At 39.3% G+C, this 143,606-nt stretch overlaps 8 protein-coding genes and 1 long non-coding RNA gene across 11 annotated transcripts in view; 4 read left to right on the top strand and 5 right to left on the bottom strand.

Moving 5' to 3' along the window:
- The window catches only part of LOC149098040 (uncharacterized), a 63,139-nt gene extending 35,201 nt beyond the window's left edge, over positions 1-27,938 (top strand). Inside the window, exons 27-45 of the mRNA XM_089277543.1 lie at positions 1,069-1,124; positions 1,402-1,544; positions 2,261-2,364; positions 5,246-5,389; positions 5,675-5,715; positions 6,192-6,312; positions 8,420-8,536; positions 10,039-10,175; positions 11,411-11,603; positions 15,041-15,268; positions 17,537-17,608; positions 18,490-18,746; positions 21,284-21,417; positions 22,033-22,146; positions 22,713-22,840; positions 22,936-23,018; positions 24,477-24,567; positions 25,382-25,522; positions 26,916-27,938. Of these exons, the coding sequence (XP_089133669.1) occupies positions 1,069-1,124; positions 1,402-1,544; positions 2,261-2,364; positions 5,246-5,389; positions 5,675-5,715; positions 6,192-6,312; positions 8,420-8,536; positions 10,039-10,175; positions 11,411-11,603; positions 15,041-15,268; positions 17,537-17,608; positions 18,490-18,746; positions 21,284-21,417; positions 22,033-22,146; positions 22,713-22,840; positions 22,936-23,018; positions 24,477-24,567; positions 25,382-25,522; positions 26,916-27,170 (2,559 nt within the window). The 3' untranslated portion in view covers positions 27,171-27,938. The remainder of the gene's footprint in view (positions 1-1,068; positions 1,125-1,401; positions 1,545-2,260; positions 2,365-5,245; positions 5,390-5,674; positions 5,716-6,191; positions 6,313-8,419; positions 8,537-10,038; positions 10,176-11,410; positions 11,604-15,040; positions 15,269-17,536; positions 17,609-18,489; positions 18,747-21,283; positions 21,418-22,032; positions 22,147-22,712; positions 22,841-22,935; positions 23,019-24,476; positions 24,568-25,381; positions 25,523-26,915) is intronic.
- A 1,862-nt stretch (positions 27,939-29,800) lies between these two features.
- On the bottom strand, positions 29,801-35,947 carry LOC110050978 (uncharacterized). Its single transcript, XM_020756951.2, has 4 exons — positions 35,596-35,947; positions 33,687-34,027; positions 32,824-33,018; positions 29,801-31,413 (listed from the first exon to the last, which is right to left on the bottom strand). The coding sequence occupies exons 1-4, from the start codon at positions 35,732-35,734 to the stop codon at positions 31,078-31,080; spliced, it is 1,011 nt and encodes a 336-aa protein (XP_020612610.1). The 5' UTR covers positions 35,735-35,947; the 3' UTR covers positions 29,801-31,077.
- Positions 35,948-40,293: 4,346 nt separating this feature from the next.
- LOC149098039 (uncharacterized) lies at positions 40,294-47,163 on the bottom strand. Its single transcript, XM_089278803.1, has 4 exons — positions 47,020-47,163; positions 43,773-44,113; positions 41,640-41,837; positions 40,294-40,630 (listed from the first exon to the last, which is right to left on the bottom strand). The coding sequence occupies exons 1-4, from the start codon at positions 47,150-47,152 to the stop codon at positions 40,301-40,303; spliced, it is 1,002 nt and encodes a 333-aa protein (XP_089134929.1). The 5' UTR covers positions 47,153-47,163; the 3' UTR covers positions 40,294-40,300.
- A 3,908-nt stretch (positions 47,164-51,071) lies between these two features.
- On the bottom strand, positions 51,072-61,818 carry LOC110051029 (SAP30-binding protein-like). 2 transcript variants are annotated; one of them, XM_089277149.1, is made up of 12 exons: positions 61,544-61,818; positions 60,713-60,783; positions 58,713-58,764; positions 57,102-57,163; positions 55,797-55,845; positions 54,746-54,843; positions 54,194-54,285; positions 53,599-53,659; positions 52,790-52,841; positions 52,345-52,409; positions 51,921-51,957; positions 51,072-51,383 (listed from the first exon to the last, which is right to left on the bottom strand). In XM_089277149.1, the coding sequence occupies exons 1-12, from the start codon at positions 61,701-61,703 to the stop codon at positions 51,220-51,222; spliced, it is 963 nt and encodes a 320-aa protein (XP_089133275.1). In that variant the 5' UTR covers positions 61,704-61,818; the 3' UTR covers positions 51,072-51,219. The 2 variants fall into 2 exon arrangements, with proteins under 2 accessions (XP_089133275.1, XP_089133274.1); XM_089277148.1 differs by having other exon boundaries at positions 57,102-57,166; positions 61,544-61,817.
- Positions 61,819-62,489: 671 nt separating this feature from the next.
- On the top strand, positions 62,490-86,834 carry LOC110051028 (aldehyde dehydrogenase family 3 member A2-like). The gene is made up of 15 exons (XM_089277147.1): positions 62,490-62,643; positions 65,951-66,097; positions 66,700-66,757; positions 67,343-67,516; positions 68,050-68,135; positions 69,375-69,541; positions 73,949-74,030; positions 74,375-74,470; positions 75,066-75,118; positions 76,447-76,573; positions 77,101-77,171; positions 83,654-83,769; positions 84,398-84,527; positions 85,122-85,257; positions 85,567-86,834. The coding sequence occupies exons 1-15, from the start codon at positions 62,515-62,517 to the stop codon at positions 85,597-85,599; spliced, it is 1,605 nt and encodes a 534-aa protein (XP_089133273.1). The 5' UTR covers positions 62,490-62,514; the 3' UTR covers positions 85,600-86,834.
- A 2,990-nt stretch (positions 86,835-89,824) lies between these two features.
- Positions 89,825-96,738, bottom strand: LOC110051013 (uncharacterized). The gene is made up of 4 exons (XM_020756987.2): positions 96,380-96,738; positions 94,701-94,863; positions 93,572-93,816; positions 89,825-91,623 (listed from the first exon to the last, which is right to left on the bottom strand). Exons 1-4 carry the CDS (start codon positions 96,692-96,694, stop codon positions 91,459-91,461), a joined length of 888 nt encoding a protein of 295 aa, XP_020612646.2. The 5' UTR covers positions 96,695-96,738; the 3' UTR covers positions 89,825-91,458.
- A 4,146-nt stretch (positions 96,739-100,884) lies between these two features.
- On the bottom strand, positions 100,885-107,062 carry LOC110051027 (uncharacterized). Of its 2 annotated transcripts, none has more exons than XM_089277472.1 (2): positions 106,773-107,062; positions 100,885-105,483 (listed from the first exon to the last, which is right to left on the bottom strand). In XM_089277472.1, exon 2 carries the CDS (start codon positions 105,455-105,457, stop codon positions 104,393-104,395), a length of 1,065 nt encoding a protein of 354 aa, XP_089133598.1. In that variant the 5' UTR covers positions 105,458-105,483; positions 106,773-107,062; the 3' UTR covers positions 100,885-104,392. The 2 variants fall into 2 exon arrangements, with proteins under 2 accessions (XP_089133598.1, XP_089133597.1); XM_089277471.1 differs by lacking the exon at positions 106,773-107,062 and adding an exon at positions 105,891-106,741.
- A 25,753-nt stretch (positions 107,063-132,815) lies between these two features.
- Positions 132,816-133,804, top strand: LOC149098038 (substance-P receptor-like). Its single transcript, XM_089278008.1, has one exon. It carries the CDS (start codon positions 132,854-132,856, stop codon positions 133,733-133,735), a length of 882 nt encoding a protein of 293 aa, XP_089134134.1. The 5' UTR covers positions 132,816-132,853; the 3' UTR covers positions 133,736-133,804.
- Positions 133,805-140,787: 6,983 nt separating this feature from the next.
- Positions 140,788-143,606, top strand: part of LOC149098037 (uncharacterized) — a 4,927-nt gene continuing 2,108 nt past the window's right edge. Inside the window, exon 1 of the long non-coding RNA XR_016203689.1 lies at positions 140,788-141,329. This is a non-coding gene — a long non-coding RNA (uncharacterized LOC149098037). The remainder of the gene's footprint in view (positions 141,330-143,606) is intronic.

Here is a 143,606-nt window from a genome sequence, read left to right as displayed (position 1 = left end):
GCTGTAAAAGCCGTACAACCCATGATGAAATCTTCACAGTTGATTTGTAGGGTTGAATCACGTTTGGAGCCAAAATTTTAAGCCTGTAAGACAGATTTTGAGCTATTTTTGATTTCACATTTTCTTAGTTTGCGAAAAATCTGTCTCACAGATTTTTGTTTTACTTTGCGTGAATGTTAATTCAGAGCCAATTTCTTATTCCTAAAATTTTGAGGTGGGGTCATATGGGTAGATTTTGAGAAAAACGTGATTTAATCTACTAGTGCCCAGTCTCTCTTTAGGTTCTCGGTCGTTCATTTTGGCCATTTGTTGACGTTTAATTGTTCAAGTTTCACATAGAATGGCAAAAGACTTAAGGAAACAGTAAATGGAGAAATTAAAGGAAAAACATCTTGGAACATAATTCAAAAGAGTTAGAAGATGGGCTGTTATAATCCATCAAAACTGTAGTAAGCCACCTTAAGCCTGAAATTCAGTTGGTTTTTGAAATTCAGGGGCCCGTTTCTCGAAAGCTCCGGAAACGTTTCGGGCCCGTAAAGCCATTCTTAGTTCATCTGTATCTAAAAACGGAGATCAAGTGTATACACCTGAAATTTCTTGTATGAAGGTAACCCCTGTTCATATTAAGAATATGTGAATAAAACAGCTCTGTAATATTAATCATAAGGTTTAAGATTTTTCTATGGCTTTCCGGGTGAGAAAACAGCTCGGGAGCTTCGAGAAACGGGCCCCTGGCCTGGGTTGTGTTCTTTTGCAAGACAATTTACTCTCATAGTGCCTCTCTCCAACCTGGTATATAAATGGATACTTGCAAATTTAGTACCAGACGTAACCCTGCGATGGATAAGCATCCCATCCCATACTTCTAGTCGCTTGATGATACGGCAACCACGATAAACTCAGCTTGCAACTGTATGGTCCAAGTCGCCTGACGCAAACTTTGCCTATACCATGTAACCTGCCGCAAAAAAATATCGTCACGACACTGCTCTATTTTTAATATCTTTTAGTGAGGTATCCAGCCACTGGCTTCCTTCAAATTATGTATTTCCTTGTGTCTTTTTTCAGCAACAGTTCTTTCGTTTTATGACGGATTCAATGGGAAAAAATACAAACCTGTTGGGGTAGGTAGAAATAGGATTGTTGAATTTTTTGGTCGATTCCACTAGCATTCAATACCGAATTATTATGAAACCCAAATGGAAAACAACAATAAGAAAAAAAAAAGAATAAAAACAAACGAAACGAGAAACAGCTCGGTCAGTAATTTGACTTTGTTGTGAATTCATTCGGGTTTGTTGTTATTTTTTGAGGGCGACCTTACAAGAACACGAACACATCGCAAAACTCTCTTTACGATATGCTGACAATTAATATTTGTATCTTTTTAATATTCCATAGGCAGCTTAAGTTTGCTCTGTACATGGCAACCTTTACCCATTGTATAGCATGTGGCTGGTTTCTACTCGCTTGTAAAGGACTTGAAAATGGCGATCACCTCTGCTCAGTGGATTCTTGGGTCGAGAGGGAAGAACGCGGCTTAGGTAATTTGAACCTGCAATAAAACACAACTGAGCACCTAGGTTTTCTTTATTCTTTTCTTTCGTTATTTACTTTCTTTATGTCTTTTCTGGTTTTCTTCATGTCCGTCTGTTCTCCCTTCTGTTGCCCGTCGGTCGTTCAGCTGTCTATCTATTTTCCCGTCTGTCAGTCTGTCTGTCTCTTTGTCTCTCTGTCTGCCAGTAAATGTCTGTCTGTCTGTCTGTTCGCCAGCCTGTTATCCCGTCTCTCTGTCTGACTGTCTTTCTGTGTCTGTCTGTCTGTCTGCCCGTCTATCTATCGGCCTTTTTGTCTATCTGGCTGTCTGTTTGTCTGTCCATCAGCCTGTTTATCTGTCTGTCTGATCTGTCAGTTTGTCTGTCTGTTTACTTGTCTTCCTGTTTGCCTGTATGTTTGTCTGTCTTTCTGTCTACCTATCTGCCTTTTTGTCCACCTGTCTGCCTGTTTGCCTGTCTTTCTGTCTTTTACCTTCCAGCCTGTCTGTCTGCCTGTTTGCCTGTCTGCCTGTCTGCCTGTTTTCCTGTCTGTTTGTCTATCTGTCCCTCTGTTTATCTCCCTAACTGGCAGAAAGCGAAGGTGAATAGCAACCCGAAAAAGGGCCTGGTAGGTCGTATTTCCGGTTAAGATTAATTTCCCTTTGAGTTGTTACATTCCTAACGAAATAAATCCTACAGAATTTAATGTCGTTCTTTGTCGACAGGAAATTCAACAGTTGGTTTTCAGTACATTACTAGTCTTTACTGGGCAGCGGCTACCTCAGCCTCGGTTGGATACGGGGACATTCATGCACACACTACGACCGAGGTAAGTACCACAGTGATCCCACGATCTAGATTATAGCCACTTTGAAAATTACAGAGAAATCTACGCACCAGCTTTACCGAGTTGGTATTACCAATTTGAATGTATTGCTTAGCAAATATCAGTCACCATAGTTAAACAGCTTGCTGTGTGCTCTCAGTAAAATTAAAGTAAAACACGCGGCATATAACACACGTACGAAATGTCAGTTGAAACGTCGTTATAAGGTTTTATTATTCCTAGTTTTTATCTTGTTTTTTACAGCTTAGTTATTTTATTAGTTATTTTTTTAACTCATGTTTTAAAATCATTGTAAAGCGCTATTGGATAGCGATAGGAATAGCACTATATGAATAAAGTATTATTATTATTATTATTATTATTATTATTATTATTATTATTATTATTATTATCGTCCTCACGTAATGTTTGCTTAGCGACCTTAGGGCCGAGACCAAACAATGGTCCTGGGGCACTAGGGGATAGCCAGTTTTTAGCTTGATAGCACCGTCCTCAAAATGTGTGCTGTACCTAGCAAGGTTATCTTTTGTAGTTCACTGATGCTTAATTGGCAGGGAATTCTTCCAAGATAAGTTTCTAGTCCCTTTTTGATAGCTCCAAGTGCTCCAATGATAACTGGTATCGTTTCCGTTCTCATGCCCCACATTCGGCTTGTTTCGATTTCCAAGTCCTTATATTTGGATAGTTTTTCGGTGATGTCATTGACCCTTCAGCGTGGTTGAGGTGTTAAGTTGTCTTCCAACATTTCATGCTTTCTGCGATAAAGTTGACAGTCACAGGGCAGATCTTATAGATTTCCACGCACTTTATTATCCACGTGTGAGGTACACTATCAAATGCTTTCTTATAGTCTATCCAGGCTGTGGATAGGTTCTTTTTCTTGGTCTTACAGTCCTCCAGAATAATCTTGTTTATCAGGAGTTGGTCTTTGCATCCGTAGCTCCCTCTCTTACAGCCTTTCTGCTCTGATGGTAGGAGCTGGTGTTCATTCAAGAAAGTGTCTGTTCGTTCTGCTATGATGGATGTCAGAATCTTATACATCGTGGGAAGAGAAGTAATCGGTCTATAGTTCTTTGGGTTTTTTGTTTCTTCTGTTTTTGGTAGTAGATATGTAATACCTTCAGTAAGCCATTCTGGTGTTTCTTCGGGCTGTTCAATAACCTTTGTGTAAGCTTTTGCTAGGTCTTCATGTAAGCTGACAAGATGTTTGAGCCAGAAATTAGAAACTTTATCCTTTTTAGCGGAGCTCCGGCGGCCCGAAGGGCCGCCAAGCGGAGCCTCATACTCATATAGGAAAGAAAAAGAAACCCATGAGTTGATTTTCTCATGGTTATCATGGCTAGCGGTATTGCTCGTGGGCGCGTACGCACGACGGCGACGACGACGGAGTCGCGCAAGATGGCGGCCATACTCCAAATAATAGGTTGACTGAGACATGCAGCTTTGGTTTACCGTGCACTTCTTTGATATTGGACATCTATGTTATGATCAATTGACACCTGTCAAAACAAGGTATCCGCTGACCAGTATCACGCGGGCTCAAGTTTATAGCTCATCGAGGTCGCGTGTTTTTTTGAAGCTCACCGCTGACCAAGTGCTGTTTTTGGTTTGGATCGCGGGCTCATGTCACGTTAACTTGTTGAAAACAGGCCAGGATTGTTCGGAAGCCAGTTAACGTTAACCCAGGATTAACCGAATTATAACTTTTTCTTCTGTACAAATATTTTTTGCTGCTTTGTTTCGTGTATATGGTGATTATTAAAACTCAAAACAGAAGGCCAAACAATATACAGAAAACCTCACCGCAAAGTTACTAAACTCAAATCAAAATTAATTCTACCTTTTCCTGGGTTAGCTTAGTCGGGCTCTGAACAACCCGGCCCAGGAACTACGCTTTTAGGCTGGCCTAAATCTATATATTAGAAACTTTATCCTTTTTATTATTATTATTATTATTATTATTATTATTATTATTATTATTATAAGTCCTTAAAGTCTTGCCGCTTTTAACGTATGGTGCCGAGTTCAATCCGTGAGCCTAGGGCATTCATAAGTCTGCTGGATTACTTGATGGATAGAGTCCTCCTAAGTATTTGAGCAGTTCCAAGGAGGACGGTCTTCTGTAGCTCTGTTATTCTAATATTACCTGGAATCTTACCGATGTAGTTTTCTGTTCCCTCCTTGACAAGCCCGAAAGCTCCAATGATCACTGGGACAGTTGTTTTATTATTATTATTATTATTATTATTATTATTATTATTATTATTATTATTATTATTATTATTATTAAATGTGAAGAATGATCATCGCAGTAAATTTTCCAATTTAAGTCATTGGAAAGAAGAAGCATGAAAAAAATGTCAGGGCTTCAACGGGATTTTCTGCGATGATCATTCTTCACATTCATCTACAACCGCAGTTCAAATATGAATTATTTCATATAAACTTCACATCATCATTATTATCATCATCATCGTCATCATTATCATCGTCATCGTCATGGTTATTATTGTTATTATTATTATTATTATTATTATTATTATTATCAGGTACCATAAACCGTTGAAAACAAAAAGAGACAAACAGAGCTATATATGTTGAATTAATCGAATTAAGTTACTTCGTGAAACATATCTGCACACAAGGAAGCAGTTTACAAGTACAAACACAAAATAGTAATCACTCGAAAGGTATTTTTTTTGTTTTTTTCTCACTGGATAACTTTTTGGCTTGCTATCGAGCGAGTTGATTGACTGGCTAAATGACTCATTAATTGATGGATCTGTTAATTGACTGTTAATTGACTGCTTTCTTGCTTGCTCGATTAATTGATTGATTGATTGATTGATTGATTGATTGACAGATGACATTCGCGTTGATTTGTATGATCATTGGTATCGTTTTCTACGGTTTCATCATTGCCAGTGTTGCTGCCGGTCTGGCTAACGCTGACGCACAGCGGGCTCGTTACCAAGAAAGACTTAACGCTATCAAGACTTTCCTGAAGGTAAGGGGCAATGAAACATGAGATAGTAAAGTTGCTGTCATACTCTTTAGTGTAACATGCAACTAAATGAGTTGCCGAAATCAGTTGCTAAAACGTTTGCAGAAGGGAGCTCAAATTATTATCTTGACATAAGATAGCGAGGAATTGATCAGAACAGTTCCATAGGATCTTCTGAACTACAAGAGGTGACCAGAGAAGATATATTTCTCTCCTTTAGACGCCATTTAGTTTCTGTTTTAGTTTAACTAGTGCTTTATAATATAGCTTTGCTTTTGTTATTTTTAGGAACAAGAAATATCTGACAAACTCACAGCCCGCATTGTAAGGTATGTCTGTAAAAACGTTTGTAAAATTTGACCATGAGTTTATTAGACGAGCCTGAAGCAGTAAAATAGGGATTGGGAATTACAATCAAATCCGATGGAATTGGACCGGGATTTGGATCGCTCGGTCCGCCAGAGTCCTCCCCACAATTAGACTCACACAATGACATTAATTAACTGTTAAACGGTGAGCTCGGCTGAGGTTTCTATCAGTCGATAGAAACCCATTGCGAGTTTTAGCATACCCCAGTCAGCAAGCCGACCGAGATAATCGATCAGATGGATCGGCCTAAGGTGTTTTCAAAGATTAAATAGCTCTTGGTGCCATCTATCGGGATAACAAGAGCATCCCCGTGTACCCAATCAGTTTGTCTGTTTACCTAATCACGGTCGTTCTGTCAGTTGCTTATGCAACTGCAATATCTTTTTGAGATATGTTTTGTCCCCTTAAATGTCAACTCTTGCGGTTTCTTTTACAGCTATTATGAATATCTTTGGCTACGAAACAAAGGAGTCGACGCCAGTTCGCTGTTTGAAGGTCTGCCGCTGTCTCTGCAAGCTGATATTTCCCTCAGTCTGTACAAAGACCTGATTGAACGGGTAAAAAATTCCTTTCTCTTTGCGTTTATTTTTTATTTAGGGTCATATCATGTGTAACAAGACGAGTCTGCGGACTGTTGACAGTGTTGCAACCTAATTTTTAGTTTATTACAATGCCAAAAAGATTATTACAATATTGTGGCTCTATTTTAGAGTCACAGTCAGTAGTTTTATCAAAACAAGTGAACGGTAAATATATCAAGGCTAATAAGGCGTATTATTATACATCGAAATCGTTATCTCTTTTCTGATTGGCCGAAAGAGTACAGTGAATTTCGAAACCAGCGCTTGTGACGTCATCTCTGCAGATTATACAATAATCATGTCAATGACGCTCAATGTCATAGGTAATCATGTCATGTATGACCGCGGTGCATGATTTCTGAGAGTAATAATCATGTCAAGTTCGCGCGCTTTGTGTTGCTTGCCGTCAGTGAAGAAGCAAAAACATGACTTCCATTTTTTTTCGTTCGATGTATAATAAAACAATTATTGGAGTCGGTTTTTTTGATATCCAGAATAATCACGGTCTCGGTAAGGGTTATCAGCCCAGCCTTCGGCTTCGGCTGATAAACCCTACCTCGACCTTGCTTAGGAATAGTAATTGGACCGAGTGGAGTACAATTCAGGGAGTAATCCCGCGAGTAATTTCAAAATCGGACGAGCACGAAGCGCGAGGCCGATTTGAAATTATGAGCACGATTACTCCCTGAATTGTACGACACGAGGTCCAATTACTAATTAATCGTATCTATAACAAATTTCGCAATTAAAAATGTCTTTTGAGAACTTCTTTTGAGCGAAAACGTATGTAGCGCGTTTCATATGTTTTGACAACTCTAGGAAACATTGCAAAAAAAGCCATTAAAGCGCGCGCAATCGACTTGCGAATCACGTGGGTATCCAATTACAGGTGTCCAGTTACAAAAAGTTCAAATTGGGTACCTGTAATTGGACACCCACGTGATCTCGCGCCGATTACGTGGCAAATAGGCTCGCGGAGAACAAATCACGGTCGAGATTTTCGTTATAGATACCATTATTCTGGATGTCACAAAACCCTCATCCAGTAATTGTTTATAAACAAGCAATGACATAACACGATGTATCGAGCTAGAGAGGCGATTAATGACATCTTAGAAAACAAAGTTGGGTATCAAAATTCAAGATTTATATCATTCAGGAACCGGCCAGCAAAGTGTCTTGTTCTTGCAACATCAGTCACGCCATTCTTTATGTCTTCTACAACCTGTTCTCATTTATGCGTAGTTTCTGCTCTCCTGGTACTGAGAGTACCAGGAGAGCATTATGCTTTGCTTAATCTTACAGCATCTGTTTGAAGCAAATAAATAATCTCAGATCTCGGACAGGGAAACCAAATGATTATCGTTACGCCATCGTTTTCGAAAAGCTCTAGCCTGCAGAGCAGGCGAGATTTTTTCGAGCGAGCGCTGACATCGTAAAAAGTGTAGCCGCCATCTTGAATTTTTCATGCAGTGGAAGACTGGAGAGAGAAAGAAAGTTTTACCAAGGGGGTGAATGATAGGCAAGAGGAAGGATAGGGGAGGGGTGGAGCGAAGAAAATCTCGCGTCCTCTAATTTTTCCCCTCCCCCATCCCCCACCGTCTAACATGGCGGTCTAACATGGCGGTCGCAAGGTTGTAACGCTAACTCGCCCCAATAAGACGCCCGCACTGTAGGCTAGAAAAGCTCCGTTTTCCACAATGTTTTCCGGCCACATTAAAACGTAAAGCCGGCGTTTTCACATACTTCCGGTTTGAAGAGCGTTTTCGAAAACCTCCGTTTTCTTAACGGATTAGTGTGGACGGTAGGCCTAACCGACCGCATAATTAAAGCTGCGTTCTCTAGCTAAATGTTTTGGTTGGGTAACGATAGAATCGGTTTTAGCTTACATACTTAGTCCTATGAAAAAGTTCCTAAAGGCAAGCCTGCCACGCTATACAATTATGATGGCTAGCTTCTAATAATATTTAATGTCCTTCATAGTTTGCCAAAATGAACGACGAGATGTCATGCATGTAGTTTAATTAAATCCCGAAAAAAATTAATCCGCTAAACAACTGTTTCTTTTTTTTTGTCCAATCAGGTACCTTTATTCGAGGGCACGGAGATCGGTTTCTTGAAGATGCTGTCCATGAAAGTCAAGCCAGTTTATTTTCTTGCCAAAGAGTATGTGGTACGAAAAGGAGATATTGGACAAGAGGTTAGGATGGTTTGATATACTTCAATACCGCAAATATAAGCTCACGCATCTGCTGTTCAGTTATGTTAATGCTGACCCTCAATAGCGTCTCGGGTTTACATAACTTTCAAGAAATACTCCCAATTCCCCAAGTGTTTAGATGTGGCTGTGTAAACACGGAAAAAGTATTCTATTACTTTTATAAATATTTCTCAAGAATACGCTCGAATCTAAAACGTCACAGCCGTGTTTACGTACTCTCATAAACACATGCACTTATCGGTCAATGAGAGCTTGGGTAGTATCTCAGTTATTTTACAAAGAAAATTATGACTTGCTGACTACGGGGTCAAAACATGCACTGAAAGAGACGCGGGCCCTTGCCAATAAATTTGCAACTGGAGAGGAGCAAAAGTCGCCATTAATGCCGTTTGTCCTGGGGGAGGAGCTGGTTTCCTCCACCGGAAAAGTTGAGAACCTGGACATTTTAGGCTATTTTTCGACTTGTATAGTATATTAAACTTGCCGGTGAGAGCATAAAGAGCGAGCCTCCACAGCATATTTTGGAAGAAGAGATTTATGTATCGCGGGTTCATCAGCTACGAAATTTTTGTTGTGAGCTAGTGACTATTTGTAACAACCAGTTTAAGAGATAATATTTCGATGATTTCTTTACCATCATGAACTGAGTGAAAGAAAGCTTGATAACTGATGAGCCAAAAATGGCCGATTTATTTTCTTTGCGTTGTTTTAAATTTACTTTTTCGTTGGAAATAGTAGTTGCTTCAGTAATAAGGCCAACAAATCTTGCAGCATATGCATCGTCGCGCCAAGCAGTACGTACGTTGGCGAAGGTGAACTCAAATCTACCGCCTAACATGTTAGTTGCCACAACTTTCACCACTTGTCGTGCAATGTTGAACAACACTTTTCAATTTGCTACAATCAATATTGCAGGAGAGGTTGAAATAAAATGTTGCCCTTCTTATTCTACCTTAAGCTTAAAATACGGGAATCATTGACATGGACTTTAGTTTTATTCTGTGCTTTATTTACTTTGCCTAGGGTTGAAAGCTTATATTTAGGCCTTCCCACAAATTTCCACCCATATATATTTCCGGAAATTCTCAAAAAACTTTCTAAATATCACAAAAAAAGAAATCATTTTGTTTAAAAAATAAATAAACCGATTTTGAATCACTTGGGCCAAAATTTTGAAACTTTTCTTGCATTTGTAGACGGGGAAATCACTGAAATGGATGTTTCTGGGATAGAACTGAGTGTTGTTTCACGAAAATAGCAAAGAAAACACAGGGTTCAGATACAAAAAGCTCGGATTATTTCTACATATTCCTCAATTTTCTCAATATCTTAATATTTTCTAAATATCTCGGAAACTTCTAAATATCTCCCAAAATAACCGCATATTGGTGGGTAGGTCTACTTCTATAAGTATAGGCCCTATTCACCATGCCAAAGACATAAACAACTTATTAATGTAACTCAACATTTTATACGTGTAGATGTATTTTATCCACCGTGGCACTGTGGAAGTTGTTTCTGAGCACGATGAACCTATTATCTTTGACACCATGGGTGAAGGAAGATTCTTTGGAGAGATCAGCGTTGTATTCAGTTGCCCCAGAACAGCATCGATCAGGTTATGACCAATAGGTTGAAGTCAATCACAGAAGCATACGTTTTAAAATCCACCTAGTTATTACAAGCGATAGATCGATTTGTAGTAACAATAAAATAAAGAAAGGTTTATCAGGTTCCCCGAGAGAACAACCGATCTTGTTAAAGAAAACTTTCATCTCCCTTGAAGAAGATGGTGAGAGAACAACATAAAGTGTAATTTCTGAAGATTGAGGGACGAATATAGTCAGTTAGCCGAGGGGAGGAGTTCTTCCAGAAAAGTTGGGTGGGGATGTGCGGCCCACTTCCCAAAACCCTTACCCTATTTATGACCAAAATCTGCGTTTTTTGCTACCCTATTTATGACCTGTCCAAAATTTCGATAGCCTATTTATGACCGTTGCGGCTGACACAGTTGCCCCAAACATAAGTCATGAAGGGCTTTTGTTGACGGTTTTATCGATGAAGATGAAAAGGTAGCTTCTTCTAAGAAACATACCCAAATCAAGACTAGAGTGCTAAAACCATACCCTATTCATAACCAAAATGACCAAAATCGATACCCTACATGACCAAAACGACTGAAAAACTCTACCCTTTGGGGCCGCACATACCTATATAGCCCATATAAAGGAGTAACCCTCCTCACCGGGGTCAGTCATAATTATTTGACGGCACGATGGAGAGGCTGGCGGGGTGTCATGGGACGTTTAGGGACTACGGGCTTTTGGCGGGAGATTTAAGTCATTCTAGGTCGGTTAGACACACGTGCTGTTAGAACAAAAGCGTTAAAGCTTTTCTTTTAGCAACTTGTATGAATAATTGTAAAATGTTCTAGCTTGTTGATTTTGAATCCTCTCGTGCCGCTGCATTAGATAAGGAATACTCTTCCACATATTTTTTGGCCACATCCAAAGGGTGGGTTGTCAGTGGTTTTTCGTATCTGGCATCACACAGGCTCTAACTGTTTGATTTTGTATCTTTTCCTAGCTGCCCATTCACATGCACCAACAATATGCTGAGCTTAGCTCAAAAAAACTGCTCGTTGCATATTTTAGTCAGTCTTTTGTTCCGCAGTTCAATGAGTATGATTCAGTTCCCAGGATGTTATTATCAGAAACCTCAAAAAGGCGTAAATTGTACCAACGAGAAAATAGTAAATTGCTTCATTGTAGAACTTTTGAACATCTTTTCATAGCTTTCGCGCCTTTTTTTCTTTGATGTCGTAACACTTCTTTATGACTCCTATTTTTCCAGGGCACAAACAAATTCTGATGTCTTTGTGTTAACCAGAAAAGACCTGGACGAAGTACTCACTCACTATCCTCAAATCCGCAAGAAAATCCTTGAAACAGCTGAGGAGAGACAAAGAATGGTGGCTGAACGCGCTAAGGCTTTTGCCAAGAAGAAAGAAGAGGATAAGAAACGAGAGGAGGAAAACAAACTCAAGGTATTTTTATGATAACTGTAGAAATTATCGCGCGCTCATTGGCTAATCTTCAATGTCAATAATCGGACAGACACATGAATTTATACAAAGCTCCTGGTGACTAGTAAAGAGTTAGACTGTCAAACTTGAAAACTTCAGTCTCGGAATAGGAAATAATCGGAAGATTAAATTCAGTAAAGTCAATAGCCTACACTGATCTCCGTAGAGCGATGACCATAATGTTACGAATTAACCGGCCTGGTAAATGTTTTTGATATGACGACGAAACCCCTCAAAGAGCTTATACAGTTCGTTCAAACTGTCTGCGGTCCTCACCCGCAAACCTGATCTCGCCCAATTCCAGTTAAAAAATTGTAAGCGTGCAGCGTGTAGCTATCGAGTTATGGATGCACGTGAGAGGTTGCTAAGCACGAAAGAAGCATAACACGTTTTCCTCCCCTCTAACTTCTTGAGGTGCACTTCAATACACTGTGTTCAGTTATAAAGAAAAATAGTACAGATAGCGCGGGCATTGGGTAAATAGAATGATCGCTGTATTAAGGTGGCTGAACACAGTTTTTGATACCTGTGTTTCATTCACATTTTTCTCTAAAACCCTTGGTCCTTTGGTCGTCAAAAATGGCAACAATCAAGTTAAAAACTCAAATTTTAGTTTTTTGGTAGTTAAGCTGACGTATACACCTTATTCCAAAATGGGCGCAATTTTAGTATTCTTTTGTTTACTTGCAAATTAGCCCTTGTTGCCTCGTTTAAGGGAAAATATTCTTTTGAATTTCCAGTTTAAGAACGAGGCAACAAGGGCTAATTTCCAAGTAAACAAAAGAATGCTTAAATGGCGGCCATTTTGGACTAAGGTGTATCTGCTGTTGCCATGGCAACATGAATAAATATAAACAACAGGCCTTTAAAATCGGTTTAGTTTAATTGCAGAAAATCTAGTCATTAGATTTTATAATTTGCATGCAACAAGCTTGTAACGATGCTCGCAAGTTAACACTATTTTGATAGCGATTCAACTTTAGTTATCCCTTGTTGAAGTTTCACTGGAATATCTAGAATTTCCTTTGTTAAAGTTCAATTTTTAATACTCCAGTTATTTATTTAGTTAAGTATTTTCGTGCCACATTTCATGAAATTCTAATGAGCGGTTCTTACGCTGACGACACTCAAATCTTTTACGCTGACAATGAACTCTCCCACGTTGAAGAAACAATCAACAATGATCTTATCAGTGCTGATATATGGTTTGCGCGAAATGGTATGAAGAGGAACAGTTCAAAATACAAGGCGATGGTGTTGGGAAAAAATAAAGGAACTGATGATCCAGTTTTCAAGTGCGAAGAGTCACAACTTCCCATATCCAACACAATGGAACTTCTTGGCGTGACAATTGATGAGAAATCAAATTTTGAAAAGCACATCCCTAAAATATGCAGAAAAGTCAGTCAACAGATCGCTGTATTAAAAAGGATGCAGAAACTGTTGCCTTTTGAGACTAGAAGGGATCTTTACAAAGCTTTTATTCTACCACACTTTAATTACTGCTCCGAAACGTGGCACTTGTGTAATAAGAAGTCGGCTGACAAGTTAGAGATGGTGAACAAACGAGCGCTCCGTTTTGTTTCTAAAGATAAGTCCTAGCCTTATGAGGAACTTTGTAAGCTTATCGGTCTCTCAAGTCTTCGTGAACAGCGATTAGCGAAAATATTGTCCACTGTTTTCAAGATACTGGCCAGCAATGCAAGACCAGCAAGTTTACGTGATCTTATAACAGTAAGGTGCTCGACTTATAACTTTAGGGGCACCAAAATACTGGACCTTCCAAAAGTACAATCAACAACTTTCGGCTTACGATCATGGAGATACGCTGCATCGAAATTGTGGAACGCTATACCGGACGAATCTCGAAAAATACAAACGTACACTACTTTTAAAAACAACTTAAAGACATTAGTTCTCACGGGACTCTGAGCGCGAAGTGGATCTATCTTTAATCAATTTTTACTGCTTTTAATGTTCATATTTTCATATATATTTTACTTGTGACTACATTGTTAATTCTTATATTTTGATATTAGGCAGTTCTTAATCTTAATTTATTTAAATTTATATACCTTCAAAAGGCTCTTATAATTTCTTTTTTCTGTTTATTTTTTCGTGGCGTACCTTTAAACTAGCTTTTTTAGCTAAGCGTACCGACCACGTTAAATATATTGATTGATTGCATTCAGTCGCAATTTTTTGGTTTACTACGCATGCGCTGCATTTAGCCGGGTTCTTTGGGGGTTCTTTCGATAACAACGAAAACTCTGAGAATTGCTGGGTTCTCTGCATCGTTACCTTTTCTAACATACCTTTGTAATAAAAGACTAAAACCATCAACACACTGCGTCCAATTACGAAGAAAAATAGTTATATATTCTCACCAGGACCATCCGCAAACAAAGCCTTAGACTAGAGAAGATATGGGAGACTCAGCCCAAGGCGGTCAGGAGCGGGGAGCTCCTGGAAGAGTGCTGGTTCATCGCTGCGGGGAGGTGGGTGGGACGCGAAAAGAAGTATTCGTAAAACCGAAAAGACTGGACGAGCTATCGTGACAAGGGAGTGGCCTTATGTAAGAGTCCCACCATTGGGACACGTGATCAATTGCCACGGACTGCACGCGGTATGCTAGGGTTACGAAATCAGCGTTCTAAGGCTATTTTGTGCGGTGTCCCTAGAGAGAATAGCACGGCTAGTGCGGGCATTGAGCAAATAAAGTAATCGCTGTATCAACGGCATATTTGTTGTTTTTTAATCCTTGTGTGCGCGCTGAATCGCATGAGCAAGAGCGCGCGCGAAAACTGTGTTCGGACTTTCGCGCTAATTGTTTCTGCGCATCCTTACTGCGGATGCAAAATTCACACGCCACGTCATGCATGAGCGCGCGCGGTAAGTAATAAAATTAACGATGATAGGGCAGAGGCCATTGCTATAGCTTTGCCTGGATTTAACGATCTTGGATGTTCGGTTACCCCCTAATTTTCTTTCCAGAAACAGATTTTATTTAAAATTGTCTCCACATGGTCCAAAAATCAACAAGAAATCAATGTAGGAAGTTAAAAAAAAAATTTCAAGATTTCTGTCCATTTCTGTCCACGGATCCTGCCATCTTGCAGCTGCAAGGAGCGTGAAACTATGGTCGCTAAATGCGAACTTGTTATTTAAGGAACCTGACATAACGAACTCATCATCCTACATTGGTAAAAGTCTCACAAAAAATCAATGTTGGAAAATTTTCGCGCGAACGTCCTTAATACAGGTTCACTTTATGTCGCTTAAAAGGAACTGCCCTTGGTTTAAAAAGGTAACAATGTAGAAATTTTGAAATATTACATCAAACCATACCACTTCGAATTAAATTTGACTGTTTTGAAAATCTGTTATCTCTTTTGCAGGAACAAGAAGAGGGAAGCGACCAAAACAAAGCCACTTTTGAAATTGAAGAAATTGCTGAGCCCACGCCGACTGCTGGACAGCGTATCTGTGCCAGCTTAAAGTCGCTTAAAGCCTATTTGGCCGATCTGTTTGTCAACTTCGTGATCTTACCCAACAGCAAACTGATGCTCATCAAGTACATCAACTGCTTTTTTGTGTTTGCTACTACCCTCACTATAACGTACATGGTAAGTCAACGATCGTACGCTTAGGCTCGATTACCAACCGCTGTTCGAGAAAGGAGCGCGCGCTCCTCCTCTGAACTCTCTCTCAGGGAGGAACGTAGATCGAACTCGTATGAGCGGCGGAAATCGAGCCAGAATAGCGCTTACGGACAACTTGGTTTCGAAGCGTGGAACTGAAAAAAAAACTGAGAAAAGCTGGCAGATAGATAGAGAGAAAACAGATTCAGGTGAATCGTTAAATACAGTACAATGGGTTTCGAAAGGTCGACAATCAAATGCATGACCAACGGCTATTAAAGTCTTGAAGACTCTCCACCACGGACTGGACAGGATCCTTGATCGCCGGCTTTGTATTTTAAGACCATTGCGCTAGGGTAATTAAGAGTCTCTCAAATATGAATGGACAAATATCCCACAACAATCATCCAATGTGTGGAGGCGCGGTGACCTCGTGCGTAGTAAGTGCGCTCTCCTCGAATCGAGTGGTCCGGATTCGTGTCCCGGTCGGGGGCTTGATTGTGTTGTATTCTTGGGCAAGACACTTTACTGTCACATTTCCTATCTCCACCCCGGTGTATTAATTTGCATCGGTGAACTTAATCCTGGAGGGAACAGTGCGATGGACTAGCATTCCATCCAGAGGGAAGTAGAAATACTCCTAGTCGCTTTATGCTACTGAAACCGCGGATAAGCGCCGGCCTTATGGGCCACTTGACTTGTATACAGGTTCTACCTTTTTAAAGCACCCAGTGTCTACTACAATACAGAAACATTGCTTGTGACCGTCACAAATTAACCCATAAAGAGCATTTTCGCATATTGCACTGTGGAATGCCCTACCTGATCAGATCTGATCAATTAAGCGCATGCAGCTCGCTCATACATACATACATACACACATAAGCTTTATTTAAGGTCATTCCTCACATTTGCATTGCGCATCCTTACTGCGCATAATTTATGGCGTCATTAGCGCGCGCTTGTGCACGCGCATATTGAAAACATGACGGATTTGCCTTGATATTGAGCTCTGCCAGTTGAAAAATGGCTCTAGCTCACCAACGAGCATGGGCACCCCAATTTTTTTTCCAGTCGCTGTGATCAACTAATCATAAGCTTTGCGTGAGAAAAGACTGATCTAATTTCTATTGCTGAAAATTGAATAAATAAGAAAAATAGCAAATACACTGTGGTCCTTTCTATTTTGCAGTCGGTAACCACGTCAAGAAATTTGGTTCAAATTTTTAATCAAGGATTTAGCTTTCTGTCTGAATCAAACTTAAACGTTTATTTGTGGTCCGAAACAATGTATTGACTGTAGTTTAATGCGCGTTCTTATGAGTCCGGGCTTACAAAGATGGTAAAATTACTGGGAATGCGTTCTTATAATAAGCATTAAATAATGCAAAAATGGGGCATTTTCAATGCCTCCCTGCTCCTTAATGAACATGGGCACCCCCCTTTTTTATTTCAAAATTGAAGTTATCATATGACAAATATTCAGTGGACAAAGTTTGAACAAAAATCTATTGTCACTTTTATTTCAGAGGAATTACCTTAAGCTCGAATTTCAGAGTAGCTTGACAAGCTAATATTTCCTAGAACAAAATATTTGATAACGAAAAATTAAAATAGAAATTGCTATTTACATATTTACAGTTGACTTATATTAACTAATTATAAAATTGTCATTTACATGTTTCATGAATTGGCTTTACTGATGTGCTTTTTGAAGTCTGACAAGTTACATAACCTTATAAAATTGGGTAGAGAATTCCATTCTTTTGTTGCCAGATAAGTAAAGGAGTGGAGACCAAAAGTTGTAGTTTTAGGTTTGGGCATTTCCAGTATATAGTTTCCACGCATGTTGTATGAAGTAGACCGGAACGAGAACATGTTTCTCATATAGGCCGGATAGCTAGTGAAAAATAAACTTTTGCTTACTTCATTTAAGTCAAAAGTCAAGGCGCATCTTTTTAAACGTATCTATAAACTGTAATTACCATTATATTTAGTCATTTTAGTTTTACAAGTATATCTTTTTGATTTGCAAATTTGCTATCTCAATTTATATTTCGTTCTACATGCATTTGTATCGAGCACTCCTACGATTGTGTGAAACCACCTCTATATTTCTTTGTTTACCTATTTGATTTATATATTTTGTAAAGCGGTGCTAGATTTGTATAAGCAGCGCTATATAAGACTAAATTAATTGCCATTATTATCTATTATAAACTGCTAATTACTTCTGCCACTACCTTTTTTCAGGCTGCTTTCCAAGATCACCCATGGTATCTATTTGCATTCAACTATTTTTGTGAATTTTCATTTTACCTTGAGGTGGGTGCTAATAACATGCCGTAGTAAATAAAAACAAGAAACATAACCCGCCAAAACTTCCACTTCTACTATTATTATCATAAGTTATATCGCTGAACCTCTGTGGATAATAGGCCATTTCATAGTTACCTTGTGCCTCTGTTTCAAAACGATTCCAAGTGCAAAACCTTTCATATGAAAAGGAGTTTGATTGGCATCAAAATGAAACTCATTTTCACGTGAATCGTTTTACACGAAGACTTGTTTTGACACAGTGGCAAAAGGCAACCCGGAAATTGCCTATTGCAGTGCATGACACGAGCCAAGATATCTTCCAGCTGATTATTTTTTCCTGTTCGAGAGGCACGGAGACTGGATTAATTTAACAAATGGTCAAGTTCGCAATAACAGGGATTTGCGGTGGTGCACTTGGCTTCATCGTGGGATCAGTGAACGCGAGGGAGGGACGGAATCCCACATAAAAAGGACGGGGGTGCTCGTCGGAAATTACCATGATACGAAACCATAAGAGGTACGAAGGTCCTGTTTTGTGGGCGTAGCATGAAAATTTTTCACCCTAAAGAGGCATCCAATTCTAAAACAACATCTCGTCTCCCGTCATATTTTGTTTTTCGCTCAATACCCTAAAGGGTACCGCGAAAACTCCCACTGGGGACCTTTCGAGGCTGAACACGCTAAAACGTACCAAAACCGCTTTATCAACCACGAAAAGGTACAACGAGCACCCCTTCCCTTCTCATATGAGAGTTTCCCCCGGGGTAGTGAATTGTGCTAGTTCCTGGAAAAGATTATCGCTAAATTAAGACATTAATTAATTGATTAGCAATCGCTGTGAGGTCTTGGGTGATGAAATTACTAGATAATTGTTTGATTTTCAACAGATATATCTCAACTTCCATATGGCGTACACAAATCACATTGGTGAAACCATCTGTGAAGGCCACAGATTACTGATCCACTACGCTAAAGGAAAGTTTCCACTCGATCTGCTGGCTTCCTTTCCCATCGACCTTTTCGCTCTAGCGGCGCAGGCGGACAGACAGCTCTTTGTGTTGTCGTATTTGAGGCTGTTGCACCTACTACGCCTTGTTCGTATGCAGCAATTTTTCGTCGAGTTGGCAAAGGGGCTGAATATCGAGTAAGCATCAAATCTGAACGTATTAAACGTCAGTTACACTTCTACGAGTGTTCCTTTAAGAAGGAATTCCTGACTAAGTCGAGCTCCTTGTATTTCATATCCGACATAGTTTGATGCATCGATTGCGGATCTATTTACACGTCAATGTAAGCAGCATGATGAACAAAAAACACATTACGAAAATGGCTATTGAACGCCGATTTTTAATCCATGTTACACGAGACAACTTTTGACGCAACCTTGTTGCGGCAATGGTCGGCAACGGTATGTTACTGAAGACGATTTTTAACGTAACATTCTAACCTCAGGCAACAATGTTACAGGTTTTTGGATCACTTTCAAAACCCTGCAATTAATATGTTGTCGCAACCAAATGTTGCGTTAAAAGTCGGCGTTGAAAATCGGCTTTTGCAACTTCACCTTTACTTTTCTATATTTTGGGTCCGTTTTTAATAAAACAATTATTTGAGCCCAAAAGATTAGGAATAAGAGAAGGTGGCTCCATAGGGTAATCATTTATGGCGTTGCGCGCGCAAGTGTTATGTTTTGAATGCTGTTTTTGCATTCGCTTTCACACCCAGTCCTTTCAAACTTATTAGTATATGTAATAGGACTACATGCTGTTCAATTTGGAAATAATTGGATGAGAAAAATTCCGAGGACTGCCAAATTGGACGAGGCCGTAGGCCAAAAACAGATGAACATGGCGAACTTACCTACTCGTAGTATGCTGTAACTCTTGCCGTTGTATTTTAGACGGCGGTCTAAGGAGCCTTGCATAACAACAAGGCTATCTGGCTCGTGTTCATCTCCATTTTGCTGTCTTAACTCTATATAAAATTGGCAAAGAACGTGGTCAAGCTCGTCTTCGGGAATATCTCCTCAACCTTTCTCACTCCGCTTCGCTCAGCACGCCTCAGGTCAAGCACTTTAACCCAGGTTTTTGTGCTTTGGGCGTTCTAGTTGTGATTTTTCTCCCTCATCTCGATTAAATCAGTACCATCTATCTCTGCAAACCTAGCTGAAGATTCCAATTGAAAGTTTGAGACGTCAAAAAGGTGGAGAGAAAGGTCGGGAAATTCCGCCATTATCAAAATATATTAAAACTGAGCGAGCTACCATCGCTGGCTGACGTTTGATGGCAGTGATAATAGCTCCAACCTGATTGGCCAATACTCGGTTCGTTTATTTATCTTGACATTTGATTGGTTGATGGAAGGTATCCAGATTTTTCTCAGATTGGACAGTTTGTTCAAAGCTAAACTAAACGTTCGAGCAAAAACTATCCAATTTCTTTTAAATTTGGACAGTTGGCAAAAATTAATAAAAATAGACCTGTTGGCAATATTGGATTTTGATGCAGCTATATAATTACATGTAATAACGAATGATTAAATAGTGTTTTGCTATCATCTCTGTTAAAATTTTGGGCTTTGGTCTTGAATTATAAATGCCCAAACAAATGTGTTTTTTACTGTTTGTGTGGCTTTATTTGTGATTTTCTTGAATTTTCTTGAAATCTTCCAAAATTTTTACAACACATCGCTTCCAGCGGGATACGAATTTTAAACACGAAAAAAGGAGGGTTTGTAGAGGCCGTTTTTTCGTTTGTTTTCAAATTTATGTCTTTTACCGCTGCAAAAAATCTGGTCATATCAATTCCCCTGAAAAACGAGCTCCGACTGAAATAAAATATCTACTGCCAATCTGCCAAAGTTTACGGAATTTCACTGAAGGAAACGCGAGAAAATTCACTGTCAGTTTTGCTTTTTGTGCTCATGTTGACGTCAGAAAATATCCAAACACACTAACGTTTTCCTTCGAGCGCGCGCAAATTACTTGAGCTTTCGTCCTCAGCGCGCGTGGGATCGTAAAACTATAGGGAGTCACCTAAGTTATTTTTAGACATTGTACCCAGTTCTTCCGCGGATGTTACTCCCGCGTTGCGTGGATGTTTTCGTGGTGGATCTGATGGTCGAAAGTGCAGGCAGACGCTCGCTGCCCAAGTAGCAAAAGCAGTTTTTGTTTTGTAAACAACGGCAAAGAAATGAAGAAAGAGTTATAACGCACGCTTACACAGCCATTGTACTCGTTGCCGTTGCCGTTAAAGTTTGCTCAATTAAATTCCCTGAGACCGAATAAATGGCAAAATAATGAACAGCCAAACGAACACAAAATAAATGAAAGCCCAGCTGAAAAAAAAGCGGTTGATAGAGCAAAAATTTAAACATTCCTGGTATGAAACGAAACCAAAACATATAAACTTACGTTCCCGCCATTTCGTCTCAGGTAGTTTCGAGAAAAACGCATCGCGCGAGTAACATTCTCGGAAGAACTGGGTACCATGTTTAAAAATAACTTAAGAGGGTTACCTTGGATAGAAGGCCTATATGGGGGAACCTTGATAATCTCTTGTCGCACCTCGTTGGCTACAATCACCTCATATCAAACAAGCGCGAGTTGAATAATTGTTGAATAATAAACCAATAGCGATCCAACTCTGAATTCATAACTTGTTTTCTCGTGCTTGTTTTCAGTGTATCTAAAGTACGCATGAGCAAGTTCATCTTCCAGCTGATCATATGTATTCACGTGTTTGCCTGTTCTTGGTACTGCGTTGCATGCCCATTGAATGAATGTTCTCCTGATCGCAACTGGATCGAACATCAAGGTAGGTATTCCTGTGGTGGCAGATGCCCACAACAAATCTGTAAATACGTTTTGAAACCAAAAATACATTGTTTAAACAGTAATTTGTTAACAGCCAGTCCTTCTTCAGGAGTTTAGTACTAAAAACTGCTGATAAAGAGCCGTTTTCAAGAGTGTCAAAAGAAATTCACTTTGCTTTGCTTTTGCATTACTACGTCACGTGAGCGCCATTTTGTCATCCAATCAGAAGTAAAAACAAAACCAGTCGTGACTCACGTCGCGTCAGCTACCTCTGCGTGCTCTCTGATTGGTTTGGTTTCAATACACTCGATTGAAATCCGCTTTATCGGCTGAAAATAACATTAGATCAAACATCCAAACTCTTCAAAAACGCGGGGCAAGAATAATAAATAATCCAATCTCTGGCCCTGCAGGGCATATATTTAGACTGCTGAGTCCTCCCCAACGTATTCACATAGTACAACCTTAGATTTTAACTTTTTTTTTGGAAGTCAACTGGCGTTTATACCTTTACCCCACCAATTGGTCACTTCCAGTAATGAGCCACTTTTTGATTCTTGTTTCCTAAATGAAGCGTGAAGGCTACGTGTAAATTTTGAGAAATATTTCATTTCAGAACTCTTAAACTCGCCTCCCTTGCCACGTTACTGTACCGCAGTTTACTGGGTTTTAACTACCATGACTTCGACGGGCTATGGAGACATTCATGGTGACAACTTCCAGGAAATGGGTAGGCTCACTAACACAGCTGATCAATTTTAAACTTAAAAAAGGCTGGCTACTTGATTTTCCGCGCCGAAGATCCCAGCTATAAACCAATCAGGAGCCTTGTCTACTGTCCGGATATCTTGCAATTCAGCTCGGATATCGCCGAATTTTCGCCAAATTTGAGTATGCTAAAAACCTAATCATACCTTTTTGGTTATCAGGCGCTCGTTGGCATCTCACGGGTATTATTGCCCAACCCAGACGAACTAAGCGCCAACGAAGCGTACCGAAGCGTACCAAGAAGGTATGATGAGGTACAACTTTATGCCAGCAAAGACAAAGAATTCCCTTGTATTTTTATGTAGTGAAGATTCTAAAAGAGCGTTTTCATTCACGTGGCTAGTAGTCATGCAAATTTATTGTTACAAAAGGAAATATTTACACAAAAAAAAGAGTACAAGTCCCACAGGATTGCTTTGGGACAACACAAGGCCGCTGTTTCATTGTTTTGGAGCACTAATATGGCTGCCGTTACGTCATGTGAAAACGCTCTGTAGGTTAAACTCTGATTCTCTCCTCTTTGTACAGCCCTAGCAAGTTTTGTTATGGTGTTTGGAAAACTTTTCTTTGGTTTTGTCCTCGGTAACATCGCTTCTACCTTGGCCAACGCTGAGATCAGACGAGTTAAGTACGAGCAGAAGCTTGGAGCCATTCAGGTTTGTTACGTTAGTTAGTCCAGGGTCTCTTCACGCTTTTCCATTTTTCCTTTCTAGTTAGTGGTTAATCACAACCGCTGTTTGTTATATTTCAGGCGCATATGTTAGATCAAAACATTCCAGGGACTCTACAAAATCGGGTGATGAACTTCTACGAATTTATCTGGAATAAAAATAAGTGAGTAAACTTGAGTAGTATTATCGTCTTCTGAGACACCAACAACTAACGTTATAGATCTCAGTTTGGGTCGAATACTCAGTCACTGTTCTGGTCACGACTTTTAGTTCGGGTGATGTAGCAGCTGTCGTAAGGTCTGACATGAATAGCTTGCTACCCTTTGAGAGAACAATAGAACAAACAACAGAAACAATGCCCCTAGCCCTAAAACAATAACAGCTGCTAACAATGAAGAGAATTACAAGCTTACGAGAGCTGCTACAATTTTGTTTAGTTTACGCTGACTCGATTGACCTCGATGGCATTCTTTTATGCGACTTTGATTGTAGACGGGCAACATATGTTTTTTTGTTGTTTTCGCAAATCTTGTAAGTTTCATTCAGTTTCTATGTCAAAAAAAGTTTCAATTACAGTTCAGAGGAATGGTACAAACCCAGGTAGGAAGACGAAGGCTGGGAAATGAAAGAAAAGCCTTTATTTTATCCCCAGGAGGGGGGGGGGGGGGGTACGCGGCCCGCTTCCCATTACCCTTACCCTATTAAAGACCAAAATCTGTGATTTTCGCTGCTCTATTTATGACCTGACTAAAAATTCGATACCCTCTATAAGACTTGACCCCCCTTCTTCAGACCTGCCTTATCAGATTAGTTCCCTGGTTCATACCTATGTTAAAGGTTTGTGAAGGGCTTTTGTTCATTGTGTTATGGATGATTGTGAAAAAGTAGCTTCTGCTATAACATGTACTTAATTCGAGACTAGAGTGCAAAAACCATATGCTATTTGAGACCAAAATGGTCAAAATCGATACCCTTTTTCTGGCGAAAACGGCTAAAAACCATATCATTTGGTGTCGCACATACATGTGTAACCCATGCCGAAGGGATTTTATCCAGTGTATATCATTAAACCTACCTGTCCCCTTCGTTGGATACTTTGACTTCATCAACAGAGGAGAATGTTGTCTGGATTCAAACCCTTCTCTCAGGCTCATGCCCAGCCAGGTCTTAACAGTATAAAGTACACAGTTAGTTTGTTTTCAATCCCCCGTTGGAAAAAGATGGCGGCTGTATATTTTACCACAATACCTTGCGAACCTTAAACAACCCATTAGGCGCAAGGAAAACCATATTTTTGTAATATTTGTGCGTGCTAGGTTGGAAGATGTTAGAATTGCTCTGAACAATTTTATGGGCGTTGTTAAAGACCTCGTGCGCTAAGAGTTATGGGTAAAATGTACCAGTCGCCATCTTTTTTCCTACGGAGGATTGAGCAAAAGATGTGTTTGCACTGAGATACAGTGTATGGATAGCCTGGTACTTGGTTCTAACTTTGGGTGTACATAATACGATACCATATGGACCTTCTACTCAACTCGGCTAACCGTGATCAATTCGATTCTCTAGTGTTGCTCCAGTCAAAGACTCATAACAACGCCCAACTGTTTTGATTTTGTTTTAGGGGCATTGAGCATAGCACTTTGTTTTATGACATGCCACTCTGTATGAACGGCGAACTCTGTCTGGGAATGATTAAAGACATCCTCTATGCGGTAAACTCTTTCGCTATTATTACATTTGGAATTGCTCATTTCATTCGTCTGCAAATTGTCCACCCCCTGGTGGCCCGGTGGCCTCATGGTTAGTGCGCTCGACTCCAGATCGAGCGGTTTGGGTTCGAGCCCTGGCCGGGGACATTGTGTTGTGTTCTTGGGCAAGGCACTTTACTCTCACAGTGTCTCTCTCCACCCAGGTGTATAAATGGGTGCCAGCAATCTTAATGCTGGGGGTAACGCTGCGATGGGCTAGAATCCCATCCATGGGGAGTAGAAGTATTCCTAGTCGCTTCATGCTTAAGAAACCGGGATAAGCTCCGGTTTGTTCGAATGGGCCACTTGACTCGTATACAGACTTCGTTCTACTTGCATATCAGTTTTTGTGAGGACCAAATCCCCAAGTGTCATTGCTACGTTCTCTGTTAAATTCTTCATTTTATACTTACTTTAAGGTGAAAATGTTTGTTGCCGACCTATATATTTTCTTAAGAAGAATAAGTCGCATGTTATATTAGAAGTCTTTAAAGAAACAGGACTTTTGGTCACTCTATGTTCCCTTTTCTGGATAAAAAACCTTCTTTGGAGAATACCACAGAAGAGAAATTTTGTCTTATGACAAACCTTTTTCAATGAAGCTAAGAAGAAGGTGGCCGAATTGCGAAAATGCAGGTTTTTGCTACCAAATTTGTTACCAATTTTAGAACTTTCAACCCTCATTTAGAACAATACTATGTCACACAAGCCATAATCATTAGACTTCAACTGAATTATAATTATTTACTTGCTTTTTATTTGTATTTTCTTTCAAAAGGTTCCACTGTTCGAGCACACAAACCTTCCTTTTATTCGTCTGTTGTGTACCAAAGTAACACCAGCGCACGTTCTTGCAAATGAATACATTGTGCGTAGAGGCGACATTGGACAAGAGATGTTCATTATCCGTAAGGGACTGGTAAGGAGTTTTATTTGGTTACCCATAATCTGACTTGGGCAATCGCGAGACTGATCTATATTAGGCCCCATCTGCTCTACTCCGGAGAAACTTGAAAACGCAGTTTTCACTCCGAAAACGTATAAAACGTTTTCCTTCCACACTACGCCGGAGAAATTTGAAAACGCATCAATCCTTGGCATTGGAAATGCTTGGGTGCACCCTTGAGGGTTAGAATTAATTAATTAATTAATTATATGATTGTGGAGATCATTGCTTTCGAAAACCTCCGTTTTCAAATGTTTCCGTCAATTACGTCCGGCGTTTTCAAATTTCTCCGTTTGGAAGCGTTTTCAAAAAGCTCAATTGTCCTGTTAACCTACAACGTCATCTTACCGAATTCGAATCTTACAATGTCACTGCATGCACCTTATTACTATATTTTCCGGCAGGAAGAATTAAATATAGACAGCTGTTCACAACATAACCATAGCTTGCACTTTGTGGACTTTGTGATTCTGTCTTCAAAATTGTCCTCAAAACAATCAAACCCGGATACAATAGGCTATATTCGTATTCTCGGTATTGGAATGGAACTAGCTTGTAATGGAGGCTCATGCGGGGAATTATCATTAAAAAGAGATTAAGAAGGAATCCACCACGAGTTCGAGTAACGAGCGGACAAAAACTTTGTACCAAGACTATTTACATTGTATTGCAAACTTCCGTGCCACTGTTTTAAATATCTTCTCAATAGAAATCATTTTTAACAGCACCAAATTTCAAAAACAAATGCTGAACTTCATATGAAACACTTGAAAATACTTGTGAAATGAAACTAATGATGAAATTTTATTAACCAGTGTTCGATCGCCCAATAGACCTATTTCGATATATTCAAATTCAGCCTAAAACAATAGACCTCAATACGAGGCTCTGGGGAATAACTACAGAGTTTGGGGGGTTTATTCAACAGAGCCTCGGGCTGAGGTTTATTGTGTTAGGCTGAATTTTAATATATAGAAATTGGTCTACATGTATTTCTCTGTACTTTGAAACACATTTTCTCGAGTTCCCATGGGAAATTGTTTTTGGTGTTATGTCAGGCAAGTGTTTATATCGTTAGCTTTTAGAAATTGTAAGCACTTGTACTATACTTAAAGTTATTCTGGTACGAGATTTTTGTCCATTAAAAACTGAAATTGCTCGATTTGCTCTCGGATTTTGTCTTAATTTCATTCACATTCGAAAAGACTCCGCGCATTAGCCTCGATTGCAAGTTAGTTCCAGTCCTATTCCGAAAATGCGACTGTATGATCTATTCGAGAGGCTTTTTTCGTAAGAAGTTCACCAAATTAGTAGAAAGAATAAAAAGCATTGAAAATAAGATTATGGCCTGATACATTTCCTTTAGATAGAGGTCGTCACTGAGGAAGATCCACCGGAAGTCATTGAAACATTAGAGAAAGGCCAGTACTTCGGTGAAAGATGCTTAATTCACGCCAGTCCCCATCAAGTGTCTTTCCGCGCGGTCACCCATGTGGACATGCTCGTGCTCAGTAAAGAAGACCTTGATGCCGTTCTTGTTCACGACGAAAGCGTCGCTCTGCAGGTCCATGAAGCAGCGGAAAGGCTATATCCTAATATTATTCCAAGTAAAACCAACTGAGGTGTCTACATTAAACAAACGATCCGTTACTTTTTGAACTTTAATAAAGAATGTGCCTTTTATCTGTAAGCACTCGATCGACAGTGTTATCGAATTTCCCCTCATTTTCCGTGCATTTATACATACACTGTTGCGTTTTTTTTTTTTTAATAAATATTTAATTGAAAACATCCTTGTTTTTCTTTGATATCGATCTCACTGTTGTTGGGTTTTGTTTTAGCTGATATGAATAAAAAATAATTCCTCAAGATTTTCTTTTGATAAAATATTACTCATTAAAACTTTATTTTCCCTCGGCAGTGTTTGTAGCACAAAGGCTAGTGGGGCTGAACAAGCAACTGAAACAAATAATTCAAACTGAACATAACACTGTTAAGAGTCCCCCACTGGCCGGAGGCAAACGAGCTTGCTATTTACAAGCATGGCCGAGGATTTGAACTCGGGGCTACCGAGAAACAAATCCAGGTAATGGTCAGAGCAGCACTCGAACCCGGGACCGCTGGTCCGACGCGCTGATCACTCGGTCACGCTGCTCCTAGCTCCTTGCAGCAAAAAGATTTTGTGTGAGTTGAGGAAGGGAGGTTGTTGATTGACAGGAAGCATAGAGAGTAGTAGCATAGAGGGTCTGTAGATAGTCCGTTGGCTCCAGTTTGTGGTGTTTACATTGATTAGTTAGAAATTAGCATCCAAACCATCCACCCAAACGTAAACAGAAACCTTGTGAGACACATGGTCAGGAAATAGATAAGGTCTGGTTTGCGTTTTGGGTAATTCTTTATTTATAGCAAGAGAGTTACCCAGGATAACAATCAAACGTTTCTTCTTTGTTCATCATATAATCTTTACCAGGCTGGTAGGGTTGTGTTCGAGCTCTTAGCAGCTGTACTGTGCTCCATTCGGTTAAGCTATCGCTGAAATTCTAATGCAGATTTTCCGAAGATACTTGTCAAGAAATTTGCCGTCTTTTGATGCTTTCTTTGTTACCTGACAGTTGCTGGCCGTGTGAAATAGCATTGCTACTACACCTGCTACTGTCTATTTCAAATATAACTGCGTTTCAGTGGGCTTTTAGTAATGATACTGACTTAACTATCCATAAGATTTAACAAATCACATCTTTATAGCAGCAGTAGCAGCAGTTACCCAATTAAAGCGACTAGTATTTTTTTTTCTGAGGCCAGCTTTCGCGCATTATTCAATGTGTATTAAATTGCGAAAATTGATGAGGTGAGCAAAACGTTTTAAAGAAAACCAGTAAGCCCAAAACTCCAATGCGAGAGCAAGGCAGGCAATTTTAAATAATTTCACAGCAAGAGCCATAATCGGGGACGGAGACCGTAAGCGCGCGCCATTTCTAGTATTGGGGTTGTCCCCATGATATGGGACAATAATTCTATTTTTAGAACAAATTGCGCCATCGCCTGCGGCACACGCGCGTACATGCTGCGAGGATTTTTGCGGATGTCGCGCAGGAGAAATGGCGCCCGAAATTCCCGAACATTTTCATGTTTTTGGCCCACAACTCAACGCGTTTACGTCCGTTGGAATTTTTCTTCAGTATTTTCATCGTAAGCCGCTCCAGTTTGAGTGAAGTAAGACAGCGTCGAATTTAGGTATGTTCCGCTTTAAGCTTATATATATCGCGCTGACCAAGTTGTGTTCCTACGGATGCTTCTTTTACATGAGCTGTACATTACTCCACTTTAAATTTCACATATGTTGAAGATTAACAGCTTTTCCATTACACAGCAAAACACTAGCTAGATATATTTAGATATAGCAGAGCTCCAGGACTTCATAGTTTCCTAGCTCCTCTTGCCACACGCTTGCGAGGAATTTGCCAGTCTATCGCGACTGAAAAGTAAAACAAAATAATTGCTAGTTTGGTCAGTTTGAGTTTCGCCTGAATTGTAAGCAACGCTTGATGTTTCATCAAGGTCCGATAACTTTACGTCCGTAGACACTGATCAGTTTTATTCGTGTAAAAATCCAGTAAATTCTCTGTTGTCAATGAATGAGAGCGCCCGCCGATGCGTGTTTTGTACAGTCAGTAAACATGACAAATTGTACTTCCGCCGCACTTTCGTGTGAAAACGTACATCGAACTCAAACAATAACTCTATAGTTTTTAAATATGTTTAAAATTGATAAATGTTTGAGAACATATTAAAAGCTAAGCTGAAAATATGTGAATAAAGCAGAAATAATCAGCAAAGTTACGATGACGCTTTCTTTAATCAACTGAGTTCGAATAACGGTTTCGATTTTGTTGATCGACTTGTCAAAACTCCCTGTCTATTCTCATTTCAAACTTCACTATGCTTATGTTGAAGAAACACACATGGTGCTAGTAGCCTTTTCTGCGTTCGTGAAATTTGCTGCAGCATCTCAGCACAAAAGATAACGAAGGAAATCTTTGTCAAGATTTGTTGACAATTGAAAACACCGACTCGGACTTGAAAGTGCACGAGCTGCACTGTGCAAATGAGCTAATTGTACGCGTCAGACTTTCCTTTCAAAAACTTTTGCAAACTCACCAAACAAGCAGAAACAATAAGAAACCATCAAAACAGGTTTTGTTTATGATTAACCATTGTCTGAGAAACTCACAAATTAACTCGATACCAGAGTAGAGAGTTTTCTTGTTATATTCTTAAGTCAGAACAAACGCAAAAACATACGCGTACAGCGCGAGCAGATCTTATTATTCATTCCCAGCGCGAGATTGAAGTCTTGTTTTCGACCCTGAAAAACCCACCTTTTCCGTTAGCTCAGAGCATAAAATTACATATAAGCGCCCTGGTTCGTATTCCCTACCTTATTCCTTGTCACCGCTATGAAAAATACGCAAGATAATATCTCAAGGTCTCTCAACTATCACCATTTGATCACGCAACGTGACAACATCCACGCGAGAGCCCCCGACATGTGCGTGGATCCGCGCGGATATATGACGTCAGGATGGCGCAATTTGTTCTAAAAATAGAAAAAATTGTTCCATATCATAGGTGCGCGCGGATCCCAAGACTTACGGTCTCTGTCCCCGATTATGGCTCCTGTTCACAGTTATGGATAATCTTGCCTACGAGAATTATTAAAAGCCACCCAGTGTTTAATCATTTATTGCGTTTAAGGGAACCTGGACTAAAAAATACGGTTTTGTTCGAGATCACAAGTTGGTGTTTGAGTTAAAGTTTCTGTGATTTATAGTAGATAATTCTTAGCCTGTTTTAAATGCTGGGCGTCCCACTTCTGCTATTTTAGGATTTTAAATTTCCCGCGTTCCCCCAAGATTATTTTTGCAAAGCTTGATGGGAGATTATGACGTCATAGCGCGGTTGGACGTTTTTGAAATGCAGCATTGCGTGAATCATGAGATATAAAAGTGCTTCTTTATCGTTTAGAGTTCATATTTCGGATGAATTTGTACAGTTCCGACGAGAAATGTTCATCATGAGATCTCTGACCGCGCAATGACGTCATAATTTACGATAAAGTAAACATGGCGACGCCCAGGTGATTTAAACTAAAACTAAGCACTTCGTATTCAAACCACTCCCAGAGATACCAACTTAAATCCTCAGGATCAGTTAAAGAGAACCATTAGGTATATTTCGGAACTTAAACTGCTTTTCAGTTAAGATTTTCTTAAACTAACACCGTTGCATGCTCCCAGAATCCATCAGTTCTGGCCATGGGCTTTGCTGAGATCTGGTTTGCTCGGGCCAGTCTCACCGCAGTCTAGGAAACCCAAACATCTACGTCCTAATATTTATCCTAAGTTTACACGTTCGGGTAGCTTTGATAGCAAATAGTAGGATGAAGGTTAAAGTAGAAACAAAGATGACTGATGATGAAAATCTGAAGTTTGAAGGTGTAATGTCGTCCTGTTTGTACTCCATTCGGTTCAACTTTCAAAGGTGTACGACTGCTTCTGTAGAAATTCTAGTGACTGCATTGAGGTGTACACCGTTTTGATTTGCTCTGGTGTCCACACCACAAAGGATCTGGTCATGGACGGAACAGGATCAATTATTGACGAGCAATCATGTATGTAATCTTCGGTACACGTGATTTCTAGGAAGTCGCAGATTTTCCGAAGGTGCTTCGGTGGGTCCCGAACAAAATCTTCGCCTATGATATCAAGGACTCTGTCTCCGAATGCTTCCTTTGTCGCCTGACAGTTCCCAGCGATACCGAAATATCGTTTTATACTGCTATCAATCTCCTTGGAAATGTTGTGCTGATAAATTCAAAAAATAATTAACACCATAAGATATATATATATCTAACGGAATTCGCAGAAACATGCCCGCATTGACTCAAAGACAGTCCCAGCCGCCAGAAGTCCTCTGACCACCCCCCTGGCTAGGAGATTGGCCAATCACGCATGCACGTGGCATGGGCCACCCCAGCAGGGTGTCATGTCAACACAGAAGCCTCAAGCAAGGTCAAACAACCGAGTAAAATACCCAGAAACACAGTCAACATCAAGCTTATTTAACACTGAAAACTCAAATTCTAGCTAGTTGGGAATGTCAGTAAAAGACACCCTCCCCTCCCCGCTGCTTTTGACAGCTGGCCCCCAGCAAACCACCAGCAGATAGGCCAGTCATTGGGCCATGTGCCCAGCCTAGCCTTGACGGAGCCCCCCTCGGGTTTAAGGTCGCTGGCTTAGCCTGGATTCGGGCGAAGCCCGAATCCAGCCGAAAGTCTAGCGGGCATGTTTTTGCGAATTCGCTTAGATATATATCTGACCTATTGTCCTCACAGAAGGGCGCCCCTCTTCTGGTCCCCTTAGTAACATAGGTTCCCCTAGAGAAGCCGCTACTCTAGGGAAGATAGGCTCTGTCTTCCCTGCCACCCATGTTTTGCCACCATAATCAGTGTTTTGTTTCTGTTTCCTGCATCTAACCAGCAAAAGATCTGCCCCTCCCCCTGTGTGGGTGTGGCTTTAATAATTTATACTAAATTGTACAGCAGCAGGGTCTCATTAACTACCGCTTATAAGCCCCCCTCCCGCTTATAAGCCCCCCTCCAGCTTATAAGTCCCCCCAAGTTATAGGCATATCTACCTGTAAACCAAAAAAGCCCCCCCCCCCGGATTTAAGACCCCTCTAACTTTCCTTGTTTTGAATTCGTTTCACTAGGAGCTATCGCCCGAAACCGTTTTGTTTTATTCCGGTTATAAGCCCCCTCGGATATAGGCCCCTCCGTTTATAAGCCCATTTAAAAACCCCTACGAGGTTTACGGTAGTTGCCCGCGGAATTTTGTGTGCAAGAAATGTCCGCCGTAAAGAGCGAGTTTTTCGGAGTTATATGTGGTCACCTTCTCTTTCCTGCTGATCAGCTGGAGAGCATTGTTCATGAGGTTGATGGTCTTTGTTTTCAGTATATAAACAATAGCCTCTATGTGGCGCGAAAATATGCTAGGATATTTGTCCGCGAACATTGTCTCTTCCGAGAAGCGATCAGTTTTCCGAGAGCGTAGCTCGAGGAAAACTGTGAGCTTCAAGGAACAGGTAATGTCCAAGGACAAATATTCGAGGATATTTTCGCACCCAATGGAGGCTATTGTGTTTATTATTCAAATCTTTTTCGCAACGCACGCAGTTTTGTAAATTGGAGAATATTTCTAAACATCCGTGCTCACCTTCTGTGTGTGCTCTCCCGTCCTCAGGCCCAATAGACGCATAGCTAGTGTTGCGATGTTGTCAAATGGATTCCTAATCACGTGAATGAATTTGGCCTTCAGGTTGTAATCATCTTCAATTTGTTTCAGGAGCGATCTGCCCGATTCCTTGGCTAAGTACGCAGCAGTAAACCATCCCACCTTGTCTCCCAGAATCTGTCAAGTGTAGTGAAAATTATAACTCGGCTTTTAGAAACTTAATCTGGGTCGGTGTAAGCATCCATTACAGATGATTTTCAGTCCGTGCTGCGCACTCTCGAGAGTTTGTTTGCGTTTTTTGTTTCGTTTCGACCCTGTTTCATGTAAGACATTACAAAATGTAAACATTTCGCAACTACCTCAATGAAGTAAATTCAAAGTTTCAAAATAACCGCCAATATAGATGTGAAGCGGTTGAAGCTTTATGCTTCGTTCTTTCTCGTATCACTTCATGAAACAACTTCGCAGCTGTACAAATCAATGAAGCTGTTGGAAAAAGAATTTGAAAGGCCTCAAAGATAAGGTACGAGTGCAAAACCGCTTTTTACTTCTGACTGAGAAGCTAACCAATAGCAAAGTTTTGGCTACGTAATTCACGTATATATAGTGTATGAGCATAAAACAAAAGACTGTGCACAGTCGTGGACCTTCTTACATAAATCTTGGCATCTTTGTTTGCTTCTTTGATGTTTGCTGGGCTTCGTAACCATTCCCCTCTATTAAATATGGTGAGGATATGAAAAATGCACCACTCGTGTTTAGGGTGTAGTTTCGATATGAAGTAATTTTACGAGTGGTGTATTTTTCAATAAGACACTGAGTTATTCCGAAATTTAAACCGTTACCTTGAGTGTCCCATCAAACGTTCCCTGCCATTGATTTGGAACTTTGTACCCTGTTTTTACGTAAAATGTGGCGTTTCCCTGCATTGTCAAAGATCTGCGACCTTTGGTGGCCAGGCGGTAAGACAGAGCAGTGATTTTATCAAACATCTCGGTCTTACTCATTCCAGGAAACCTTCCGTAGGTTCCTATCAAGTTCATCTCATTAGACAGCATTATGTTTGGATGAGCGTCCAGGATCGCAGACACAATTGTGTGGCGACTCCTGGGATAGCCAATGAAAAGTAGCGCGGTATCCACGTCATCATATGCAGCTTGCAGCCTTTTGAGGTCGGATTCTCGATCTAAAAAAAAAAAACAGAATGCAAAGTTTTCTCCACCTTTGTGTATCCTAACTGTAACCGTTTGAAGTTTTATAAATGAAAAATCAATTCATGTTATGATTAGCTGATGCAAGCAAGTATTGCATGGATATATGAGATGCCAGTACTTTCTTTATCATTTAGCCACGATAATTATGTTCGTCTGTAAAACGGTTGGGTCAGTAATTGCTGCGTTCGAGAATACTCAATCGGTGCGAAGTTAAATACAGGGGCGGTTGGTGTGGATGGTGAATGCTCAGTGAGTGAATGAAAAGTGGAGATTGATGCACTTGGTGAGATACACCATTTTGCTAATGCTAGCTCCAGTCCCTTGTGGGGGCAAAATTTGATCTATTTTATGAATCAATGAGGCCATTTTTGGCCGAGTGATCACTTCTAACCCCTAAAGGGAATGGAACTAGGAAATATTTGCATGAGCAAAATGGCCGATTATGACATAGTGAATGCGTTGTTGGTGACTACTAGGAGAATGACGGCTCCGACAATTTGTTTGTGCTTAACGGGTGGAAGAGGAGGGACGGGGGGGGGGGAAGGTGAATAAATGCGTGAGGGCCCTCCTGGTGGGCGAATGAGACTGACACGTGGTTTGCAGTAATAGAAGCGCCACAAACCTCGAAGAAGGTTTAACATTATTGGCTGAGAAAACAATGGAATAAACAACAGAAACAGCGAACCCAGCCCTTAACCAAAACAGGTGCTTGAAACAGGTAGCGAGCGAAATTAATTGTAGGTTCTGACCTCTGTAGACATGACTGAGTGAAAGAATTGTAAAACGTGTGAGTGAAAATCGATAAAAATTCTATTCAGACAGAATAATGCAGCCCATATAGTAAACAGATTGTAAAATTGAACAACTGAAATAATAAACTTTCCAAGCTGTCCTATACGAATACTTCTATATATTCTTATGAGTGGAAAGTGAAACAGCCCCCCCTAGAGAGCTGTCATTAATTACGACAAACAGCAAAATTGTCTCTGATTATGTTTTGTTATCCAGTCTAATCCTTAAATCGATCGAACACAAAACTACAAAAAGCTGCCTCCTATTCGTGGCAAACACAACATTCTCACTTTAGTGCAAACGCTAAATAACAAACGGCAAAAGTTTCAAAATGTTTCCAAGAAAACAAATTATCGACATACTACCGGCCAGCATGTGTCAAGGCGTGAGAAAGCGGCTTTTTAGCATATTTTTAATATGTCAGAAGTCATATTTTGGAAAATTATGCATTATTTATTTCATATTTAATTAAAATAGAAAAAAATTATAACCCGGACAGTGGCCGAATTGATAGTTTCCACGACATTTCTGTCCGTGTTAAATTAAAACACAACAACTAATATTGGAAATAAATAGCTATCGTTGATACTTTCTACGACTTCTTCGTTGTGCTATAACTATTTTTCTTCCTTTCGATGTCTTTACTTTGGTCGTCGTGCCTTAAACACAAAATTTCCTATTTTATCTTCGTGAATATTAGACGTTCATCTCATTTAGTTGCAATACCAACCGGACAAAATTCACTTACCAATGCTCCTGCTTTGACGAAGTTCTTTCTGATATAAATGTGTTCCAATGTTGAAGTATAAAGCGATACCAACAAGCAACAAGACAAAACTAGCTATCTTTAAAATTTTAACAGTTATGGTTATTGTTCCCCTAGACATCAGGAAGAATGGCAATATTCAAGCTCAGTTACCGCTGAAGATAAGAAGAAAAAGGTACGAAAACCGTAGATACTGTGATACGAAGGACAAAGGATTCCGAATTGAACGTTCAACGTTCAACGTTTGCAATCAACAGGATTCGCAAAACTCGTGATAGTTCAACACCACAGCAAGGCTCTGAAGGACAGGGATTAACAAACGCGTGTCAAGCATTTCTGAAAAACACTCTTTACAACTTAGCAACGGGAGAGCTTTGGATTGTAAAGCATATCAGATAATAACTCTTCGATTTTGTTCTTTGGCAAATTATACGCTCAGTGATCATTTTAACTCAACGTGAGCACGGTACAAGCCTTAGATAAACTGCATTGCTTTTTACAAAACAAAAGTTATTGAGTTATGCTGAAGACTTCAAAAAAGTGACTGAGCGTTGTATTTAATATTCATTTTGAACTGCCTTAAGTAATATTCATGTGTTATCTTTAAAATCGCATGACTCGTATATATTATTCAAAACTAGACGCTCTAAGAGCGTTTACTCGGGCTTCGTACCACAGTATGAAGTCGTACTTCATGAAAACGTGTATTGGACTCAATAAAAGCAAATTAAAGAATCAGGATATTTTAGCACAAGAGTTCCGCTTAGATATTTACTATTCAAGCTGCTTCGTTGAGTATCCTCCTCATCCTATCGCAAGTTGTGAGTTTAAACCATTTTGGTTCAAGAATGAAGCACAGCTGTCTACGCATTGATGGAGAACTTGAAGTTGTTTGCAAAGAATTTTCGAGGTCTTTTTACAACTTATGGCGATTACTTTGTACATGCTAGCAGAAATTGTACCATGCAAGCAGAAATTGTTTACTGGTCGTGATGATCCGAGTAAATTGTGTAGCCGAGCTTCTTTGCCGCATTGCGATCTTAAACCCTTTTCAAGAGTCATATCTCCTTTGGAGAGCGAATAATCCCTTTCGAGAGAGCCAAAACGAATCATGATAAACTCCTTCGCGAAAACAACAGTCCTGTCACTAGGCTCAAATTGCATTGCACATAATTTGCATAAACTTTCAAGTTGTGTATTTTGCGGATAACTTCCAAGAATTTGCGACCCTTAACGCAGTTTATGAAGAAATATTCAAGCTACATATTTTTATTGAATCAAGGCAGGAGTATTTGTAAAAAGGGCTCTCATTTATAAGGGAAGATGCGGCATTCTGTTTTGTTATTTATTTTGGTTTCATGCTCGTCTAGTTCATGTCACGCAACATGATTTTCTTTTGCAGTCTGACACAGTTTTCTAAAAGAACTGGCGATTGCTAAGACTGCTAAATATATTTGAACTACTAGTGAAATAACTGGCTAAACTATAGTCGATGCAGATTTTCCTTGGGACTTGGCAAGAACATTGGTTCGTCAATAATCCCGCACAATTCCCCGCACAATCGAAGGTTTAATTCTCCCGCACAATGTCCCTCCAAATTCACACGCTATTGTTTTTTTCCTGCACCCTACTAGAAAGCCAATTAATTTGAAGGTAAGATATCTAATTCAAGTTACCGAAAGTCTTACTTTCCAACTTTGGAGATACTTTGCGCGGTGCAAGAAACAAGTCGCAGGTTTTTAACGAAGCTACGAGTCCAAAAACGTTTCCGTATTTAGCTCGTTTTATTACAGTATGATTTGTTCTACTGCAATATTCTAAATAATAACAGCAGCGGCCACACAACGTCATTGACTGCCTATTTTTTGCCAGTGTTTTCGTAGATTGAACTCATACCGCAATCGGCTCAGTTGTTATCTCATGAGAACGTTTCGAGCGTGAACTTTGCTTACCTAGCTGGCTTTCAAGCAACAAAATTCATCGACCCACCCTTTCTGAAAACGATCGAAATCTTTGTATGTGAGATGAACGTATAAGGCGCGATTCTTGCCAAAACTTTCTTCGCAAAACACCGCATTCTGTCACGAAGAGCGAGCGAATGTCGTGTTTCTCGTCCCCAGTTTCCATGGCCTACGCATGGAACGCCTGGGACCATAACCCCCCTTTTGGCGACCAAAACGCTTGCATTTTAAGACTCGGGCTTTCCAACGGAAGCCCCAGTAATAAAAACACCAATTTTCACCGTTGCCGAAAATTCCTGTGACACGTCGGTTGCGGGACAATTTACGAGCAGTGATTCCAGTCGTTCACAGTGCAGCGTTGAAAAGTATCATGAAACGCTGATGAAAGAATTATGAAGTTTTCGGTCATAAGCTCTTCAACGTTTAATAACGTAACAAAGATCGTCTGGGTTTGAGTTGTTCTGAAAAGAAAGTTGCTGGACAGTTTATGACAATGCCACGCTTTTCCGTTTTTTTCTTTTTTCACTCAAACAGAAAATAAGCCTGTCCGCTCGATTTAAAATGCGGGAATTAGTAAACATGCGAGGTCTCATAAGAATCCGTCGCGAACTCGTCAAAATATGGGATCGGAGCAGCGCGGAATACATTTATTTGTACAAATTGACAAGTTTGGGGTGCCATATTTTCATGCATTTGCAACGGACTCTTGTGAAACGTCGCATATTTACTAAACTCGGCATGTTAAATTGATCTATGGAGGGTCTTTTTTTTTGGTTATAAGAAAAATACCAAAAATTGATGCTGTTGCGTGACATTTTCAAAATGGTCTTTAACGTGTAATTAAATTTTGAGCTTAGCTAGAAGCGTGAATAATTAAAAGACATTTATTATATAGTCACGGTGTTTTATCGGAAAATACACGAAACTAAACCGGAACTCGAGTGGCGTATCTTCCATATCCTCACTAATGAGTATATTGATAACTTCATTTCTCGCTTTTTCGGTCAGTCGGGTTGTCTATATAATACTCGATCGGTGGCTTGAAGACGTTATAACCCTTTTCATAAATGGCTGCCAATTATAAATTCCTTTTTAAGTATTAAAATTAGCCTGACTAACCTAGTTCTTGAGTTGATAATTCAAAAGAATTTTTACTTCCAAACGAGTTTAGTGAGGCTAATTTAAATACATACAAAAGAGTTTTAAATTGGCAGCCATTTATGAAAAGGGTCTATGATGAAAGACCATTTTATACGGTTGTCTGCTCAGTGACCTGGCCTTTGGATGGCAGCGAGGCTGGAGTTGGCCTTGTTTAGATACAGACCTCACTGCTTTTGTTGTGTAAATCAAGTTGTTCTAATGCTAACTAGTTTGCATTTACATGAGAAAAGCAGAGAGGTCTGTATCAAAGCAAGGTCACCTCCAGCCTCGCTGTCATTCAAAGGCCAGGTCACAGAGAGAACCGACTGTAAAATGGTCAATTTTATTTTCTTGTGTTAAAAACATTATTTTACTCACTCGATGCGCTCGAAAGTAAAATTCATATCTGTCCTCGCACCGCTGTGTAATATCCTCTATTTATTAAATGACTGAGAAAATTACTACACTGGGACTGGCCATATATCTATCATTTATTTCTAATTTGCACTTCAGTGTAAATTGGCCAACGGGGCGTTCGTAACTTTCTGAGTTATTTATTTAAGGTAATTTCCTTCAAGTTATTTTTAGACATAATGCACGGACAATGTGAGTCACGCGTTCCGCACTCGTTCTCGCGGCGGGAATGAATCCTGGTTTGCTTAAGCTCCCCTATACCGAAGAAACTGGAAACGGCTGTGCAGAGACTTCGATTTATTTCATATCCCAAGGGTAACTTGATTAGTTGCTAGTGATTAGTGTGTACGCTTGAACTTGAGCACGACCCTTTAGGGGAATGTGTGCAAAAAGAAAACTCAAGTTCAAAGTGTCATGCATGGCCGGTATGCTACGAGAAAACATTTCATAAATATAATATCCCTATTATCTCCCCGTTATATATAGCATAAGCTATACCAAAAACCTAATAATAAAAAAAAATCAGTTCTTAATAAATAAAAAAAGACTTGTTAACGTATTCTAGGGCCGTGGATTACCAGTAAACAAGCTGATTAGCTAAGCTTAAACCCCACGTTAAAGAAAGTATCGTATCGTATTGTATCGTATCGTGGCTAATGCATTTCTTTGTCTAGTTAACATGTATAACGGATCTCGTTTACAAACGACATAAATACTGATCGTCCGGTTCTAGCAGTGTGGAAAGTCATTCACAGTTACTCTTTCTAAAACAAACTTTTCTCCGTTGTGTTCTCCTTACATCCCGTGTCGGCTTATTTCTATTGCTTAGTTATTTCCAACAATTTAGAAATCGAATTATCTTAGCTATGACAGTGAGCTCACGTATCTCCATCGGACATCTCATTTCCGGCATGCATCAATTGATAACGATATCGGCCCGGTCAATGACTGAGTGCTTTGAATTGCTGAGATTTTATTCTCAGTCCAATACTCTCCCATTCCAGGATCCCAAACATATCTACAGTACTATAAATTGCCTCCAACTTATAACCTCAATAGATTTAAAAAGTTGTATATATTGCGAAGTAGACTGAAGATGACAAGCTGACGGCCAAATATTCTTCAGAGCTTTGGAGTCCGGTCTACAATAAAGCACTCGTGCCGCATTTGATTCAGTTTTCAAAGGTATAAGAATGCAGAAATTCCAGAGGTTGCATTAAGGTGTACACTTGTTTAATTTGCTCTGGTGTCCATACTACCAGAGACCTGGTCATGGAAGGAACAGGATCGACGATTGACGAGCAGTCACGAAGGTAATCTTCGGAGCACGGGATCTCCAGAAAGTCGCAGATTTTCCGAAGGTACTTCGATGGGTCCCGAACAAAGTCTTCGCCTGGTATGTCAAGAACTCTGTCCCCAAACGCTTCCTTTGTGGCCTGACAATTCCCAGCTATTTTGAAATATCGTCGTATGTTGTAATCTATCTGCTTGGAAATATTCTGCTGAATCGAGAAATAAACGTTTAAAGCTGGGACCAGACTTTTTGTGATCTAGTATATCTTAAGGTTACCGTATACCTTTAGAGGTCTCTCACGGTTTAAACTGTAGATACCTAAACCCCTATACCAAATTAAAGCTTATAGAGCTGGCTATCAAACTATGCCAAGAACTTTGAAATAAAATGAATTGTAGAATTTTTTTACGACCTCTTAACATGAGCGTCCGAATCACCTTTTGAAAGCTACAGGTCAAAGCGAATTTTGTTTTTCGCTTATTTTTAATTATTTGCTCGTCAGTTTCTGGACTCAAAGCGTTAAAAAACGTGTCTGCAATTTCAGAGAAAGGTTACAGGGCATTTTCGAAATATGATTAAAAAAATATGGAGTGATCATGGACAAATCTCTCTCGGAGAAAAAAATCTGTGAAAATAAAGAATTAGCAAACAAGTTTTTGTTGTTTATATGTCAAACTATCTACTGTCCAAATTTGAGGGCAAACGAATAAATTCCCTTTGACTTATAGCTTTCGAATTCAAAAGGGAGTCAAGATAATTCGGGCGCTCAAATTAGAGTAATATTTGCAATTTTCTGTATTTGTATACACGTGCTCAATTGGTGCGGTGAACCTTCAGCGTTGTGCGATAAAAAAATAATAATTCCTTAATAAATCGCCTGTGTAAGTTGGACTCGAAATTGCATGGAAAAGGTGCATACTGTATCTGTTCGAAATATTTTGAAGTGGTCTTAATTGTTACTACCTAAATGACAGCGCAACCCTTTTCCTAATTTCAACTCGAAAAACCTTTACCCTTTTTTATGCAGCTAGGCTAAAAAAAAAAAGGCCCCTAAGGGCGACGCCTTCCCGTGTTGTCTACAAAGAATTCCCCCTCCCGCTCTCTGCCTCTCTCTCCCTTTCGGGGTACCAGATAGCAAGTCACAACTAAAGATCCTACTTTGTAAGGGACTTGACCAGTGTACTGTCTGCTAATTTGCTAGAGGTTATCGCACTCACCTTCTCTGTATGCTCTGCTGTTCTTAAACCACTTATCAGACGCATAGCCATTGTTGCAATGTTGTCAAACGGGTTCCTAATCACGTGAATAAATTTTGCCTTAATGTTGTAATCATCTTCCATTTGTTTCAGCAGCGATCGGCCAGTTTGCGTGGATAGGTATGAAGCTGTAAACCATCCGATTTTGTCACCCAGGATCTGTTAAAGTCACCACAAATGAATCAATATGTTTTTTTTTCTTTGTTTGTTTGTTTCTTTAAATTCAAATTGCATACAAAGTTTTATTTATGGCCATGTTTCACAAGGACTGGGAACTACCGAATTCATGAGTTTGGTTAGTTGCAATCGATATTGACCGCGGTCTAGATTTTCCCATCTAGACCGGTTACATTTTTTGCGGTGAAAAAGTTGCGAACTGAAATTAAATACAAAAATATTGACCTGATATTGGCTATTATCCTCTCCATAATTTATGAAAGTGCCAAAAAGCCTGATGCAAAGGAAAAGGAAAGAGGACGAGCAAACTTTGGCAGATTTAAGTTCAGCTCATCGCCGTTCGCAAGCAAAATGTCAGTTAGTAACCATAGATACATGTAATTGGTAAGGAATGATAAATAAGTATAACCAAAGTGTTTCTCTTCAACCTGAATATCCCTCTGAAAACTTTGTGTTTCTACTTTTGCTTTTGTTTTGCTGTTGTTGTTGTCGCGTCGATAAACATCGGCTCAGAACTTAACGGATTTAAGACGAAGGTTACAAATCGGGGCTGGAACAATGATTTTACTACAAAAATTGAAAAGCATTTACATTGCTTGCAAAATATTTCGCACGTTTTATTCGGATGTTTAATTTTCGAAAACACTTTTTTTTTTAATTTAAGGACAAACATTTCGGACACTTTGTGTTCACATAGCTAAAGTAAATTTACGCGTAAAAAACACGAATTAGATTAAAACAACAGCTGTAAAATGATAAAAACACCGAAGAGAACACGACACAAATTCCATCATGCCCTTACGTATCTCGAAAAGGAAACTAAAACCTGGTTCTCACTAGCGACGCAAGCACGAGCGCAAGCGCAAGCGCAAGCGCAAGCGCAAGCGCAAGCGCAAGCGCAAGCACAAGCGCAAGCACAAGCGCAAGCACAAGCGCAAGCACAAGCGCAAGCACAAGCGCAAGCACAAGCGCAAGCACAAGCGCATCCACAAACGTAAGCACAAACGCAAGCACTAGGGATGACCCAAAAGATAACAAAATTCGACGTAAACACAAGTGCAAGCACAAGCGCAAGCACAAGCGCAAGCACAAGCGCAAGCACAAGCGCAAGCACAAGCGCAAGCACAAGCGCAAGTACAAGCGCAAGCACAAGCGCAAGTACAAGCGCAAGCACAAGCGCAAGCACAAGCGCAAGCACAAGCGCAAGCACAAGCGCAAGCACAAGCGCAAGCACAAGCGCAAGCACAAGCGCATCCACAAACGTAAGCACAAACGCAAGCACTAGGGATGACCCAAAAGATAACAAAATTCGACGCAAACACAAGTGCAAGCAAAATCATCCGAGCCTTCCGCCAATTTCGAAAACTGTTTAGGCGCGAGCTAATCTGGATCCAGTGTTTTTATTGGCCAAACATAACCACAGGTGGTAAATATCCTTGTGCTTGTGTTATGCCTGGGAGATATTTCGTTTTCACTTGTTGCAGCGCAAACGCATAAGCGTAAGCAAAGGGAAAAAGAAAAATTTTGATCCCTGTGATTGTGCTTGCGCTTGTGCTTATGCCTGCGTCAAGGCCGCTTTCACGGTGAAATAAGAATTATTGTGTTTGCGCTTGTGCTTGCGCTTGCGCTTGTGCTTGCGCTTGTGCTTGCGCTTGTGCTTGCGCTTGTGCTTGCGCTTGTGCTTGCGCTTGTTCTTGGGTGGCTAGTGAAGACCAAGCTTAACAGCTTTGGAGCTACTTAAAAGTTAAATACTGTACATTGTACTGTAAATATTTCGGGAGCTTAAAATTTCGGACGGTTTTTTTTTTTTTTTTTTCGGACACTTTTTTTGTCGGAAATTAAAATCGTCCGAAATTTTTAGCAAGTAATGTACTTTAAAAAATCTCAGCTTAACTTTTACTTTAACAGGTATGTTACCTTGAGTGTATGATCGAACGTTCCCTGCCATTGATTTGGTACTCTGTATCCCAGATGTAGATAACTCGACGCATTTCCTTCTGTGGTCTGTGCGCGCCGGCCATGAGTCGCCAGGTTATAAGAGTGAGCAGCGATTTTATCAAACATGTCATTTTTACTCCATTCAGGGTGACTTTTGTACATTCCTATCATATTCAACTCGTTAGCAAGCATTATGTTCGGATGAGCGTCCATCAGGGAGGAGACCAGTGTGTGACGGCTCCTAGGATACCCAATGAAAAGTAACGCGGTATCTACGTCATCATATGCACTTTGCAACCTTTTGAGGTCGGCCTGGCGATCTGAAGTAAAACAAATAAATAAACAAACAAACAAAAAGCAGAGAAAGAACGAAAGAGGGAGATGAGTATGCCAACAGTTTGCTTGAAACCTGATCTTCGCGTTGTGTGGGAGATTCTACTCTAAATAAAGTAAAACTTTGTAAATTACAAACCTGCATGCTAAATGATCTAAAATTCGTGGCCTGGGTTGTTCGAAAGGTGGATAACGCTATCCACCGGATAAATCAGACACTATCCAGTGGATGGCGTGGTTTGCTTTGTTAACACTTATTTACTGGATAGCTATTTATCCGGTGGATTGCGTTTTCTAGCCTTCGAACAACTGGGGTATGATGACCACTTATTACAAAATAAGGGTCTGCACGGGGTTAGTTGCCGTTTGTCGACAGTGTCATCATGGGAAATGGTAAAATACGGATTAATATGATTCTCAGGAAATTCAAATGATGAAGATGACAATGCTTGCAGTTATGATTTAAGGTGGCTCTTTATAGTTTTACGATCGCACTCACGCTGAGGACGAAAGCTCAAGTAATCTGCGCGCGTTCGAAGGAAAACGTCAGTGTTTTCGGATATTTTATGACCTTAACATGAGCACAAAAAGCAAAACCAACAGTGAATTTTCTTGCGTTTCCTAAGGTGAAATTCTGTAAAATTTGACAGGTTGGTAGTAAATATTCTACTTTAGTCGGAGCTCGTTTTTCGGGGAAATCTATAAGACCAGGTTTTTTGCAGCGGTAAACGAAGGAAATTTAAGTAACGCCATAAAAACAGTAGAAACACATTTGTTTGGGCATATATAATTCAAGACTAAAACCCAAAATTCTAACAGAGATGACGGCAAAACGCTATTTAATCAATGGTTATTACATGTAATAAGTTTGAGAGGACTGGATGTGAAAGCGAATGCAAAAACACGATTCAAAACACAACACTTGCGCGCGGAACGCCATAAGAGTTGAGTTGGTTTTCCTTTGAATGGGTGACCAAGGGATGAAGTTAAGTCGTGCTATCGTCACGTGACTTTGTCTGCAAAGTTGATCGATGAATATTTGTCATGATCACAGTTTAGATGTTCGCGTCAACCAATGAATAACAACAGTGATAGCGTTAAAGTTAATGATGAAACTTTTCGATTGAGTCAAACTGGCACGGAAACGTAGACGGCAAAAATAATTAGCACATGCACCGCCGTAATCAGCATTTTCTCGCCTTTTTCAAGCTTGTGAAGACATTATTGATAATCGCAGTAAAATACCCAACTTAAGCAGCTGCGGGAGTGAAATTAAAGCATGAAGCTGCTTAAATTGATAACCTAAATGCGATGATCAAGCAGGTCTATGATTTTACAACGTTGAACAACTTAAAATCAATCTCCGACGGTTACATTCGCATAAAGTAAATTACAGGAATAACAGAATAAGCTATTTATACATAAATTAAAACGGAAAACTTTTGTTTCAATAACAAAAGAACAAACAATACTCCACCAATCGGTAGCTTTATTATTAGCTTTTCCTGTGAAAAACTCTGTATTCATTAATATTCAAATATCAACAGTCAAATGTTGACTTTCATAACATTTCTCCGCAGTTCAAATATACGATCTTTTACATACTCACTTGCTTTTCAAGTTTGCTGATCGCCTTTTCAACTGGACGAAGCACGTGTTTTGTGTTCGTCAATGACTTTTTTCAGTTTTTCTACCACATTTGTTATTTGTGAAATGTTCGTGGCTAGTCTGACGCGGCGTTTCGTCTCGGCCAAGAGACTCTTCAGAGACCTTTAGAATTCAAAGGCAAACTCGTTGAGCATCACGCCCAAAGTCCCGTTCGCAAATTCTTGATGTTGACAGTCTGGCCCTCTATCGCAGAAGGATTCCCAACCGTACGTTCACGACTAGCCACGAACATTTCACAAGTATTTGACAATTGTTTGCTTTTGTATAAATTTAACTCGTGAACGTACGGTTGGGAATCCTTCTGCGATAGAGGGCCAGACTGTCAACATCAAGAATTTGCGAACGGGACTTTGGGCGTGATGCTCAACGAGTTTGCCTTTGAATTCTAAAGGTCTCTGAAGAGTCTCTTGGCCGAGACGAAACGCCGCGTCAGACTAGCCACGAACATTTCACAAGTATTTGACAATTGTTTGCTTTTGTATACATTTGTTATTAATTAATCTTTTCACGATGGGAGAAATGAAGTTTCAGATCAACATTTAAATATTCGTGGAGTGTCACCTTCTACGAGTAAAAGAAATAGGTAAGTTGGCAAAGGTCAGTTACTGTGTTGGTACCTATACAGAAAAAAGTTCTAAACGAGGACCGCTTCAGTATCAGTCATACAAGGTCTTCGGAAGGTGATCAGCAGTATTCGTTGAATTTTGTCCAAATTGTTAGAAGTTCGAAAATGCTTCGAAAATCATAAGAAGCAGCCTACTCGACACTGTTAGGATAATGAGATGTACACCGTTGCTAAGATACAAAGCAACTAAAGTAAGTAAGAAAATTGGACCTCGTTAGGTGGGACTAAGCATCTCATATCCCGTTATTTTTGGCCTAAATACTCCGTTATTGCATTTTTCAATCCGTTTGATCTTTTCCAACCCGATATCAAGGGATAATGTAGCAGCTCTGGCCCTGTCCCGTTAATTCCCCTCCCCCTCCCCTCCCCCCACAAATATACATTCTGTATCCCGTTGCTTTTACCAAACTATCCGGTATCAGGCCCCGAAAGCCGCATCTAGGACCTCAAAATTAAATAATAGCTGAAAAATAGCTCAAATCCTGTTTAACTGATAGCTAAGAATTGCCTAATAAGTTTGCCCAATGTTACCTTATTAATTACTGAGAATCCAGCACTCCCATGCGAAAGCACTGCTGGAACGACAGCCGAGAAACTTACCAATCTTCTTATTAGGTTCATCTTGATAGAGACGTTTTCCAGTGCCGTTAGTCAAATACAAATAGATTGCTGCCAGTATTGAAGCGAAAGAAATTACCTTTACCACTCTATCAGAGATCCTTCTTCGACACATCTAATTAAACCAATCGAAAAATATAATAAATAAACAAAAAATGCATGTACATATGATGAACAGCGAAGATCGAGACCCATACCAAAGGTTGACCGTAACGGCTACCCCTACCTTAACGATCACCAAGAAAAATGCTAGCAAATTCGGCGTTGCCAGTGAAAATCAGCAGAAGTAAAATCAACTTTGCAAAGTGACTCTGGGGTTAATATCTCACGGTTAATTTCAAGCAGGTAAATTAATTAGAGGTGTAACCTTCTCCTCCAGCCATTCATGAAACGTCCCATTCAAATCGAAGCTGGTAAATTCGTGTATGGTATTTGCATATTGAATATGTATGAATGAACATGTCAAACTAACGTGTGGCTTGAATTTCCAGAAAGCACCCGATACCACCTAGCAACATGCCACAACACCTTAAAAATGGATACCGTTCAGTAAAGCTAGTCAAGAACTGCCAAATTACAGTAGCTCGAATAAACGTTCTAAACAAGACTTAAATAGGACAGATTTTGAGGACTGGAACACCACTGTCCACTGCTCAAGGAATCTTTGCGTAGAAAACGGCAATATCTTCAGTCAAGCAAAGTGAAGGTAACTCTCATGCTCGGGGGTACTCCCAGAGAATTTGGGTGGGGGTGTGCGGCCTGCTTCCTAAAACTCCTACTCTATTTATGACCAAAATCTGTGATCTTCCCTATCCTATTTATAACCTGACCAAAAATTCCATACGACTCTATTTATGGCCTGACCCCTTTATCAATCCCCGGTTCCAGACCTACCCTGTAATTAGTTACCTAGTTCAGACCGATGTTAATAGCATCGTGAAGGGCTTTTGTTGATGGTCTTATCGATAATGATGAAAACGTAGCTTCTGCTAAAAAAGTATAGACCCCATTCAAGACTGGAGCGCAAAAACCATACCCTAATTAACATCAAAATGGCCAAAATGGATACCCTATTTATGCCCAAGGCGGCTGAAAAACCATACCCTTTGATAAAAATGATAAAAATGATATTGTACGGCGTATATCGGTTGTTGACTGTTTCCGTAAGAAATTCAATAGCGATGATAGATATAACAAAGCTTTCCTCGGTTTCCAACGAAACCATAGTTGTAACAGGAACCATGCGCACTTAGAGAAAGTGACGAAAAGCCATTTGATTGCTTTTGCTAGGAACGAATATGTTGATTTGCCCAAAGACACTTTCTATAAACATAAACTCGACAGTGAGATTATCGATATAAAACCATCGAAAGAAAAAAAACTTTCTAAAGGAGATATGTAAATTTATAGCTCAGAACGAAACGCACAACAACGTTTTACGTGGCAAGGGACAAAACTAATGTATATAAACAATTAAACTGCTATTGAACAAATTCTTAAGGACGTTCGCGCTAAAATTTTAATGCAGTCAGATAATGGGTTACTTGTTTCAGAAATGCAAAAAAATTGGGGGCACCGACTTCGTTTGAGAGATAAAGCGTGTGGAAAACTACCCTGATTCAGAAAAATTGGCGCACGTAATTCAGCATGGTCTACTGAGGTTTATAGTTTAAAATATCGAAGGTGAGTCAACGGAGGCAAACGATCTTAGTCATATTTTGTAGAAGTGGGTCTAATGCGTATATTATTCCAAACGTTACCAACGTTTTTACAGAACTTAACCCTTCAAGAGGCATTTGAAACCGCCGCACAGACAAACGGAGAGCTAAAAATAACGGAATTCGATGAAGCATTTTGCAAAAAATTCAAACTTCTAATTGATAGATTTTCTTCATTTTTTCGCTAAACGTAGAAAATCGGTAGAGAAAATGATCCATCAAAAGAAACGTAGGGGTCACCGAACATCCAAGATCGTTAAATCCAGGCAAAGCTATAGCAATGGCCATCTGCCCTATCATTGTTCATTTTGGTACTTAGCACGCGCATCGATGCATGACGTGGTGTGAATTTGCGCGCGCAGTAAGGATGCGCAGAAACAATTAGCGCGAACGTCCTTAATTTCAAAGATTTGACTATTTCCGGCAGAATTTTCCCACGTTAAACATTAAACTGTGTTGTTCATGATCAGAGAGCCATCATTCCTTATAACTGGTTTTTGGTGGCTGACCAAAGGATCGGGGATCTGGGGGGACGGTGGGGGGCGGGGTTAGACCTTATGCTAATTGGCTTCTTGCATCTACCAACAAGAGTAACAATGTCGCAAAAAATGCGCGTTGAAGCGGTTCTGTTCATTTCGTGCCACTCTCCCTGGGTGGATCCTTGCAAATCGTAGGCTCGATTTCCAGCCGTTTTGGGAGTCCGGTTGTTGATCCTCCTACAGAAACGGCTGGAAATCGAGCTTAGGCCAATCGCAGTTCCCACTCTTTTAATAGCAGATTTGCACGATTGCGTCATTTGACTACAACTACCAGAATTCCTTTCGTTTTTTCTTTATTACTTAAATGTTGAATTCCCAGTGGGGTTTAAATAACAATTGGCCTAATTAGCATAAGAAACAGAAAAAGTGAAGGATTTTGGTAGTTGTAGTCAAATGACACCATCATGCATATCGCTTATTGAGCGCTGTACCGAGGACTTCTAAAAGAGTAAACTAAAAACATATCTATGTCTGGATTTATGAAAACCATGTTAAAGAAATCGCGCCCTGCTCGAGCGTTCTTTCCTCGCCAAAGACTATTCCCAAAGTAGACGACAGAGAAATTAAAAGGAAAGTCCGTCTGTTTTTTCCTCCACTCTCTCATCTTCCTTTTCTTGCCCTTCTCTTAGCTTGGAGTGATTTTAAGGCCTTCAGGAGTCATGAAATCAAAGTGCATACGGGGGACGGATTTGGTGTTAAGAATTGACAGTTTTCAGAAATACAGTCATATACATGTATATGCTGGTCATGAAAGAGGAGAGAAAGGAACCTGCCTTTTGGGCCCAAGGAGCGGCAGGCTGGCTGATCACTTACCGAACATCGGCAGGCAGGAGGGTGATAGGCTCCTGCGGTAGAGGTTATCGATACAGTCGCACCTGGTTGACATCGACAAAAGCGCATCCTAAATCGAGAAGTGAGGGATACATGGCGTTTAACTGACTTCAGGGAAAAGGGGGAGAAAGAATACTCCGGGAAAGCAAATTAAATCCAAACCACTTCCTGTTGTTTTCTCTCTCCGTTTCTTACGCTGCGTCCAACTGTCGACCGCCTGACACAGACCAGACAGGATTTGAGGTGATAAGGTGAACGAATTGCCCTTCAAACAATACACATTGCAAGTGTCATTATCCCCTGGCAATAGGTAGAGTCCTCGAACAGGCCGACCTGTGTCAGACCTAGCGGAAATTTTTGTAATAATCCACTAAGGTCTCGTCCACTCTACACCGGAGGAATTTGAAAACGCAGCTCTATTTCTATGGTTAGGTCTACCGTCTACACGCTCTTTAAACCGGAGGAATTTGAAAACGCCGGCTTTGCGTTTTAGCGTGGACGGAAAACATTTTGAAAACGGAGCTTTTTGAAAACGATGACGTAACGATAACCACGTGATTTCCCTGCCCGAGTTTCCCTCAAACATACATCTAAAATGACCGGTGATTGTTGCGTTTTCAAATTTCGCCGGGGTGTTTTTGTGGACGGAAAATATTTGGTGCGTTTTCAGAGTGAAAACGCCGTTTTCAAATTCCACCGGAGGTGTGGACGAAGCCTGGGACATTTTGCTGCATTGATTAATCAAAACAGATCACGTGGACAATAATCACGGGTTATTCCCATTGCTGCTCATTAGCCATTGCTGTTTTCGGTGGAGAAGGTACGGGTGAAAATTCAACCCTATTCCAAACGAATTCTCTCGCAGATTCATCTCTCCCGTCACGCTCGGCTTCGTCGCCAAAACAAAAGCACTCGCGCAAAATCCCGCCAGCTACCCAGGCTATAATTTATCTCCAACATTTATTAACACATAAGTGGATCACCTTCAGCACAACTTTACACCGGCAAGTCTTGCCCTTTGGGTCTCATCAACCCGAATAGTTATAGGGAGAAGTTTGTTTATACAGTTCAAAATCTTTCAGCGCTGTCCGCTGTCATGACAAGATCTTTGGCTTTTTGGCAGCGAACGTGACGTCACTGGTAGAGGTAACACTGGGTCCCAGGACTCCTGCTTTTGTGGGTGGAGTCGCAATTTTGACTGGAGGCACGGGCACAGCACTCACGTCCCATTTGCTCTTTCTTTTCTTTGGTTCCTCTCCTGATGAATGAATGAAGAGAAGACTTCAGAAAAGACGCTACTGGTGTTTGAATAGAAAGTTCAAAAGGTCAAAGTACTGGGTATATTTTACTATGCTTTACCACGGCAGAGTATATGGCATCAATTGACAAAGAATACAACAAACAAACAAACAAACAAACATAAATAAATCATAAATCTAATCTAGTCTAATGTTATGTAATTACGAAGTATGTTAATCTTGACCGAATTTTCTGACAGTTTATCTTTCTGCATTTGAACTTGAAAATGGTGTCACGATGTCACCGAAACGTTGTTCTTTCTTATCGCTAAGTTTTACTTATTTATGCTTTACAAAACCTTTGCTTATAAAAATCTTATTATTATTATTATTATTATTATTATTATTATTATTATTATATAACGGTTTTATTAGCGAGTTGTCTCTTCTATACATGCTAATATCAAAGGACAACAGCTCAAAATACAACTTGCTTACAATAAAAGTCCAGAAATAAAACCGAGATACAGCCAGACTGCTATAAACTAGAACTGTACCTGAAGCGGGTTTCCTTGTTCCTGATACGAATTCGACCTGCAGAGGAGAAACAAAAAGATAATTCAACGTCCAAGTTGACTTGAAGATCCAATGGGGATTCTGTTAACCAGCAACAAAGGGTGCATACAGGTACACGGCCCCATTTTCTTATTGTAAAAGATGATGAAAATTGATCCATACCGCGCGTCGTTGGTCTCTGTTTCTGTTTGGCTTCTGTCTCTGATTGTATTACAGTACGTACTTACATGCTACAATTTAAAGACAAAAATGTCGCACCCCGACCTTCTCATAACTACCACCTCTCTACAACGGCCACTTTTCTGTCCCCGAGGTGGCCATTGTGGAGAAGTTCGACTGCATACAGATTCTCCAACTTTCTGAAATTCTCCTATTACCTTAAATTGATAAATTGTCCATACTAACCTGTGTCTTGGCCTGTTTTGCTTTTTCCTTCTCCTTTCTTTCGTACGCTTCTTTCTGAGCTTTAGCTAAAACAAACAAATCATTACGTTTAAGGTAAGGTAAAGTCTGCATACGAGCCTACTGGCCTATCAGGCCGACGCTTATCTCCTCTTTCAGCATCATAATGCGATTAGGAGGATTTCTACTTCCCCCTAGATGGGAAGCAATTTTCGGTCGTGTAATATATTTCTTATTGATAAATACCCGAGAAAAGAGAGGCTCTCAGCTGAATATATCCTTTCTGTTTATCACTCACCACTGCTGGTGAAATGTACAGTGTAGATATGAGCGCAAAACAAGAGGTTTCCATGGAAATGAAAATGTGCGGTTTACCCAAGGGGATAAAGTCCTACTTGTTAACTCCCGCGTTTTAACCAACTACAGTGTATCGAGTGCGTTCACTCACATAAATTTTCATAGTACGATTCCTCTGGCCAACATGTTGGGTCAAACAAACTCTGTAACAAAAAGAAAAAAGCAGCAAATAAAACAGAGACTTTTCAATTGCGGGAGCATGTGTCACGTGTCATGGGTCAAAATTCACTAACTCCCCAGGGTGAACAAAACCCACTAAACACCTAGAGAAAAAACAACTTGAACTTTCGACTCACAGGCGATCAGGTTGTGCACCTTGAAACCATGGCAACTTTACGTACCAGTCAAGGCAAGCAAATAATTTTTTAGCAGTTTATTCTGCTGTTGAGTTGGGAGGTATGACAAAACACTTAATGACTGGGCCCACGAGAAACAATGAGCTTTGTTTCCCCTGGACCCTTAATGTTCCCCTCAGCTTTGCCTCAGGGAACATTGAGGGTCCCAGGGAAACAAAACTCACAGTTTCCCTTGTGGCCAGTCATTAAATGCTTATTGTCTATCCTAAAATAATGTAGACCTTCAAACTACATGTATTTTACTATCCATGTCATGGACATTGCTCTTACAATGGAAATTCTTGAGAGGTCTATTTTCATCTTTCTTGCATACAAATCTAACTTTATGCATGAAGCCTACGCTTTTAGTTCAAGTTGACCAGTGGCATTTTCGTCCAAGAAAAAAGAAACAAAAGAAACAAAAACATAATGCACAGGATAATGGATAATTAGCCAAACCAACGTTACAGGGCATTCAGACTCTGATAATCATGTATTCAGGTACATGTACAGTGCTCAGTGTATGAAATCAAAATGAGTGGATTACATCAAACAGAGTTGTTACCTTCGGATAATTGCTCCCCGTTTCATCGATATTAAGGAATGTCACCAGCTTCTTATAAATACTGAAATAACAGTACAATAAATTGGTATAAATAATTGTTGAACTGTACATGCTAGTTAACTATATTATTTAATATTCACAAAATTGATATTTTTGGTAAGTCTAATTGGTTAAAGCTAAAAGATTAACAATATTATACAGTGTATGTTTCCAAAATGTGTTCCGTAAGTCTAATTGGCTAAAACTGACATGTGTAATGTGATAGTGTTCATCATCAGGGAATAGTGCATGCGTTGTAAGTGTCTTGGCATAGTTGTCTAAATTTCCAAAGTTTATCTTGACTTTTAAAATGGTTGCATAATTAAGTCCCTGAGTATAATTCTTGAGCTACATGTACCAGTTACTGTAATTACTTTTTAGAATATAAAAATTCTGCAGTCACAACAATCAGCATACACCGTACAGGTGTATAGGAAATTACATGAAAACTCTCTATTGTTTTCATAAGATAAGGCAACTGAGAATTCAAGATCCTGACAAAACTTGTAGAATGGATGTCTCACAATACTTAATGTGATCCCTTTCATGTACTCACCTTGGATTTCTGAAGTCTTTCCTCTTTTGTATATTGGTATTTAAATCAAGGTTTCCTCTGTGTTTCTTTTCCAAGAGTTTCATAATCTTCTCCTGTAAAGAAGAAACATACCAAATATTTAGTACTGTATGCTCACTGTTGTATGTTTTTCATGTTAAATGTACCTTAGCAGCACAGAACTTTGACTTGTCTTTCACTTTGTCAACCCCCCACAGAAGCCCTAGGGGAGGAGGTAAGGGTGGTTTATGGTTTCAATTTGTCTTTGGCTTAAGACTTTTCACATCAGTCTCTAAAAAAAAAAAATTGATTTTTATATTTTCTTCTCTTTTCTGATATTCATTATCACAAAATGACACTTGTATATAATGGAAATGAAAGACTTAACCCAAGAATACATTATAATGTCTACAAATCATTGTAATTTTGAAGAAATTAACTTTGTCATCTTTCAGACAAGAGATAAAATACTGCATGCAGAATGTATGGCTCATCATCCTGGTAATCATGCACACATCCATCAAATCAAACACTAAAGAGTCTTCTTTTAAAAACCTGAAGTTTGTTTGAACAGCGTCCTGCAGGTTCAGGTGGCAACTGTGGCATCACCGTAGCAGGGATTTGGTTTGATGTTGCAGAATCCAGATGCTCAGCTGAATAATGAATTATAACAACAACAACAACAAAAAAGTATAAAATTTATTTTTATGGAATGCATTAGTCCATCTGAGTGAAAAGCTGAGTTACATCTAAGCACCAGGTAATTTCAAGAACACAGATGAGAAGTCACAAAGAAGCACAAGGTGTACTGTAGCCAAATTCTTTTCGAACTTCTTGCCTGCATGCAAATTTATTAATAATGCACAAGGAGCATGCTGATAATTTCCTTTTAACGATAATATTATTCCACAAGTGCGTGTGGGATGTGAGACGGTAGATAGCCAATGAGCCGCATAGTGCTGAGTTGGCTATAATCATCTCGCATCCAACAAGCACGAGTGGAATAAAAATGCCTGCAAAATATAGAAAACTACACTAAAATAAAAATGCCCCCCAAAAATCATGACTTGTACGCTTACATACTATATTTGTAGAGCATGGTATAATGGCTCATAACCCATGATGACTAAACTAATGAAAACTCTCAAATTACATTATCCAATGATCTAGTTTAATATTTTTAAAAACTAATACATTCTCCAAGAATTGCAAGTGATCCAATGACTCATGACATAGTCAGTGTGCAATATATCATTAATAAAGCATGCATATAATATAATTGACATAACACACATGCTTTACATCAATGACACTATAAACTTATTATGAACTTAAACCGACAAATGATGGAGTACATGACTCCATGACTCCATGAACATTTTTTTAACAGCATGTAAAACAGTGTAATGCAGTCTTAATGTCTTGTTTCCAATGTTGCTAGCAATTTTGTTCCTGCAGACAGACTGCCACTATCTAAAATGTATTACATGTAAGACCTACAGCTGTGTTTTTAATTAGTTTGTATCAGTAAGATAATTATGCAAGGCAAATGCACAGCTGTTCAAAAGAATTGGAAAGAGAAATACTGTAACTCATTTTGATTCACCTTTTTCAGGTTCTTCTTCAGATTTTGAAGCTTCTGTAATATCACTTATCTACAGAATAACATTCAAATACAATGAACATGTGTAACTACTTACCACATAAAATTATAAAAAACTGGTAACAACAACAAACAAAAACATTTCTTATGCCAACAATAATACTGACAGTCTTATTATGTACATGTACATGCTTGTGTCAATTAACTTTTACAGCAATGTTAAAATAACTAATTAAAATATGAACATGTCATTGACAGTCAAAAAGTTTTAAAAAGCACAAAACCACAATATATTAATAATAAATAAATTAATGAGTCTTTTGTAGAGATGTGTACCATGATAATAAACTGTACCTTCTACAATTAAATCTATGCATTGCAAACAGTTTTAAATTTAAAATTAAAGTGCATGTATCATAATAAACCTGCATCTATCAGAGTTGTGATCACAAAAGAATGCTGATCAATATGAAAAAAATTATTATAAATTAAGTGATTTTCCTGTAACTCACGATGGATGCAAGTCATCTGAAACATGAATTTTAAAACTGTGTCCATTTGGTTAAAGATCATGTCTTGACTGCTATTACTTTGTGAAGAGCCACAGTTAAAATAAAAGAATTCATAGTTTAATTCCATTCACTGAGCATTACATGTACATGTGCATGTTGGCTTTCACATACTGTAAACTTTTCATACATTATTCTCTTGCTTACATAAATACACAAACAATAACTCTAATATAATTGGCCAACTTGTGCAAAGCTCACTTGCAAGTCTCAACACTACACTTTGGAAACCTACATGTACTACTGTAGGTAGCTGTAGGTATTGTACCTGTTATACATATATTCATTTATGGAGTACACTTTTTAAAGTACAATTTCTTACTGCAGAGCTAAAAAGCACACTCTGAATGGTGCAATTCTCAAAGACCATACATTTAAGGGCGTCCACACCCATTGTTACTGCGCATCCTTTCTGCATATGTCACAATGTCATTCCACAACATACACCAAGGGCATGAGCTAAGGAAGACGCACAAGCAAGTATAGGCCTAACTGTATCTCAAAAATGAGCACGGTGACTCTACATTTTTTTTTCCTTTTTTTTTTTTGGGGGGGGGGGGGGGGGGCTTGTTGGCAAAAGATGATCTTTACCTTACTTCATGGTAAGTTTTGGGATAATATGTCCGTGGGAACATTTTGGGTGGGCATGAACATCCTCAAGGTGTAAAACCACAGACTGGTAGCTTACTTCTGTAATTTGAAAATAAAAACATACCAGTCTTACAAAAAATGTCCTTACCACAGGTTCTTGTGTCAAAGGTTTTACTACCACAGAATCTTCACTTTCATCTCCTTTGCTTGCTACTGAAACAACCAAACAAAATATGAGTTAACATAACAGTCAAACGTCTCTTTGGGGACAACTCCATAATTTACAGATCTAGACCTCTAAATATTAATGTTGTAGTACATGTGCCCAGACGTTGACACATAATTCTGATCAATATGAGTATAAATATACTTAATTAACAAATAAAGAAGCCTCGACTGTGCTCTATTCTGTTGTAAAGCACGCAGGAAGTGGTAGAGCACGAAAGAAGTGTAGGGGAAAACACGAGACGTAGTCGAGTGTTTTTCCCTACTTCTCGAGTGCTCTACCGCTTCCTAAGTGCTTTACAACAGAACAGAGCACAGTCGAGGCTTCTTTATTTGTTTTATGATAAAGAATCAGATGATTTCCCCACGCATTCGGCTGAATTTTCAAACCAAACTTTATTTTCCAAACGAGCAAAAGTGGCGTCAGCCGTGCACTGTTCTCTGATAAAGCACGCTAAAATAAGCCAATCACAATCCTTGTTAGAATTGTTCAAATAATTTGATTGGCTAACGAAGCGACAGCTGTCAATCACAAACTGGACTTCAGCTAAGCTTTCAGTTTCGAGTAGCTTGAGCGACCTTCGAGAGAAAAACGATGCCTTCAAAGTTCTCTTTTAAGTTAATTTTTAAATACGGATCTAAAGGCAGGTAAAGGTTTATAGTCCAGAGGAATCCGGCCGTATTGTGGCCCATGAAAACGAGCACTTTTCCAGTGAAAATTACGAAACGCGGAGCCCAAAGCTTGTAGATGAAAATGCGAAATGCCGAGTTGAATTTGAAAGGAGCTACAGTTATTTACGGCTTGTAGCGGCATGCAGCAAGATTGCCCGAACTAGCGTAAAAGTTAGAAAGACTTAACGGCTCCCACTGGTTCTACTCCGAGCACAGAAGAGAATATCAGAGCAAGTTTTGCACTGACCACTCGTCGGTTTACTTCACTGAGATGACCGAAGAACGAGCGTTACTACACTGCATGTAAGTGTTGTTTAAGCAAATGAGCATTTTTAATTGTAAATTTACAAAAATAAAGCTTCTCATCATAAACAGAGACAGTTCAATTGCTGTTTTCTGTCGTTGTTTTACTTCTTAGTATAATTTCTGCCTTCGTAACAAATATGTCTTTATCGAAGCACTGTTTAGGTTGAGAATTTGTTTATTTCGCTGCAGCTGTACATGTTTTGTCGGCGGGAATCTAGCAAAACTTGTTATTTTAGTACAGTTTTAACACTACTGTTGCTAACAATGGTCTCTGTGAGCCATATTTACTGCAGAAAAATAGCTCGCTTCCAGTGCGTTTGTCTGAGACACAGGGGATGTTTAATTTGGGTCAAATTTGTCAAAATTCCGAAGCAAAATTTTGGAAGCCAACTTACCGTCATCAACCCGTGCTCTGTTCTCTGATAAAGCACGTTGTTTCAGCCAATCAGAGCGCGCGTTATATGGAAACTTAATTATAACAACTCATAAAATTTGAAAAAAAAGTCAATATCATTTTCAAATTATTTTAAGTTTCTGATGTTTTTCATACATTTACCTGTTTCTTCAGTGACTGTGTCCTCAATTGTCTCTGTTGTTTTTTCACTTAGCTTTTAAACAAAAAAAAAAAACATCAACAAAAATCAGTATGGAAGTACCAAAAAGCCTGATGAGATAAAAAATAGAGAGGATGAGCAAACTTTGACAGATTTAAGTTCAGGTCATAAACATTTGCAAGCACAATGTCAGCTACAGTACAGTAGCACAAAAAAAAATTTACATGAAACAAATTAAATTTTCCTTTTGTCCCATAAATATAATAGACATTTTATTAAACGAGCTTAGTTGGTCAGTATGAGAGAATCTTGAACTTGGTCGTGTCTACAGACCTCACTGCATTTGGTCTGTACTCACAACCTCGTCCAAGATTCAGGGCTCAACGTTGCGACCTGTGGGGTAGCCAATGCAACTGGATTTTGTCTGCTGGCAACTAACTTTTGATGTGCGGTCGCCAGTCTAGCCACCGCAATTTCAAGTTATTATTTTATGTATTTATTTCTTTTTTCATTTCCTAAGATCCACGATGGAATCAATTAATGTTAATTGTAAACCACCAGGAATGCACAGATAAATTAATTTCTTATCACTTTCATGAAAAAGCCGTTTAAACCGCCTTTACTATAATTACTATCGTGAATCAGCTATCTACATGTTTGGTTGAAAGTATCCTGGAAGTGACATTTGTTCCTAAAATGAGATTTTTGCAAAAAGAAAAATTCTTTACCATTTGATTGTAAACCATGATCTATCCATTTAAAAAAAAATAACATTCATTTTCACATTACAATTTAGTAGCTGTATGTTGTAGGAAAAGAATAGGGAGTTAATTCAATTTACGAAAGCTCACATTATTATTGAACAGAAATTGAATGCATGTAGCGATTGTATATTTGTCGCAGCTTTCTCATGAATGAAATTATAGTTTTCTTTTTCATTGGCAATATTTTGTAGTTCCTAAAGAGCATGTGAAAGAAATAAAATACATTGATGGTAGATCGTAGACGGCCGAAACGCAACCCTCAGACACACACATTAGCATTTTGTGTTTTCTTTTTGTAGATATTGGATTTCTCCTTGTCTCGCTGAAACATGTTAAACTATTTTTAACTTTTCCAAAAAGCGGTTAGTATTTTGGTCATTTGATGTAAATTTAACTTCTCTTCCAATCATTCAATGCATCTCAAGCTTTAACAAAAATAGCCCGCTTTTGACTTTCAACATTTGTACTAATTCCCGCTTGCGATTGAATTCAATTGCTGTATTAAGTATGTCGACACGCTATGGAATTTCCCACCCAGCATGACTCATCAAGATGGGTTGAATTGCTTCAAAGACTTCAACTTGAAATAAACTGCTTAAATGGCAAAAAAAAAAGAAAGATGATCAAACCAATTCGAATAAGGAAGGCATATTTCAGCGTTGAAATTGTTTTTTTGTTTGCTACGACTTATGTTGAGATGTAGCGTTTGGTTTGGTTTTGTTTGTACAGAAAATACAAGGAAGAGACTAAAGGCTTCCAAAAACGATTGAATACTTAAGCTGAGCATAAGTATTGAGGCCTAAATATATAAGAAACTATTTCCCTAAATAAACATGGTGTAATTTGTATCATCTTTATTGATGAAATATTGTTCTTACTGCAGAAATTTTCAAGTAAAAATTTTTGGCCCTTGACAAATTTTTCAAGACCAAAAAATTTGTGCCAGTGACCAAATCTAAAAACTTACGAGCCAGCTGGCCCCAAGGTCTTTTACTGAAGTCAAGCCCTAAGATTCTCCCATACAGACCTCCTGCTCAGCCAAGAGCCAATTATCAAATGAATTACAGTTCAACCTCTATTAAAGAGCCACCCTCAGGAGAATGGAGAGAAGCTGCTCAATAGAGGTAAAAATAATAGAAAAACCCTCATCGGGACTTTGATTACTTGCTGCCTAATAGGGGTGGCCGTTTAATATGGGGCTACTTAATAGGGGTGCGACTGTAGTACACCCAGAATACCTGATTTTTTGCACCTTCTCCGGCGTCTTCTTCCTCTTCTGCCACATCATCATATGACACCAGACGAGCACCTTTATTACACAATAAGTACTGTTTTATTATTAATCAAAACTATAACAAAATTCTTGAATGTGATTGACCATCAGCAGCCCAATTTGAGCATTCGACAGTGTATGCATCATACTTGTAATTGGACAGTACCTGTCATTTTGTGCGTGCTGTTTCAGTGCACTTTGTTGAGTAAACCGCTGTGTTTTTCAGCATTCATAACGACGTTTAATCGTTCAGCACTAAATCGATGGTTTGTTCATTCCTCGAATTTTGTCATAGTTTTGATCAATTGGTAACAGCACTTCGCGTCGTCCAATTCAGTCAGTAATCATACTCGTGATTAACAAATAGGACTCCCGCTTCGTGGTTGTCTGATTTTGTTAATCACTCGTATGATTACAGACCGAACTGGACTCCACTCAGTCCTATTACCATTATAAATCATTTCTGCACTGTCTCATCCTCATCAGGTAAAAGGAAATGATAAATGTTGAGTAAAATTAGTCAAGCAAATGATTGTTTGGAGGAATTTTACATCTTTGTCCAAAAACACAAACGGGCACGATTCATCAAAGTAGGAGTATTTTCAAATCAAATGATTTTTCAAACTTTCGAAATGTTTAGCTTAAAGCCTTCTGACATGTAGACTGTACATGTTTGTCTTTCACACTGTATTGTAAAAGTATACGTATGCACGCACTGGTCTAGATCTTTCTTGAAAGCCGTCTCCATAGGCTTACAGAAACAAATCCTTTACCACACACATTACACTTAGCTTACTTGAAGTCACTCTGGCTTGAGCAACATAAGGTCTCGGCACAACTATCGGTTTGACGTGATTGTCTTTGCTTTCTACTTCCTCATCAGAATCTTCAATGTCACTTTCACCAAGTCCATAATCTGCAAGAGAATTTAAAGACCCTATTCTTGGATTATCCATGCCTTATTTCACGAGACTGGCGTTGATAAAAACAAAAATGTGTCCACAATTCACCGAACAGCCATTTCCGCCATTTTGAGTATGACGAGCATGTCACAAACGCGCGTTTGGTGTATCGCGGGCACAGATGGATAATCCGTGCGGACTTGACGGCGGACTTTGCCGAACTTAAATGTACGTGCCTAGCAACTGTGGGAAACACAAGAAAGGCGTTCAAAGAAGGAAAAAAATACTCAATGCTTCCGTAGCTTCACGGATTGCCTTTTTGAAATTATCAAGTGACCTAACAATCGCCATCAAGGACTTATCGAAATTGTCCCATTCGTTCCAGCAAAGTTAGTCAAAGTCCAGTGACCCTTCAAATTCCGTTTCGAGACACTCTCACGTACATTGTCCTAAAGCTAGTGTTATATTCATAGTAATCTCTATTAAAAACAATGGTAGAAGAACTTATCCACAAGTTATTTAAACACTTCAGTTCATCATGGTTTTGAGAGCAGCTTCCTCTGCTGCGGTACGTGGTCTCAGAGACTGATGAACAAGAGGGTAAAACTAGAACTATTTTAAAATTTATTGTTAACTTCCTTGAGTAATTTAATAAAAATAATAATAATAATAATAATAATAATAATAATAATAATAAATAGTCCCTGCTGTTTTTCAAAGTCCAGTCAAGCTAGAGTTCAGTAATTCCCTTCCCGCTTGTGCACGCTTGTCACGCAACATTTCCTCCCTCAAAGATTGCGTGATGAGCGCAAAGGTCGGGTCTAGGCCCCACAAATAGATCAAAGGACACTATATTTCACAATACATGACCACAGTACAGGAAGAAGATCGAACAGAATTGACTGACGTTCGAAGCGGTGAGGATCGAGCAGTGAGGATTTTGATAGCATCGTTTGAAATAACAGAAATGCCTGGAAATGAAGAATTGATCACGGTAGGCTTAAAACATGCGGTTTTACTGTTAGCAAATCATAATTGCGTGCTTAATGCACCGATGGTACTCTTGAACCTTGAACCGTATAAAAACACGTCGTAAACATTTTGGCATTAGCCGTTTTTTTGTTTTTTTGAGCATTGTGTAAACGTGCTTGAAAACCTTTTTCTATGTGCAACTGCACTTCACTTCGGTCTTGCTCTTCCTTCTTACAAACATTGCAGTATGTAAAGTTAAACTTTCACTGTTTTCGAAACATTTTGATCGAGAATGACCTCATTACAAGAAATAAGACTTATTGTAAGCAAGGAGCAAACTGAATTTGAGCTATCGTACCCGGACTTTTTGGTCCAGCAGAGAGTGTAGAAGTTCTTATAGGCTTAAGCTTTTAAGCTTAAAAACTTAAACTTACTTGTAAATTACGTAACTTCTTTAATCTAGTCAGTTGGCTCGCAGTTGTTGTTAATTTTCAGTGTCTTGAAGTTATATACGCGTTTTGCTGTTTGTCGATTGTTTCGAGCCCTTAGTGCAGAGGGCGATTAATCAAGCACGATCTTAGATCTCATTGTTAGGTTAACCAGAACTCTTTAAGAACAATATGAAGCAGTAACATGCAAATAAGTTGCCGGGTCTTGTAGAATTTAGCCGGTTTTATATTTAGTAAACATGTAAATTGCCATATTGAATATTATTGCATAATGTCATGTGATCTATGGTGACCTTGAATGACTACATGTGATACTCCTCCCTTATATCAAGCAGGGCTTTTCTTTCATGGTTGGTCATTTGCTATTAATAAACCACTCCAACTCATCACGCTTCTAAGAGTAAGACTTCTTTTAGACAAAGTTAACTTAGAACCTCGAAAGAGCTTAAAATCATTCAGTGAAAGATTACATGTAACTCTTTGTTGACAAAAAGTTGAAATGCTTTCATTTCACATTGAAACACTCATCATGTAAAACAAACACCAGTGATAAACATTTTAAAAACATGCATTTTATGAACTTGATGTTTCGCTGTTTGTTTTATATTCTTAATCAAGCTACGATGGCCGAAGACCAAGAGTTTATATGATACTTATCATGTAGTTTGTATTTCAGTTTTATTCAGTAATATCACTTTCAAAAGGTCAATTGCCTTCTTTGAAAGCTTTTGTTTGTGAAATTACGCCTCTGTGTTATTTATGATGGCTATTGTAATTTTAAAACCCAAAGGAGTACATGTAATCAAAATATGTTTTGTCCTTGGCTTATATTATGGTCTATTATGTTAGCATCCGCTAACCTATATTCTCCTGGTGTATTTCTGTTGAATTGCATGTAGATAAGCTGCATCTTATAAAGAGAAATTGAAGCTGTATTTGGAGAAAAATAATCTTTTTTTTAATTGATGACTGCAGCTCGTAACTAAATAAAAATTCAAAATAAGCAAGATCTAATCTACTGAGATACACGTAGCACATGGTCTGAGAGAATTTCCTGAATGATTCATTGTTGTATTTTTCAAGGTCAGCACATGGGCTGTGAATGATGCAATGATTTTGTAAAAGCATGTCTAGACAAGTTTCTGTCTTGCAATGTAAATATTCACTACTCTCTCCATTAAGCCAAGCTCTTGAATGATACTAAAAGAAATGTGTTTAAAATTAAATGAAGACCAGGCTTTGACAGCTTGAGCATGTGTTCTTGTAAGGGTTTATAATAATAATTTGTTTGTGGGGAAAAAAAGATGTTGTTTCTTATCTTTTTGAACTTGAAAATGGTGTCATGACTCTGAAGTGTTGTTTGCGTTTATCATTAATTTTTACTTGCTTGTGCATTCAAAAAGGGTTAGTGCAATAAAACAGTCGCAATCACTGGACATGCAAAGATAGTGACTGTCATGTCTAGTTCGCTCGCGTGCTGGTGGATTTTGTGATCAGGTTGATCACTGGATCCCATACTTCACTTGCAACTGAAGTCTTACTGTATAAGTTACTTCAAATCACAAAATATTTACATGTAAATCCTCTCACGTGGAATTACATTACATGTATATGAAAGCCACCTTATGATTATAGGTTTTTAAACATACATGTGAATTCCAACTACAGTACATATATACATGTACATAACATTTACATGTACTTTGGGCAGTTGTGCTAGCTAGAGAGTGCTTCTCTTATAGAAACAAAAATAGGTCAAACAAAAACAAAAAATGTATGTAATCTTTATACATGGAAATAAAAATGGTCTTGCTTTAAGTCAATAATTTTTAAAGATGATTTTCATAGCTGAATTAATTTTTTTGTTATTACTTAGTAACCACTCAGCTGTGTTCTATTAGAAATGGACCACAAATCTGGTTGATTCTCTCAGTATTTTCTATTCGCTGACAGAGAAGATTGCACGCAATGCTTTTGAAACTGAAAATTACTTTAATTTTGCAATGTAGGTTTACACAAAATACAGAAAATTGTAGGTTTTGTGCTGTACCTGTTTAGATTGTCTACTCAGACAATAAGGCTAAGTTGTCTTGTTGAATATGAGCTCATAGAAAACTCAAGCTCATATACATTTTACATTGTACCGGTAGTCTTTAATGCCTGAGTCACACATGGAGGTTGTGTGTCTAGGAAGCTGGGGGCTGGAGCTGCCAACCCCAAACCCAGGCAGTAAGAGCACCCTAAAAGCCTGCCCTACCCACTACTCAGCCATGAGCCCTGCCCGCCATATCCCAGCCCCCAGCCCCACACGCCAAGCACTGTCACACAGAGCGAGGCACTCAGTGAAAATAATAAAAATAATAACAATAAGAAACAACAACAACAATAAAAATAATAATAATAAATAAATAAATAAATATCAAAATAATAATAAAAATACTATAAAATAATTATAACAAATGAGGTAATAATAATAAAGGGAGAGGAGGGTGGGAGTAAACACTAAAAAACTCCAAAACTGATCAAGATGCCCCGAACACTAAGCACAGTAAAACTACGACCACATGTTAAGGCACATGCATAAATTGCAATAGGAAACTGCTCCACACCAGGCCTACAACAGTAACGCAAACCCTAGCAACAAAAAATGCCACAGCATGCCACTTAAAATACTTTTAGACGCCAACGTCACGCCAACGTCATGCCAATGCCATGCCAATGTCACTCCAACACCACGCCAACTACTGAGCAACAGACTCCTCGTCATTAACTAAGTTAAATAAGTGTATTTAACCTCATAATAATTATAATTGTTAATCAGTTAACTATAACAATAAAATAACTGTGCTCTCACTAACTGCATTGCAATCTGTTGTTTAGTTGGCAGTCAAAAAAGTGAGAGATACATTTAGAAGTGGAAGGACAAGAGATGTAGAATTCAGAAAAGAGCAGCTCAGGAATCTTTTAAAACTTTTCGATGAGAATGAGGATGAAGTTTTGCAAGCTGTTGGGAAAGACTTGCATAAGGTTTGATAAATTTTTGAGCTTGTTTTAGACGAAATTTCAATTCCTTTCAGATATTTCTGTCTATGAAATCCTTGATATCACTATGACTGAAAAATAAAACTGACATATTAATGAACTTGTCTCCTTCTACATTGTGCAATCATGAATATTATAAAAACATGTTTATCAACAGCCTTGTTCCCTATAGCTTGATCTCTCTTCCTGCCCCCTGGAGCTCCCCTATTTACCCATTCCAAGGTTTAAGCTGCGTCTTTGGTTACTACACCTGTACATGACTTTGTTAACATTGTTGAGGATTTTTGGTGAATCTTTCAAATAATAACAAATGACAGGATCCTGCGAGAATCTTGAAGATCTTGGGGTTTATAAATTAATAAAAAATTATTAAAATAAATAACCAGTGATCCTTGTAAAGACCTTCAAGATCCTTCAAAGCAGGCTTTTCGTAAGAATTTGAAAAGTGAGCATCCAAAATGTGCTCTATGATCTCCTCATTCAAATGAACACTTCTCGCTTTTACTTATATACGTGATATGTAAACCCTTTGTCTTATTCATCTTATTCATTATTTTGCATTTACTTTCCTTTTAATTTGTTCTCAGCCAAAAGTAGAAGCTATTCTTGCAGAGGTTCTGATCGTCAAAAATGATATTGCATATGGTAAGAATTTAAATCTTCTGAAAAATTCATATCTCTCAAAATTAATAAATAAGTCTAATTACAATATGTTATTTTTTTTTTAATGGACATGCAAGAAATTTTGAATGACAATACTGACATGCATTTGTTTAAATTAAATTGTCATGTAGGTTTTACCATAATTGTCCTTGTCAACAAGTATCAAAACTATATTTTATGAGCACTAGAAAAATTTTATAATAATTATAGACAGCATAATTTTATGCTAATATACATATAATTAGTGCGGGCTCTATATTGGAGAAATATTGGTCGAGTGTTGCATACATGCAAAATTGCACTTTCCCTTCGATTTATGGCCTGCACGCTTTGCGCTTCGGCCATAAAATGGGGAAAAACTTGGTCCGTAACTTGCAACTTACAGCCCTCAAACTGGGTTAGTAAGAGGTATAAATTAATATATCATTTTACTTTTTAGATAACTTATTGTTTATAGAAGCTTTTTTTACCTACTAAATTGTATCAAACAGCCCTACAAGTATATGTATATATATATGAAATAACTGGTAAACTAGTTATCACTTGCATTTGGTTTGATTGTTTTAGCACTGAATAATTTGTCTGAATGGACAAAGCCTGAGATACCAGAAGTTCCTATGGTCAATAAAATGGATAACTGCTTCACAATGAGTGAGCCATTGGGTGTGGCTTTAATTATCGGAGCATGGAATTACCCGGTACAGCTAACTATAATGCCCCTCGTTGGGGCAATTGCTGCTGGTAAGCTCTCTACTGTTTTTTTTATTATTATTATTTTTTTCTCCAGCCTATTACTTGAATGAATAATAAATTTATTGCTACAGTTATCGATTGATCAATTTTTCAATTACATTGTTCTTGCTATTAATATTTTATCAAGTTTGTTGAGACTGATGTTAATTTAATCTTAGATGATGTGTTTTCATACAAATTATTGTAAATATTAATACAAAAGAATGTTAACTGAAATACATGCACCTATTGTTTTAAAATATTTAATTTATTGTTTTTAATAAAGGAGAACACTAACCTGCTACTGTGTTACCTGTATTCTGTGGGAATTCTGTGCATGTTAAAAAAACATTCTTGATAAATTTCTTTGGTGGTCATGCATGTTAACGCTCCATTTAGAATTGAATTATTTCAGGCTGGTCATGCAAAAGCACTGGTAAGAATTTATGGTGACAAAAAATTTTGGGGGGTATTGTTGTTACATAGAGTATTTTGACTATACACTTGTACCAAGGCTTCTTTGTTTGATTGTTTTACAAAAGGAAACTGTGCAGTTATTAAACCATCTGAGGTTGCATGTTCAACAGCGGAACTACTATCAGAGCTCATCCCTAAATATCTCGACCAGGTAATGTACATGATTGTATGATACAATAAACGTAGATGAACGGAAGATAAACCGTAGGCCTGTCTCACAACTCTTCATAATTAATTCTGTGGAACGTGAAAGAACCCACACACTGATCGAAAAGAGAAGGAGACATACATGTAGCTCCCAGTGTGGTGGTCCATCTCTCATCTGATGGTTAAATGCTCGGAGATATTACGTACCGTAGCTGCATGAAAGCTACTCTGAAATTGGAGGGTAAATAAAGGAATGTATGTATGTTTTTCACAATGAATTTGCTACATTAACTACTGTAAGTGGAATGATGTACATGTATGCAAATGTTGTGGTGCACTCTGGGTACAAATTGGTATGTTTCTTTTATTTCTTTACCATACACCAGAACAAATAAAGTACAACACCAAAATTGTACCGAGGATAAAACTGAATCTGATGACAAATACTACATACGTGCACATGTTTGTTCATAATTTTACTACATACATGTAACATGTATGTCGACAGAGAAGTTGAGAATAAAATTAACTTTTTAAAAAAATTGTTATTTAGGAGGAAATTTCTGCTGTGTTCAAGTTAGTTTTCACCAACAGTATCTGGGTTTGATTTTTATACCTAATATTGGTTAACCAAGTTTCAAGCCAAAATACTATTGGTGTGACCAAATGAGCAACTTATGAACATTGCCATAGATGATAGCCTCCCAAAAAGGTATAAATTTAGCATGCCCAAATTTGGACAAGTGCTACCAGTTCGGTGACTTAATATCGCTGGATACTGGAAGAAGACATGGCTTGTGATTGGCAAAATATAAAGTTGGATACAGTAATACCTGTTGTTATAATTTTATGTGCAGAGTTACAGAGGTTTTCCGTTACTCTCTCAAGTACTGTCATCCTTGTTCATTTCAGTCCTGTTGTTACTTTTGTTGTTAATTAGTGGAACTCAGATTTTTAGGTGAAAATGAATGAGCAATGTCTTGTTTGTGACAGTAAAAGGAACTAAATAACTAAAAAAATTTTTTTTCTTTCTGTTGTATAAATTTTACATGTACATGTTGTGAACAGGACCTACATACATGTAATGATGACAGACTGGCCAAGGAAAAATAGATTATAATTATTGTTTAACTCTTAGTACATGTACTTGTATGCATGTACATCTCCATGTGACATTACAGCTGTATATCATTTGAGCTGTAAATAAATAAAAAAAAATTAATGCTAACTATTCATTCTGTAGGATTGCTTCACTGTGATCAATGGAGGAGTGGAGGAAACACAGTATTTGCTAAAGAAATGCAAATTTGACAAAATATTTTACACCGGTGGAAGTGCTGTGGGTAAGCTGGTCATGGAAGCAGCAGCAAAGAACCTGACAAGAGTTACTCTTGAACTCGGTGGTAAAAGGTAGTCATTAGCTTTCTCTAAAATCATCTTTGGTTGATTTCCCATAACTCAAATTTTAAAGCAAATCAAGGAAGGTTTGATCTACAGTATGAAGAGTTTGAGTTATTGGGATCGAGGTGGAAATAAATAGCCAGTTTCTATCGCAGCAAAAGCAATCTGGGGGAAATCAATTTTGGTTCGAGTTAGTAAAGAGTTTTTTTAAGCCGGGTCCTCATTAGCAATGCCAGCATAAACATATTAGCATCAGCATAAAAGAAGCTTAATATCCGCTAGTGAGGACAACCGTGATGTGAGCATAAGCATAAGAATATCAATATCATTTCTCTTATGCTTATGCTTATGTGTCCAGTGAGGACATGTTGGCATAAGCACGAGCACAAACGTAAGACTTTCAGCCAATCATTGAGCACTTTATGCTTATGCAACCATGTCCTCACTGAACATATGTGTAAGCATAAGCATAAGAAGTGCGCTTAAATGCTTATGTCACAGCTGTCGGCACTAAGCTTTTTATGCTTATGCTTGCATCGTAAAACCCAGTCCTCACTTGCAACAAAAGCATAAGCATAAACATAAACATGAGAAGCTTATGTGCTGGTGAGGACGGCCACGACATAATGCTTATGTTCAGTGAGGACATGTTGACATACATGTAAGCGTTAGTTCTCGCTGATTGGCTGAAGTGTTTCACCTAGGCTTATGCTTATAAATGCTTATGCCAACATGTCGTCACTGGACACAACAACAACATAGGGATATACATGTACATGATGAAGCATGAGAAGAATGCAAGGTTTTGATATTCTTATGTGCATGCTCATGTCATTGCCTTCCTCACTAGCGAATAAGCTTCTTTTATGCTTATGCTTGCGTCACTAGTGAGGATCAAGGGGACTGGGCTTTACTGTTGGCTCAGCCTACATGTATGTTCATGAGATAACTGCAATGCACAACTAGAAAGTAAAATGTTAGTACGAGCATTCTGAGAAAATTCTGTGGAATCACGTAAGATATACTGGTCAGCCTCTGTCAATACTCCTGGCTACTAATTTTGCAAACATCATAGGTCTGCAGTGCATCCAAAGGGGGCCTTACACTCATTCCATTCCCCGCATGTATTGTGTACTTCTTAATTCAAGATACTAATAATTTGAATGCCGTTGGTTACAAAATTCCCATGTTCGTTGGCTTGTGGTGAGTGCTTGCCTGAAAGTTTTGCCCGTTTTTTTTTTTTTTTTTTTTTTGTTTTTTTTAACCGCGCGGCCATGGGCCGAGCGCGGTTCATGGTTTACCCGTGGTTTTTTTTAACCGCGCGGCCATGGGCCGAGCGCGGTTCATGGTTTACCCGTGGTTTTTTTTAACCGCGCGGCCATGGGCCGAGCGCGGTTCATGGTTTACCCGTGGTTTTTTTTTTTTCGACTTCGGTGCGAGCAGACCCAAGCTTCCACTCGGCCAAATTTGGAGTCACGCAGCCTGTGATGTTTACTCGCCAAAAGCTGTTGAAACAATAAATCTCATCTTTCGCGGGAATAAATTAAAAACCCAGCGCTCGTCAAAAATTATATTTTTTCACCAGAAATTTAGCTCGGAACATATACATATTTATATTTGTTTGAATCGTCGATGAAATGACCTTTTCCGGATATTTTTTCCTTCGGGGTCAACCGAAACCTCAGATTACAAAATCACGCCGAACCCACATGTTGCAAAAAAATCTCTTCAAAACCCTGACTTCGAAGCGATGTAACACTTCAGCGTTAATAGCTACCACACATCGGCAGGCGGTAAATCTATTCCTTAACAATCCAGCTTTATCGTGTTAAAATTTCAGCGAAATCGAACAAAACCAGAATTAATTAGAATTTTTTTGTGACCTCACTTCCCAGACTTGTCCTAACAAAGGAAGCAACGGTCGCCCATAGCAACCGAAAGACACGAACATAACAAAGCCGACGTTTCGGCCAAAAAACTCCACAATTATCGCCTGAGAGTTTAAACTTGAATGGGAACATCTTTTTCGAACCTTTTTCAACTGATTTAGACGAAAGACTGGCCTCGGCGGGCTACAAAAACGACAAAGAGAAAAAACAGAACAAGACAGCAGAACAAGCCGATAATATTTCATCGCGTGGCTTTCGACACGAAAACGAAAATACAGCTTACTTCTGGATAAATTCAGCCTTAGAAGCCAGCAACCGGTCCCAAATTACTTTCTGTATCCTTACAAATGTCCTGATTTCCATCTCCGAAAGATTTTGCCCCAATTTTGAGCAAATAAACATTTCGCCGGCGGCGACCGCCATTACGGTGGCTTGCATACTAAATTAGCTAACTTGACAAAATTCTCCCGAGGGGGGCGGATACGACAAATTTGGTGAGGATCAAAAGTAACGCCAATTTTCTGTCACGTTTTCAATCTGTGGTCACTGGAGTGACCAAAATCGATACATCGGTCGGGATAGGGTTTTTTTATGACTTGTGTGACTACTTTGCTAGCCCTTTACTCGTGGAAAACACCAATTAAATTTAATCATGACTTTTAAGAAAGAAAGCTGTTGTTAATAGTGTTATTATTGTGTCGTTGATATCGTTCATGCCCATACATATCCCGAAGAAAGTTCTAGATTAAGACCATTAAGTCATCGGAGATTTGTCAACGGCTACCACTGATGGTGCAATAATACAGTTTGTGTTGATCAAGTGATGTGATGTCTACAGTAAGAAAAGAATCATCAATGACTGCTTTGGAATGTGCACTGCGTTCCGACGGTAGTGCTAAGCGAACAGTTAAATTTTAAAAGCGCGGTTATAAGATCTAACAGATCTTCTTGTTTTTTTCGACTTCGGTGCGAGCAGACCCAAGCTTCCACTCGGCCAAATTTGGAGTCACGCAACCTGTGATGTTTACTCGCCAAGAGCTGTTGAAACAATAAATCTCATCTTTCGCGGGAATAAATTAAAAACCCAGCGCTCGTCAAAAATTATATTTTTTCACCAGAAATTTAGCTCGGAACATATACATATTTATATTTGTTTGAATCGTCGATGAAATGACCTTTTCCGGATATTTTTTCCTTCGGGGTCAACCGAAACCTCAGATTACAAAATCACGCCGAACCCACATGTTGCAAAAAAATCTCTTCAAAACCCTGACTTCGAAGCGATATAACACTTCAGCGTTAATAGCTACCACACATCGGCAGGCGGTAAATCTATTCCTTAACAATCCAGCTTTATCGTGTTAAAATTTCAGCGAAATCGAACAAAACCAGAATTAATTCGAATTGTTTTGTGACCTCACTTCCCAGACTTGTCCTAACAAAGGAAGCAACGGTCGCCCATAGCAACCGAAAAACCCCAACATAACAAAGCCGACGTTTCGGCCAAAAAACTCCACAATTATCGCCTGAGAGTTTAAACTTGAATGGGAACATCTTTTTCGAACCTTTTTCAACTGATTTAGACGAAAGACTGGCCTCGGCGGGCTACAAAAACGACAAAGAGAAAAAACAGAACAAGACAGCAGAACAAGCCGATAATATTTCATCGCGTGGCTTTCGACACGAAAACGAAAATACAGCTTACTTCTGGATAAATTCAGCCTTAGAAGCCAGCAACCGGTCCCAAATTACTTTCTGTATCCTTACAAATGTCCTGATTTCCATCTCCGAAAGATTTTGCCCCAATTTTGAGCAAATAAACATTTCGCCGGCGGCGACCGCCATTACGGTGGCTTGCATACTAAATTAGCTAACTTAACAAAATTCTCCCGAGGGGGGGGACACGACAAATTTAGTGAGAATCAAAAGTAACGCCAATTTTCTGTCACGTTTTCAATCTGTGGTCACTGGAGTGACCAAAATCGATACATCGGTCGGGATAGGGTTTTCTTATGACTTGTGTGACTACTTTGCTAGCCCTTTACTCGTGGAAAACACCAATTAAATTTAATCATGACTTTTAAGAAAGAAAGCTGTTGTTAATAGTGTTATTATTGTGTGGTTGATATCGTTCATGCCCATACATATCCCGAAGAAAGTTCTAGATTAAGACCATTAAGTCATCGGAGATTTGTCAACGGCTACCACTGATGGTGCAATAATACAGTTTGTGTTGATCAAGTGATGTGATGTCTACAGTAAGAAAAGAATCATCAATGACTGCTTTGGAATGTGCACTGCGTTCCGACGGTAGTGCTAAGCAAACAGTTAAATTTTAAAAGCGCGGTTATAAGATCTAACAGATCTTCTTGTTTTTTTGTATTCTGAGCTCGATGCTTGAAACTGGTCATAGAAAAGGCGCAATACAAATAATAAATGTTATTGTTATTGTTATTGTTAGTTGCAAGCCTGTTTTTAACTAACCCAGTTTCCATAATGATTGCTTTTCTAATCACATTGTTTTTAGTCCATGTTACATTGACAAAGACTCTGACCTGGAGATGGTTGCCAAAAGAATCGCTTGGGGAAAGTTTGCGAATGCTGGACAGGTAAGGTGTGATCCTGTGAACATGGGAATGCTCTCTGATATACGTGTAGACTACATGTAGGTCATGTTTGTAAATATAATGATTATTACTTGGAGCGCAACTTCCAATATACGCAGTGAGCGGTCTCAGTTGGTAAAACACTGCCTGGTATTGCTGAGGTCGTGTGTTCGAGTTCTGTTCGAGCCTGAATTTTTTTCCAGGCTTTAATTTCACGGCTGCTTAAGTTATGTATAATATGTTCCGCCATGATCACTCATTTCTTTACATCTTTCTCTGCCGTTCATGTACATGTATATGATCTTTCATATATATTCACTTGCAATGTAATGTTTCTCAAATTTTAGACGTGTGTTGCCCCAGACTACGTGTTATGTCACCCAGATATCCAGGACGAGTTGATCAGACGTTTCAAGGAAGCTATATTTGATTTTTATGGAGAGGTAAGACTGATACGCTCGCCGAAAATTTTTTCCGTCCTCGCCGGGAGCCGGGAGCCGGGAGCCGGTAGCCGGTAGCCTGTTCGCAGGCTACCACTTGAGAAAGTTTTGGATTAAATTTTGACATCTTTCTGACAACTGTTTTGGTGGACTTTTATTTGAATCAGTCAATCAGAACATGAGAACTAACGAGGGCGGAGATGTTAAAATGTCAAATTTACCTTTGACTCTTGTGGGAATTTCAAATGTCTCAACTGGCGGCAAGCTATCGCAGTTTGATAATGGTCACTTGAAACAGAAGCCTTCAGAAGTTGTCGAAAAGATATCAGAAAGTTGTCAAAAACTATTGAAAAACTTTCCCACTGTAGGTGGCTACAGTAAGGTGCGTAACACTTTCAAATGTGCACTGCAAGATGATTATGTTGGTGGCATTTACCAGCGAGTTGATTCTACTACTTAGCTCTATAAAGGAACTTCCTCTTGATAATGAAGTTGTCCTTGCTTGACTGCAATGACAGCGGAGTGTAGCTTGAGCACTGATTCAGTAGAATGCTTAGAACTGTCACTCATCGCCTGTTGTTTTGTTTTCCTTTTCTAGGACCCCAAGGAATCGCCAGACTATGCTAGAATCATAAATATTAAGCACTTCAAGTAAGTTTTGATGCCTTTAAAAGCTGGTTTTGATATGATCGCTACGATGACTGCAATCGTTGAGCGCAGTCAGAAAAATGTTTTTGTATCATTGCGAAGAGTTTCCAAATGACACCAAAACAAACCACAAAACTCAGTGCAGAATGAAAGAAAATTGCCCGAAAGGACCTGGATCAAACAACGACGCTCTGCATTTTGGTATGTTTATCATCGTGACGATTGTTACAGTCGCTGGAGAGTGGCTTCCACGTGAACGCAACGATACCTACGAACTTTGAGATATAGAGGATATTACATGCCCGCGCGTGGATACGAATTTTATCTGCGAGTGTTCAACTCGATATCTCACGAGTGAGCGAAGAAGATCCAAAGATGTTTCGATCATACATCAAAAATTTAAGTGTAGTTAAAGGGACAAAAGAAAAATGTCATCAAAAAGGAATGATATCTTCACAGCGTGAAAGATAAAAATAGTATTTTTACTGCGCGCGATGAAGATATGATTGGTTAGTAAAAGGAAAAATCCTGGTATTTCACTGGTGTTTATATAATAAAGTCAAATATCGCTATAGAGTTGTTTCCACGTGATCGAAGCGATCGCTGTTTTGTTTTGTTCTTGTCGGCGCCATCGTAGCGATCATATTTAAATTAGCCTTAACATTGTTAGAAGCCGTGGATAGAAGGGTAGAAGATGATGAGTTAATAGTGACATAAAATAGCTATAATTAGATTATAGTCTGTCAACTTAAATCCTGCCTACATTGCATAGTCTTCGTGTTAGAGAATATTTCACACGCACCTCCGCTTTCTGCAGCTCCATTTACTATTTTTCCATTTCCCGTTTGCTTCTTTACTGGTGTCTCTTTGCTTTCTGTTTTCCGCTTTTACCACTTTTCACTTTTCCATAGTGTTGAAAAGGTGAGATTTTTGAATTGGCAGCGTACTACATGTACTGTGTGAAGATGCTATCGAGACGAGTATTAGAAGGCAGAGTATTAGAAAGCAGAGTTTCTTTCGCTTTGAAGAACACACATGATCTTTTACAAATTTGCCAAGGTTATTTCTTTGTTGTTGTTGGTGTTGTTGTTGTTGCTGTTGAATCCTTAACTTGTTAATAAATTGATCACCTGAGTATTGGCGCTCTACCATTCCGCAGCATACACATTATTTAAATGTAGTTTAATCTTTTTGAAATCTCTTGGATTTACCTGTTGGTCAATTGCAGAAAGCCTGACGAGTTCGTGGAAGGCTCGTTTTGGAAATAACTTTCTTGTCATCGAGTTAACTATTGAGTCCTCTAACCTAGTTAATACATGTAATATTTACAGTCGTTTAAAGACCTTGATGAGCAGTGGGAAGTGCGTTGTTGGAGGCGAGACAGATGACAGTGAAAAGTATATTGCCCCAACCGTGCTAACAGGAGTCAAACCTACAGACCCGCTCATGGAAAATGAGGTACATTAGATATGTATTGGAACGCTCCGCAAGGGGGACTTTAGGGACTGCGTCATGACAGTGTGACCTGATGTTAAATGTCCGCTCTAAACGAGCACCTAGTGTTCATGTGCTCGGGACCATGACCCAGTGTCCTTTCACAATTTAGGAGGTTGGAGGGAGGGAGAGAAGGGGGCGCGGGAGAGGGGGCACTGTAACACACGGACGCACTGGACCGCCACTCAGTGTTACCTTTAGAGAGTTTTCTCTTTTTATGTTACCATCGGTTTTTAAGAATTTTCTTTCCCTGCCGGTATAAAAGCAAGACCATGATGCCATAATGGGCCAATATAGGGCGACACTGGAACCAATCACCTATCTGAATGAGAAATTACTATCTGTTTACCGTCGTTTTGCGGAAATGTCTATTTGAATTGTTAAGCGCTGTTACTGCCGTAAACAGTGCAGCTAGAATGTTGGACTGTTAACAATCATTTTGTGTTTTACTAGCACTCATTTGTGCATTGTTTTATGTAACTTGTTGGCAGGTTTTTGGTCCATTGTTACCAATAGTTGATGTCGAATCCTTGGATGACGCCATAGACTTCATCAATGACAGGTAAACTCTTGCGTAACACTGTCGCTTTTATACAGATCCAAACATAGTTTTTTATCGCACTTCTGTACATTCTTTTTCTCTCAAACCAAAATGCGAGTTGCCACGATTTCCCGGCCAATTTTGGTTAAATCGCTCAAAATGACTTTACATTTGGGCCCCAGAGTAGGCCTTTTAGTGTTGTGTTTACGACATTCAGGTACAACGCGGCCCAAAGTGGCATCAAATTGTGTCTCTTAGTCTCCTAGAATTGCATAAACGTGTGGATGCCCAGACTCCAAGTGGAAATAAAATTACCTTTAGTTAGTACTCCTCGATAGTTAAATCCATACGTCTCGGCGTGATTTCGTAGTAGTTTAGAAACCATCGTACATCCTATGTACTTTTATTCATTTTATTTTTATTAGTAGTAGTAAAATATTGCTATTATTATTTTTAATATCGATTAATTTTATTCATTTGCATGTGGTAAATTGGTAACCCTGTATAAATATTTTCAATTCTTATTATCATTATGACTTTACATCAGAATTTGGGTAAAATCTATTGTATCGTGTCGCAACTATGTCAGAGTCATATAGATATCTCTTAGGTCCCATCCACAACTACGCCGGAAAAATTTGAAAACGCAGTTTTATTTCTACGGTTAGGCCTACCGTCCACACTAATCCGTCACAAAAACAGAGCCGTTTTCGCAAACGCTCTTCAAACCGGAGGAATTTGAAAACGCCGGCTTTGCATTTTCGTATGGATGGAAAATATTTTGAAAACGGAACTTTTCGAAAACGGTGAAGTAACGATAATCATATGATATCCCTCTCTTGAGTTTTCCTCAAACACAATTGTTGTGTTGTTGAGTTTTCAAATTTCTCCGGCGTCGAGCGGACGGAAAACATTTGATGTGTTTAAAGTGAAAACATCGTTTTCAAATTGCTCTAGTGTAGTGTGGATGGGGCCTTACATTGTGAGGAGACCAGCTACTATCCGCTACGCTTGACATTTCCCCGCCTATTTAAAAAAATAGTGACAGCCCTGTTTACAGAAAAAGTATTCCATAGTCTCGGTGTTGACGTGAACAGTAGACCAGCCCTTGAGTCTGTTTACACTTACATGACAGTAAAATGAACGAATGAATGAAACTTTATTGCACACTCCCAAAAATGGGGTTTTCAGTGAATAATACAAATACAATAAGAATACAGTGAATTAAAAATTGTAACAGTATTCTTGTTTCAAAAACTCGCCAATCATCTTTTGCGTAAAGTTTTCAGTGAACAATACAAATAGAATAAAAATACAGTGAATTAAAAATTGTAACAGTATTCTTGTTTCAAAAACTCGCCAATCACCTTTGCTTAAAGATTTTTCTTTAAGTTTACTAAACCTGTGCACAGTTATAAATCTTTATCTAATGAATTCCATAAGTTTACTATCTTGTATTGAAATGTCCTCTGACCAGCAGCGGTTATACATAAAGGAATGTCAAGTTGTTGTGAGTTTCTTGTTTAGCGGTCAAAGCTGCTTTTTTCTGCTGAGTTCCCAGTTTGGTGAGTCATCTCGTAAGGACTCAAAATGACTGCTCAAGGGTTTGAAAATATCCTCCCACAACAATAAAGCAATTTCCTCGTCCAATTCTTGCGATGCAAAAGCGGCCTCGAACTCTTGGAATCCAGGCGGAGATGTCTTCTTTAGCTCCTCTAAACATAACTTCTTTTTGGGTTGAATCTGGAGCCTCAGTTCGAATGACTGTGCACTTGATTGTGCTTTCTTCCATGAAGTCATCTTTTTTTGCCCATAAGTATCAGCAATCTGTGTTATTTCCTCCACACAACCTTGGCTGGTGTTGAAGAAAGCTGACTTTCGTCCAAATCCACGGAGTATTTCCGTGAACGTGGACTTTTTTGGGTAAGGGAAAACAGGCTCGTCTCTTCGATCATGACGTTCTTCTCGATTGAATACTTTGTTCAAAAAACGTGGCATCTTTAAGTCTACTTGGGATAATGTTTCGTTCGTTTCGTTTCGGTTCGGTAATTTCAAAGGTAGTTACGCGAAAGAAATTGCAAGTTTCTTTCAGCAGAATTTAAGTGAACAAAAATTGTGAAAAGTCTACGTTTATACCTGTTTTTGAACAGCAATTAGAAAAAGAAATGACGCAGGTAGTAGTTAGCAACAACCTGTTCAAAGGATTATAAAAATATTAGCAAAAACCTCAACAGGATATTGTTAGCAACAATGTCAAGTAACGCACGGACAAGATCATATAATTAGTAACAAAGTGAATGACACACAAGAATCGTTACGTAATTAACAGCAACGTGTAAAAATAACACACGCGTGTCGTGAGATAACGTAAAACACGGAGCAGATAATTTGAAAGAATATTACATAACGCGCGAACAGTATGAGATAAATAGCAACAATGTAAATTAACGAGCTAGATGCATAAGATAATTAATAATAATAATACTGATACTAATACTACTACTAATAATAATAGTAATAGTAATAATAATAATAATAATAATAATAATAATAATAATGATAATAATAATAATAATATGGAATGACGTACACCCAGCATCTGATATTTAAGTACAATGTAGAATAACCGAAGAGCATGAGATAATAGACCAATTTCGATCTATTAAAATTCAACCTAACACAATAGACCTCCGGGAAATAAACCCCACAAACTCTGTAGTGATTCCCCAGCGCCTCGTATACTGAGGTCTATTGTTTTAGGCTGAATTTTAATAGATCGAAATTGGCTTATTAGCAACATTGTAGTATAAAAATCAAACAGCATAATATAATTTAATTAATGATAAAACTGAATGACGTACAAGTAGCATCTTATCCTTAACATTAAGGTGAAATGACGTACGAACAGCATGTAGTAATTAACAACAAAGTGAAATGACGTACGAACAGCATGTGATAATTAACAACAAATTGAAATGGCGTACGAACGGCATGTGATAGTTAATGACAAATTGAAATGACGTACGAACAGCATGTTAGAATTAACAACAAATTGAAATGACGTACGAGCAGCATGTTAGAATTAAGGGACCGTTCATTTTTTATGAGGGAGGGGGGGCTGGTGGGATTTGGGAAGCACCATTTAAAAATCGCATGACCCCCCCTCAGCTTACCAATTTTTTCACATGGCCCCCCCTTATAGCGGTCATTTTTTGGGATGACCCCCCCCCCAAAAAAAAATTGAACAAACAATATTTAGATTTCAACTTTTTTAATATTTCTCTATTATCCCCCTACTTCACGTTATTGTGCTCACTATGAAGACAATATTTACAATCTCTGTACGACAGAGAGCTGTTTTTTAAAAAACAAATCAAAAGAAAGAGAAGTCAATTTCGGATCTCCTAGTTATGGCTCGCCCTGAGCGTGTGGCATTTGGCCTCTCATTGGCATCTTCCTCATCTGAATTGATGAATGCAAGAATGACGTCACTTGAGTCATCTCCTCCCCCAGAGTCAATGGCATCACTGTCATACTCATCATTGTCACTTTCATCCGTTTCACTGCTGTCAGCACTTGCCCTGTTGTCATTTTGTGTCAATGTCCTGGCATTTCTCAGTGTTGGTTGGCCAGCTCTGAGAGGACTCTTCTGCTGCAAGCATGAATGTCTTACAATTGCCTTTACTTTCTCACTCTTGCTGCTTTTCAAATGCTGCTTCAGCCCGTGGTGGTTTGAGTACTTGTTTAGTTCTGGAACACGTAGCTTTTTAAGCTTGGTTAGACCTTCGCACAACTCAGTCCAAGGATAATCCTCCTCCCTACTTAACTTTGCCTTTTCTTCTGCTCTCTTTTTCCTTTTAAATTCCAGCACTTCAAGATGCTGAGGATAATCCACCACAAACTTCGATTTGAGAATAAACTTATCTGCAAATAGAGCAACGCTCTCTGGGTCAGATAAAACCAGCCTGCCACTTCCATGCTCTTTCTTCTTTATATTGTTAATCCAATCGGGGAAAGAGCGCATTACTACATGAGCATCATGAAAGAGGCTCATTCCAAAATGCGCAATAATGGCGAAAGCGACGAGTCGTTTAAGAAAAGGTTTACAGCTGAACGATCCAGGCAGTTTGACATCTTACAAGCAAAAGAAGCAATTTTTCTAGGTGCGGATGGCTGTTCAGAAAGGGCGAGTGAGTTTTCCATGCAACGGTACCAGTTGAAGCCCAGTGATGGAAGAAAACTGAACTTCTCCATCAAAGAGCACAGAGCAATGGTGGAAAAGTTGAATGTCATATTGAAAGATGTAAAGGAACACGATTCCACACTCTTTCAGTCCAATGGGCTTGCTTTAAAGCAGGGCGGAGAATTTGCCCACAGTTTTAATGTAAAACAGATCAAATGTACAGAAGCTAAGTTGATGAAGGTCACGCAGGACATGGAAGCACTAGAATATAAGAAGAGCAATTATAACAGCATATTCAAAGGCATACTCAAACAGCACATCAACAAAAGGAGAAGGAAAAAAGAAAACCGCAAAAAGTCAAATGAAAGAAAGAGGAAGCGGACTGAAAACAACGTCCAACGAGTTTATGGAATCTGTGTTGGAAACCCGCTAGGAAATGATCTTCCACAATACCTTGTGTACCCTCCTAGAACGGCCGTCCCGGAAGAGTGTCTTAAAGTTGAGGATGTTGCCACGTCGATATGTAGAAGAGATGGGCCATACATCGCCCAGCTCTTGGAAGGGAATTATTTCACCAATGCTGCAAGAAGCAGAATCACCACCAACCTTGAGCGGGAAGTCAGAGATTATGTTTACACCTTCATGTACCCTGAAGAGTACACTCTGACGGAAAGCATTGCTGCTTCTTGCAGCATTGGTGAAAGAGACTCCCATAGCAGCACAAGCGGCGACGAAGAACTCGACGACAGCGGAGATGAAGATGAGTGCCGGTGAAAGTTGCATACGAAAATAACAGTGTTAAATACTTCTTTTCAGTAGCTACAAATGCTTTTTGTCGCCAAACGTTTTTTTAAAGCAGAAGGAAAGTTTGTAATAAATTTGTATCCTGCCTTCTATGTTTATTCTATAGCAATTTTTTTGATATTCAAACATTATGCCATTTTAAAGTTTTACTAAAATATTTCACGTGACCCCCCCTTTTTCCCTTATTTTTTTGGGATGGCCCCCCCTCGAAAGCCATTTTTTTTCGCATGGCCCCCCCCCAAATCCCACCAGCCCCCCCTACCTTATAAAAAATGAACGGTCCCTAACAACAAATTGAAATGACGCACGAACAGCATGTGATAATTAACAAATTGAAATGACGTACAAACAGCATGTGATAATTAGCAACAAATTGAAATGACGTACGAGCAGCATGTGAGAATTAACAACAAATTGAAATGACGTACGAACAGCATGTGATAATTAGCAACAAATTGAAATGACGTACGAACAGCATGGATAATTAACAACAAATTGAAATGACGTGCCAACAACTTTTGATAATTAACAGCAAATTGAAATGACATACAAACAGCATGTGATAATTAACAACAAATTGAAATGTACAAACAGCATGTGATAATTAACAACAAATTGAAATAACGTACAAACAGCATGTGATAATGAACAAAAAATTGAAATGACGTACAAACAGCATATGATAAATAAAAATCAAACAGCATGATATAATTTAATTAATGATAAAACTGAATGACGTACAAGTAGCATCTTATTCTTGAGATTAAGGTGAAATGACGTACGAACAGCATGTAGTAATTAACAACAAATTGAAATGACGTACAAACAGCATGTGATGATCAACAACAAATTGAAATGACGTACGGGCAGCATGTAATAATTAACAACAAATTGAAATGACGTATGAGCAGCATGTAATAATTAACAACAAATTGTAATGACGTACGAGCAGCATGTTATAATTAACAACAAAGTGTAAAGACGTACGAACAAAATATAGTGAAATGATAATTAATATGATAATTAATCTGAGTAGTAAGTTGTTGAGACAGTTTGTTTACCTGGAATTTTAAACTTCCTGTTTTCTCTTTCCCCTTCCCCTCCAATTCCTCCCCTCTCCTATGCAAAGTTCATTTCAATGAACGAGAAGAGTTCATCAGTCTCATTGGTGATGGGAAGTGGCTGTAGTTACGAGCGAGTGCCCCAGCAAATGTTCGTTCGTCTCCAAATCGAACGGTCCGGGTTCGAGTCCTGGCCAGGGACATTGTGTTGTGTTCTTGGGCAAGACACTTTACTCTGTTAAACAGTGCCTCTCGCCACCTAGATATATAAATGGGTACCGGCGAGCTTGATACTGGAGGAAACCCTGTGATGGACTAGCATCCCATCCAGGGGGGAGTAGAAATACTCATAGTCGCTTCATGCTACAGAAACCGGGATAAGCTCCGGCCTGATGGGCCACTGGGCTCGTATGCAGACTTAACCTTTACAACCTTTACATGTTTTGCTCACGCAGGGACAAGCCACTAGCGCTGTACATCTTCTCCAATGACAAGTCCAAGGTCCAGCGTATGATGGAGAGCACATCTTCCGGCGGATTTCTGGCTAATGATACAGTGGTACATGCCGCTGGTAAGTGAGCCATTTTCTATCTTGCAGCATGGGCTGGAACAGAGAGGGGGTGGGTCATCAGTTTTTGAGCCCCTGGTAAGGGGTGGGTCGTTCAATTTTCAGCTACCCATGGGGGTGGGTCATCCTGTTTTGTAACAGGAATTGGCTCACATTTGACACAATCAACAACAAAGGTAACTCCTTCCAGTTCCGTGGCTGAAAAAGTACACTTAGGTGGTGTACAGTAAAGATGGCAATTTCATGTAGTGTAAAATCTGTACGAAAGCTAAGAAGTCTAACGCAATGAGCATGGAGTCCCAGGGCGGAAATTTTCAAAATACCGCGCTTATCGTAGTTTCCCTATAGATGTGGCTGTATACCTCGTCTTATATTTTTAAATCTATATTTCTGCATACAGACATATTATGTTAATGGTTTCTCTGAGTGCCCAATGCTACAACTCACGACTGTGCGAGCAACTGTATTACATAAACATACTGGTAATGGTTCCAATGGGGTCCCGAAGATATACGGGGTAAAGATGCTGTTTGAGGGATATTCTTGAAATTCTTTAAAGTATTTTCATTACATCATTGGAAGACCTGGAACACTCCCTGAATTCGTTTTCTTTATAACTGTTTTCCGTTAGTTGGGACGCTCCCATTTGGCGGTGTTGGAGGAAGTGGCATGGGTTCGTATCATGGGAAGTATTCGTTTGATGCCTTCTCGCACAAGAAAGCCTGTCTCCTCAAAAAGCAAGCCATGGAGTCATTTAACAGGTAAATTATTTCCGCTATTTATGCCACAGTTACATTACCTACCACTTTGTCTGTCATTTGTTAAAACACTATAAATCCTCACAAGTAATATGAACATCAAATATGGCTCGTGTAAGCAGTTTAAGAAGACGTTTTTAACAAATGAGTGCATGTACAGCTGGAAGACGTTTTCAATCGACAAAATTCGGCCTTCGTCGGGTTTAAGAAGTCACCTGATTGACTGGCTAACTGAGGTTCTTTATTTTAGAACCTATCCGTTACTAGACTGTAGTTATTGTTGTTTTGTTGCTGTTGTTTTTATCTTTTTCACTTTTATTCGATTGCGTCATTGAAGTCAAAGATTGCATGACTTTGGTTTTGCGTTGTGGCCGTGGGATCTCTTTTTGTTCTTTTGCGTAAGTTAGATGCATGGATAGATGCCTGATAGATGCGGAAATAGCTTCACTAGTGAAGCTGGATTATTCAAGTCAGGTCTAAAAACGGCAAATGTTCTCGTCGAGTAGAAAGCTTGCATGACACGATACCTCGTGACAACTTGCACATTAAGTAACGCTAACGATAATGTTGGTTCTTACAGAATGAGTTTTCTTTCAGCATGCGTTACCCGCCGTATGAAGAAAAACGCTTTGCATGGCTGCGTTGGCTGATAGAAGATAAAGAACAATCGTATGATAAACTTTCCGACATACCGCCTCTTCTACTCTCCATTCCTGTGGCATTGATTCATAAGGTTTGTGACCCTGTGCCGTAAGTAATTTAGTAACGGTTGAGACATTAGCATAACGTCCAGCTTTCCAAGGAATTATGTGAGTGTTTTCGTGTTCTAGGATATTAAGGTTAGTGACCAAAGCGTTTGGTCAAGACATCTGGGTGAAAATCATTGATATTTCTTTCTTACGGGACCTTTTACTATATTTAATGAAGATTTGGGAGAATTCCTTAGCTGTTCATAATTGTTCGTGTTTTGTTTTTTGTTTGTTTGTTTGTGTGTTTGTTTTTAACTTCTTTTTTTTGTTTTTGTTTTTGTTTGTCGTTTCAGGTTGTTGGACTGCCTAGATATTTCTTGAAGTAGATGACTCATTTGTGATCGTTTTCAAGCAATATGTGTTTTATTTTTTGTGTTTTGGTTAGCGAGTGTTGACTGCGCTTTTGTCATACTCTGCAGTTGGTTAGATCTTTCATTTGATGTGGTCGAGTTACCGTTATCATCCTAAATAACAATACGGCTAACTTGAGAATGATTAGTTTTCATTTATAGTAGGTTAAATGCAGCAAATTATTGTATGTTTACCTTATAATTACTTAGCTTAAAAGTTATATACTTGAGCGATTTTCAATTGAGTGTCGAAAACCAAAACCAAAACCAAACCAATTACTTACCAATTCAACCACTCAGCCAATCTCAAATCGTAGTCAAACTAAAACCAAAGGAATTGCCTGATTGCTCTCAACATTTTGAAAGTTGAAAACTTTCAACACTTTGAAAATTGAAAACCGCTCTCATTAGTAATTAGAATAACAGAGGTTTTTGTTGTAGAAATTAGACCCAAAAAAAGCCCTAACACAAAACTCGTGCTCAAACTCTAACCCCAAAATACAGTCGTCCTGAAATATCAGACTTCCTTGGAAGTTTGATTAGAATACATTTTCATGTCAAGTTAATGCTTCAACAAAAGCAAAAAAAAATACTGATACTGTACTTCTTTTTACTAGAAAGATAATGGGAATAAAAGACAATTATAGGATGCCGCTCTTTTCTACGGCACAGTTACGTTTGAGTTTTTGTTCTAAGGTAGGAAGGTGTTCACAGGAACACCCGGTTAACGTTCCCTTAACAGCAATGTTAAGAAAAGAAGACAAGGCAAACAATATATTTACACCATACCTAATTGAATTTTTTTGGTACGCTTCGGCGGCACATCATGTGAGTTTGGTGGAGTCGTGGCGCGTATTTTGGCGAGACACAGTCAAACCAAAATATCTATGGTGATTTCAAACGAACCTAATATGCTGCCAAAGCCTACCAAAAAGGGAGGATTGACTGGGTCGTAAACTTACCGTACCCAGATTCGTCCAACTATCTAGCAATACCAGGTCAGTGACTTGATATCTCAATGGAAAGTGCTGGACAAAATATCTGTAATCCGTTTCAACTATAATACTTTAACTATGGTAGTTTTTTTTTTTTTGTCGTTTTTGTTTCTGTTTCGTAGCGTTAGGCCTCATCGAAATTAACTGTCATTTGGAATTTACGTCCTGTAAATTTAATATGAAACAAAATGACAATAAAGTACTTTGTTTGGCTGACGATGTTGTCACAGCCCTGTATTTTCTCGTATTTTTATTCGCTCATTGAAAGCATGGTTAGGCTCGCAACGCTCGCCTGTCAGGTCCTGTCAAACGTATCCATTATCGCTTTACAGCCTGCGTTACTATCAGACCTATTGTGAGCTTTTGTGTTGTCCATTTTCTACGTTTTCGGAGCTTGCGTTTTTATTCTTGATCTTCCGATCCTTTCTATTCTTTCGATATTTTCCAGTGCGCTTGGTTTGTTGGTATCGCTGTTATGGCCACACCGTCTAGCGTACCGAGCAAAGTATTGTACATTATAAATCCCGAGTGTCGCCATACATTATGTGGGCGGGAATGCCTTCCTTCACGTAAAAAAGTTCCGAGCCCAGACTTCGTAGCCTACTGAAAACCAGTATCATATTTGACTCGAGATGGAAAGCCATACCGTCGTGTACTTTGGTAAAAGCATTGGACAACTGTGCTGGCGCGGTTATTGTCCAAGCACTGTAAATACATTAACCGGGCAAAACCGTCAATCCCTCCAGCTATAACTAAACGCCAACACACAGGGGAATGGTGTGTAATGTTCCATACTGCGTTTGCATCTTACACGCTATATCGCATTCTTGCATAAGCCTCTGACCTATTAACTATGCTCAGACCAACGTTTTGCTGCTCCGGCAGGATCACCCCTTTCCTTTGTCAGTCGCACCCTAAAGCGTTGAATTCGATGAGACGGTTATATCTGTTATATGGTCCAAACTGTCCCTTTGTGAAAGCTTCACTTTTGAACGACAATTCTTGCGATTTCCGCACTAATTAAGGACGGTGCCTATAAATAGAAAGGTTTTTGAGCCAGGTTAAGACCACGACGAAAACGTAGATCTTTGCAAGGGCTATTGGAATCCACAAAGAAAAATTGGGGTAGCCACGCATTTTTTCGAGATAATTAGCCTTGAATCTCAACAAAAATGCTGACATCAGCATTTTTCTGAAAAAAAAAAGAAGGAAAGGATATTTCCTCACAAATTTCCTTAGAATTGGCCTTTACATACAGAAAAGCAAGCACATTTATAAAGATCTTAAAACTGCATGGTAAATGGTGCCATTTTTGATATGCTTTTATTAACAAAAACGTTGAAACAGCGCTTTTAACGTCTCTGACAGCCTTCCTCTGGTTCAGCTAAAATACAGTCTAAATACCTTTTGCTCGCAACCAGAAACTAATCACTTGTTGAATAGGCCTGCCACTTCCATTTCATAACAGGGGTAACCACGCGTTTTTTAAAGTCATTCATCTTTTTTCAAAACTTTTACGGTTCCCGTTACATTTTTTCCTGTCACCTCCCCAGTAAGTAAAACATTTGCATGTCTCGCACTTGTTTTGCGCGCGCACTATGCCATCTGCAGGTTCATGTTTACAGTTGGATTTCAGTATAATTTTTGACAGATAACGGCTAGTTTTTCAGCTGGAAGACGTTAACAGTTAGTGGTTAGCGATATGCTGCTATTTAGACTACGAGTAGTCCCTCTATCGCTTAGTCCGTCGTGCGTGACGCGAAAGAAAACCGCGAGAAAACAATGGCCCCGCGAAATCCTGGAGGCGAGGAGCACGCGAAAGGAGGGACTATCGCCTAAGCCCAAGAGTTTGAATTATGCGTTGCTCTCACAACGCAAAAATATGATTGGCTTATGTTAGGAGCGTTGACAACGTGTTGTCAACATTCGAGATACCTGTGACGTCTTGCAGGAATGTTTTGGAACCGAAGCAAATCGAAGCGGTACCAGAGCAAATCGAAGCGTTGAAATCGCGCTTCGCAAGCCGTGATGTTCTTGCGAATCTGCCAACAGGCGCTTTGGAAAGATTTAAATTTATCCAGTGTTTTGTTTGGCAAAGCTTTCTGCCTCCACCCCGACTGCGAGCGTGTTAGTGATTTCGCCGCTCAACAGCATCGTCTAAGTCAGCGAATATAAATTCACTGAGCTTGGCCTTTCTGCCGTCCATTTGAAAGATTGAACCGGACTCTTACTTGACACCGGACATTCACCTGAAATTTTCCGCTGCTATCGGCAAACATTTCACCGCAGCTGGATGATCTCCTATGTATAATGTATAATGTATAATGTTAATTCTCGGTTGAAAGTCTATTGAAATTTTCGCAATAACTTTTAGATGCAGCGAAAATCGTTACACGAGGCCTCATTCGCCGTCTTCTTTTTAAAACTTCTTCGACAGTTTCGCTGAACGAACACTGAACGAAGATATACTTCTCACGGCATATGTTTTTGCCTGGCTACTTGAAGAGTAGAGTAGAGCAATTTTATTCAGATCTCCCGGGGCTATTGATAACAGGCGATAATAAGAGGACGTCAAGATGAGAAATCCTACACCGAAAAATCACTCGGCCGTGAAAGGGCAAACTCTTGGGCTTAGGCGGTAGTCCCTCCTTTCGCGCGCTCCTAGCCCCCAGGATTTCGCGCGGCCATTTTTTTCTCGCGAATTTCTTTCGCGTCATGCACGACGGACTAAGCGAAAGAGGGACTACTCGTAGTCTAGCTGCTATTTGGTGTTCCTGGTTTAAGTAGAGGTTCATGAAACTTGATTTGGTCACAGAAGGAAAACTTTGCTTTCAGTTTACTTGTGTACTTGGTAGCGTAGCTCATTGCGTCAATGTCAACGCCAGCGCGCGCATGACGCTTAACCATGCCTTGCGTGATGCGCAGAACGTGTGCGCACTAACAAAAGTAGGCACCGTCCTTAAGCCTAATATTCGCAGCATGAAAACAGAGATTTACGCAAAATTAAGCTGGCTTAAAGCTTCTTAAAGTTGGTCATCAAACTTTGCACTACAAGCGAAATGTAGCTAAGTTCAAGTCTCTTTAGGAAAATTTAAAGCATGCTTACATGATACATTTACGACAACATTACGCCAGCTTTACAACAGTAAAATTATGTTTTCATGCTGTAATCAATGTTGTTCCAAAGTTGCATGGCAAACAGAAAACCCTTTCAAAATATTCTTTTATTACAAATGGACTAGATGTACATGTTGTGCAAAGTCGTACATATTACCAAAATCAGTGCGATATGTTTTTCTTCTTCTTTTTCTTTTCTTTTTTTCTAGTTTTACGCGTGAATCAGGGGCACAGTTTTTTCTTTAGTCTTAACCTACACGCGCAGGGGTTTTCAGGGGCACCCAACGGATCGTTTCGGTAAATTATCTGTTCGGAAGACCTTTAATCCCCTCTGATTGTCACCTCGAACTTTCGTGATATGAGAAATTTAATGTCTGTTGTTTTCGAATTGTAAAAAATGTCGTTTTGGGTACCAAAAAAAGGTCAGCTATCATTTTCGGAAAGGCGATAAGACCTAAGGTTTTCGGGAAATGGACAAAAAAGCCCTAATAAATTCGAGAATACTCAAGTTCCCCTAGAATAACCGAACAGATAAATTTTTTTTTAGCGCAACCTAAAATTAACCTACAGAGCTTTAAAAGTACTCCACATAGCCTAAAACAGCTTTTAAAAGCATTCGAGAGAAAACGGTCGTTGGGTGCCCCTGGGTTTTCACACGCGTAAACAGTGATAAGAACAGTCAGTGGAGCTAATTAGACCCGGAGCAACTCCCATCATTAGGAAGTTTTAAGCAACCACAACGGCGACGCGGGGACAACATCGATTGGAAAATGAATTTATATTCAACTTACGAATCTCGCGAAACTCTGAAGTCATTTAGTTAGTCTATGGTTGTCGGAGACATCTCAAATTGTCTAATTCATCTCGTTGAATTAGACATTTAAAATTATTAATATTGGCCGTTGTGGTTCACATTCTCTAGCCTGCACAGAATTTGGTCATTTCACGTCGTTGTTTTGCAGAAAGCAACAAAGAAATAGACCAAGATTTAAAACACACATGCACAGCCACTGTTATGTTCGTCCTAGTTGCCGCCGCCGTTGTGGTTTGCTCAAACTTCCTAATCGTCATCACCACCACAAACATGAAGCACTACTACTTCGATCGCCGCCGCGGCCGCCGCCATCGTCGTCGTCTTTTCTTTGTCATCGTCGTCATCATCATCTGTTTTGGAGGAGTCTAGCTGTTTTTGCAGTCCTGGTAATAACTTTATTAATATTAGAAAGCTTAAGCAATGATGACGCCTAGTAAAAACTGAATTTATATTTCATCTACGAATTACGCAATTCTTTAGATCTGCCCAGTACACCTATCGCTCTTAAAACGTGCTCAGGTTAAAAATGTAATGACAGCGTTCAATTCAAACAGAAATACGTGGTTTGCTATTACCCATTCAGTGTCGACATATAATATAGAAACTACACTATTCTGACCGTATACAAACACTGTATATATACTAAAAGATTACCAAGAGCCCCGTCTTTTGGTCCCATTCATAAATGGCTGCCAATTAAAAATTCTCTTGTAAGTATTACAATTATCCCAACTAACCTCGTTTTTGAGTTGATAATTCAAAAGAGGTCAGTTGGGTTAATTTAAACGAATACAAAAGAATTGTAAATTGGCAGCCATTTTTGAATAGGGTCTATGGGGTCACTGACAATTTTTTTTCAGGGGTCAGTGAAAGTACTGACCACCGACTGGAAAACAAGATTATTAAGCATCATTGATTTAAAAATCCTGGGTCTTTCTGCAGAAGTACAGCCTTAATTCCCTCAAAATGAGCATTTGCATAATATTCTAATGCGTCTTGGGTTTGTTGGTAAGTCAACTTGCTGATGTCATCGGGCAACTCGCGGAGTTTCTTCCCAGTTTGCATTGCAATCATCTGCAAAACAAAAACGCCCACATTTTTTATGCCAAATAGAAGACAAAGAAGGAACTTTACATTACCTTGGCCGTGCTGTAAAAACAGCGTTAACACCATAACACAGAGAGTATGCTAAAGAAATGAAAGTGTGCACAAATAGACCATATTCGTATTCTCAGTATAGACTGGAACTAGCTTGCAACTAAAGCTAATGCGGGGAATCTTTTCAGTCTACCCCCCCCCCCCCCCGCTCAGTCTACTGCAAATGAAATAAATCTCTTTTTAATGATATTCCCCCACATGAGCCTCCATTCAGTGCAAGCTAGCTCCAGTCCAACACGGAGAATAAGAATATAGCCTTTTGTACCACAGTGCAATCTTAATTTTGCGAACTCAAAAACTTGGCTCAAAAAACTTGAGGGTAGATTTCTTGTGATTCTTTTTCAAAGGGCACGAAAGGGTGCTTCAAATAATCACGGGGCTAGAAATATCGAGGACCCAAAAAACCGCGATTCCACTGCCGAATCACAGGACAGAAACACTGCCTGTGCAAACATGCCTGTAAAATCCAAGACCGGCTTGGCGTAGTTAAAAGAGTAACCTTCGCATACGGTATACCATACATGAATCAAAGTGCTCTATGAACAAGCCCATGAATTTCCCAGTAAATGGTTATTGACGTGAGGTAGCCTTTGCCAACATGGAATTACCTTTTTCATAATAAAATGCTAATATTTTGAAGAGAAAAAAAATTACAACCAGCAATAATCAACCACAATTTCTTAAGCTGAAAGCCAACGAGGAAAACAGTCTTTCGCAATCGCAAAAATTAGTTCCTGCAAAGATGTCATGCCACACAGTAACAGGTACAAGCTGTTATTAACAACAATTTAACCAGAAGTTTTAACAACCATTCAATTTGAGTTATTTTAACTAACAATTGCATTTTTAGCAGAACAGTTGCAATACGTAGCATGTCGTCCTGGAGATGTTAAGCGATATATACGCCCGCAAAACAGCGGAACTGTAATGGGACGTTTTCACAGCTGATCGACCAACCCCTCATTAGTATAATCAGTTCCACGACTACAACCGGTAACTTCCTTACGCAATTCACGAATCAAAAAGCAGGTTAAGTCTGCATTGAGCTGAACTGTCCCCTGTGTCTACATGAACGAGGGTTTCTGTAGCATCGAGTCACTAAAAATATACTTCCCCCCTCCCTCAGCCTCCCCCCCCCCCCCCCCATTATGCAGGGTTACTTCACCACCAGCATTGCAAGTTGCTATTACCCATTTATACACCAGGGTGGAGAGAGTCAGTGCAAGGGAGAGCTATTTATGCCCATGACCTACATGTAAGACCCAGGCCAAGGTTCCAGAACTGCACCACTTGATTTTGTGCATTTTTTTGTTGCACTTTCATGACTTTGTAAGTGAGGTTTTCTGTACATACTTATTTTCTGCCCTCCTGTTTTGATGAAGTAATCTCCACAAAACATTGGCAATGAAAAATATAATTATATATAGTATTTGATAGAGGCAAAATGAAAGCTTCAATCAACTTTTAATACTGACTAGCGTTAACCAACTTTTGAAAATCTGTCCATGAATATCAAAATAGCATTATGTACATGTACAAGACATGGAATCCCAACTATTCTAACCTTTGATTCTTTAGTCAACCCCATCCCCCCCCCCCCCCCTTCCCCCCTACAATTATTTAAAGCAGTCTTTCACTCCCCAGGCAAAAGAGTTAGGAAAAATTGACACTCAATTTTTTGAACCCCTTGATAATTTCTTTTCAAACCAATTCATGTTCCCTTGGGTAGTTTGAAAACTCTCAGTTCCCTGCACTGATTTTTTACCAATTTTACCATTCCATAGTATCACACAGTCATAATGTTTCCACATAACAACTTACATGAGTACATACTAAAGGTTAAATTTAATAAGCATGTTAGTACCTGCATCATACAAGCACGTTCCATAAAGTAGGCATTGTCAAATGCGATAGCCGCATTTGGTGCAGTAAATAACACGCCATGATTTCCCATAAACAGGACTGCCTTTTTTCCAATAAGCTTAGCCAGGCGCTCGCCTTCTTCGCAACTCAAAGCAGCTCCTCCATATTTTGGGTCATAAGCAAAATCATTGTAGAAACGACAGTGTGTCTGGTGGTACATGCCAAACACCTCTTCTTCCAGCATTCCTGAAAATTACACCAAAACAAGAACAGGATAAAAAAATAAGATAAAATTAAGAAAACTCCTGGATAGTTATGTTTAGTTAGGCAACCAATAAAGCTTAACAGACGGCAAAAAGTGAGTCCCGGGGAGTTGTGCCTCTTGCGGGGTATCAGGGCATACCTCTCCACCACACCCAACCCTGTCCCCCCCCCCCCCCACCACCACCCCCCCAAAAGAAATGTGTTGATTCAAGCACTTGAAATTTAACTTATAGGAGCAAATAATAAACTTACACACAGCATTACTATCCAAATAACCAATTCAATCTGCTCCAGTTGCCCATGACAACAACACAAGTTGTACATTAAAACCTGGTTAACAACCAAATTTTTGTTGTGCCTTACTCAACTGATAATCATAGTACTTATCCATTACTTCTTTTCTAGCCTGAGAAAAAATAATTTATTTCTAAAGAGACACAATGAATGCACAGTAACCCAAGTGGAATGATAGAGGGGTGGAGGAGATTCGAGATTCTGTGGAAAAAAAATTTGAAACAGTAAAGTTAACATAAAATTTGAATTGACCTCCAGTTTCACTTGCCAGTTATCTGGTTGTTAGCTGTCTAAAGTGGTATTGAGGGTAATAATTTGGTAAAATTAACTTGTCAAAAATTCTTTAGACTACTTTTTTTTCATTTTTTCACATTTCAGTTTCCATACTTTTTCCAGATGTGGAAAATTATATGCAGTTTGTAGATGTCCATGATACATCTTTCAAGTACTTCACATTCTGAACAAATCTTATTGAAGATCCATTCATCTGCATATAGTTCAGTGTACATCACTAACACCAAGTGCTATTAACCTAGCTATCAACCATTCAATACAAAATACATGAAAGTTACCTATAGCAGTTGTGTATGGCGAGTGAAGATGGAAGACACACACCGCATCTGACCTAGCATCATGAACACCTTTGTGGATTGCATTAGCCTCTATCTGTATGTGACCTTTGCCTTCCACCAGCTCACCTCTGTCATTGACACCTAGCAGAGATGATGGGGTTGCCTGTGTGAAAACAAAAAAAATACACTCAGACACAAATATGGGGTGACCATGATACCGATGTTAATATATATTATGGCTAGTAAAATGTGATTAGAAAAAGGCTGCCCATTTAATGAGCTTTTTGTGATAACAATAGAACCTCACCAGAAATAAAATGCAGTCACAAACTAAACATGAGAATGCTCCATAAAAGATATCAGGTGGACTGAGTTGTCAGTCACTTGAAACACTGCAAAACTGTGCCTTAAGGTGTATATACCAGCTTTAAATGTGTGTATTAAGTGATTAATTTTGTATGCTCAATTTAGGAAGATTTTGAGCTCTTGAGATCAATAAAATAATCAATATCGAATTTAGCCAATCATACTTGTGTATTAATGATACTTTTCAGTCCAGGGGCCCATTTCTCGAAAGTCCCGGGAACTTTTCGGGCCTGCAAAGCCATTTGTGGATAATCTGTATCTAAAAAAGAGGAATAAATAGAGGAATAGAGGTGTATATACGCCTGAAACTTCTTGCATGAAGGGAACCTCCTGAACCTCTGTTGATATTACGAATATGTCAATAAAACAGCCTTTAATTTGTAATCATAACGCTTGCGATTTTGTCACAGCTTCCCGGGTGCAAAAACTTTCCGGGACCTTGGAGAAACGGGCCCCTGGCTAGAAACAACCATACAATGAACAATGATACAATGTAGCATTGTAGCATCTATGAAAAGAGCTACTAACAGCAAATTATACAGCTTACAACAGTTTTGGTTACACAGCCATTTAGCCATCGTCATAATAAAAGCAAGAAAACTATAGTACACAGCAACACATCTACTGTATGCCCTTTTGTTTAATTTGAACCAATACAATATAACTGTTAGGTGGATAGCGTATTCATAGCGTGAACGATACCGGTTTCGCCCCATGGCGAGTTCGCCGCCACCGAGTTCGCCCCCTCTATAAAATTTCTATTTCGAGTTCGCTCCCAACTTTTCGAGTTTGCACCAAATTTTGTGTTCGTGTTTACGTAGTTGTTATCGGATTATTAAACGTTTTCGAACAACCATTTCAGTCTATGAATGTTTGATAAGCTTAGATGATGATTGTTCGCTTGTTGCATTAGCAACAAAGTCCGATCGGTTGACTTTGAAAGATAAATGGCGCTTAAAAGTATGAACTGCGTTTAAAACTTTTTATTGAACTACGTTTAAAACGTCGCTATTACACCAACTATACACCGGCCAAAGTGTGGCTTCGTTAGCAAGTCTAAGTAAGTCGAGTCAGCGGCTGACCGACTATATCACACGCTATACAATTTTGAGGGCAGGGGGAATGGTCATATATCGAGCATTTTGAGATCCCAAAATGCAAGGTAACGTATATGCATAATATGTGGAATCGCCTATCAGAAGTCATTTACTTCTACTAAAAAGGGGCCAAATTACAAACGGGGTTTAGTCGATCTGTTTGAGATAGCATTTACTTACGGTTCATAATGATCTAAAATAAAAAGCATTGCAAACCTGACTCCAATGGAGACCATGAGGAATCATGAGCATGACCTCTCCATCGCCGCTCAATGCAGGAGCCATCATCGTCAAGTGCGTGCAAACACCTTCACTCAAGCCGTACCAGTCGAGACCTCGAAGTGCCGTCGCCAAATCTTGTCTGCATTTCCAGTTCGCTTCTTTCGCGTTTTCAACCGAACTTGGCTCAGTTGAAGAACTCTTCTGCCTCGTTAAAACTGAAACAGGCCAAGGTCTATGGAAGCTGCGAATGGGACGGATTGCTGTGCGAGAGAGAGGCCTCAAAACCCTAGACAGCACACTGGTGGCCATTTTTGCCTTAGAGACGATACTGTCACGCAATAAGTCACGCAAACTCTTTTGTACACCTTCTTGGCGGGTGGAAGGTGCGGGGAGACGTGAGACGGGGGTGGGAGAGCATGAAATTAGTCTACCAAAATCATAGGCACGCAAGACGTGACCAAGTATTTTCTGTTATTTTTTTCCCTCGAGGAAGCAACCCCCAGCGGACTCTAAACAGTTATGATTATAGTTATGATGTACAGCAAAAACAAACTTAGATTATTTTATTTTTACTAGTTATGATGTACAGCAAAAACAAACCAACGATTATTGAAACTTAGAGTTTGTTTCACCTTAAAAGGAACCTCCACTATTTTTACAAATATGGCCTAAAATGTTTCTAATGTACTTATTAGAAGATCTGAAATAAAAAAATAAAAAAAATGTCTCACCTGGTGAAATAATTTTTTTGTCGTCTTATCTTGAATGGCGCGCAATGCATTACGGGCTGATGACGTATCGTGGTTGCTTCGCTTTGCTTGGTTACCCAGCGCTTCCTGTTTTGATTGCACTTCTTAGTAAAAGAGACATGAGCGATGTCGCAGATACTCCCTTATCAGCTGAAACCAGAGTACTCGTCGACCGAAGAAAGAAGCGATTCAAGATGGCGGCCGTGGGAATTTTAAACGGGCTATAGGGCCCATCTTTGGAAGACGATAAAAAAAAATTATTTCACTAGGTGAGACATCTTTTTTTATTTCAGATCTTCGAATAAGTACATATGAAACACTTTAGGCCATATTACTAAAAATAGTGGAGGTTTCATTTAAGAAATCTGATATGAAGCCTAGTTTTATCCGAAAGGTCTGATTGCTTCGTTTATTAGAACTACAGTGAAACTGTTTCCAGCAAAGACAGCTAGGCGTCACGCAGCCTGTATTAGAAGCTTACTCTAATGTAAACGGCAGATTGGTGTTAGTATTGTCTTATTCTGTTGCCAGCACTGATCGTAGTTTTTTCGGTTTTGATATTCCACGAAACCACTTCACCTTAATATCGAATTTAAAAAACCGTTTAAGAGAGAAGGTATTAATGAAGGTCAACAGCGTTACTTGACTTGAGATTTGAAAAAAAGGGAGAGAGCTTACAGCAGTGACGACGGCGAGCCGAAGAACAACGCCTAGTAAAAAACAAATTTACATTTTACCTTTGAATTTCGCAATTTCCTAGATCTGTTTAGTGCGCCTATTCGTTTCAGTGTAATGCCATGAAAATACGAAAAATGAGCCTCCGTCGTTTGAGATCTGCAAAATTCGCGGAACTTAGTAATTTCACGTTGTTGTTGTTGTGCAGAGGACGAAAAGAACTGCATATGGATTTATAACGCACGTGCACAGCCATAGCTCTACTCATTAAACCTTTTGTTTGGCAACGTTCTCGTTGCCACTCCTGCTGGCCATTGGCCCAGTATCCTATCGCTACGATATTTTAGTGTAGATACCAATGCCGTGGTGACTACCGATACCTTAAAAATCCTTGGTGTAATGCTAGACTGCATGCAAGCTTAACTTTGCATGTTATGTGAAAGAGCAAGTAAGAACGGCATGCCAAAGCCTCCGCACTAAGAAGGATTCCGAGGTTTATTCCCTCAGACATTATGGAACGCCTCTACAAGGCATACATTTTACCTCATATTGTTGTCCGCTATTGCTTAAGGCTAGTAGATTTAAACATAAAAACTAGAGGAAACAAATTATTATAATCTCAGGTCCATTTAGGTTATGGGAAAAAATACATCCTATGAGTATTTATTAGAGACTGAGTTAAAATAAAAACGCTAGAACAAAGAAGAAAATTCTAGGCCCGAGTTTTAGTTTACCGACGCATGAATAATCAAGCTCCACCCTACTTACAAGATTTCCTTAACACCAAAATTTGTAATTGTAATTTAAGAGGGTCGGACACTCTTTTAACGCTACCTAATTTTAATTTAGCTAAGATGTGGAATTCAATACCTCTTTATGTTAGAGAAGCCAAGGATGTTCTTACTTTTAAACGTATTTTAAACAAGCATATTTTCTAACTTGTATGGTGATTTTATATAGATTAATATAGTATTTGTATAAATATATTTTTATCAAAATATTTTTATTGCTTGAATAGTTAAGTTTAATTTTATTGATGTTTTCATTTTTTAGCACGCACGTGTTTTAACTAGCTTTTATTATTCCTAAATGTTGCGTGGGTAAATAAGGGCCCGTTTACATTGAAAGAGGATGATCCTAGTGCTAGGATCATCCTAGAAGGTTCATTTGGTTTACATGCAAAAAAGCAGGAAAAGGGATCAACTTTTCATTTGGTTTACATGCAAGATTTGTGTTCAGCGCGGTTGCAAAGAAAGATGGCGGGCGACAATGACAAAAGTGTAGTTTTGGGGGTTCTTCTCTCTTTACTGGCGTTGATAACTGCCTTCAGCATCAATTTGCCATTATATACAACTTATTTCAAACACAGCAACAGCGGGCTATGATTCTCCAACTAAATCACACTGCCACCATTTCCAGGTTTCAAATAGCGAGGAGGAAAATCAGACGTGGACCTGCTCGCAGATTATGGCAACTGGCACCAGGACGACCGAAGGAAAAAGACTCCAAAATTCACTACTTCCCGCTGACTCTCTACTTTGGGCCCTGTATTTTGAAAACAACATTGGCCCTCCTCGTTGCACATCAGTATCGTCGTCTTCTTCGTTGGGCAGAGATATTCGAAATTGTCGGCCTTTTGAGCTTTCAGTCGATAAGTGCGAAAATCCCGCCATGTTGTTTCTCAGAACTCGTCCCCAGGGCCATATCCGGTTTCAAGACGGTGGGTGGGCAAACTGGGCCTCCTGAGGCCGTTTACATGGAGGTAGGATCATCCTAGTGCCAGGATCATCCTTCCTCTCGGATAGGATTATATTATCCTAGCGGTAGGATGATCCTAGCACTGGGGCCAAATACAACCCTTCACATGTAAACTGAAAGCTGAAAACATACCGCGCTCGGATGATCCTGGTCCTAAGATGATCCTAGCACTAGGATCATCCTATTTCCGTGTAAACGGGCCCTAAAGGATCGCTGATTGTTTTTGTTGTTGTTGTTGTTGTTGTTGTTGTTGTTGTTGTTGTCGTTGCGTCCTGGTTTGCTATTAAGCCCAGGAATGCTGGAATCGCGATGGGGTTTTTGTCGGTGTTATTTTTTTATGGACGACTTCATGCAATAAACACTAGATAAATATATCGAATACATACTGGCTTGCATTTGTATTGTTTGACATGTTTAAGTGTGTCCATAGCACTTGATGATGGACGCTACCAAAAGCTCTTTCGAAGTCTTCAAAGTTCATATACAAAGATGGTTGTAATTCGCTGGACTGCTTAATAATGATTTGAAGGGACGCAATTTAGTCTGCGCAAGACCTTCCACTTTGAAAGCCTACTTGCTCGTCGCGTAGGTTTTCGTTGACATGTATCTTCATTCTTTCCAGCATAATACTGCTAAGTACTTTGCTGGGGATGAACAGCAGATTGATTCCTCCCCAGTTCTTACAGTAGCTGGTATCCCCTTTTTCAGAAGTTTGACTAGTAGCCCGTTCAGCCAGTCCTACGAAATCTCTTTAGCTGTTCATGAAGTATATCAAGTGACATCTAATCGCTGCTTTTCGTCTCTTTAATCTCGTCAGTGCCCGATTTATCTCTTCCTTGGAGTTGCTGCCAGTGTTAATTGGTAGTTGTTGACTAGCCTGAGGCTCGAGGGGATCTACAGGTGGGCCCCTGTGTAAGTACTGCTGTAAAGTGATCACGCAATTTTTCAAGTTAACTGTTCAGTTTGGTGAGCAGGCTTCCAGTGTTGTCTCTAACTGGGCGGTCTATGGTTCTTCTATGGTCGGAGAGGTTATAGAGTGTCTTTATGTCTCCTTTTCCAGCTGCTTCCTCTGCGTCTCTGCCTAAGTTGTTGATAGTAAACGCAGCGTCGGAAATGTCTGAATAAAGCCAACACAAGAATACCTGCTCCTGTTTTAGAAAAACAAAGATGGCCGCTCTAATACCGTAATGAAATCTTCACATACATGATTCCCCTTTATAAGCGGCAATTTGATTGGTTGTTCATAGAAGCCCCAATCTGAATGGTGTGACATATCTACATCCCTCACTCAGTCACTCATAACGTAGTCCAGACCCGTCGATTAAGAGGTAATTTATTACCAAAAAATAACTTAGTTACTTCTTGTTCTAATCAACAAAACTTGCTTAGGTTGATAAATGTTGAAATGACTTAAATTCCTTTTTGAAAACTCAAGTAGTAAATGCAAATGGGGCAAGGAAACCGAAATCAAATGACAGGTTGTTTAAACAGGCTGTTTATAAATCTTAAAAAAATTTAAATTGAAACTGGAACATTTTTATTATGTCAACGTGAACATGTAGTGTCGAAGAATTACTATAATCTGTTGTACTGATGAAGTCATTAAATGAGAGTTCACCATATTCACCAGAACCGAAATGACACCTAGTCGGTTTTGTTGGTTATAAACAATTATTGGATGAGGTTTTTGTGATATCCGGAATAAACAAGGTCGAGGTAAGAGTTATCAGCCGAAGCCGAAGGCTTCGGCTGATAAAACTAACCGAGACCTTGATTATTTGCGATATCACAGAAACCGAATCTCATAATTGTTTTATTATACATTGTTTTAAAGAAAATTACGACAAACGCATTATCGTACCGAACACAGTTTATTTTCGACAAGCTACACACCTTATTCCAAAATGGCAGCCAGTTTATTATTCTTTTGTTTACATGGTATTTAGCCCTCTTTGCCTCGTCAACATGTACAAAATACAAAGGCATGCAGTTTTGAAGTGAAAATGAGGCAAAGAGGGCTAATAAACATGCAAACAAAAGAATAATAAATTGACCGCCATTTTGGAATAAGGTGTATGTTCTTACGTGAGCTTGACATTGGTCTTGGATATCATGCATTGCGCGCGCAACCCACGGATTATTCACTAATCTGCTAGCAGATTAGTGAATAATCTGTAGGTTGCGCTGTTTCCCAGAATTAGCTGTAGGCTTCTAGCCAAGGAGAAGACAGATGGTGACTACAGTGTGTAATAATAATTATTAGTATACGTAGCAATCATTTTCCAAACTTGAATGTTATAGAGGCACATACTTTAGGCAGCGTCCGCACTAGGCCGGAGAAATTTGAAAACGCAGCTTTATTTCTACGCTTTGGCCTACAGTCCACACTAATCTGTCACGAAAACGGAGCTTTCCGAAAACGCTCTTCAAACCACAGGAATTTGAAAACCCCGGAATTAACTGTGGACGGAAAACGTTTTGAAAATGATGGCGTCACAATAATCACGTGATTTCCCTGACCGAGGTTTCCTCAAACACAAATCCAAAATGACAGGTGATTGTTGCGTTCTTAAATTCCTCTGGTGTAATGTGGACGAAACATTTGATGCATAGTCAGGTAGAGTAAAACCTCCGTTTTCAAGTTTCTTCAAGTTTTTCTATATTCCGGACACAAAATGCTTTTATTTGCTAAAAATTACTTAGATTGCTACTGTTACGAGTATCGTTGAAGAGCAGGGTTGTTTCCAGACAGAACTCAGGATCGCCGGTAACAGCAACAAACTAATTTATTTCCGTAAGATAACTTCACGAATTTACAGCACTAAGCTTCTTCGAATTTGAATCAATCTCTCTCACAGAAGAAACGCTCGTTCTAATATACATAAGGCTTAAAGTTCTAGAAACGTCTATTTGGAACTAAATTAAGTGGTTTGACACAATTTCTAATCTGAGTAATTACAAAAGGATCAGAATGTTCTGGAATGTTCTTATACAAATTGGTCACAGCTGAATGACTTCCGGTTCTAGATTGTTCTAGCAATTGACTTAGACAATTTTTCGTAACAGCTACCAACTAAAACTAACGGCAAAAACGTACACGTGAAAAATTATGAAATGATGCGGGAAGAGGCATATTTTTGGCTTGTGTTCACTAACATTTAATGATTTTCGTTTGCATACAGAACTCCAACTTTGTCAAATCACCCTAATATCTTGAACAATAATTTGCGTTTGGTGCATGATCGATCAGTCACAAGGAATCATTCGATAGCAAGAATAAAGTTCGCTCAAGTTCAATAAAGTCGCGCCAGACATTTTCTCAGTTTTCAACGATATTTACAAGTACTAAAAATAACCCGAACTAGCAGTGTATTGCACTCTTTTTAATAAGAGTATTGTTTTCCATGCCGAGACTGAATATTCGTATTTTTCTGCCGATTTAACGCCAAAAGTATTCTTGTGGATATTCTTAAATCATGTCGTATGGCATTTCCGTTTTCCAATGTATCTGGTGTCTGGGTGGCGTTAAAGTATTTCAAGCCAGCCTGATATGACGCAGATGACGTCGTGCAGAAATGTTTTTAGCATCGAACATACGGCTAGTCCTGTTTTTGTTGCTTTTAAGAAAAAGGAAGAATTTTACATGGTTTAGTTTTTACATATAATTGTATTGATTTACAAATTCTCAACACAAAAAATTATAGTTAGTTACCAATACCTATCTTTAGTTTAAGTCTTTTTAAATCAGTTGTCATATTTTGTAACCGTCACTTCTGAAGATGTATGTTGTAGCATACGAAACGTCAAGTCTAATATAGCACGCGAAACCTGTTTGTTATGTTTGTAACCGCTGTTTGTTTTCTCTTTTTCCTGCCAAAAAAATTATGTTCTTTTCAAAATCTTAGGTAAAGTCTGCGTACGAGCCAAGTGGCCCATCAGGCCGGAGCTTATCCCGGTTTCTGTAGCATGAAGCGACTAGGAGTATTTCTACTCCTCCCTGGATGGGATGCTATTCCATCGCAGGGTTATCCCCAGCATTAAGTTCGCCGGTACCCATTTATACACCTGGGTGGAGAGAGGCACTGTGAGAGTAAAGTGTCTTGCCCAAGAACACAACACAATGCCCCCCGGCCAGGGCTCGAACCCGGACCGCTCGATCCGGAGACGAGCGCACTAACCATGAGGCCACCGCGCCTCCCACATAGCCTCGGGTTTATTCGGAAAATATTCTTAAAATTCTGCCAATTTCAGCCTCGATATTCTCATGAAATATTTAAGAACTAGAGTGTAACAGCTGGCCGACTCAAATTTTTCTCGGCTCGAGTCAAGTTCGAATCACGTTAGTTTTAACATATTCTGTTTTTTGCTTCTTGAATAAAGTATGTATTTATGTTTACCCAGATCATTATTTAAGCACTAAATAATCTTTAGCCAGCGTTGTTATTTTAACCCCATTCAACTTTTTCCGCCACGCGGTCATCGATTCTTTTCCTCTATCTTCGTTACGCGCGCAAGTGTGTGACGTCATCGATTCTGAATAGACCATTTTACTGTTGTCTGCTCAGTGACCTGGCCTGTGGGTGGCAGCGAGGCTGGAGGCGGATTATTTTGATACAAACCTCACTGCTGTTGTTGTGTAAATCAAGTCGTTCTTATGCTAACTAGTTGACTTTTAAATGAAAAAGCAGAGAGGTCTGTATCAAAGCAAGGTCACCACCAGCCTCGCTTGCATTCATAGGCCAGGTAACTAAGCACACAACTGTAAAATGGCCTACCTCAGAAAAAAAAATCATTGAGAAAAGCTTCAACTTGAGAACAGAAAGGATCAAATACCTTTCAGCAAGTGCCTGTAAGGAATAATGGGCTGGTGCCGAGTTACATTGACACAAAACGAGCGCGACTCACTGTTAAGATAACGCTTTGGATTCGCGTGTAACATTTCGAAAATGACGTGATTTCTTAGCACTGGTGGTGCCTCTTGTTTGATCCTCGCTATAAATTCACGCGATATTTCCGTGAAATTTGTCCTAGACCTGTCATACTTTCGATGTTTGGGATTGCCAGCTGTGACGGGAGAAAACAAAAGTGCTTGGCCGCCAAATTTGACTTCGACAGCTATCATGGTGTCTCTGTTACTGGCAAACATACACACGCGTTCGTATTGCGTTGGATAGGGAAGGATATGTGCAACAGCTTCGTAGTGGAAAGCGTTGAAGATGGCGTCGTAAAACACGGTAGGAAGAACGAGAGATGATTCATTTATACCACATAAATCTCTCCTTTTCTTTATGACAGTGCTTGCGCCATGATGGACCTTGTAATCCAACACACCCACTGCTGGCTCGTAATCTAGCAGCCACTCTTCCACAGCTCGGAACGGCGACATCTTAGTGATGTTGGCGGGTGTAAACTCGTTGAACTTGAGAATCGTGTCGTCGTTTATAAATATGTAATAATGATAGCCTGGTCTTCTATCCATTGCGGCAAAAAAGAGCACATTCCGTCCTGATGCAAACAGGGTGTTCGGATCAAACAAATAAGTGATGTGTGATTGTTTGTTATCTTGGCACTTGGCTATGAAACTTAGCACAATCACATCACAGTTGCAGGTCTCGGGATCGCCAATCTGAGAAGAAGAGGCCAAGTTTTGAGGAAGGCATTGCTCTGTCTCCGTGAGATAAACGAAAGGCTTTCGAGTTGTGCTTTTTTGTGCTGTATAATCGTGAAGTTTCGAGTTGTAGGTGAAAAATTCAGATGATAAATGAAAGTCACTGATTTCACTGAACCTGATCATGTCTCCTACGGTTTGTTTGGAGGTATAAACAATCATTCCCACGATTGCAACCAAACTCAAAGCCAGTGCAATTGAAAAAAAGCCCTTTAACTTCATTTCTGTGGTGCTTGTATTGCCAAGTCCTGCGCAAGAGGAAAGTGAGTTAAACAAAAAGCCGTGCGAAGTGTTTCTGAATGATTATATTTTATGTCCTAGCTAAAAATGAAAAAAATAATAAAATAAAATAGTTACTGGATGTCTACAATCACTTGGAAACAAAAATTAAAAACGTTTTCAGCACATCATGAGATCCAGTTCGATATAATGGTAAAGCCGATTTTAAGGTTTCGCTACAGAATAATCGTTCTTTATGCGGGTGAAATCTATCGTGGAAACTCACGATCGAAAAGAACTTAGGACCTAAACCATAGTTAGTAGTAACTATGCCTAAACTAAAACTGGACATGTTAACATCTTGATAAAAGTTAAGACCTATCAGTGAGCAACGGTAAAAAAGACGGAATACCGATTATATCATTTGAAGTCCTACCTGACAATTGGATCATGACTGAAATATGGTAATGCTCAATGTTTTCTGCAATTCGGGCCAATCGTTGGGTTGAAATAATTCGATTCGATAAGAATTGATTTTGTACTCAAAGTGCAACACTCAAAATTCTCTTCCACTCTGAAAGTTTCTGTGACAGCTGTAGCAAACAAAGATTAGAAGTTTGTCGCGATGTCCAATAAGCGTAATTAATATATCGATTGCGAATACCTGCTAAGCAACGTTAGATATTCGGTAACCATTCAATTTTCAGTACTGTTAGACCATGAATACACGTAAGTATTCTAATGCTCGATTCGGAAAATTTAAAATTCGCCACCAAAAAAAAAAAAAAGAACAATATCGAACGTTTTCTCGACATCTCGTTATTTATAATTGCTTCTGTCACAGTTATTAGCGGTTTGGCTTCAAACAAGGCGGAAGGGTCAATATTTGACTGCAGTCTCGTCTGCAACGTTAACGACAGGTGTCTCCCATTTAATAACAACATATCAAGGCATGCTTATTTTTAACATATATGTGATAAAAACTGCACAATTTTGAGTAATTTAATGCAAACCAGCTACGAATTGTCAAAACTTGGGCATTACCTTTTGGCTTCGTACTGCTCAAAGCTTGTGAGATCCTCGTAATTTTTTTCAATTAATTAAGAGGGGAAAAGAAGGGCTTTTCTCGAAATTTGCATACTCTCTTTACGTTTTACATGTTGAGCCGTAATTGAAATAACGCCTACGCGGCAAAAATGAAAGAAAACGAAAAAAAAAAAAACAGTGTTTTAGGATGGAGTCCTTTGATCATGCAGTGAACTATCGAACAATATCCTGAACACAGTGTAATCGGTACTTCCTACATTTTCTTCCTTACCCGAGTCACTCTGTCTTCTTCAAAATTCTGTGTCACCAAACCGGCCAGGAGTGATGTGAGGCGGCGTTATATTCGTTAGCAGGCTAGCACTTTTCCTGACTGTTCTCAGTTGACTCTGCAATAGCGCATAAACCTTTCCACTACAGCAAGGCGCTAAACCAATTAGACACTATAGAACAGTTTTCACCTAAGCACTTTCGAAAGTGCTTTGCATTTTCTTAGCTTTTTGCATTGCTAAGCTACGCCATTGCCTTAAAAAACTCGTGCCACTTTGTCATGCATGGCCAATCAGAAGTGAAAGAAAAGCTAACCGCAGCTCACGTACGTGTTTAATCCCCCTCGGAGGGGTACCGGCATGGCGGCTGTAAAGTGCTAAAAAATTCTTACATTGAGTTTTGCTATTAAAACGAAAAATAATTATTACATTAGAGCCCTGACGCATTTTCATTAATTATTCTTCTAGTGCAAGAACTGTTCAGTTAGCAAAAACTTAGGCGATAACTCATCTTTTGATTTACGCGAGAGCCTTTTCAGGCCAACATTTTAAGGCCGCGCAACGCACAAACTTGGAAATTCAAATCACGTGCAATGTTGTAAAAATTAAAAACCCTGCCGAGCTTAAAAGTTGTCAAACGTGACGTTCTTAAAGGGTTGAACATTTGATGAAACTAAACTTTCAGAAGGATTGGTAATTCTTAATTTTTTCAATTGTTCTGCCGTACGGTAGGTCAGCTGCAAATTACAATAAAATAATACAAAAATATATTGGTATACTCTTACGTGCGCGATATCTAAGTTCCGAATTGGCTCTGGACACGAGCTTAGCCTGCCAGTCGGCTCGTGTCTCCCGCGTTAGTCCATAGACCCCTGCCGGCAAATCAGCCGCTCACAGACTGGTAACGATGCTCAGAAGAGGAATCCCTGAGCTCATAACGTTTTCTCTTGGCCGTCTATTTATCTAATCGTTGATATGAGATGATCGTTAAAGTTATTGATAAAATCCAGGAGCCATAATCAGGGACGGAGACCGTAAGCGCGCGCTATTTCTAGTATTGGGGTTGTCCCCATGATATGGGACAATAATTCTATTTTTAGAACAAATTGCGCCATCACCTGCGGCACACGCGCGTACATGCTGCGAGGATTTTTGCGGATGTCGCGCGGGGGAAATGGCGTCCGAAATTCCCGAAATGTTTCATGTTTTTGCCCCACAACTCAACGCGTTTACGTCTGTTGGAATTTTGCTTAAGTATTTTCGTCGTAAGCTGCTCCAGTTTGAGTGAAGTAAGACAGTGTCGAATTTAGGTATGTTCCGCTATAAACTTATATATATCGCTGACCAAGTTGTGTTCCGACTGATGCTTCTTTTACATGAGTTGTACATTACTCCACTTTAAATTTCACATATGTTGAAGATTAACAGCTTTTCCATTACACAGCAAAAAACTAGGTGGATATATTTAGATATAGCAGAGCTTCAGGACTTCATAGTTTCATAGCTCCTCTTGCCACACGCTTGCGAGGAATTTGTCAGTCTATCGCGACCGAAAAGTAAAACACAATAATTGCTAGTTTGAGTTTCGCTTGAATTGTAAGCAACGCTTGATGTTTCATCGAGGCTTAATAACTGTACGTCCGTAGATACTGCTCAGTTTTATTCGTGTAAAAATCCAGTAAATTCTCTGTTGTCGATGAACGACAGCACCCGCCGATGCGTGTTTTGTACAGTCACTAAACATGACAAATTGTACTTCCGCCGCACTTTCGTGTGAAAGCGTACATCGAACTCAAACAATAGCTCTATGGTTTTTAAATACGTTTAAGATTGATAAATGTTTCAGAACATATTAAAAGCTAAGCTGAAAATATGTGAATAAAGCAGAAACAATCAGCAAAGTTACGATGACGCTTTCTTTAATCAACTTGGAATAACGATTTCGATTTTGTTGATCGAGTTATCAAAACTCCTTGTCTATTTTCATTTTCGCAGTGTAAAACTTCACTATGCTTATGTTGAAGAAACACACATGATGTTAGTAGCCTTTTTTGCATTCGTGAAATTTGTTGCAGCATCTCAGCACAAAAGATAACGAAAGAAATCTTTGTCAAGATTTGTTGACAATTGAAAACACCGACTCGGACTTGAAAGTGCACGAGCTGCACTATGCAAATGAGCTAATTGTACGCGTCAGACTTTCCTTTCAAAAACCTTTGCAAACTCACCAAACAAGCAGAGACAATAAGAAACCATCAAAACAGGTTTTGGTTATGATTAAACATTGTCTGAGAAACTCACAAATTAACTCGATACCAGAGTAGAGAGTTTTCTTGCTATATTCTTAAGCATACGCGTAAGCTTACAACTAGCGCGAGCAGATCTTATTATTCATTCCCAGCGCGAGATTGAAGTCTTGTTTTCGACCTTGAAAAACCCACCTTTTCCGTTAGCTCAGAGCATAAAACTGCATATAAGCGCCCTGGTTCGTATTCCCTGCCTTATTCCCTGCCATCGCTGTGAAAAATACGCAAGAGAATCTCTCAACTCTCACCATTTGATCACGCAACATGACAACATCCACGCGAGAGCCCCTGACATGTGCGTGAATCCGCGCGGATATATGACGTCAGGATGGCGCAATTTGTTCTAAAAATAGAAAAATTGTCCCATATCATAGGTGCGCGCGAATCCCGAGACTTACGGTCTCCGTCCCCGATTATGGCTCCTGTAAAATCCTAATACAGCTAAATAACAGTCTATAGGAATAAATTTATTAATTTGAAACAAGAAACTTATAAAGAAGCTTAAAACCACGCGGTGAACTTTAAAGCTTCTATGAAGATGCACTAGCCAAATAGCACTGAGCAGCTCAATAACTCTATTTATTATACATTGTAGTCACCATCTGTCTTCTCATTAGCTAAAAGCCTAAATTCTGGGAAACAGCGCAACTTACAGATTATTCACTAATCTGCTAGCGTATTTGTGAATAATCCGTGCGTTGCGCGGGCAATACATGATTTCCAAGAGCAATGTCAAGTTTACGTAAGAACATCGCTTGTCGAAAACAAACTGTGTTCGGTGCAATAATGCGTTTGTCGTTATTTTCTTTAAAACAATGTATAATAAAACAATTATGAGATTCGGTTTTTGTGATATCCGAGATCAGTCAAGGTCTCGGTTAGTGTCATCAGCCGAAGCCTTCGGCCTCGGCTGATAACACTTACCTCGACATTGATTATTCCGGATATCACGAAAACCTCATCCAATAATTGTTTATTAATGACAAAACCAGAAGACTTTCCCTATGTGAAATGTTAATCAGAAAAACCCAGTCTTCTCACTATAAGGTTACTGTAACTTTAATGCCAAGCCGGTCTAAAATTTTCTCAGATATCCAACCAAAACCTTGACAGTATTCTACACTTCACTGAAAATGCTAACCGGTGAGGAACTAAGCACACCATAAAAATCGCTATGTTCACTAACAAATCTTATTTAAGAAATAGAAAATATGTACCGTGTTTCTATCGAGTTATAGAAACTCGAGTGGAAGTTTGGGACAACGAGAGATGCTGTGGGAACACAAGCCGTAGGTGAGTGTTTGTATTTTCTTGGGGCTGTTTTCAAAGGCACGCTAAAACTTGGCCCGGTGGAAAATTTGAAAACTTTTTTTGAAACGTGCAAAACCAAAATAGTCCTTGGAATCTCTAGGCATTTCTAAAAAAACATTCAAGGGATTTAGATAGGTCATATCGTTGAAATTCACGTAGGGGCCAAACAACCGCCCAAATGTTTCGTAAGTTCTTGGGCATTGCACATTATTTTGCATTACTTAAAAAGTATTGACTCTTTCTACACCAAACTTGGCAGATGAGCAGGAGACCTATTGCCAATTATATTTACGTGAAAAATGTCAGTAAATGTAAAACTTGTGATGTCACAGTGATGACGTCATGTTTTTTGCTACTTTTGAAGTTTTTAATATGCATATTTTTTACAATGTGTTCGAAAGAGCACATCAAGGGGAGTTGAAACCTGAAAAACTTTTGTCCATATCACAAAAATTAAATGAAATATGGTATTTTTAATCATGAAAAATAACTCAAAATATAGGGTCCCCCCCTTGAGAAAAATCCCCAAATTGGAGCCGTAATTTTGTTCCAGCAAATACAGCTATGTTCCACATGTGATGTGCCACATGACTAAAGCAAAAATAAAGAAGAAAATCGGAATAAAAACTTATCCCTCTAGTGTTATTGCGTTAAAACAGGAGCCATAATCGGGGACGGAGACCGTAAGCGCGCGCCATTTCTAGTATTGGGGTTGTCCCCATGATATGGGACAATAATTCTATTTTTAGAACAAATTGCGCCATCGCCTGCGGCACACGCGCGTACATGCTGCGAGGATTTTTGCGGATGTCGCGCGGGGGAAAAGGCGTCCGAAATTCCCGAAATTTTTCATGTTTTTGGCCCACAACTCAACGCGTTTACGTCTGTTGGAATTTTGCTTAAGTATTTTCGTCGTAAGCTGCTCCAGTTTGAGTGAAGTAAGACAGTGTCGAATTTTAGGTATGTTCCGCTGTAAGCGGAATTTATTTTCTTTTTCTGCGTATTTTTCATCTTCCTGTCTCTTTCAATTCTACGTCCTTCTACTCAGGATGATCTTTGAATGCCTAGCAAGGTTTAAAGTGGCGTTTAACACGCTATCCACGGCCGTACTGGCAAAAGAGAAGTGTTTCGCTGAAGTAGCAGGATAACGGTAAACACGGTAACTTTGAACGAGAAATAATTATTTTAAAATCAGCTCCAACGCTCCATCTAATTTAGTATGCAACGTTTGAAACGTTATTTTTTAATCGCTTCGGCAGTTTTTTGATGTTTATCGAATGATATTGCATTAAAAGGCCTTTTTCTTCAACACCGTGTAGTTTTCTCATTATTTTGCGTTGCGATAGTAATTTCTGAACAGTATTTTGCGGGGCCTTATTTTCGGCCTGATTTTGCTGCTATCAGACGGAAAAAGTTTGCGGCTCGATATTTTTGGTTTAAAGCTAAACTGAAACAAAAGAAATTCATTTTTAAATAGTATTCGGTAACCTCTACTTGGGAGATAAAAATCGGCCGATTTTATTTTTTAGCCGGAAATCATCGGTCGTTTCTTAGGCGCAGGGCCTCTTAAGAAGGACAGTATGGTTAAGCAAATTCCGGGGGGACAGCAAAAAGATATTTTAATTTACCATATCTCGAAAAATAATCATCATAGCAAAAAACGGTTTCCGGCATTTTACTCCTCAAGTCAAGGCCTTTCCAATGACATAATCTTTACATCAGATTTTACAAAAAATTATAGAACGTTTTGGTGACGTCATCAATTATGACGTCATAATCTGACATTGTGTCACAACTTCCAAATTAAAATCAACTGGAGAACAAAGAAAGCTCATCTGCCAAACTTGGTTCAGAAATATATAAACCAAGCAAATATAGCCTTCATGAAACATTAGGGCGGTGGTTTTGCCCCTACGTGATTCTGCATGCAACAGTTTCTCACCGTCGAGCATTTAGTCAGTTGGAATCATAGCCTTCGCCTTGCATGTTAGATTAGATTATGCTCAGTGTTTTGTTGGTCCACAGCAAAGCCCAAACCGGTATTCGGAATCGCGTACTATTTCTTAATAAAAAACTCTTAGAACATTTGAACGAGTCTTTACGTCAAAATTCTGTAATAATTTTATAGTTTCAATACTAGCCATAAATTTGAGGTCATGACCAAATTGTGCTCCGCTTCTTCTTTTACGAGAACCACATTACTCCACTCTAAATTTTACATTTGCTGAAGATCAACAGCTTTTCCATAACATAACAAAAATTAGCTGGATAGATTTGGATATAGCAGCGTTTAATGAATCCAAAGTTTCTTGCCACACACTTCCAAGGATTTCGCCGTAGAGTCTTTCGCGACGGCAAAGTAATACAATTTTGCGAGTTTGAGTTTCACCTGAATTGCAAGCAACACGTGATACCTCATCAAGGCATAAGAACTTTCGTCTGTAAATACTGCTCAGTTTTCTTTGTGTAAAAATCTAATTAATCGCTGGTTGTCGATGAAAAAGAGCGCCCGCCGATTCGTGTTTTGTAGCAAAACCACAGGTCACCCAAGCGTAATATAAAAGTTTGTATCTAGAACTGTGGCTAAAATATAAGAGTTTGTATGGAGATTAGAAGATGACATCGAATCAATCAATGTATGGGTAATTTACTGAATAAACACTCTCGAACATTCAACGGTGTCATTTTGTCGCATCCTGGAGAGTTTAAAGGAGATATGAGCGAATTTGTCCTACGATGTTATATTAGGAGACAAGTTAGGAAACTTCGGCCAGTTTGACGACAAAACACTCTTCGGAAACGAGTCAAATTTGCATGCAAAGAGAGCATTTACTCGCAATATTTCTCCCTGAACTCACAAGATAAGGCCTGTAGTTTCTCCCTCTGTAATTCAATGAATCACACATTCCGTTTTCACCGTGTTAGCTGGTCAAAAAGTTGAAATATGACGGCCAAAATAGCGGAAATTGACGCGTGACCACGCTAAGTTGATCAATTTGCTGTCGTCATCTCTCGGCCGAGACTGGGAACGTGATCAATTATCACCTCACGGGTGGAGGGCAAGAAATTATATTTCACTATTTGATACAACATCTTTCGATGATGGGGCTGTTCGTGAGCGGTAAACGGAAACGTACTCGACCAAAACACTTCAAAATCGGTAAAACTGTAAACTCTAAACGGGACAAAACTCTCTAAAAGGCACAACAACTGCTCACTGGAAACTGTCTAAAACTCCGCCGATAAACGTCCACGTAACTTAAATTCGTAAGCGCAACTAACGTACGCGTAACTTAAGTTCAAAATGTTTCCTTGCGCGTGCGCAAGCGTGGTCACGCGTCAATTTCCGCTATTTTGGCCGTCATATTTCAACTTTTTGGCCCGCTAACACGGTGAAACCTGAATGTGTGATTCATTGGATTGCACAGGGAGAAACTACAGGCCTTATATTGTGAGTTCAGCGAGAAATATTGCGAGTGAATGCTCTTTTTGTGTGCAAATTTGACTCGTTTCCGAAGAGTGTTTTGTCGTCAAACTGGCCGAAGTTTCCTACCTTGTCTCTTATCATAACATCGTAGGACATATTTTTCAACTTTCGCTCAAATCTCGTTTAAACTCTCCAGGATGAGACAAAATGACACCGTTGAATGATCAAGAGTGTTTATTCGGTAAATTACCCATAAATTGATTGATTTCAATGTCATCTTCTAATCTCCATACAAACTCTTATATTTTAGCCACAGTTCTAGATACAAACTTTTATGTTACGCTTGGGTTACCTGTGGCTAAACATGGCAAATTGAACTTCAATTACGCTCTTTCGTGTAAGAACGTACATCGAGCTCAAACAATATCTCTAGCTTTAATTATGTTTAAAAATGATTTGATAAATATTTGAGAATCGTATTAGAAGTTTAGCTGGAAATATGGAAAGACAGCAGAGATATTAAATCAGCAACGTTACTGTAGCGCTTTCTTCAATCAACCCGAATAACAATTTCGATTTTGTTGTTTGAGTTCTCAAAACTCCTTGTCTATTTCATTTTCGCATCATAAAAATCCAAAGAACACACAAGATCTTAGTATCCTTTTGGCAAAAATTGTAGCATCATCTCAGCACAAAAGATGGCGAAAAAACACTTTGTCAAGATTTTATATTGGCAAATTGAAAACACTGACTCGGACTTGAATGTGCAAGCGCTGCATTATGCAAATTAGCTACTTGTAAGCGTCAGGCTTTCCTGCTCTCCAAACAAGCAGAAAAAAATTATAAGAAACCTATCGAGAACAGATTTTGGTTATGATTAAGCAATGTTCTGAGAACCGCACAAATTAACTCGATACAGTACCAGAATAGAGAGTTTTCTTGCATAACCTTTATTCGTAAGTCAGAAGAGATGCAAAAGATCACGCGTACAACTAGCGCGAGCAGATCTTACAGCGGGTAATATGAAGGCCTGTTTTCAACCTAAAAAAATAAACTTTTCCCATTGCCAAAGAACAAAAATGCACCAAAAACGTTGCTGCTTCAAATAAAAGGGAGTTTCGTGTAATTTCTTTAGAAATCTAAGTTCCAGTGTAAGTAAGCGGAATCTGCTCGTTTTAGTAGACCCCAGTCTACTGCATCAAACCTCTTTGGTCGGACCCGCTCGTTTCACCGCTCTACATACAAGCGCCCTGACCGTGGGGAAGAAACCCGCTTAAAACGGGCTCGGGAGCCTACCAAAAACGATTATAACACAGAAAAAGACAACGTTTGACAACAGGTGAAATTTTTAACAGTTTTCTTCACTTTATTTGCAATTTATGACCAAATTTAAGATCCACATTTTGGTACGCTAAATTAGGTTACCTGTGGCTTCAGAAAATTAATGCCAACTTTAACATATACGACTCGGACTCAGAATTCTTGAAGAGGCTCGTTCATAAAGCCTTGTTTTCACTTACGACATCAGCACAAACACAAGCAGAAGCATAGCGGTAGTGAAGAAGCCCACGAAACAAGTATTAGCAGGTAGGCATGCGCAGAATGGACAGTTGCCTTATTTTCGGTTCCATACCTCCTCCTTATGCTATGTTTAAAGCAAGGAGTTCTCACTTGAGATATGCATAAGCACAAGAAGAACAAAAACTTCTGTTCTGGTTGTCCTTGTGCTGTGGACGTCTTCACCACCATGTGCTTATGCTATGGGCGTTCCCATGACTACCGTGTGTTTTAGCTTATGCTGGCGCTCTGCACGAGCTCCCTGCCGTGTGCTTGTGCTTGTGCTTGTGCTGTGCACGACCTCCCTATCGTGTGTTTGTGCTTATGCTTGTGCTCTGCATGACCTTCCTCTCTTGTGCTTGTGCTTTTGCTTGTGCTTTTGCTGTGCACGACCTCCCTATCGTGTGCTTGTGCTTATGCTTGTGCTCTGCACGACCCCCCTACCGTGTGCTTGTGCTTATGTTTGTGCTGTCCACGACCTCCTTACCGTGTGCTTATGCTTATGCTTGTGCTGTGCACGACCCCCCTACCGTGTGCTTGTGCTTGTGCTTGTGCTGTACACGACCTTCCTACCGTGTGCTTGTGCTTATGCTTGTGCTCTGCACGACCCCCCCCCTACCGTGTGCTTGTGCTTATGTTTGTGCTGTCCACGACCTCCTTACCGTGTACGTGTGCTTGTGCTTGTGCTGTGCACGACCCCCCTACCGTGTGCTTATGCTTGTGCTTGTGCTGTGCACGACCTTCCTACCGTGTGCTTGTGCTTATGCTTGTGCTGTGCACGACCCCCCTACCGTGTGCTTGTGCTTGTGCTTGTGCTTGTGCCGTGCACGACCTTCCTACCGTGTGCTTGTGCTTATGCTTGTGGTGTGCACGACCTCGTTATCTTGTGCTTGTGCTTATGCTTTTGCCGTGCACGACCTCCTTACCGTGTGCTTGTGCTTGTGCTTGTGCTTATACTGTGCACCACCTCCCTACCGTGTGCTTGTGCTGCGCACGACCTTCCTATTGCGTGCTTGTGCTTATGCTTGTGCTCGACCTCCCTACCTTTAGCTTGTGTTTGTGCTTGCGTTGTGGGCGTCCTCCCTATCGCTTGTGCTTAAGTGCCGGTAAGGAGGATATTCTTGATGAATCTTTTTTTTTTAAAATTAGCATGCAATGCAAACAGAAAGGAGAGTGGAGATTCCGAAACAGGCAGAAATGAAGCATTTCGAAACTTTCTTTTAGACCAAAAGAACAAGCTTCATTCTCATCATTTGTTGAACAAATGATGTGACAAAAACAAATCTTCTTGTATTTGAATTGCATTGCTTCATCTGTACATTTTTTTAAACATTCTCCATTTTAACTTCTGTGAAGAAGAGAACTTCGACTCTTTTTTTACATAACAGTTGAAGCCACGATCTCGAATCCTCAAGGGGAGAAGAGAAAAGTTCGAGATAACGGGACTTCGAGATACCCATAGTAAATTACTTAAAATATATATTCAAATGACGGAGAAGTAAACAGAATTTGAATTGGAGATAACCGAGTGCGAGGAAGCCAGAGACTCTACCTTTATTAGAGATGGCCAGTAAGAACCATACACCATAGGTTCATAAAACGGAAGGAACCAATTTGGCCACTTTGTGTTGTTTCGTTTGTTTGTCGGTTTTGCTGTTGCCCTTGTTCCTAGTTCAATAGACGATGACATGCCTAAGAGCTAGTAAAGTCAGTGCTAACATTATTAAGGACTAATCCTTCTGTCTAACCAAAGCACCTTTTCTATGCGCAACCCAAGTGCGATTCTCTCTGCGCTGTGCTTTATTAACTCTATGTTACACGTCAGTGCCCAAACGGGCTGCATTCAGCGATGATTAACGTTTTCCTTAGAGAAAAAACCTGGAAGGAGACCTTATCATGATAATGGAGACATTCCTTAGTAGCCCACACAAGATAAACCATGGCACAAGGCCTGAAACCAACAAAAATAAAGGAAATGAACCAACTGAACAACTCTGTTTAGTTCCACTACAAACGAAAGATATGGTCTCGTTCTACATTTTGGGGAATGGTAAACAGTCTTTAAGGAAGCTTTGTCGTAAACTGCAAAACACTATACTCAAGACAAATACACAAACTGAAAACCGGCACAAAGAACCACCGGATAAAAACGTATAACTTCTCTGACTTTATTGTTTTCTGCACCATCGAGACATTAAGACTGAGTGAAGCTATTCTCTAAATTTTTTTTCGCGTTAAAAAGCCAATATAAAATGTATTAAGCATTAAAGTCCTCCGCTTGGCAAGTGCCTGAGAGAGCGAGAACCTTTCTTCAAGTACAGCGTGTTTCTACAGAGCACTACTAGCGACATAGTTTGGTATAGTCTGTACATTCTATTTATAACAAAGTTTCCATATAAAGACTGGTTCTCATACCCCCGCCGACCTACCTGTGAAGTAGTCGCCGGTTGCAACTGACAACGTTCGGCGCTCTGTTCCAGTGGGTCCCCGGCGAATCTGCGATGGATCGCTGTCGTACTCAAATTGGCGCGAAATGCAAATCTAATTGGCCCAATTTAATTTCGGCCATTCCATCTGCACATATGGAATTGTGGGAAAAATAGAGTTGTTACGTCATACATTGCGTCCGAAGATGATGTTTACATAAAACATTTTCATCGTCGACAATCGTGCGGGTATATCGGGGGCATATAAGAACCACGCTTAACGCGCGCTCTGATTGGCTGAAACAGCGTGCTTTATCAGAGAACAGATGCACAGGTTGATGACGGTAAGCTGGCTTTCAAATTTAAACCAAAGTAAACATTCCCTGTGACTCAGACAAACTCATTGACGAAAATCATGTAGGGAAGTAAACAAATTCTCAACCTAGCGAATGATTCGATAAAATAAATTATATTTGATACGAAGGCAGAAATTATACTTAAGAAGTAAAGCAACGACAGAAGACACCAATTGAGTTGTCTCTGTTTATGATGAGAAGCTCTTTTTTTGTAAAAACGCTCAAGCAACACTACTATACGCAGTGTAGTAACGCTCGTTTGCTTACTAGCGGTCTCCGGTCATCCCAGCGAAGTGAACCTCAACAATTTCGTATCAACGCTCACGCGACGGGTGATCAGTTGAAAGCTTGCTCTGATATTCTCTCCTGTACTCGGAGTAGAACCAGTGGGAGCAGTCTAGTCTTCCCAAATTTGACGCTAGTTGGGACAATCTTGCTGCAACCGGCTGCAGTCCGTAAATAACTGTAGCTCCTTTCAAATAGAACTCAGCATTTCGCATTTTTTCCTGATCTGCAAGCTTTGAGTTCCTTGTTTCGTAATTTCTATTGGAAAAGTGCCTGTTTCCATGAGTCACATGAGTCACGGATTTCTCTGGAATGGAAACCTTTAGATCCTCAGTTTAAAAAATTAAACTAAAAGCGAACTTTGAAGGGATCGTTCTTCGTGAAGTTCAGTTTGTGATTGACCGGCTGTTGTCTCGTTAGCCAATCAAACTATTTTATTTGAACAATTCTAACAAGGATTGTGATTGGCTTATTTTAGCGTGCTTTATCGGAGAAAGATGCACGCTGACGCCACTTTTACTCGTTTGGAAAATAAAGTTTCGCTTGAAAATTCAGCCTAATGCGTGTTAATGGTTTCTTTATCATAAAACAAATAAAAAAGCCCCGACTGTACTCTGTTCTGTTGTAAAGCACTTAGGAAACACTCGACTGCGTCTCGTGTTTCCCTGCCGCTTCGCGAATTCCTGCGTGCTCTACGACAGAACAGAGCACAGTCGACGCTTCTTCATTTATTAATTATCATCACATCTATTCATTGAATATTGTCCTTTCATTCCTCGAGTTCTTCAGGCTTGCTCTCTTCTCTTGAGCGTTTTAGTTTCTCTGTTAGGATGCCCGGCTTCTTCTTCAAGTCTCCTTTTCTCCACAAGGCTATTTGCTATGAGACACACAAGCCTGTGTGCATGCAAGAGAAGTCTCGTGCATACAACCTTTCCTTCTTTCAAAATAATATTTCCATAGAAACAAACCGCGTCAAAATGGCGGCAATTTAAAATTTTCGGCAAATGTTTTGTTTTTGCGGAGGTTAAGGTCCTCACAAACCAGCTAAGGTTATTACGTTGGGGACAGTTTCCGTGAAAGTTTTTGTTTCCCATATCTTTTGTAACAAAAAATTGGTTGTGGTAATAGTGTCGAATTTTCTGTTCGAAGTCGGGCATGAAGTTCGTGTTTATAGTAGCAGCGTTACTACTATCTTTCGCGTTTTCTGATGGGAAATTGCTTGTTGCAAAAAATTGTTGCTTGAGGGGAAAAACACGCGACAAGTATGTTTGCCACGGACGAATGATCTCTCTCAACGCAGAATTGGCCAGGGTAGCGAACGTCGAACGTGGAAATTTCGTCTGCGAACATCACTGGCATATATTGAAGACCACGAACAATATTTGATCCTGCCCTTCGCCTAGCCATTCCAGAGCGATGATCCCCACTCCTATACCAGCAAGGCTGTTTGAAGTCTTCGACGAAGTGGGGAAAAGCATGCCTTGGTATCGACCCGGAACGCGGTGGTGCACCAGCTGCTGGCAAGACGCTGATGAGAAATTTTCCACCATGGCCAAATATAAAAAGCCAAGCAAGAGGAAAAAGGTAGGTTCAGTCATTGCAATACTGAAGACATTCAATGCCTGTCAAAAGTAAGTTAAAAATTAGTGGTAAATATTTCTTATCCCCTGCTGTTGCAAGTGGAACAGAGAAATTAAACTATTTAAATCCATTTATATTTTTTCTTCCTCCTTTGAGACCAAAAATAGGATTGATTAGACAAAATGTCGCTTTTTTAAAGCATAACGAATGTTATCAGGAAGTTGTTTTTCAGAGATGGGATGGTAAAATGTTTCCCAGGCTACAGTGTATCATCAGTCCCCCAGGCCTGGAACAGGCCAGGTTTGAGGAAGGGGTGGGGGAGTGGAAGAGATACTTAAACTGTCATATGGTTATAAAAGTTTACACGAGGGTATCTAAACGATAGTAATGCTGGGGTACATTCTTTTGATAGTGACTGGAACTGTTTTTTTTTTCTTACAAAATTATAGACTCGCCTAGAAACTCCACCCACGTGTCCTTCACCAGCCACAACAAATGAGGTATGTATTGCAATCAAATGGGTCGCTAGGCAATTACAGTCAACCAAGTGAAGCCTAGCCCTAAAGATTACATTAATGAATTGATTATTTGAATATTGAACCCGCTAATTATTTCAATAATGCAATAATGAATTGATTATTGAAATAATTATTGAACTTGCTAGTCATTTCAAAAATCAATAGTTTATTTAAATTGATTTTTTTTTGTTGTTTTTTTTTTGACATTAAACCCATTAGCTATATTCTTGGAATGACCAGTGGGTTCAGTATTCCAATAATCAATTCATTATTGCCTTCTCCAAACGACTAGTGGGTTCAATATTTGAATAATCAATTCATCAATGTAATCTAGAGGGGCACCTTTCACTTGGTTTGACTGTAAACAACAGGTCCACTTAAAAAAAATATTAATATCAATAAAAACATAAGCTTATTGCATACCCGCTCTTGCAGGGTCAATCATCTGCAAGACGTAACTACTGCACAATCAATGAAAGTGAAAAACAGTCTGGTAATATGCTTAAATTTTAACAGGACTATTCATGGTGTACATGTTCAGTTGTACATTTAATGTAACACCTACAAGTTAACAACTGTGCAAGCAGAAAACTTTTGAAAAACAATTTTATTATTATTATTGTTATAATTATTATTATTATTATTATTATTATTATTGATTTATTTACTTCGATTCTTTTCCTCATTTTTAGTCAGTTTTGCAGGTCTAGTGGAAAATTTTCAGTTAGCTCTCTACCGGCACTACAACAACGGAGGCCAAACCTTGTAAAAACCAGAAGATATGAGAAACTTTTGCCAAACCCGCTCACCAGATCTCTTTGACACTCGACAAGATGGACGTGCCACTAGCAAGAACCACACAACTTTAGAAGAACAAAGAATAGTTGGCTACATTGGCTTATTTGAGGTATTTGAATCAAATTCATGCAAGCACTAAAACTTACTGCCTATCTGATCAATAATTGACTCTTAGGCTCAACTTTACTTCAACTGAAAATACTAGTTCTGTTTCAGGAAAATTATACACCACATGTTTATAGCTACATTGTTTTTTTTTAGGTCTCAGAAAACATCGCACCTTCAAAAACAGGCAGGAATGTTCCTTTCGATGCATGGTTTAACGAGGTCAGCGCAGACTTTAGGAAGGGTGCTCGGTTTCAGCCAAGGAACAAGGATGAATGACATGTTCAAACAGCAGCAGGCCAAACAACACAGGGAACTCATGGACAAAACAGTGGAAACAGCTTGCAAGGTAGTTTTAAACTAAGAAAATAGTAAAATACATATATACATAGTATGAAGATTTTTGATGGAGTTTGAAAATAAATATATTTAAAAAACTATAATTTGATTTCTATTTTGCTATTTTAGAACAAAAAGCTTATAATCCATCTTCTTGATGACTTTCACATTGTCAACGTTTTTGTTAATCCATCTGAGAAAGCCAGTTCCGCGATCCACATGGCATCCATTCTGCTGGACATTCAGCAGACCGCTGCTGCAGTGCCACGTCCATCAAACGCGATGACAATACACAGCACCACTTACGTTAAAAAAAATGGAAAGGACATTCTTTGTCGAGGAGGGATCGTAAAGGCTTTCATCTTGGCAGAAATGGCGGAACTCTTACTAAATTATGACAACACATATATCGATGCACTGCCAGTTGAATTTCTTCGTGTCAAGCCTGACAGGGTCCAACAGCAGTTGCAGGAACTGAGGTAGATAACTGAACAACCTGTCACAAACAAAACAAAAATATAGAATAAAGTAATGTGTTCCGTGACACAATAACCTTCTAAACTTAAGAAAAGTTAACAAAGCTCGTTCAATACTCACTACCTACAGTAAAATGTACTTTTTTCAATAATTTTATCTTTAAAGTAAAGAGCAGAAACTGGATAGTGGAAGGTTTGGCAGACAGCACACCAATTAACAAGATAGCTTGACAAATATCTAACTATCCATTAGCTAAAAGAATACCATCTATTTTACTGTCCAAAGGGTCTACAGTCAGTCATACCATGAGGAACTTCACACAATTGAGAACTGTACCTTAGTTGATGAATTCCAGCAAAACCTTCACAATGTAAATGACTACCAATCAACCCTAATGCACGAACAACAATGCAGCCCTGCCTTTGGTGATTACCTTGAAAAGTTTTCGGTACCTTCTCCTGGGGATTGGCCAAGTTGGTGTTACGTAAAGAAGATACTTGTTGATGTTCCCCAAGAGAGCCCTCTTTTGTCCTTAATCCCAGAGCAAGGACCCTTCCATGTAACCCTAAATGTCCATGAAACTGCGGTAAACCTGCACAGATTTTTTTTTTTGCCGAGTTACATAAACATTTGTTTAATTCTGCTCTAACAGAGAAGCCCAAACCAGACAGAGTTGCCATTCTTGTTACTGCTGCTTTCCTGGGGATGGCTAATGTTACGCTCTAAAGTTTTAAATCTTTTTAAACTGTGCGAAGACATTGAGTACACCTGCCTATTTGACTTATCTGAGGAGGTACTTCCATTGCTATTTTTCCACTATCCTGTTATATTTAGAAGTTCTGAACTTGGAAACTACTGGTCCATAGCGACAGTTTAATTGCACCCCCATGAAAATTAAAAAGTAAAATCGTTGCAGTCCGAAAAACATAGAAGAACATTATGCCAATTTCAAGCCAGTTTAAGCAGTTTTGACACTGTACTATTTGTTAAGTCATAGTGATAGTCAAATAGCGCCTAGATGCTCCTAGATTAGAGCTGAAATTGTCTTGACTGTGTTATGAAAGGGAGCTGCATGAGTGTATCTACAGGAGTGGAAGTAAGGGGGTCTGGGGCCAAGCTCCGCGGGCAAAACTGAATTTTCAGAAATTCAGGAACGTTAGTTTAGGAACTCTGGCAGAACTTTTGCACTATTGCACTAATACAGATGCTTTCATCACAGCGTCCAGATTCAAATAGAAATACACAAAGCCTGAAAAAAAAAGCTCACATTCATATTACCTCTTTTTTAAGGAAAGTCACTCGGGGATGTTCAGCTATATTTACTAACCAAATTCTTAAAAGTACTTTTCGTTCCTGCAGCAAGAACAAGAGGTTTAGTTCCTGCTGCAGGGTACCTAGCACAGTAGGAGGTCCGGGGGAATGAATTGAATTTTCAGAACCCCAGGAACGCTATTTTAGGTATTCTGGCAGAAACTTTGTACTATTGTTGATGCCGTCATTAGAATACCTTAATATTGAAGTAAAGTAGACAAAAGCATAACAAAAAGCTGACATTACCTCTGTTTTATCAAAACGAAGTTATTTGTAGAGATTGAAATATATCTAGCAGCGAAATGTTATTTATATATCTTAAGCAACCAAATGTTATGAGGGGTTAAGTTCCTGCTGCAGGGTACCTAACAAAGAAGGGTGTCCGGGGAAATTCTCTCCTGGGAGATTGTTAACTTCTCAGAACCTGAGAAACGTTATTTTAGGCATTCTGGGAAAACGTTTGCGCTACTGTGGAAGCCGTCAACAAGGTGATATTTTGAGTGCCCCTCCTTTAAACATCATTTATGTGTCTTGCTCGCTTAAACTAGCCATACTATATCACATTGCCTTGGCTGAGATCTGTTTGCTGGAGTTAACTCTAAAAATTGAGACCATGATTTGTCATATTTTGGCCACCTTCATGGCCGTTTATTTCATAACAACTAAACCAAAATACATGAAATCTGTGACCCTAATTTATTTCCAGCAAAGGTGAGGGCAAACCCGCCTAAAAGATCCACGAGTGAAGCTACGTATTGTGGGAGGGAAACAGGGGGGGGGGGGGGGATGGGGGAACGTTTCCTTCGTGGAGCTGAAGAAAAGAGGCCTGCCACTTGTCCTACGCCGCTTATGTATGCCCTGAATTGGAGTCCCGTATGTAAACTGATCCTAGTAAGTAAAACATTAACCAGCGTTGCCAGGCGCATAAAATCATTTATTCCTCTAGGTAATAAATTTCCTATTTTTCAGCTGCCTCCTCCCCTCCTTTTTAACCATATTTTTTGGCATGGCTACCCGGAAAATCCCACCAGCCCCCTCCCCCCCCCCCCCCTCCCACCCCTTGCCTTATAAAAAACAAACGGTCCCTTAGTTAGCTAGACAGACAAAATGAAAAATGCTACGACATTCGTTTTTATCGGCTATTTCTCTTTACAACAGAAAATATTGTCAATGATATGCTATAATAAGTTCATCTTCAAGCCTTTACGTAAAAGTAAGTAAAATATCCATTTTAGCATTAACTATATACTGAAAAATTTCTGAGGTCTCTTACATAACCAGAAAGTTTACTTAGCTTATGATAAGTGAATAAAGATGGTGAATTTTAAGCTCGGTAATAAAATGTGAAAGGTGAACTGATCAACATGACACAAGCGTGGGACAGTGCTGATCCTAGCAGTATGCAGGACGCCTGCCACATATGAACCTTGCTCTCCATGAGTTCTCGTCGCTCAGTGGATAGAGCGCCCGCCCGGTGTTTATTTTTGTACTGGTTGCCAACAGTCAGCAACAGTCAAACTACAAAGCAAATGAAAGAATTGTGTTTGAAATATGAAATTACACTTGAAAGCTTAGGAATATTCGCAGCGAAATGTTACTTACAATTCTGTTGGGTAATCCGTACATCTTTACACGGCTCTTTACATGTTGTTTGAGCTGTTGTGTTCGCTTGATTGTAAGGCAAGCATTTAAATATGTTGCGCCTTTTTATATAAAAATGCAAATTCGTCCTCAGATCCTTTGCAACTGCATTTTGGCGCCAAAACGGAACAGCTACACGAAAATTTATTTACTTGAACTATAAGTTGAAAGTTTTTTACTGCACTAAGCGCAAATCACAAGGTTAGCTCCTGTTAAAGATGGTTCAGTGTCTGATCTTGCCCAACCTACCTTTTTTGTTAAATAGCTCCAAAGTAACAGCTTCACGTTAGCTCGTACGTAATACGAGACCGGGATATGAATCTTCGGCAGAACGCAATCAACTGTTTCAACAGAGGACTCTCAGCATTTTAATCACACGTCAACAAAATGGAGGGCCACACTGACAACTACAGGTGTACTTATGTTAATTAGTATTAACAGGTGCCACAATCGGGGACGGAGACCGTGAGTCTTGGGATCCGCGCGCACCTATGATATGGGACAATTTTTCTATTTTTAGAACAAATTGCGCCATCATGTGCGGCACACGCGCGTACACGCTGCGAGGGTTTTTGCAGATGTAGCGCGGGAAAATCGCGTCCGAAATTCCCGAAATGTTTGGTGCTTTTGGCATACAAATCAATGTCTTCATGTCTGTTAGAATTTTGCTTCAGTATTTTTGTCGTAAGCTGCTCCAGTTTGAGTGAATTAAGACAGTGTCGAATTTAGTTGTCCCGCTTTATATCATTGACCAAGTTGTGTTCCGCTGCTTCTTTTACAAGAGTTCCACATTACTCCACTCTAAGTTTCACATATGTTGAAGATTAACAGCTTTTCCATAACACAGCGAAAAACTAGTTGGGTATATTTGAATATAGCAGCGTTTCAGGACTTCAAAGTTTCCCCACTCTTGCCACACGCTTGCGAGGATTTCGTAGAGTCTATCTCGACCGAAAAGTAAAACAAAAAATTATTACAAGTTTGAGTTTCGCCTGAATTGTAAGCAACGCTTGATGTTTTATCGAGGCCCAATAAGTGACAATAACGTTTTTGTCTGTAGATGCTGCTCAGTTTTACTTGTGTAAAAATCCAATAAATTGTCTGTTGTCGATGAATAAGAGCACCCGCTGATGCGTGTTTTGTACAGTCAGAAAAACATGCTCGGACAAATTGGAGTTCCACACTTTCGTGTGAAAACGTACATCGAACTCATATAATATCTCTAGTTTTTAAATATGTTTAAGGTTGATAAATGTTTGAGAACATATTAAAAGCTTAGCTGAAAATATGTGAATACAGCAGAAATAATCAGCAAAGTTACGATGACGCTTTCTTTAATCAACTCGAATAACGATTTCGATTTCGTTGGTTGAGGTATCAAAACACCTTGTCTATTTTATTTTCGTAGTGTAAAATTTTACTATGTTAAAGAAACACACATGATGTTAGTAGGCTTTTAGCGTTGGTGAAAATTGTTGCAGAATCTCAGCACAAAAGATAACGGAAGAAATCTTTGTCAAGATTTGTTGACAATTGAAAACACCGACTCGCACTATGCAAATGAGCTACTTAATGTACGCGTCAGACTTTCCTTTCAAAAACTTTTGCAAATTCGCCAAACAAACAGAAACAATTAGAAACTATCAAAAACAGTGTTTGGCTATGATTAAGCATTGTTTGGGAATCTCACATATTAACTCGATACCAGAATAAAGAATTTTCTTGCATAACTCTTGTACAACTAGCGCTAGCAGATATTATTCATTCACAGCGCGAAATTGAAGTCTTGTTTTCGACCCCGAAAAACTCAGTGTTTTCACTAGCTCAGAGCACAAAACTACATATAAGAGCCCTGGTTCTTATTCCCTGCCTTATTCCCTGCCATCGCTGTGAAAAATCTGCAAGAGAATCTCGCAACTCTCACCATTTGATCACGCAACGTGACGACATCCACGCGAGAGCCCCCGACATGTATGTGGATCCGCGCGGATATATGACGTCAGGATGGCGCAATTTGTTCTAAAAATAGAAAATTGTCCCATATCATAGGTGCGCGCGGATCCCAAGACTTACGGTCTCCGTCCCCGATTATGGCACCTGCTAATACTAATTAACATAAGTACACCTGTAGATGTCAGTGTGGCCCTCCATTTTGTTGACGTATGATTAAAGCGCTGAGAGTCCTCTGTTGAAACTGTTGATTGCGTTCTGCCGAAGATTCATATCCCGGTCTCGTATTACGTACGAGCTAACGTGAAGCTGTTACTTTGGAGCTATTTTACAAAAAAGGTAGGTTGGGCAAGGTCAGACACTAAACCATCTTTAACAGGAGCAATTTATCGATTTGTTTTGCTGCGCCTAGATAACAAAGATTCTTTTCTTTAAACTTTTTTCCCTGCATATCGGTTGCTTGAATTGTATGGCAGCTTGTATTTACCCTTTATTATTTTCGCTGTATTTTTGCAGCCAAAATAAAGCACTGTTTTGCTGGGTGTCTAGAAAACCCGAATAACGAATTGTCGCGAATAGCGAACAGCGAATAGTCCCGAATAGCGAATAGTATGAATATATATATAGTGGCGAACAGTCTCGAATAGTGGCAAATAGTGGCAAATATTGGCAAATAGGGGCAAATCTTAGCAAATAGGGTACCCAGTATCTCGCAGTTCACCTCGCAGCAAAGTAGGATGGGACTTTCTCGCTAAAAAGAACAGACGCTTATCAGGAGAAATGGTGTTTCTAAACGTAATTTCTTCTGTTTTAACCGCTGCAAAAGCGTAAATACGCCTTTATTAAGTTATCCTTGTGTTTTCTGTTTTCTTATTGTCGGCGATGGACAGCCCTAGCCTGAGTCCGGAGAAGAAAAGGTGATAAATTCACTGAAATTCTGTTGCTTATTTGGATAATTAATTAACGCTGGATATTAGAGCTAAAGCGGTGACTATTGACGACTATTCGTCACTATTCGCCACTTTTCGCGACTGTTCGCCACTATTCGCACTATTCGAGACAATTGGCACTATTCGGGACTATTCGTTACTCGCTATTCGTGACTATGCGCTATTCGTTATCCGGGTTTTCCAGACACCCCTGTTTTGCGAGTTCAAACGTAAGTTAAAATTGGAAAATCTTGAATTCTACTGTACTGAAAGCGCTTTTCTTTTAAAAGGATTAGGCAGCTTTTTTAAATGGCAAATCTCCATTGACTTCATTGTGGCGTTTGAAACTTGACCAACCAAGAAGGGTGTCGTCTACGTTTTAGTTTGCTGGAAATGTTAGAAATCGTTTGGCTCTAAGCAGCAGTAATTAGCTATCCAGCTTTCTAAGTTTCCAAAAACGTGAAATAACATTAAGTGACGCTGTAAAACATTTTTCGAATGGGAAAGAGAAAAACAGCCTCTTTTGTCCAAATGATCGAGTAATGGTACAAACTGGAATATTTATTTTTGTCCAAGTTAGAAGTGAAAGTATTTTTCTCGCGGAATTATTGAATTTTGTGACCTTTTTCGGTTAAACGTGACTCGGAAGTCTCGGAAATGATCATTTGCTATCTTTATTACCGAAGAGGTGGGTTTTATGATTGTATTTTAAACATCTGCTGATAAAAGCTCGCTCTGATCATGACACCAACCTGTCTTGATCGAAGAGGACTATTTACACGTATTTGCAAAAAGTTTCCTCCAACTGTCAAACAATTTGCAATTATTAATATGGATGTTGAATAATTACAAAGTGACATTGTTTTTCTTCACATAGCGAGCTCGGGAGTTTCTTGTATGGTATGGAAAGTTGTACTTCTGAGGCTATTAGCAAACAACGTTTCCCACAGCTTCACGGCCTTTCCTTTAGGTACGTACTAAATGAAACACGTGGTTCAAATCGACTTTTACCTCTGTACACACAAGCTGTTCGTGCATTTTCGTGATGTTAGTTAAATACAACAGTAACATCATGGAAACAATGGTTCCGAGCCTGACGCAGAGACTGAAAACAAGCAACTTCAGCTTTTGAATCACTCAATATTCATGATCTAGTGATTACTAAAATGTGCTCAGACATGCGTTTGAGCCAAGAACTGAGAAAAAAGCAAAAACAAAAACAAAAACAGAAACGGTAGATAAATAACTGCTAAAAGGGTGCCACATTTTTTGCTTCCTCGCACGCGATGTTTGTGCGCTACTATCCCCGTCGGTTGCAAAACTTGTTTTTCACCATTATTTTCTGGGAAATCTACAGTACAACTTGTTATAAAACTTTCAGAATTACTTTATAAGGGTGAATCGCGGCCAGAGCAAAAAAAGTTGCAAATCTTTATTCTTTTCTGCATGAATATTTAATCAGAGCTAATTAAAACTACCAGTGTTCAGTTCTCCCTTCAGCATTCAGTCGTTTATTTTGGTTATTAGAAAGCTTAAGCAAACCACGCCAGCAACGGCAACAAGAACTTTAACATCACCAAGGAAAAAGTTTCATGATCACGACATTGGCTGTGCCCGTGCGTTATGTATCTCTGAAAATTTCTATGCCCTCTTTAGCTGCAAACAACAACTCGAAATTACTAAGTTCTGCGTATTTTGGAGAACGCGAACGACGGCGGCTATTTTTACGTATTGTTATTTAGAGTTGAACGCTGGTTCTACATATTTAGCTTGAGCAAGTTCTGAGACCAATAGGCGCACTGAACAAAACCAGACAATTGCCAAATTCGAAAGTAAAATATCAATTCATTTTTTAATTGGCGTGGTCCTCGGGATCGCCGTCGTCATTGAATCTCTCTCTTTCTTGGCGTTTGAATGGATCATATTATCAGTCTAAATTCCCTTACGAGCGAGGGCACAATTATTCGTTAATGTTACAAAGTGTCCAAATTATTTCTTAATTGGGATCGTGTACAAATTAACAAATAATTTGCACTTACGCAGCATAATTAACAAGTGAGAGGAACACATGCTTGTGCACTTGGGAAATATTCAAAAACTCCTCTGACAGGCAATTTTAGCTGCACTCAGCATTATATAACGTCAACATCAGAGTAAAGAAGAATGGCGTTTCCCTTTTTGGAATATCTTTTTTCGTTCTAGAGATATTTACGTTTTTGTATTTTGCAAATCAGGAAAGTGATGACGTCATAGGTGGTTCCGGTTGAACAGTAAAACACTGAATCAAGAATATCTCTAGAAATATTGGAGCAGTGTTCTTCAAACTTGGCACCACAAATGAACAGAACGACACCTTCTGTGTTGTTGTCATGGCAACACTTTTAGCTCCACTCTCTTTCTGTAAAAAACCAAATATGCCAATTTGCAACCCTTCGAAAAGGGACAGAGCAGAGAGTCTTGCTCGGAACGCACATGATTCCCATATTGTGTTAACTCTCCCCGTTAGATTGTTGGGAGTGGATGATCCTTGTTTAAGATAAAATCTGTTAATGTTAGTTCTAATTAAAACAGGACCAGCGGCATAACTGTTGTCATGGCGACGGCACGACGGGTGTCATTTTGTTTCTTTTGTGATGTACATTTCTGGTGCCAGGTCTAAAGCACACTGCTTTAATATTTCTAGAGATATTCTTGATTGAGTGTTGAACTGTTTTAGTGCAACCACCTGTGACGTCATCACTTATAATACAAAAACGTGAATATCTCTAAAACGAAAAAAGATATTTCAAAAAGGAAAACGCCATTCTTCTTTACTTTGAAAAGCCTTTCAAATCAGCTGCAATTATTTTTTACTTTATAGGCACATTGAGCAATTAGATTATGAGCTCGAGATTTCTATCGCGCGATAGAAATCGAGAGCGAAAAATCTAATTGTTTTAGTATAAATCTACTAGTCCTTCCAAACTTTATCTAAATCCTCTTCACAGACACTTCGAAAACGCCAACAAGCGGCCGTCATTTTGTTAACAAGGGCACATTGCTACGCTACTCTCTATCTATCACAGATTATATAATAACCAAAGTTATTCTCCCATTTTGATTGGTTCTCGCCTATCATCTATTAGAGGACAGACGCACGATTGACGTCATCATTACAAAGTTTTTCCCTCTGTGTTTTAAAATGGCGGAAAGTTTTGAGAATTTAGTTAACATTTTAGGTGACTGGGCGAAAGATAAGGTACAAAAAAGTCTTGCCGAGGCATTGAACAGGTACGAGAAGCAGGAAGAATCGAAGAAAGATAAAGTCGGTTTTATGTTTAGAAAATGACTCAGAAAATATACTCGAGCAGTATCAGTCGGCAGTCGAGCGAGACTAAACCAAGCACAAAATTGGTCTTGGTAAGCCGAGAACCATTTCCGCTTGCTCTCGAATTTAACAAACCTGATAAACAAATCTCTATGAGATTAATTTATTTAAAAATTCAACTTTTCTCAATCTCAAAGTAATTGTTAAAAACACTGATTGATGTGAGGAATGACACAACAAAACATCACTTCTTAAAATCAGTTAAACTAAACACATAACCTTGCTTTCCGATGCGAATGTTCCAGTTCGTTTCAGGGCACAGCAGCGAGCAAAGTATAGCTCACTACAGCTCACGGCCAACTGTATCGCAGCTCAAAGGTATCTCCGACGCTATTTCAAACTGATCTGAGAATCACCAACCACAGAGGACACAAATTTCCGCCGTCACTAACGCTCCTTTCATTCAAAACTCGAATCGAATGGCCTCCAGATAGACCACAACCGCAAGTTTTCCGAGCGTTTTTTTCAATTCCTGCAATATTCAAGGCAACGTCCAAGCTTTTCGGTTCACAGGGCTACTCTGATGACAAAAACTGACTTGGCCTTTCCAGCATTTTCTGTAAGATTCGTAGATTTCGTAGCTCAATTCTGCTTTCACTGTAAGTTTTCATTCCACGAGAAGCGACGCTCGAGTCAAGTTTGACAGTGGCGTGATTTTCCTGGACCAATCACAATTCTTTGCTACGCATAGCAACCAATGAAATTGCTTAATTTTGTATAGACAATAAATAACGTCAAATGGCTTTCTTCGTGTTCGCCAAAGTGGGCAAAGGCCGGCTTTCGAGTTATGTTGAAAGATTTTGAAATAAAAATAAAGCTTTAACTGTAGTAGTTGGTTTCGTTATTATATAAAACAAATAGATTCCATGTTGCCGTGCGTCTGTACAGTAATAGATTACAGAAGACGTCAAAATGTGGTAAGAACATCAGTGACTTTTGTTCTTACCACATTTTGACGTCATTTGTAATCTATTAGTGAACAGACGTACGGCAACATGGAATCTATTTGTTAAATAGATAGCGAGTAGCGTAACCAATCAGAGAACGGCATTCGTGATGGAACGCTAGTAGATTTCTACTAATATCTGATAGTCGCCCGTGGTCAGTCTATCGCCCAATAGTGCCCGTTCGAGAACCTACCACGTGATCAGTTTTGGCCAATGGCGACAAACGAAAATCTAGCGGTAAACTGCAATTAACCATTGAATTATGAGCTCCAGATTTCTATCGCTTAAATGTATTTAGCATGTTTTCAGGAATTTTAGGCTAATTAAAGCATTTCTGTTAATTGCACGCGTCCTTAAATATAAGTTAAACGTGAAACACTAATAGAAATTCTTTTCTCTCAACAGGTGGATAAGTGGAATCTTAACAGCCAACAGATCTTTCACCAGCCGCTCAGATGTTTTCCTTCACTGAATGCATATCCTGGATGACTGTATACTTAGTGGAGTCTGTTGCTATGGTAACACTTAACCTGATAACAATAATTGTTTTTATAAGAAACCGTAATCTCCGCAAGCGCAGCACGTACCTGATGATAAATTTAGCAGTTGCAGATATGATGTCAGGAGGATCAGCTGGGATTTATCTCGCCCATTATTATGGAGTTAACTACTGCAAATTGTGGAGGTGGTACTCGTCTGAAGACTGGGAATATTATATATTTTTTGTACTTCGCCTTGTGTTTCCTATTGCATCTGTAACAAGCATCACTACGATTTCCTTAGAGAGGTTTCACGCGACAAGTTGGCCGTTGAAGCATCGCTTTATAAAAAAGCGAAACTACGGATTAATTATTGCTTTGGTCTGGGTTACAGCTGGCTCATTATCAAGTGCTCATATAGTTCTATCTGAATCTAAACAAAACAGTTATTATTATCACTTGCGGAATTCATTTGATTTACTTTGCTTGCTGATCATTTGTGTTTCTTACTCATCCATTGTTATTAAAGTCCGTTGTGGAGCGCAGCCTCAACGCCATGGTGCAGCCAGTAGAGAAAGAAAACTCACCATGACATTGTTGATTGTGACTGTCGTATCTGTTTTATTGTACTTACCAGATACTATATTCGATCTGTTCTATACTACCCATACTCTGTCCAAATTAATGTACACACGATTTCACAATGGTCTGATTGTTCTATATTTTGCCAATTCGCTTGTGAATCCAATCTTATACACGACACGAATGCCAGACTTCAGAAGAGTTCTGGTTGCCCTCTTTCGCAGAACACCTCAGCAGCTGAACCAAGATGGAGTTATTCCTCTTCATGACATGTGATACAAATATGGATTAACTATGAGTTATTCATCTTTTGACCAATCACGCCCGAACCTGAAAAACGATAAATGGCTCTTTTGTTTGATTGTGTTTTAGTGCTAATACGCTCAGTCATTTCTTCGTCCCAGGTTGTCCTTAGTTTGGCTGATTATTGTAATGCATCCTCTATATATGACTGGATTTATGAAGACTGTGTCAGTACTTTGCACCAAATCACCCATATTCACTCTGATTTCATCACGTTAAAGTCCTTGAAATCACTCCAAGCGATGAAAAAAGAAAAAGAGAAGAGGGATGGAAGATAAGAGAGTGGAGGAAAGAAATGACTGACATTCCTTTTAATTTTTGTATCGTCTGCTTTGGAGATGATACAAAAACGCTAGCTTAAGCAGAACGAGATTTCTTTAACACTGTTTTAATAAATCCAGATATATATCTAAGCGAATTCGCAAAAACATGCCCGCTAGGTTTTCACCTGGATTCAGGCGAAGCCCAAATCCAGGCTAAGCCAGCGATCTTAAACCCAGGGGGGGGGGGGGGGGTGGGGGCTCCGTCAAGGCTAGGCTGGGCACATGGCCCAATGACTGGCCTATCTGCTGGGGGCTTGCTGGGGGCCAGCTGTCAAAAGTAGGGGGGAGGGGAGGATGTCTTTTACTGACAACCCCAACTAGCTAGAACTTGAGTTTTCAGTGTTAAATAAGCTTGATGTTGACTGTGTTTCTGGGTATTTTACCCAGTTGTTTGACCTTGCTTGAGGCTTCTGTGTTGACATGGTACCCTGCTGGAGTGGTCCATGCCACGTGCATGCGTGATTGGCCAATCTCCTAGCCAGGGAGGTGGTCAGAGGACTTCTGGCCGCTGGGACTGTCTTTGAGTCAATGCGGGCATGTTTTTGCGAATTCGGTTAGATCTTGAGGGCAAAAGGCACCTGGAAGGGATCTGAAAGGACAACTTGGCCCTGGGACTGCATGTTTAGGACAGGGTTGAGACAATTTGGCTTGCTGGGGCCTTTTAGCCTTGATATCTGAGCGAATTCGCAAAAACAAGCCCGCTAGGTTTTCGCCTGGATTCCAGGCTAAGCCAGCGACCTTAAACCCAGGGGGTCTCCTTCAAGGCTAGGCTGGGCACATGGCCCAATGACTGGCCTGTCTGCTGGTGGCTTGCTGGGGGCCAGCTGTCAAAAGCAGGGGGGAAGGGGAGGGTGTCTTTTACTGATACCCCCAACTAGCTAGAACTTGAGTTTTCAGAGTTAAATAAGCTTGATGTTGACTGTGTTTCTGGGTATTCTACCCAGTTGTTTGACCTTGTTTGAGGCATCTGTGTTAACATGGCACCCTGCTGGAGTGGTCCATGCCACGTGCATGCGTGATTGGCCAATCTCCTAGCCAGGGGGGTGGTCAGAGGACTTCTGGCCGCTGGGACTGTCTTTGAGTCAATGCGGGCATGTCTTTGCGAATTCGGTTAGATCAGGAGCCATAATCGGGGACGGAGACCGTAAGTCCTGGGATTCGCGCGCACCTATGATATGGGACAATTTTTCTATTTTTAGAACAAATTGCGCCATCCTGACGTCATATATCCGCGCGGATCCACGCACATGTCGGGGGCTCTTGTGTTGATGTTGTCACGTTGCATGATCAAATGGTGAGATATGAACAATTATCTTGCGTATTTTTCACAGCGATGGCAGGGAATAAGACAGGGAATACGAACCAAGGCGCTTATATGTAGTTTTATGCTCTGAGCTAACGGAAAAGGAGGGTTTTTCAGGGTCGAAAACAAGACTTCAATCTCGCGCTAGGAATGAATAATAAGATCTGCTCGCGCTAGTTGTAAGCTGACGCGTACGTTTTTGCGTTTGTTCTGACTTAAGAATATAGCAAGAAAACTCTCTACTCTGGTATCGAGTTAATTTGTGGGTTTCTCAGACAATGGTTAATCATAACCAAAACTTATTTTGATGGTTTCTTATTGTTTCTGCTTGTTTGGTGAGTTTGCAAAAGTTTTTGAAAGGAAAGTCTGACGCGTACAATTAGCTCATTTGCATAGTGCAGCCCGTGCACTTTCAAGTCCGACTCTTCTTGACAAAGATTTCTTTCGTTGTCTTTTGTGCTGAGATGCTGCAACAAATTTCACGAACGCAAAAAAGGCTTCTAACATCGTGTGTTTCTTCAACATAAGCATAGTGAAGTTTTACACTTCGAAAATGAAAATAGACATGGGGTTTTGATAACTCGATCAACAAAATCGAAATCGTTATTCGAAGTTGATTAAAGAAAGCGTCATCGTAACTTTGCTGATTATTTCTGCTTTATTCACATATTTTGAGCTAAGCTTTTAATATGTTCTCAAACATTTATCAGTCTTAAACATATTTAAAAACTATAGAGTTATTGTTTGAGTTCGATGTACACTTTCACACGAAAGTGCGGCGGAAGTACAATTTGTCATGTTTACTGACTGTACAAAACACGCACCGGCGGGCGCTCTCATTCATCGACAACAGAGAATTTACTGGATTTTTACTCAAATAAAACTGAGCAGTATCTACGGACGTAAAGTTGTTGGGCCTTGATGAAACATCAAGCGTTGCTTTCAATTCAGACGAAACTCAAACTAGCAATTATTTTGTTTTACTTTTTGGTCGCGATAGACTGGCAAATTCCTCAGAAGCCTGTGGTAAGAGGAGCTAAGAAACTGTGAAGTCCTGAAGCTCTGTTATATCTGAATATATCCAGCTAGTTTTTTGCTGTGTAATGGAAAAGCTGTTAATCTTCAACATATGTGAAATTTAAAGTGGAGTAATGTACAGCTCATGTAAAAGAAGCATCCGTCGGAACACAACTTTGTCAGCGATATATATATAAGCTTGAAGCAGAACATAACTAAATTCGACACTGTCTTACTTCACTCACACTGGAGCAGCCTACGACGAAAATACTTAAGCAAAATTCCAACAGACGTAAACGCGTTGAGTTGTGGGCCAAAAACATGAAAAATTTCGGGAATTTCGGACGCCATTTACTCCGCGTGACATCCGCAAAAATCCTCGCAGCATGTACGCGCGTGTGCCGCAGGCGATGGCGCAATCTATTCTAAAAATAGAATTATTGTCCCATATCATGGGGACAACCCCAATACTTGAAAAGGTGCGCGCTTACGGTCTCCGTCCCCGATTATGGCTCCTGGTTAGATATATATAAAAAAATACGTAAGTAAAGATGAATTTCAGTCGGTACTGCGCACTCTCGAGAGTGTTAACGTTACGTTTGATTTGATTCATGTTATTAAATGTAACCTTTCGCCACTTCTTTCATGAAATAGATTTAAAGTTTCACGTCAACCGCCTCTATGGATGCAGAGCTTTACATAATATACTAGTAGTAATGAGAGATTATGAGAGTGCGTTCGACACTCACTTTAATATATATATATATATATACCGTAAAAAAATGATTTTACTAGCTGACTTTCAACCTTTGTCTATTGCTAATTATAAAATATAAAATCAACATTTTTCAGCAGCAACCGAGGTTTCTGTAGACTCTCAAGTTTCATAGAATATTTAAATTACGTACATTATCCTAAGCTAGCATTTGCAATCGCGTGCTCGTTTCGCGTGGTCGTTTATCGTAAACAAACTCCGTACGACTAATGCGAGTATTTCCCCTGATGAAAAAAGTAGTCTTACAGATCTTGCCTTCAGAGTACTTTTCCACCGATTCCAAACAATAAAGTTTCGACCAGATAAAGACTGAGTTATCTGTCGCGATTGGAACTAATCAACAAATGCAATCACAATGTAGCTGTTCCCACGGTTATCATCCCAAAGCCAAGTCGTGTTGAGATGTCCCCCTCTGTTAATAAACGAGGACAATTCCCTCAGATTTCGATAAATGCTACCGTCGAAGCGTTTAAATTCGCCAAAATCTAACGCTGAGAGCACATAATAACGAAGCGTACGGCGACTGAATGGAAAGAAGTCAAAGAAAGAGCCATCGGAAAGACGAGCTCACATGGCCTGCTTACATACTCACGTGTTCGCCACATGTCTTATCACATGTCTTAGTATTAAACGGTACCAGTTTACTGGTCGTGACATCCCCCTGCAAAAATCAAGCACGGTGGCCATTTTGGTGTCCTTAAAGGAATGTTATTTTTTCGGCCTATAACCGTGCACAGGGAGACCAATTCTGAAAAGCCACAGGTCAAAATTAGGTTTGCGTTCCACTCCGTCGAACGCAATCAAACACTTAAGATCTTCTTTGACCACATTTCCAAACACTGAGAAGAGAGTTGAAAATACGACGCGCACCGGAGTATTTTTGACGAACTTCGAGGTGTTTGAAAATGTAGTCAAACACTGTCTTGGGTGTCAGCAGATATATTTCTTTGATATATTACTTTGATATATTTTTTGATATATCTATTTTTGATATATAGCCTTCTTCTTTCCGACATTATCCGATGAAACAACTTAGTAACTGTAGAAATCAAAGAAAGTGTTGAAAAAACTTCAAAGAAAAGTCAAGTGGTTCTTTACGACTAATATCGATTCTCGGCTGCGCAGTATGGGGAGGAAATCTTTCTTCAATGATTAAGATAATAGTTTTGCAGGTTACCTTTTGAATAAGCCAAATCAGAGTTTCAAGAATTAGCGCAGTGTGCATGCATTTTTAACCCTAATTTATTTTTGTCTTTTGTTTACTTGTTGAAATAACAAAAGAAAAGAAGAGAACAAATCAGGGATAAAAACCCAGGAATAATGTACTAATTCTTGAAACTCTGATTTGACTTTTTGTTTGTTTGTTTGTTTGTTTGTTTTCTTTTTCTTTTTCTTTTTTTTTTTTTTTTTTTTTCATTTAGCCTACTCGATTGTTATTGGGCGGTTTTTATGTGACAGTCAAAATAATTCTTATTTGATTCGGTTTTACATAACTACATTGTAATATCCTTTTAGTCATCCATCTTCAAATATGTGAATACATAAATCATAACTCGAAAGAAAATCCCGCCACTTACATTTTTAAACAGTCAAAAGTAAAACCAGAACTACAGTGTTTCGGTCGCATACGTTTCCCAGCGCTTCACCTCAGCGACATTTATATCCAGGAGCTTTGATTGGCTCAATGGATTGCCTGTGACTTGGTGGATATGCTTCAATGTATATTTTTGAATTTGTTTTTAATTTTCAGTTGTTTTAAACAAAATAAAATGTGGAGAAAAGTGACGCAATCTGTATTTTCGATGCTACAACACATTTTTCATTTATGTTACTTAAAACTTGAAGATGTCTAATATACATTCCTTGTCGCAGTACATCTTTGACAATATTTTCTGTCGTAAAGAACAATCCAGTAAAGTAATGTCCTTGAATTTTTTGTTCCGTCCTTCTAGCTAAATAAACTACGTGTTTCACAAGACAACGGGGAGAGTAGATGAGCTAGGGTACATGTTTTTGTTAAAAGAACTTGGGCAGTTTTCAGTTTTTGGTAACGGAATTCGATTTCCCTCTTTAAATCGTGTTTGCAGTTTAACCCAGCCCTAATCAATGAATTGTAATTTTTCAAAAACGTGTGATTAGGATAGTGGACAAGTCCTATTATAATGCTTATACAGAACCAAATTTTATTTTTAGGGAGCTTAACTTGCTTAAATTTCAAGACAATTCGGTTAATGCATCTAGGTCAGTTGATGTTCTCGTTAAGAACGCTATTCTCCCTTAAATATTTGAGAACATATTCACAATAACAACCAAATCTATCGTTACAATGCAAGCCATGCAAACTCCTTTCGCCGAACAATTATGTAGAACAAATATCCTTTAATATATAAATTGTAGTTTTGAATATTCATTGTAATCTGGTATATTAATTTTTGTAATTTATTAACCATTGTACTGCAATTCTATTTTTTGTTTGTGTGGCATATCAAAATAAAATTTAAAAAAATAATAAATTTCTAAGTGGTATAGTAAGGCGGCGATTACGGAAAATAATTTGAGTCGCTTACTTTTCTTAAGCCTGCAAAGCCGGTTCCAATACGCCTCGGCCACTTGCACGCGCATTACTTTTTACATACCATATAAAGTTACTTTATCGGGTAAATGATCAATCTCATTGTTTGAACTCGAACAATAAAGTTAATTTTGTGACTACGGAAGTCCCTATTTATGCAAGTGCAAAAAGTGAAGAATTCCCCTTCCGACGGCGCTTGGCGCTTGCAGTCCCCCCCCCCCCCCCCGCCCCCGCCCCCTCCCCCTCCTTCACCTTTGAACGCCTACCACGAACGCTACCTGCGAGTAGGCATGCGCTGCGGAACGAGCAAAGTCGAAGCCGCGAACAGAAATAAAACACTCCTACAAGCATCGGTGAGTACTGCAAACTTCGCATGTGTACTTATTACTGGCGCCATCATTAAGTCGGCAGTTCGTGCTAGTTCAGTACTTCTATCAAGTCATTAAAGTACAGCTTTTAGCACGAGCTTTAATTTCTAAGAGGGTGTTTTCTAAATTTTATGGTTATTAACCGCATAGCTCAATCGGGAGCATGATATGACAATGAAAAATGAAATTTAAATTTTCATGCACATTACTTATATCACAAATTAAAATTTAGAAAATAAGGATATAAAATTCAAAGCCTTGCAAACATTCATTCCCGTCTAAAAGAGCCACTGAGAAACGTTTTTTTCGGCATTTAAAGAACCTATTTTCAGTACAGTCACAAGTTAGAACTCTCCTGAAGTGCAGTCAGTTGTCTAGTAGAGTTTGTAAACCGTGTGCTCAAAAAAATAAGTAACTTGTTCAGGCTGTTTAACGATATAAAAAAGAAACGAAACGAGATTATGAGATTTTTACGAAAAGCTTTCCTACCCGAAGTAAACGTCAGCTGCCAACTACAGTGTTATTAATTGTCATTGCGGTTGCGAACAGGCAAGATGAAATATAACTCGTTTACCGTATTCAGTTCACATAACCGCGAAAACAACCCCACTTTCTGAAAGACAATTCGCTGCTTTTCCTTGTTCTAATTTTGGGTCGCGGGGCAGAAGACTCCTGAAATTTTCGTATAGGTATCATCCAACAAAAAATGACGTCACATCCGGTTTAAACTGCGCTTAGCGGCTCGCTTCACAAAGCGAGAAAATGGCGTTTCGATTACTCATGATTTCCCTCTATTTGTAAACCATCAGTTTCGTTTCATTTTATATTGAGTATGGAAGGATGTTGCAGACACATTACTTCGACTTTTGAAGCAAAAATTTCGGGAAAAGAGAAAAGTTTATTATTGTTTTGAAGCAAAATAACGGAGAGCCTTCCGTCATCTTCGGGCGAATTTTACACATTTGCAAAACTGGTGTTGTTCCGACTTTTGGTTCTTGTTGTTCGTGATTTAGTGATAACAATAAGTGCAATAGCCTATAATGTTAACAACAACCTGGATGAAGTATTGCTGGCCTTAGTTTGCACTGTGTACTACGGGAACATAATTAACAGAAGCCGTTTAGCTCCGAAAGTCGCTGTCACCAGAGCTTTTGTTGCTCTTAGCTCACGTGTATTGGTAGAAGAGACAAGCTGGATCGCATGCTGAAGGTCAGTATCCCACATTCCTACATCTCTCGTTGAAGATTGTTGTTTTCAGTAAGATACAGTACATATGTATCGGTAGTTTGGGGTCATCAGTCTCTTTCTCTTTGGTGAGTGCTTTTAAAACGCCCAGTAAAAACTTGATTCACGGCATGGAAACTTATGCCTCGCTGGATCGAAATTCGAGCAAGATTTTTAAGTTCTAGTCCTCTTTAAAAGTAATTAAATCAATTATTCAAATCCAAGCCATCAGAGGGAATCTGCCATTGAAGCTGCCCTAAGTTAAGGTCCTGTTTATGGACCTTCCCCTTTGAAAATCGTGGGGGTGTTCTTTGAGGCAACACAGGTCCCATTTGTATGGTCCCGGTTACCCGGGATAACCCTCCCCCTGAGGCAACTTTATCAAGTGCTTGTATGAGAAAATGTAGCACATGTAGGCCGAGTAAAAGTTGACCCTGCATGGTTATTCGTAACTCTTATTGAATAATCAAATGTGCAACTATCCCTCTTTGTTTAAGTTTCCCTCACTCATTTGATCAGAGTGGGTTTTGCTGAGTTAATTTTCTCTTCTTTGATACAAATTGCTGCTTTAAATCTTAAATCTAGGCATTACGTGACACTCGCCATGCCGAGAGTCGTTCCAGTTAGGCAAGCCAAAGTGTTTATGTATACTCAAAGAAAAGTTGTTGGTTACTTTAGCTGCCAAGGCGAGTCAACTTGCCCACCTGAATTGTCTCACCCCCAAGTCTGGTTCGTCATCCTTGTGTAAACGGTTGGTTGAATTTTGCAAAGAAATAAGTGAAAAGTTAGCTCCACCAGGGTAACTCAGGGAAAGGGTTGTCTCTGGTACACAAGAGCCATTCTATTTTATTTCCATTTTCCCTCTTCCTCTTCCAACTGATTATGCGAAATATACTGTCCAAACTCTTTATGGGTACTGGTGTTTGAGAGTGTCATCTTTATCACTACTGTGGAATGTACCTCACCATAGAGCCACCCCCGTTAACACAGCCACCTAGTTATTATGGCCACTCTATTCTGGCTCAAACAAAAGCTCAGTCGGTCATTTTCTTATTTATTAATTATACAGTCAGATTTTTGTGACCTGTTGGTGACCAGATTAACAGAATTCTGGCACATTGTAGGAGTAATTTATATACAATTTACAGCAAGCAACAGGCATCATTTTGTTAGTGAAGTCCCATACATATATGTAACTCTTGATTATTTTGAGATTTTATCTTTATTATGTTATCAAGGCAATAATAGTTTGATTCCTGCCCCAGCGGTAGGGGGGGGGGGGGGGGAGGAACTCTCCTCCATGTGCTATATACAGCTGTGCAGCCCCAAAGGGTATGGTTATTCAGCCGTTTTGGTCAGAAATACTCTAGGGTAAGGCTTTTGCCCTCTAGTCTTTAATTTGTTATGTTTTTTAGAATAAGCTACCTCAATTTTCATCATTATTGATAAGACCATCAACAAAAGTCCTTCAAAACTTATGTTTAGGGCAACTGTAGCAGTTGCAACAGTCATAAATGGGGTAGGGAAAATCACAGATTTTGGTCATAAATAGGTTAAGAGTTTAACTTTTGTGAAGAGGGCTGCACTGACCCCCACCCAATTTTTCTGGGATGTACAAAACACATTTTCTTAGCAGTTACTACAGTCTTGCTTTAGTAAATCAAAATAGTACTTGCTGCCAGGTACTTTATAAAAGTATAACCCCTCCAGAAGCCTTCACAAAGTACATGTAATATCTGGTGCTAACAATTTTTTTTGGCGGCTGATTAAAATTTGGTATTAAATTGTACTGAACTGGTGCAGATTTAATATACATTATATTTTGTCAAACTTAGTTCACTTATTTTAAGACTACTCAGCAGCAACTAGTACCTCTTGTATGACCATGCAGTAACAGTATATTCCAAACAAAAAAAAGGTACATGTATATGTATTACTATCCTGCCTGGAAGAGTGTGTAGAGAGAGCACACAGTGCAGTGCCCTACTGTATGTCTTTTGTTAGGCATAATAATCTTAAATTTAGAAGACTCATATTGATCGTAGAATTCACAAAAAAGTTGATTTCTTGACAACTCTCCTTTAGCTGTGTCACTTCATAATAAATTAGCAGTTTGGTATGTTGTAGCATAGAACTTTAATTAATTAAGTTATCACACCGGTATCACAGAGGTCATGGGTTAGAATCCAGTTCACACCTAATTTTTTTTTCAGGCTATAATTTCACCTTTGCTTAAGTTGTGTATAGTATATTGCAATGATC

Source organism: Orbicella faveolata, unplaced genomic scaffold (genome assembly GCF_042242905.1).
Source record: "Orbicella faveolata isolate gen_17 unplaced genomic scaffold, um_ofav_v1 contig_46, whole genome shotgun sequence".
Taxonomy (NCBI): domain Eukaryota; kingdom Metazoa; phylum Cnidaria; class Anthozoa; order Scleractinia; family Merulinidae; genus Orbicella; species Orbicella faveolata.
Note: the sequence above shows the minus strand (reverse complement) of the source record. Positions and strands in the feature narration are given on the sequence as shown.

What these genes read in the sequence shown, in the direction of transcription:
- LOC110050978 (XM_020756951.2), bottom strand. Translation starts at nt 35,734, where the DNA reads ATGTCTAGGGGAACAATAACCATAACTGTTAAAATTTTAAAGATAGCT. An exon ending in TCGTCAAAGCAGGAGCATTG is followed by an intron (nt 34,028 to 35,595) that starts GTAAGTGAATTT and finishes TTTTTTTTTTAG; the next exon opens with ATCGAGAATCCGACCTCAAA. An exon ending in CGTTTGATGGGACACTCAAG is followed by an intron (nt 33,019 to 33,686) that starts GTAACGGTTTAA and finishes TACACTTGACAG; the next exon opens with ATTCTGGGAGACAAGGTGGG.
- LOC149098039 (XM_089278803.1), bottom strand. Translation starts at nt 47,152, where the DNA reads ATGTGTCGAAGAAGGATCTCTGATAGAGTGGTAAAGGTAATTTCTTTC. An exon ending in TGAACCTAATAAGAAGATTG is followed by an intron (nt 44,114 to 47,019) that starts GTAAGTTTCTCG and finishes GTTTTACTTCAG; the next exon opens with ATCGCCAGGCCGACCTCAAA. An exon ending in CGTTCGATCATACACTCAAG is followed by an intron (nt 41,838 to 43,772) that starts GTAACATACCTG and finishes TGACTTTAACAG; the next exon opens with ATCCTGGGTGACAAAATCGG.
- LOC110051029 (XM_089277148.1), bottom strand. Translation starts at nt 61,703, where the DNA reads ATGGATAATCCAAGAATAGGGTCTTTAAATTCTCTTGCAGATTATGGA. An exon ending in CTTTGACACAAGAACCTGTG is followed by an intron (nt 55,846 to 57,101) that starts GTAAGGACATTT and finishes GTTATTCTGTAG; the next exon opens with ATAAGTGATATTACAGAAGC. An exon ending in CGGGGAGCAATTATCCGAAG is followed by an intron (nt 52,842 to 53,598) that starts GTAACAACTCTG and finishes TTTTTGTTACAG; the next exon opens with AGTTTGTTTGACCCAACATG.
- LOC110051028 (XM_089277147.1), top strand. Translation starts at nt 62,515, where the DNA reads ATGACCACAGTACAGGAAGAAGATCGAACAGAATTGACTGACGTTCGA. An exon ending in CAAAAATGATATTGCATATG is followed by an intron (nt 66,758 to 67,342) that starts GTAAGAATTTAA and finishes TGATTGTTTTAG; the next exon opens with CACTGAATAATTTGTCTGAA. An exon ending in ACCCGCTCATGGAAAATGAG is followed by an intron (nt 76,574 to 77,100) that starts GTACATTAGATA and finishes ACTTGTTGGCAG; the next exon opens with GTTTTTGGTCCATTGTTACC.
- LOC110051013 (XM_020756987.2), bottom strand. Translation starts at nt 96,694, where the DNA reads ATGGCCACCAGTGTGCTGTCTAGGGTTTTGAGGCCTCTCTCTCGCACA. An exon ending in GCCATACACAACTGCTATAG is followed by an intron (nt 93,817 to 94,700) that starts GTAACTTTCATG and finishes TGTAATTTTCAG; the next exon opens with GAATGCTGGAAGAAGAGGTG. An exon ending in AACGTGCTTGTATGATGCAG is followed by an intron (nt 91,624 to 93,571) that starts GTACTAACATGC and finishes TTTGTTTTGCAG; the next exon opens with ATGATTGCAATGCAAACTGG.
- LOC149098038 (XM_089278008.1), top strand. Translation starts at nt 132,854, where the DNA reads ATGTTTTCCTTCACTGAATGCATATCCTGGATGACTGTATACTTAGTG.